Source organism: Sitophilus oryzae, unplaced genomic scaffold, assembly GCF_002938485.1.
Source record: "Sitophilus oryzae breed Bouriz unplaced genomic scaffold, Soryzae_2.0 scaffold_1903_pilon_pilon, whole genome shotgun sequence".
Taxonomy (NCBI): domain Eukaryota; kingdom Metazoa; phylum Arthropoda; class Insecta; order Coleoptera; family Curculionidae; genus Sitophilus; species Sitophilus oryzae.
In genome coordinates this window covers 757,174-901,352 of record NW_022146617.1, presented here as the reverse complement: position 1 = coordinate 901,352, position 144,179 = coordinate 757,174, and the positions used below count along the sequence as shown (strand labels likewise).

Sequence of the window (144,179 nt, the reverse complement as noted above, 5' to 3'; positions counted from 1 at the left end):
GGAAAGACTATCTTCTTCTTCTTCTATTGCTATTTTCGCTTCCGATTCTATTTCGAATTTAATGGATTAGTTTTTCCATTGTTCTCAATCCCTTCCGGTGTCTGATGTTGCGAAGCCATGACATCCTCTTCTGCTGACTCCCGCAATGTTTTCTTCAACGATGAACGGTAGGAATTGGTATATCTTGTTACGAATAATGTGACCTAGATTCCTAGATATGATGCTTTTCGGCGTTTGATTGAAGACAGCAATTTGCACACGCCTATAGATCCACATCTCGAATGCATCAATGTTGTTCATAACGCATATCTTTAGTGTTCATCCCTCCATACCATACAGTAATACCGGCCAGACGTGGAATTTTACAAATCTAATTCTTAGGCTAAGATCGAAATCAGTATTTGTGAACACATTTTTGAACTTTATGAACGCACTGCTGGAATTTTCAATTCGACATGTGATTCTGATTCGGATTCTCAGTTTCAACATAATAATAATAAAAATAAAATAAAACAAAATTAAGTTTAAAACGTTGGTTTCTAAATAAAATGAAATTAAGGTTAGAACGTTGGTTTTTAAATGTTATTCTAAGTCGATCCTATCCTGTGTATATCAAATGATATTATGTTTGCATCCGTTTGAATAAGTTCAATCCTAACGAAAAAGAGGAGCGAGTTAAGAATTTGCTTTGGATTAAAGTGAATACGATCTGTTCAATCGGATTGAAACTAGCCGATATACACGTAGTCAATGATAGAGTTATAAAATAAAGGAGTACCATATAGTGTAAAAAATCGAATCAAATAGTTATTGTAAAATACTTAGATTTTATATTTATATAATTTATAACTATTAGAAATAATCAGACAGATAAAACAAGAAAGTGGTGAGGTGAGACAATTGCTACATACATTGCTGCATTGAAGAATATAATAATATAATAATATCTAAGTATTTTACACTGACGCAGTCGGTAAACGAAACTAGTAAATAAATCATTAAGTGAATTAAGTGAAGAAAATGGCATCCATTGGAAAATTAGAAGCATTCAGAGTGGGTGAAAGTAATTGGAGTTCGTATGTACCAGAATCTGCCAATATTTCAAAGTAAATAAAGTGGAAAATAAAATCTAAAAACTGCGATTTTAATAACTGTAGTGGGTGATGAAGCATTTGAATTGATGGTTGACTTGTGTAGTACGGTATTACCTGAATAGATGGCTTTCGGCGATTTAATTAAATTAATGGAAAATAATTTACAATCCAAACCATCTGAAATGCAGAAAGATATAAATTCAGACAGAGAAAACAAGAAAGTGGTGATACAATTGCTACATACATTGCTCCATTTATGAAATTATCTAAGTATTTTACATTTATTTGTGTAACTAGTGCAAAAATGACATATTTGTTGCACGACGCATGAGTTATACAATCATGCTGAGTGCAAAAATATGCTTTTTCTACGATCGATTTTAAATTCTTATTTAAATGTTTATTAAATTTTTTTACAGTAATTCACAGAATAATATTGCCACTAAAAATGATACTAAAACAAATATTATTTTTATTTCTTTAATAACTTTTTTGAATTCATTTTAATTTTCGTCGCAGTTTGAAAAATTCACTAAGGTAATTGATGGATAAACTTCATTTCCAGTAGTCTTTTGAATTTTATTTTTATTTCTGCTCTGTGGAGGTCACGGGTTCTTGTTCTTCATTTAAAACTCTTTTCCGGAATGTTGCTGCGAGGTGCGTTGTAGCTCCAGTACTGGTACATGGTTTACCTTCCAGGATTCGGCAAATTTTTCCAAAAATTTAGAAATTTTTCTTTTTAATAATGTCAATGTCATTAGAAGTGTTAAGGTGTTTTTTGCACTAGTGAGAAAGAATTGAAAGAGTGTTAAAAATAACTACTTCGTAGAAAAAATTATATTTCGTGTTCTCTCTAATAAAATAATATATCTTTTACGCTACTAACATCACGAATAAGGTATTGTTGTGCTGCGGAAGGAATCACCTGAAAGTAAATTACAGGTAGCAACGGAAATAAACATCGTCATGTCTAGACGAAAAAAAGTCGACCACCGAGGCCGTGACTCCGCGAGCCCGGCTAGGAAACGATAAGAACTGGAAGATTGACCGAAAGGGACAGGAAAATCCCATTTATATGGGTCAACAAATTTAGGGTTTGTCAATAGAGATGTGTAACGTCGGAAGTCGCAAGTATTTATTACCGTGCTAATCACTGTGAATTGTGTGATTTAAATTGTTTTATTTTGGGCTGCAAAAGCACACTACCTGTTTCTAATAATGCTAAAAAACAAGGGTACATTTTTTCAATTCTATAAATAATATAAATTTTATATAGTGTACAGTTACAATTAGTGTACGATACAAGTATTGTCTTTTATATTTTGCATATAGAAACGTAATAGGCGTCTGTCAACATATATCAAATGTCCAAATTAACTGTCATATTTAGTTAACTTAACGCAACAGTTTTAGACAAAGTTTTAGTTTATGAATTTTTGAAGTTGACGAGTCAGTCGAAAAATGAAATAAAGCCGAGAGAATTTTCGCTCAATAATTTTTTGCAATTTTCGAAGATAGTTGTCTCGCCAAGAACGCTTGCCAAGTTGGTTTCTGTTTTCGGCAATGAAGCACCAAGGTTATTAAAAGATAAGGTAGTCTCGTAACTCGATCCGCCATTATCGGAAACGTTAACAACTACGTCACAGGTATGCAGCTGATCATAGATAAAGATATTTATTGATATTGATTGTGTATGGGTCCATAGTTTTCAGTTGTTTGATGTTGGTTTTCATTATTACATTGCCCATTTATCTCCCTTTGTCCGTTGCATTTTATTTTTTATTTCTTTATCTATGATTTTATACGTTCTGTAGCATACCTGTGACTTAGTTGGCGCTTCGCTTCTATTGGTGCAAAAGTTACGGAGGCAACCTGTTTAATACAGTAATCTTGATGAAGCACCACAATAAGTAGTCGACAATTTCTCGTTGGTATAGAGAATTTAAATGTAGAAGAATTAGTCTTAGAGACTATGAAAATAGGTCCACTAACAAAGGCACCCAGGAAAACGTCGATGCTGTACGCAACCAAGAAGATCGACATGTAATATATCGTGAAATTGAAGCATCATCTGTAATTATATTATCTGTAAAAAAATTAGTTTGCCGTTGGATATACCGAATCTTTTGACGGAAGAACAGAAAATAATTAGAGTCAATTGGTGGCAAAAATCTCTTCACCGATTTAACGCAGGAACCTAAAAACATGTGCACAGCATCGTCAATGGTGATGAATCCTGGATTTACTCTTTTGAAACAGAAAATAAACGTCAATCGGCTTTTTAGGTGTTCTGAGATGAACCAAAACCAATGAAAATTATCCGTTATCGAAGTGTTTCCTAAAAAATGATGGCGACATTTTTCTCAAAGGAGGGTCACGTATCAACTATTCCTCTGCAAGATCAAAGAACTGCTACTGCTGATTGGTAGATATGTTTTTGTTCGCCGGAAGTTATTGCTGAGTTTTGAAAAACCAACTTTCAACGATGAATGATCCTCCACAAAGACAATGCAAGTTCCCACACAGCACGAAAAACAATTGGGTTTTTAACGTAAAAAAATAAATCGAATTGTTAGACCATCCTCCATACAATCTCTACCCAAGTTCTAACGACTCTTTTACATTTTTGAAAATTAAGAAGAACTAAGTGGTTCCAGTCCACACGCTCTCAGCATCTTCAAAAACGCAATTTTGAAGGTACAAACAAGCGAGTGGTATAACTGCTTTTAGAAGTCCACAAATGCATTTCTCTTCGTGGAGAACATTTCGAAAAACAATAGTGTTTAAAAGTTATCTACAGTTTTTTTTCTACCTCTCCTCTATTATGCAAAATATAGGAGACAACTCTCGTATACTAGATGATGCACCGTGGTTGGAAACATAGGAAATACCAAGGAAATTTGGAACTGGTCAAATATGGGCTCCCCTTTTTTTTCCAGCTAAGTAAATAAGTTGTTTAAAGGTCTGCGTATGCTAAATGAGAAGTTTTGGACAAACCGATAATTTAAAAATAAAACGGATCTATGTTTAATATAAAACTTGACAAGGCAACTTGACAAAATCAGGCAAATGCCATTGGCATTTTGATTTTGTGAATGTCAACTAGTATTTCCCAATGTTAAGATTTGGCCCAAACCAAACCAAAAATGGATTTAGGACACGATAGCCGTAGGTCCTATGATGTAGTAGTGTAGACAAAAAGAATTGCATTTGTCATTAGACACGTTTTATTTTTATTGTATTAAGATGCACCACTAAATTTAGCAAATATTTTTGAAGAAAGATTTTTATATTCTAAACGAATTGTTTAATAGAAAATATATTTTTCTTGATACTTAATAATAAGATGATAAGTAATGATCTTATGAGGCAAATAGTAATAAACAGCAAAAGTAGTACATATGTAAACATACAGCGTACTACTGCGCTTTTCGTCCCCTTTGATCATTTATTGATAGATCATTCTGATATTTAAATGAACGATGTTTACAGTACATCTGCTGGATCTGTGTCTATGAAAGGAATGCGGACAAAAAACATTTAAATAAACAGCAATATATTTTATACGTCGATTTGACGAGTGCGTCACCGCAAATCGCTCCGCCCACACATTTTATTGGCTACTTGCAAATTTGTTGAATTTTTATTGATGGGACGCGTCGTCTATTTTTTTACGAAAAACATCGAGAGAATATCGTTTCCCCTCTCACGGATACCCCGTAGCTACAGAACGGACAGACGTACTGTATGTTTTTTAAAGTTATTAGTACTGTGCTATAATGTTTTCTTATATTTTCTATAATACTTCACATATTAATATTCTATTTTCTTCTACGAGAAGTAAATTAGGTATCTAGATCTCTCCAGATTTTAATTATTTTCTTTAGTCCTCTCGTTATTCTCTTAGTTCTTTATTACGGATTCTTTCGCGTTAGCAAATAATAACTTTTTGTATTTTAGACCTGGTAAGAATTTGTTTATCAGGAGAAATAACTGAAAACATATCGGATACACTGCTTAAGATATTTCCCGCATAGAATTTTATCATTATCTATTATTTTATCATTTGTGTATCTCTAATGATTACAATAAATTATTATTAGTGTTAATTTTTAAAATTAATATTTTGAAATTACATTTCAGAATGACACAACCTTAGGTTGACAACTTAGGAGATGTTGGACATTGTCATTTGCCTGGTTTTGCATTCCAGCATTACCTTTTCAGATTTAATTTGAAAATAGATGCAGTTATTCTTAAATTAGTTAATACCTTGAAAAAAAAGTAATAATATAAATCTGAATCAATTTGACAGTTCTTACAGCTTCAATGTTTAATTAAGTATTACTATCACTGTTTTCTATTAAGAAAATATTCTATTGTAATATTTACAAAAACAAATTTAACTTAGGAACAAAGGAAGGATAGGGGGTCGTTAAAAACAAGGGTTAAAAGATGGCCTAAAATAACAGGAAGAAATAATTTAGTTTAAGATTTAGGGTTCGTCTGTATATAAAGGAGTGCATTTCAGAAGTCAGGTACATTTAGGATTTATTGCTGTCCTAATTGAAGTTCTAAATACTTTATCTCAGCCAATTCTGTTGTAGAAAGCTGTAAATTTTTTAGATGTCTTGATTCTTGATTAATTTGGTTGATGGTCACCTACTCTTTATTTAAATTTTATGTATTTTGAACATGCTTTGTAATTCAATTTTATAACTTAGTAAACTGATATTTAATGTTTGAATTTAGCAAATCATCATTACCAAGTTAAATAAAATTTAGTGGATCCTAATTTTGTTATTAGATTAGTTTTAGTAGTGCTTGTACTCATTGATTTAGTTCTTACTAATCCAATCAAACATTACAAAAATCCAAAGTGCTACTAATTGATTTTCAGATTAGGTTCTCTCAGGAGAGTGATTTATTTTTCAATTAAAGTTGTGATCAAAACTTATTTTAATCTGTTTCCCAAATGAGTATTATTCAGATCACCCAATTAATTATTTGTTGCGCCATTTTGAATTTATAAGAAAATTTAGCCCTCAATTCTTACTTCTCCAAAGTTCCCGTCTTAAAAGTTTAGAAAGCAATTAATAATGTATAACATGGCGTAAAAGATAGATAAGAGATATTTTAACTTTTTGAAATATCGTATTGAATTTTTAATATTATTTCGGGTATATTAAGGTCAGGATTCGAAATCAATGATTATTTATAATCTTCATGAATACAGGGAGGTGCCTCTCATACTATGCGAGGTTTCAAGGAGAACGACAGTTTGTATTGAAATGAAATTTTGGGAACATATATTTAGGCTAATTTAGAGCATTAAAAATAAGAGTTGTATAAAGTGTCACAAAAATAAGTTACACAAGTTCAAAGTTGTGATTTTTGTAATGGAACCTGCAACCTTATATATTAAATGATTTTCGGATTCTACGAATAAAATAAAGGTTACCCGACGTAACCCTAACAATATGTCAAAAACTTTACAGTAGTGTTATGTGTAATATATTTTTATAAAATGCTTCCAAGTAACCTATTAATGTACTCCTAAAATTTCATTTCAATCAATGACTAAAGAATACAAGGACATGTAACGCCCATATACAGGATGCAACAGAATTTGTGATGTTAGACGCCATTTTTTGGGTTGTAACGAATGAGTCATCAGCGACATTTTTAGCGATTTTTAATAGTTTGTGTTTAGTGAACTTTGTATTACTTTAGGAAACTTTATTACAATGGTGATTAGTTGTTCAGCTTTCAAGTGTAAAAGTCGCAGCGATTAGAAAGAGCCAGGAGATACGTTTCGTAGATAAATAAACAGTCCAGACTAGCTTTCTAGCGTTTTTTTATTGAATTGGATAATTATTTTTCTGTTATTATACGAATAGGTATGTACTTGATATGTGCTATACGTCGATACTAATACCTAGTACCTTTGTTAACAGTAGTACTAGTACCTTTTGTTAACATTTTAATACGCTTTTTTGTAATTAATTAGTACGATACCCCGCATACACCATAGACGTAGTCAAAAAAAATTATCATAAATATAAATATCTCTTCAAGCGGCTATGTTAAGAAAAATATGTACCACGGCACTGTTTGGTGGTATGGTAACAGTTTGGTTGCAGGTGTTATTCGTCCTTGTATTCTCTGGTTATTGATTTCGATACACACTACCGTTCTGTTTGGAGCCTCTACTTTAGAGGTGCCACCCTGTGTCTTATGCCGGCACGAAAAACGAGCACATTAAAATTTCCATGTATTTTAAGTTTTATATATTGTGTTCTATGTGACCAATTTTGATAACTTTTTAACAAGTTTGTAGCTAAATTATTTTTCTTTTTAGTAACTTTTTTTAATTTAAAATTAAAGTTGCTATCTGTCTATAAATGACAGATAGCAAGGTAGAACAAAATGTTGATATTTTGGTGAAAGTTTGAAAGACCCTGTGAAGTACACAAACAAAGAAAGGTATTTAAAAATAATTTTATCATCTAGATGTATCTTTTCTAGATAGCTTGTTTTTGGTTTTTCTCAATAGCTTTATTTTTTTTGGAGATATTCGCTGTTGAAGAAGACACAACATATTTTCGTATTTTTTACATTTAAACCATGATTTTGTTTTTGGTCCAAGTCAAAAGATCCATAAAATAGTGTTTATGATTTATGTAATATCACTGTTTGTGAAAAGTCATATTAATATTGTCTGTTGGGCAGTTATTCTGGCAGATTTTAAGTCCAAAAATTGATTTTTACCATGATCAATTAAAGCAACAATAGCCGATACTTCAGAACTTAAAACCATCTCTACTAGAGTAAACGCCAATAAACAATAATAATATGACTTTTCAATGACATTACAAAAATAATAAACACTATTTTACAAGTGTGTTGATGAGAACCCAAAATCAATGATAAAATTGCTGTAAATCGTTACTGTCTTGTTCAAAAGCGAATATCTCCAATAAAAATAAAGCTCTTGAGATGAATCAAAAAATAAACTATCAAAAAAAGTCGTGGCTAGATGATAAAATGATTTTTAAATTCCTTGCTCTGTTAACATATTCTACAGGGTGTTTCAAACTTTCACCAAAATATCAATATTTTGTTTTACCTCGTATAATTGACGGATGGAAACTATAATTTTTAATTTAGCAAGAAATACTAAAAAGTCAAATAATTTAGCTACAAATTGCGTAAAAAATCATCAAAATCGGTCCAATATAAAAAAATATATCAGACTTTTAAATACATCAAAATTTTAAGGTGCCCGTTTTTCGAGGCGGTGAGTATATTTAAAATTGCTATTTGTATTATTGATTGAATATTATTTAAATTTCTTCTTATTAAATCATTACACTTTACAGATACCAAAATAAGACTGTCCTAACCGTTACATCTTTTATTGTATTTATAACAGCTCCATCAAAATAAAGTACAAATTTTCACCAAACCTTTTCCAGCAAGTTATTAAAGACTTGGTCTGTCGTAAGCCAAAATCGAGTTAGGACGACGGAACGACTAAGGAGGAAAGGGCGTAATCCGATGAGAAAAGCGTTGAACGTCAGCGTAATCGCTTGTCCACTTCCATTTCGGTTCTAATAAGTCAAAGCGCCAGGTTTGCCCCTCCTCACAGAATATCTAGCTACGCAACAGAAAAATACTCGAAATGAAAGAGCTAAAATTGCACAAATAGAATACTAGATGGCGCGACAATATCATAATCAGAATATAATTAGAAATTTTGAACTTTCGGTTTTGGATCGACGGCTCGTCGACGGCCTTATAGCTCGGCTAAATATGCACAGTTGCCAGATTCAAAAGACTTGAATTGGCATCCCATTCTTTTATTGTGTATAATGCAGTATGTGTTTCTTTCTATTCTTCTTTTCTTGTCAGATACACTTATATTAATTATTCCTTTGGCTATTAAAATAGTTTTAAGTATATTATTACAAAACATATACATTTTTAATATACACTACCTTATAATGTTAACTAAGAAAATACCTTTAATTACCTTTAAAATTAATAATATACAGGGCGATTGATAGTGATATTTATTAATGCTGGAACGTTAGTAATGAAATATAAGTTTAATAATAATGGAAATAATTTATTAAAATGCAGTACAAAAAATATTAACTGACTAAAAAATCCTATAATAACAAATTTCTTCCGTTTGCCACGTTATTTATATAGACCTAGGTAGATTTTAAAAAGTGACACAGGTACAATTAATAATATATTAGTTCGGCATAAAAGTTGCTGTCACGACATGACGACATCGAACAATAAATTAAAATTCGTAAAATAAATTAAAATTATTAATTAAACAAATCTTTATAAAGAAACGCAAGTATACCAAATTTGGGCCCAATCGAACTCCAGGAAATGATATCATAATAGAGTACTATATTATGGTACCACTCGATATACTTTAAGGTACCATAATATTGCAATGTCACCGAAGATCCGTAGTATACCAAATTTAAGAACAATCGAACGCCATGAAATGGTATCGTAATATGGTACTATATTAAGGTAACACTTTATATACATCATAGTTCAATCATATTACAATGTAACCGAAGATACGTATATACCAAGTTTGAGCCCAATCGAACGCCAGGAAATGGTATCGTAATATGGTACTATATTAAGGTACCACTTTATATGCATCATAGTACCATCATATTACAATGTCACCGAAAATACGTAGTATCCCAAGTTTAAGCCCAATCGAATGCCATGTACGTAATATAGTACTATATTATGGTACCAGTTGATATGCTTCATGGTACCATAATAATGCAATGTCATCAAAAATACGCAAGTATATATCAAATATGAGCTCAATCGAACGCCAGGAAATGGTATTGAAATATGGTACTATATTAAGGTACCACTTTATATGCATTATAGTACCATCATATTACAATGTAACCGAAGATACGTAGTATAACAAGTTTAAGCCCAATCGAACGCCAGGAAATGGTATCGTAATATGGTACTATATTATGGTACCTCTTATTATGCTCCATGGTACCATAATATTACAATATCACCGAAGATACGTAGTATCCCAAATTTAAGCCCAATCGAATGCCATGTACATAATATGGTACTATATTATGGTACCAGATGATATGCATCATAGTACCATCATATTACAATGTCACCGAAAATACGTAGTATACCAAGTTTAAGCCCTATTGCCGCCATGTACCTAATATTGCTATATGGTACTATAGAAGGTACCACTTTATATGCTCCATGGTACCATGATATTACAATGTCACTGAAGATATAGTATACCAAGTTTAAGCCCAATCGAACGCCATGTATCGTAATATAGTACTATATTATGGTATCACTTGATATGCTTCTGAAAAAAACGGCGTCCAGTTGGCTGGAAAAGGACGATCGATGACATTTCCCATATAAATTTACATATAAAATGACAGTGATATTCATTTCATAGCTATCGCTAACGCCGTTTTTTACCGATTATACAATATGAACTTGGTATGAACACAATCGAACGTCAGGAAGTGGTATCATAATAGTAGAACAATACTTATTATGTTGTCGCCGAATTACAATGAAAATTTAGGATTCAGTTAGAATCAAACGTCAGTGATTTTAATTCAGCTCGTAAGATTTAACTCCAACTAACATGGCAAGTTAAATACTTAAACGTTTGAAAAAAGAGCTCTAATCTATTTTAATATGTTTAAATGATGTAGCAAATTTGAAGGTAGGCTTTATCAGGAAGTATTACGATATGAATTACACAATGGCAACACTGCACAAAATTCTTTTAAATTTTGTTTGTAGAAAACTGTTTTCTTTTAAATTTATTGCCCTCTATTATGTAGTAGCGAAACTACCACATCAAAATATCTGATTTGGAGACAGACTTTTAAAGCCTGTCTCCTTTTGCTACCTACAATTTTATACATGTAACGAGGCTTCTGTTGCGTAGCTAGATATTCTGTGCCCTCCTTCCGTTTTCTTCGTCGCAACGACCTACCAGCTTTTCCTCTCATTTCGTTAATTTCTTTTTGAAACTTTTAAAGAAGGCGGAAAAGGAATTTTCCAACTACCTAATTAATCAAGCCGATGATGTCGGTTGTAGAGATGTGTTTTTTATTGATGTGGTTGTAACGTTTTCGCAAATGTATTTCATCTTAATGACATGTTTGATATTAAGTTTGACATTATCTGCTGTGAAAAAAAAATCTGATTTGTTTTATGGTTGATTTATATTGCTAGTATTAATCCTTACCTTACACTTATCATTAACCCTAAGAAAATAACCTTAGTATATAATCGAAACATTCCATTTTACCCATAAGGGTGTCTAGGTTATATATTCATGCTTTCTTTTCATAGACAAATGTAGTCCATTTCTTCCTATTTTGGGCCAATTGAATTGCTCTTGTTCACGTAAAAAGCCCATTCACCCACTCTTTTTAAAATATTTTCTACTATTTTATTCCATATTTCTTTTCGTCTGCCTCCTGTATTTTTCTTGTATTTGCTTCCTATATTTTCTTCACCGGAATGTCGTTGTACATCCTTGGTGAGTGTCCCCACACACTGCTGACCCTTCCAAGGTATTTCATTTTAATCGCTTGTATATTGCATCTTTGACGCTGATTTAATACCCAAGATTCGCATGCATAAGTCAGTATTGGTCTATATATTGTTTCAGAAACTGTCATCTTGGTTTTACTTGATATTTCTTTTTTGTTAAATCCTTTATTCACGGTGTCTCCATTTGCTTCTATGATAATACTTTTCTGTGTCCACCTGTTCTAACTCTGTATCATCTACATGTATATGTATTTTCTTTGTTTTCACTTCTGCATTACTTTGGCTTTGGATTTATTGAGTTTATTTCCTTCTTATTCAGAATATTATTCCATAGTTTTTAGAGTTTTAGAACTGAATTTCTATTCAGTTTTTGTTGGAATTTTGTTATAGAAATGTAAACAATAATTTGACAAACTTCATTATCTGACCAGGATCACCAAGGTGAAATTCATCTTGACCAGGATCAAAGATTAATTTGAAATGGCATGGTGTGTGTGTAAATCTTGACCGATACATTTCCTGTCGTATTAACAGAGCCAGCGCTATGGAATTTGGCTAAGCTTTTTTTTTGGTTCTGTCTTTTAATTTATTTTCAAAATATAGTATTTCAGTCTATTTAAATTTTGAAAAAATTAGAAACACCTGTTTGATCAGTTTTATCGAACCAAACTTTAAGTAAACTCGATCAAGAAAATAACGATTTCTGTATTATTTATGGCACTTCTTTTTACCTCTGATATCTGGTGGTCTATATCCTGGCTGCCATACAGTAAAAAGGCAGTAAACAGTAAAAAACGCATCTAAAACTAAACTTTTCTTAGTAACTAAGAAAAGTTTAGTTTCAATCATCTTCTGATGATGCTCTTAGAACATAGTGAAACGCGCGTTCAGTGTTCACCACAGTAATTCATTACGGTAGTTCAACATAGTAATTCACCACAATACACCAAAACAGTTTACTAAGGAAAGTAAACTAAGTAAAAAAAGTAAATTAATAGTAAACTAAGAAAAATTAAGTTTTAGGAAAACGCGGGTCCAGAGTTTAAAAGTAAACTGCTTTGGTGTATTGTGGTGAATTGATTTTATTTTGCAAAATAAGGTTAAAGTTATTTATCACAAATTTACAAAAATAAATAGATATATTATTTATATACATATATCTATTATAGCTGTAGTAAAATGAGTAACTAATTGTGAAAAATAAAGTTCCAACCCTATAGATGCAAAATTTTTCATAAACGCCTACTTGTGCAATTTGAAATTTTGATGCAAAATCCGGCAATACCGTGTAGAAGAAATGTCAAACTCAACTTTTCATCCCTTTTTAATACATTTGATTTTTCAGTAAGCTGTCTACATCTCTGTCTTACACGTTAAAATTCAGATCACGCAGTTTCGAAGACCAGATCTGCATAAATAAGATTATTAAGTTATTATTAATTAACTTTTAAGATGAGCCGAATAAAGAGAAAAGAATTTTATTTTAAAATACTCGAAAACCCCTATCTGTTTTTTTTTTCAGAGAAATATCCTTTAATGTGTGTGGTATCCTATATTTTTGATATCACATTTACAACTTATCTACACGGTAAATGTAAAAAGAACTCAATGTAAATGTGTAAAAACAAAATGAATAATTGCTGTTTTAGATATTCCACTGATTATAAGATTATATTTTAATGTATTAATGCTGTTCTTGACAGTGGAAACGTTTCTAAATTATCAGCTAATTTAATTAATATGATTACTTAAGAACTTAATTCAGTTTCCAAAATAAGCAGCATTACTTTATCAAATTCTTTAAAGATATCTTTTAATGAATTCATTTATAAATTAAAATGTGCTCTCAAAGATATACATACATATACGATACTATAATGACTAAAATGTATACTTAGCTACTTTTAAAAATAAACAGCTATTTTGCAAACCAACTAAAAGTGGTGTTATTTTAAAAGAATTCGTCTATTAACCATCATTGTAAACTGGGTAGTTACCTAGTTTACAATAACTATATATTTAATAGGCAATATAGAGATTATTATTGTTAATAATGTATGATTGAAAAAAAAAACGGCGTCAAAGACGGTTGGGAAATGACAATCGATGATAGTTTGGGTGGTCAATTTCTAGACTCAGTGTGGCCAACTTTCTGAAATGAAATTTCACACGAAGACGGTCAAAACTACCGGTTTTTTTTAAATTCCCACAATTTCTCAAATCAAATATACAGGAATTTTAAAACATTTTCCGATGCACGTCATCAATCTCATCAACATTGACACTAAAGCCTATAAACCTGAGTAAATGAAATTTTAGCAAAAATGTTTAAATTTGTTTACTTATTTAAGATACCAAGCAGCTCTTCATTATACTTTATAGAGCAAATGATTGTAACAGATATTTTATTTAGATTAAAGCTGCAAAAATTAATTTAAACCGATTTTTATTATCGCCTTGTTGGTCACATTGCGCCATGTTCAGCAATGTTGTCGTGTATTATTTGACAATTATCCTAGTGTCAGTCATTATTTTGTATAATATCGTGTTCTTGAATTTTTGGGAGTAATTCTCGTTTTTTGCCGTTTTTCATAGTTTTTTTTCTTAAATTGTACTTCTAAGCACAAACAGTTCTTTTAAGAACTAAATTTTCGAGATTTTTACTGCATTTTTTTAAATTGTGGATTGAAAATATGCCGAAGCCTTCAAACAGTCGAAGCAAAGCGCGTTTAGCTTCCCTGATAAAATATTTTGAGCGCGAACGTGACAATAAAGGTCATTTATTATCCTTGAATGCAGTTAGAGAAGTAAGATTAATTGGTAAGCATATTACACCACTTTCAAGTTATTTCTACTTATTTCAATTTGTAGCAAGTAGCTGCTGACATAAAAAAATATATAAAAAATTATTTAATAAATATATGGTTTGTCACTTTTAAATTAAGATTCATCTCATAAATCCATCACAATCTGGCAGCGCTGTCGCCATCGCTTGTCACTCAAAGTTGATGACGTGCATCGGAAAATGTTTTAAAATTTCTATAGTGTCAACACAATACATATATTATGTTTTTACAGTTAGGGCATGGACACAACGGGTACCAATGACCATAGCATAGTATAGTACCCTAGACCCTTGCGCTCAGCCTCGCTCCGACCCACGCACACATATGGTCACATCGAGGCCCGTGCAGCAACGTACTTTTGCACCAGTTAAGCAAGAACTATTGTCCCAAAATCTTGGATATTTTGACATCTTCTTCTTCAGATGAAGATGATATTATTCTGAATTCTAGTGCTAAAATGTGGTTCCAAGAAAAAGTGTCAAAATAATAAGGTACATCTCCTAAACAAAAAGCGGATGTTGTATGGACAACTTCCTTCCACAGTTTATTCAAAATAATACAGTTGATGATTTTTGTATCTTTTATTCCAAATAGTTTCGCGATCAAACACTTGCCCGATTAATTAACAGCAAAATAGAACACTAATTTACCACAATACACCAAACCACTTTACTTTTTGCACAGTACGCGCGTTTCGCTAATGATGATCAGCAGAGAATTAAAGCTAGTCAAGGTTTTTGGTGTATTGTGGTTAATTTGTGTTTTATTTTGCTATTATGTTTTTTACTGAAAATTTAAAAAATTTTGAAACAAATTTTGAAATGCACTTTTCAATGTTTTTCGCCAAAAAAATCATAGGCGTATTCATGGGATCGAAATATACTATTCATAGAAATCTTTGTACTTATTTAAAATTCAACTTGTATTCGAGAGGGGTGGTATAAGAATAATGTCTGATGTCAACCGAAATTGTGAATTTAGTTGTCATAATCCTAGTTTGAATTTACTCACTTTGCTGCGAAATGCGTACCTATACGATAATTATTTTTTACGGATAATACATAACTACACTATTTAATAGTTATTTTTTATACAAGACGATAAAATAGTATTTTATCGTCCGACCGAAAAGATTTAATTTCGGGAGACGATAATGCAATTTTATCGTCGCGTATAAAACAATATTTTTTTCCATAGCGAGTTACGTTTTAAAAAATATTCAGAAATTATTATTTCAAGGAATTTATTACGAGTAAAAAAAATATTATGCTAGGTTGGCGTTGGTTTCTGTGTAACTTGACAAATAAATAAAGCTGTCTCTTTGCTTGTCAGTTTTAAGTCAATATGTTTTAATTTCTCTTTTGTGTCGATTGCTGATTGAATTGGAGCCAGAAATGGCTCAAAATGTAATAACTAAATTACCAACAGATATTCAGGCTGAGGCGACAAACGCCATATCCAAACTACTTCCATTTAAATCCCGAATAACTTATGAAAAGGAATACAAAAATTTTCAAAAATGGAAGCAATTAAAAAACGTACAAGAAGAAATAAAGTTTTTAACCTATCCTCGCTGTTAAAGTATCATTTAATCTACCCTTCCGGTTAAAGTACTATTTTATCTACTATTTTTGATAGATATAAGGCAATTTTAACAGTTGCTATGGAAAAAAATCATTTTTATTTAATATGAAAATAAATTTAAACCTTCTTAAGGCCAAATGACAATACGCGCCATTAACAGAAAAGAAGAGTACGGGCTATGTAAATGACGTCTAGGGTTTGACCTCGTCAAAATTATCATCGATTATTACCCCAGCCGTCTTTGATGCCATTTTTTATTGGATCGCATGGTAAAATTTAATAATAATCAATTAATATAAAAAGAAATTGTAAGTTGTTCGTGTTAAAACAGCAATTGAGAGACTGATGCCACTAAAGCTGGTGTTAAAATACATATTAATAATAAAGTTTTTCTTTGTTATTATAACAACTGTAATTTTCTCCCGTTCATATTTCTTTTTCTATTTTTTGTGGTATTTTCTAATTGACCAATCAAGTGTAATCATAAAAAATGACATTTTCTTTTAAGAAATCGTCGTTGCGTGCTTACGTTGTTTTTTTTTCTTGGTTATAATAAGCTAATTATTTACCTTTTTTTTGATATTTCGAGTTAATATTTTAAAATATAACACCGACAATCATTTCAAAATGATCGAAACAATTTAAGAAATTTTGTGGCTACAGGTGAACGAGGTATACCTAATTGTCTGTCTCTTTCAGGTAAATAAAAACTTGTTTTATAATCTATATAAATAAAAAAAAACTGCTGTTTTTTGGTAAGCGCATCATGTTAGAGCGGTTGGTGCTTATCGGGTATAGTTTTTTTAAATCATCGATATGTGAAATTACCACTCAGAAATACTTTAATTTTTTATACATAACCTTGTCGTCGGGCTTTCTTGATAACTCATTGATTGAAGTATAGTCGGATATTTTGATTTTTCTCGTTTGATTGGCTGAGAATTCTAATATTTATCGACTATTATCATTAGCGTAGCTATCAGCCGAACAAAAGAATACTAACTTCCACTAGCCATAGTCTTTATAGACTTTCAGAAAGCTTTCGAGTCGTTATATCCTACTTCTGTTAAAAGTGAAATACATAACTCTCAAAAACATTCAAAAATGAAACAAAATTAATTTTCCCATGGAAAAACAGTTATAATGGCAGTTACTGTGTTTCACTGTGGGTAGTTGCACTCACTGTCTTTTCTTCTCATGATAAGGGAAATTACTGCATTGTAGCTAGATCATATCTTCGCCATTTATGAAGATATATCGCTATTAGTACTGTAGCGTTTTTTATAAAACATTACCACTGCGAACGGCAGCTTTTCATCGGAGAGCAGTCGTGAATAAGGTATTTCACTAGAAAGAAAACTAATCAATAACAATAAACAAAAAATATAGATATTGGGCGCCAGGCATGTACAGAGAAAGAAAACACAGTTGTATATTACTTAAAATAAATGACTATATTTATTCATGATGTTCTTTGATGGTAAATAACATTGTAGAATTCTAGCAACTATAGGGGTTATATGTCGAAGAAAGTTTTGTTAAAAATAGTACTAAATATGTTCTATCAAAACGACTATGATAAAATACAATACATGTAAAGTGATAGAAAATATATGAAAGGTAGCATTACTTTAATTAATTTGATATATTTTATATGATTTTAAATCGAAGATGTTGCAACCCGTAGATTCCAGAATCTATGTTTCGTTATTCATCTGTTAAAATAGTGCAATAATAATATCTATGAAAGTAATACTATTACAAGAAGTAATGTAATGAAACCTAAGACTTAAATCATATTTTAAATACTAAACTGACATGAATGGTCTTAACGATCTAACCACTAAACATAGTCTGTACGATATTATTCAAGATGTATGTTATTGTTTAAGACTGAAAATGTGTTAAATGTTGAATGTAAACTAAAACTTAAATCTAAACTTAGCTGTTTGTTCTTAAAGCAATCCTGTTACAAAGAGTATCAGCGTGAGGTGGGCTCGCATCTCTGTACTCTCTCTCGGCTATCCTGTTGGCCAGTACAACAAAAGGGGCCAGAATGAGGACACCATGAATCAATACAGCCGTAACTATTGACTAGGCTTAGAAATGGGAAACGAAGCAGCATGGGGCTTACGCTACATCCATACGGTGGCAATTGGGGACACTATCCGTACCTTGGAACACTACTAGGACCTTGGATAATGCCCGTACCTTGGATACTGTCCGTAACTTGAACAATGCCCGTAACTTGGACCATAACCTTGGATACTGTCCATAAGATAACGGTACAGGGGAACACTACCCGTACCTTCGAACAATACTAGGGCCTTGGATAATGCCCATACCTTGGACATCCAACCATAGGATAATGTCCGTCCATAAGGCCCTAAAAACATGAAACTCGTGTTTAAAACCTACCCAGGTATAATAAACACAATAAACCTACCTCGAAATACTTCCGAGGGCTCAATAATAAACAAAGAAACTATCCTTTCTTCCATTTAACATTCTGGAGGACAAAATAAAACCAACGTGTCCGCAAACACCAAATACGAGTTGAGGTGGGCCAATCCAAAACTCTACCCTAAAAATATTCAATGATAATAACGAATCTAAAAAAGATAATAACTCATCTTTACCTATAGCTTCTAAATGGCAGCTGATTCAGATTTTGCAGCAAGATTTAAATTACCATTTCTAAAATCAGGGTTTGCAACCGTGCCGCAAAGCGGCCAAACCAAAAAGTGAGATTAAAGCGCAGAGAGGCGCCGTGAAACGATCTTGACAGCCCTCCACAGAAGCTACGAGTGATAGGATAACAGGGTTGTTGACTAGAGAACGTAAAAATTATGCCAGGCGCGTCAAGTATATTATCAGGCCTGAGCGATACGGAAATCGGTGATGATACGCCAGACATCATATATTATATATGAAAGACATGTAACGAACTAAAAACGTTACAGTACAAAACGATTTTTTGTTGCGCTCTAAATACAGACAGAACATAATGCAGTAAGTACTTTAAATCTTATCCTTGGGATAGCTGATTTGTTTAAGAATAGCCTTTAATATTTTAGGGAAACCGGAAATAAGCTGTAACTTTAACTTTTTTGATGGCTTTAATGGCTTATTTTTGGTAATTCCACTCTAATACCGGGTGCGTCTCAAAAGTGGAGCACTTCTATAATTTTTTTATTTTTTCACATACAAAAACGAGATTTGGTATGTTAGTATCTGACAATGACATAAATTAGGATCGATGGACGTATTCAATTGTTTTCTGTCACTTCCTGTTTCACGGTAAATGACTACTACTTTTGATTTTTAAATGACACTTCCGGTATTTTTTTACTTTATTCGATAAAAAATAACATTCTAAATATAATGACATATCATATGTCAACTTTTGACATTTTCGCATATGGTTTATTTGAAATTATAACTTACGGTTCGTAATGAAAATTTGACTCGAAACAGCAAGTGTGTGGTATTAAATTATTAAAATGCTTTTTCCAAATATGCTAATGAGCCACTCTCGTTCCATTTGAAAAAAATGAGATATGATTAAAAATACAATTGCATTTTCTAACTGGCCAGGACAAGACACTAAAAATATTAGACGATTCAATCTATTTTTCCAAGGCTCATTGATTAATAATTAGTGTTTTTAACATAGCCATGGCACTCTAGATTGAAATTTAAAATACGATTTTCAATTAAGCAAAAATGTCAAAAGATATGTCATTCTATTCAGAATGTAAATTTTTTAATCGAATAAAGTACAAGAAGACCGAGGGTGCCATTTAAAAATCAAAAGTTGTAGTCATTTCCGGTGAAAGAGGAAGTGACCAAAAACAATTGAATACGTCACTGAATACTAATTTATGTTATAAACTAACATACCAACTCTCGTTTTTTTATCTGAAAAAATAAAAAAGTTATAGGGGGTGAGCCACTTTTGAGACGCACCCGGTATATTGCTTTTTAATTAACTTAGAAGAAATCTTATAAATATATTTTATTTATTTTAATAACGTCATAACATTTTTATGTCCCCCTGTTATTCTCATATTAAACAATAAAAGAACAATCCTCAGTCAATTTGTCGACGCCATTTTCCTCTTGTAGCCATTTTTTCTCGATAACAATCTACACTCAACTGCATCGACAGGAAAGCTTCATGCTCTAGGGACTCCAAACTCGTCGCGTGTCACGATACGAGCCAATTAAACTAAGTAATAATAGTGTCATATTATTTTATTCATTTTTTTTAAATACAACATTTCTGTGCTTACAATAATAACTTATATCTACAGGTCAAATCACACTACTTTTGTCGAAAATTGCGGAATTTAATTGGATTCTCTATATGCAGTACGGTTTCCTCATCACGACAGTATCGCTTTTTCTGTTTCATTCTGTTTCACTTAGATTAAGGTATTAACAAGATACATATATACAATTAGTATTATTAGTAGTCAGATAGTATACACGCGATGCAATCCAACGCTATACGTTCGTGGTTAATATTTGATGTTGAAAATGTACTATACGAAGGTACGAGTAAATTGAGGACTGTTTTTGTAGTTATTATAGTGATTTTCGTGTCGGGCAGATCAATTTTCTTGTAAATTGTTAGGTATCGATGTCGGTTACTTAAAAATAACAGGCGTCTATTTTAAAATAGATGTTTAATTATAAATACGGTAATAAATAACAGAAATACATTTTTTTAGTTTTGTTCTTGTGTATTTTAAACTAACTTTAGTTTTAGATGTACAGGGTGGGTCAAATTCGACGCTTTTAAATGGAAACACCCTTTTCTTTAGGAGATAGACGAAAATTAATATCGGTGTCTGAAGCTCAATTTTCATAAAAAACATGATGGTGAAAACCGTACATCAATATCTGTTACCGTTTTGGAGTTACGGGGTGTTTTTCAAAAATGTGCATTTTTAACAAATCGCTGTAACTTTTTTGCTATCGAAAATTTTGTATTTCTATAAAAACATTTCCAAAGCACCTTTTTACCTAGAATTTAATGGTTTAAGTATAATTTTTTTAAAATTTATAATTTAAGAGTTATCAACAGAAAAATTGATTTTTTATTTGGGACACCCTCTATATTTTTAATTGACTGAAAAGAATTTCAAATTACCTTTCCAAAAATATAGCACATTTGATATTTTGTTATAATCCCCTTCGAAATACAGAATTTTTAAAAGTTCGCCACTTTTAACTAGTAGGCTTTGGACCCCTTATTGATGGTATGCCCTTAATGGAATTCGAAAACATATTTTTCCAGCAAGACGACGCACCGCCTCTGATCGCTGAAGTTATCAGCAAATTTTTGCCTCCAATTTCCAGAATAATTGAATAGCCAACCAAGATTCCAGCCGTTGGCCGTCGAGGCCACCTGACTTAGTGCCCATGGATCTAATCCTATCGATTTGCGGAAAAATAAAGGTTTTTTATTCTTCCGTATAATCTAGAATTAGAAATACTTATCAGTTATGAGAGGGTATCTTTCACCCCCACTGAGTTAATGAATTCCGCGAGAAATGTTCAAAAACTGCCCCGTCTGTCCATAACAGAAGACGGTCGATATGTCGAACACCTATAGCAAATCTCATGTCTTGGTTTGCTATTTATTTTTCTTGTTATTAGATATAGTTTAAATGTGTTGATGTTGATTAAATATATTTTAAATAGTTATAAAATTCTGCATCTCTCATAGCAAATATTATTTTCGTTTTAATTGATGCTCACCGCTAGATTTTTTTGCATTACAGCCGGTGCCGTTCAAAGCCTAGGCCCGTATTTATAGTTGCATCTCGAGACGCCAAGACGGTCTTGGGCTCTCGAGAGCGGAATCCACAGAATACACAAGCAAACGTCATTTTGGAGATTGCGATTTTCATTTTGGATAGTTTATGTTATCTGTGGATAGTTTCTTAACCTAACTTTTTTAGTAAACAAAATAAATCCCTTGTAAATCCGTTTTGTCTGATTAAACAGTTTTGAATATGTTAGAAGAGTTTGAGGATATTTTGGACCATGTGGAAGAAGAAAATCGGCTTCGAGTTCCAAAAAGATATATACGGGATGCAGGAAATCCAATAGAAATGTTTAGCGAGGGGGGATTTATGCCAATATAGGTTTAACAAGGCTACAATTACAGAAACTATTTTACCTCTTATAAATTGAAGACTTGCAAAAACCTACCAATCGTGGTTTACCCATTCTCCCCGTTATTCAATTACTAATTTGTTTACGGTTTTATACGACTTGTAGTTTTCAGATATTAAATGGAGACATGCTTGGTATTAGCCAACCTACAATAAGCCAGATTATCAAGAGGGTGTCCATTTTAATAGCAGAACATTTGGGTGAATTTGTATGATGCAACCATAAATGGTTGAACAGCATTATTATTCCAATGATACTGCCTTCAGCTTGTGCAGATGATAACAACAAATGGGATACATATATTAAGAATATAGAAAGAGCTATAAATACATCTGTGAATAAATCCACTGGCGAAAAAAACTCCTGAATTATTATATGGATATATTCCGAAGATTGAAGATGGATAAGTGAGATTATTGACGGTAGAGAATGAAAAGTATTCAATTACCTGAAAAATTGAGAAAAGAGGTCAAAGAACATATAGAAATGGAACAAAGGAAGTATAAAAAAATTATGATAAACATATAGATTTAAAGGTATCACAAAGATAGGAGACATGGTCTATATGAAAAGTGCTACTAAATATAAGGGACTATTTACAGTGACACAAGTTCTACCCCATGACACAGAAAAACACATAAACAGAAGTATTTAGAAGAATATGTTTAATGTTTAATGAATACTACTTTTGGTTTATTTAGTTTTGAATAGTTTCATAAATTTTTAAAATCTTTAAATATCATAAATTTAGAATGAATATTTTTTTTATTGTTGTAGGTAATTTTTAAGTTAGTTTTGTTAATTAAGTCTTGGAGACTAAGACATAGTCAGGTTGGACGAGTGTCAGAGAATAAATTAAATTTATAAGTAAAGGCAAAAATTGTCAGTCACTGATTTACGTAGCAGACTAGAAAAAAAAGAATAGAGAAGAATGTCATCTAGACGAGAAGAAATAAGGAAGCAGTAAAAACGCAATAATCATAGAATGTGTATTGTGAAATATTATTCTAAATAAAACTATAAAACATGGAGTATCAACTTTATATAGAGTCAGGTCAACTCAATAAGAATACAGAATTTACACCAAGCAATAAAATCTTGAAAATTATAGGTATACAGTGTATACATCCAATATTGTATTATATGATATGATATTTATGTAAATATTCATGATAAAAATAAAAAGACAATTTTTTTAGTTTTAATGTATTAGTGCGAAAATTCTGTGTGACCAGTTAAAACAAGCACTTAGCTGTCTGGTCATAGTGAGAGTAAAACTACTAAGAAATCATATATTATTTAAGTATAGGAAAACAGTATTTTTAAGATAACTAATAAAAGAATATAAGGAATTACTTACAATTATGTTACATGTAAATATATAAATACTAACTTAACACTAATAGAAAAGTAAATAAAATTATTATATAGGTACTAGTTACCTTGGAACATTACTTAACATATTACATAATTACTAGATATACATATATTAATACAATAAATACCTTAATTTGCAAAATGTTGAATAAGATTTCTTCAAAAATCTAACCCTCTTCCTTTTTATTTATAATTGGAATGTGTAAACTAGCATCTTCAAAATTATCTAAATTTTCCCTTAAACCAATATTATGAAGAACAGCTGTTGCACAAATAATAGCAACAGTTGTTTTGTAAACCTCGGAGACATGGAAGACGTTTTTTCCAAGTCCAAAGAGCCTTTCAACATTTTGCGTTCTTCTATGGGCAAAGTTATACCTGGTTTCTTGTTGATCCTACCTAGCTGTAGAACAGGAGTCAATAGAAATGGCCTACATCTATATGCATTGTCTCCAAGAAGTAAACCAGGAATATCACTCCTTTCCATTAGCATTCTTAAATTACTTGGATCGAATACAACACTATCATGACTTGACCCTGGATATCCAACTATAATATTCATAATTTCCCTTTTGGGACCTGAATATTTAGACTAAAAACTTTTGCAATTTTGAAATACTTCCACATTATTGTATTATTCTTGATTATCTGGCTTATTGTACGTTGGCTAACACTACGCAAGTCTCCATTTACCATCTGAAAATTACAAGTCGCATAAAACTGTAAACAAATTAGTAATTGAATAACGGGGAGAATCGGTAAACCACGATTGGTAGGTTTTTGCAAGTCTTCAATTTATAAGAGGTAAAATAGTTTCTGTAATTGTAGCCTTGTTAAACCTATATCGGCATAAATCCCCCCTCGCTAAACATTTTATTGGATTTCCTGCATCCCGTATATACCTTTTGGAACTCGAAGACGATTTTTCTTCTTCTACATGGTCCAAAATATCCTCAAACTCTTCTAACATATTCAAAATTCAAAACTGTTTAATCAGACAAAACGGATTTACAAGGGATTTATTTTGTTTACTAAAAAGTTAGGTTAAGAAACTATCCACAGATCACATAAACTATCCAAAATGACAATCTCCAAAATGAAAATCGCAATCTCCAAAATGACGTTTGCTCGTGTATTCTGTGGATTCCGCTCTCGAGAGCCCAAGACCGTCTTGGCGTCTCGAGATGCAACTATAAATACCAGCCCTACTCATTTAAAGAGGGCGAATTTTTATATACTCTATATCTCGAAGAGGAATCGAGTAAAATATCAAGTGTGTTATATTTTTGGAAAGGTAATTTTAAATTATTTTCAATAAATTAAAAATATACAGGGTGTCCCATATAAAAAATCAAATTTTCTGTTGATAATTCTTAAATTATTAATTTTAAAAAAATTATACTTAAACCATTAAATTCTACGTAAAAAGGTGATTTAGAAATGTTTTTATAAAAATACAAAATTTTCCATAACAAAAAAGTTACAGCGATTTGTTAAAAGTTCATATTTTTGAAAAACACCCCGTAACTCCGAAACGGTAACAGATATCGATATGCGGTTTTCACTATCATGTTTTTGACAAAAATTGAGCTCCAGACACCGATATTAGTTTTCGTCTATCTCCTATAGAAAAGGGTGTTTCCATTTAAAAGCTTCGAATTTGACCCACCCTGTACAATTATAGAAACTTGTCTTATATTTTATTCAGTTTGTTTAAAGTACATTAAATACTTTAGAGTTCGAGGTTGGAGGCTTCAAAGAAATAGAGAGTTTGTTATTAGGTTTATTTGACGGTATGAGATATACAGGGTGGTCCGAACAGTATTCAGGAAACTTCAGCAGCATATTCTGCAGATAAAAATAAGTAAAAAAGTTGTTAAAAATGGATGTCCTAAAATGTTTAGTTTTGGATATACAGGGTGTATAAATTTTATTTTTATTTCGATTTTTTCCAAATAATTTCTGAAGTAACGTCAATATTTGGATGAAAATTAGTGTCGGGTAGTTTTTTGACATGAGAAATTTGATTTTGATGTCATTATATCTCCTATTTTTAGGGGGCGCTACCTACATGTATTTTAACTGTTTTGAAGATTACTAACTTTTCGTCCGTAACGGTATAAAAGTACTGGGTAAAAAAATATACATTTACGACGATTTTTACGCAAAAAGGTGTCTTGATAAAAATTGCTATGAGCAGCCGTTCTTAAAATATTTAGAATGGAAATAACCAATACCTAAGCTATTATTGACAAAAAATAAATCCGTTGATTAGATAGTTTTTTGACTGAAATAATAAATGGTGAAAAATTTTTATTTTTTTAAATTAATCATAAATTTTTCTGCGAAAAAGTGATGATAAAATAGTTTATATTTAATTTTTGGTACAAAAACATTTTAAATTTATTATTTTAGTCTAATAAATATTTAGTCAACAAGTTTAATTTATGTAAATGATGATAGGTATTGATAAATTCGATTCCAAATATCTCGAGAACCATTACTCGCAGCAATTTTTACCAAGAGACCCTTTTTACGTAGAAAATGTCGAAATGTATATTTTTTACTCTGTAGTTTTATACAGGTACGGACGAAAAGTTATTACTCCTCAAACCAGTTAAAAATATGTAGGTGGCGCCCTCTACAAGTAGAAGTCATATCGATATCGAAATTAAATTTCTCATGTCAAAAAACTTCCAGACATCAATTTTCATCCATATATTGACGTTACTTCAGAAATTATTTGGAAAAAATGGAAATAAAAATGAAACTTCTACACACTGTATTTTCGAAACTAAGCATTTTAGGACATACATTTATACCAACTTTTTTACTGATTTTTATCTGCAGAATATCCTGCCGAAGTTTCCGGAATACAGTTCGGACCTCCGCACCCTGTACAATATAGAGCGCCAATATACAGGGTGTCCCAGAAATAGTGCAGGTATTTTAACTAGTAGTATATTTCAGCCTCAGAAACACGCCTATGAGGTTTTTTTTTGCAAAAAAATGTTTTGAAAATTTGGAATTTTTTTTAGTTTTAAGTTAAAAAACATAATTTCTTGATAATATGGCCACACAGGTAGTTGATTAAATTTACATGAAAGAAAATCCAGAAAAGATCCAGTGGTTCTCAAAATTTAAGCAAAAAAGCATTTTTTTGTTTAAATGCAGCTTTTACAATACTTGCACTTATTTCTGGGACACTCTGTATAATGGCATTTAGACAAAATATACTATATATTAGGAATATTTCAAATACTCGTTTTTTACATACTGTGTTAATCAAAATTATTAGTTTTAAAAAATGTTGCTCTTTACTAGCTTTTATTTAACTTGTCGTGTTAGTATGTTAAGGAAAATTTCACTACTCCATCTCCCAGTAGATGACATGCCAAGAATGTACAAATTTATTTTTTCTTTTTTTTTGTTAAAAGACCACTAATAATGAGCATTAATAGAAATGCACCCGTTAGGAGAAAACTAAAAACTTATAATAACTTATACTTAATCATAAGTATAAGTATTTATGTCAATATCAAGTTAGGTACTTGATTTATTTTTGTTTAACTATACAGGATAAATCTGGAGATATGATTTTATATCATATAAATTGTGTAATTTGATAAATTAATAGAATTAATTTAATAATTTAAAGTTAATTTTCTTCTTTTTAATGACTTATGTTATTTGATTTTAAGTTACTTTTCGAAAGCTGACTCTAGACTTAAAATTTAAGTAATTTTCAAAATGATTTTGACTTAAATCTTTCTTCCCAAATAGAAAAATAATTCAGTCATTAAAAAAGGCTTAAATCTTTTAAAAGATTTAATTCTTTTTTGAAAAGACTTAAGTCATTAAAAAGATCTTTTTAGAATCAATACCACTAGCAAATCAAAAGTTTCTTTGCTGTTGTCTTTCAAGTGAATCAAGTGAATCCCCCACTTCGTTATGTAGCCCGAAAGATGAACGAAAGAAATAATTCTCGAATATATTGAAGACTTGACGGTAATTATTTTTATTTAAGTTATTTTGCCGACTTAAATCGCAGATCATCATGACCACAAATCAAAAATATAGACTTAAGTCTTTACGAAAATGACTTGACCTGAAAGAAAATTATTTAAGTCAAAGACTTGAGATTTAAATAATTTAAATTTTATGTTAAAATCATTGACTAACGATTTTATTTATTTAAGACTTAATATTTAAGTCTTTTTGAAACTGACTTGTTGCAGCTCTGAATATGATTTGAGATCTTCCAAACCGTATTTCTTTCTAAGTTATATTCATGATTAAAATTTTTAAACAAAAAAAATATTAACTAAATTATATTTCCATTTTCTATTACATACTAAATTTTTATAAAATCAAATAAAAATTTATACTTTATTTTGTAAAACGTGTAGTATACTATCTGACGACTATACAAATACTATATCAAATAATAAACGTTAATAATAGTAATAATACATCTGTAGGTATTTTCAAAAAGACACATTTAAAAGTCTTTATGCTGATTTTTCAACGTTTCTTTCATATATATTGCACAATCGTACAAAAACCGGAATTTTTCGCAACATTTTTTTTGTAGAAATTGATGCAAGTCCACCATTTTGCGCTCTACATCGACTAATAACTGTTCGGTTCTTTCAATATGCGGTAAGGAATGTGGTTAAAGCCAACAAAAACATTTTATTTTTCTTCACTGTACACTAACAAAATCGATTTGCAAATCGAATAGGATTGTTTATTATATCGAGAGATAGTTTCACTCGATATTCTCATAATGTCGATACTTCTAAATGATCGATACTAAGCAAATAATATTATTTTTAATTTAAATTATGTAAATTTTAATTATTATGATTTAGTCAATAAATTTATCTGCCTAAATATAATTGGGCATATGCCAAAAATGACTAATATGGAAATAGGCATATCTAGGAAATATCTACTCATTTAGTAAAATATGGATTTTTAAAGTCATTTTGCTATTTGTTATGACACTTAGCAAATGGCTAGGCAAATGACTATTTGCCTAAATTTGCATTATGCCTACGACATATCCAACATAATGTTTTAACTTAACCTTTTATTATAACAAATATCTTCTTGAACTGAGATTGTCTTTTCTATGAGACTATTGATCAATAAATAAATATATTTTTAAGTTCAAAATTATATCCCAGAGCGGTAATAATAAACCAGGAACTTATAGTCCAATAAAATCTATTAAACACTTTTAAAAATTACATAATAAAATAGCGACTAGATTTAAGGAAAGAAAATAGTTCCTTTTCACAGGTTAGATGACATATCACATTAACCAATAGTTGCACTATTAGTTCTTATGAATATTATATTGAAAAAGACAATTAAACTCGTTTTAAAATTAAAAATATCAACAAAATTATTGCTTTCTATAATATGGCGTTTATTGGAGCTAATATTGCTACCTATGGTTGATTTTATATGTTTTTCTTAATGTCTGACCTCAGAATGATGGTCAGACATTAGGAAACTGATTGTGGACTTGTAGTTTGTTGTTGTAAAGATTGGAAACTCTGAATATGGAAAGGTTTGATCCAATTAGTCACTATTCCATGATTTCCAAAAATGCTTAATATATTATTTCATAATAGAGTGTCAGTAAGTCTGTCCAGCAAAAGAGGAATTATTTCGGCAGACGATGTCTACAGAACTCAATGACGATAATGATGATAAACAATGACAAATAATTACACAAAAAAACAATTTACTTTTGAATTAAATTGATTTGAGACAGTTTTACATGCTGCAAGACCTCTACAGCAAGAGATTGTTAGTCGCAAAACCATCTTGTGTAATTATTCTTGCAGGTTACTTTACTTGCTGCAACTCTATTGCGATCGTTGTTTCTGTCAAATTCAACAAACAAACAAATCTATCATTAATAACAATACTCTTTAAACGTCATGCGGGAGTAAATCCAATAGCTATAAAGTTTTATTGTTAATATAATTTTTTTTTTCAAATTAATACTGTTCATTTTTAGATAAACTAAAACGAGATCCCCATACAAACAAAAATGTAAGTAAACTTGTGACATTTATTTACCTTGCAAATTTATTTATTTTATTTATTTGCAATTTGTTATTTATTTATTTTATTATTTTATTACTTTGCAAAAACTAAAATTACCGGATTGTTCCACCAGAGTTGCACTTGCAATTGCAGAAATATCGAGCAGAACAGATAAATTGCAGAGATATTAATCAGCTGGTCCACAACTGCGCATGCTTTTGTAAAAGATTTGTTGCAAGTTGAACCGTCTTGCAGGAAGTCTTGCAGCATATAAAACGGCCTTAACAAAAACTCTTACTGTCATATGTTTCCTCCTTATCAGGATATATTTGACATTTTCTTGTTATGACATTAATTAGGAATGAACGTTGGTTTAAATCATCATTTAATAATCGTAAATCTCCTTAATTGTTTAGACTATTAATGACAAAATAATTCCATGTTGACATACATTATGACATATCCATTGTTGAACTTGAAATACAAAATCTTCATAACTTGATTGTATATGATTTACGTATTGTCAGTACTTTAAATCTAGGTCCACTTGGGTGTATATCAAATTAATATTTGAAAAAATTATGTTTCAGTAAGCCAATTCGATGTAAGCTCAAGAGTCATTTGCGTAACGTCCACTTAGACTTTTTATGTGACTTAATGTTTCTTATAACAAACATTAATTAAACAAGTAAAATTCGTAACGCAACGTGACAAATTCAAGGCGAAGTTCGTCGCAGGTATCGGCGGTGGAAATATACTGTAAACAGTTTGATAATGCACCTACCGATGACTACCACGAGAAGACGAATAAAAAAGACTATTTTGAAGACTTTGCGGATGGTTAATGGAGTTAAGGAGTTTGTAGTTGATCGCGCAAAGTCAAAGTTAAACATCAAGAGATGTCGGCAAAACTGTAAGTAATTCAGCATACACTTTGTCTTTCAATTTCCCAAATTCGTATATTTTGTATTATTTGTTCAATAAATAGACCTTCTTTTATTATGGTTTTAATCTAAAAAAGATCACCTGGAACCTATGCGACCCTAGGCAATATTCCCAACGCGACAGTATATTCTGACAAATATGAGTCATATTGGAAAGAGCAGATATTTTTAAACTTAACATTTGAAATGATAAGTATCGATCATTTAATATATCGACATATTATATTATATGTAATCACCAACATGCAATCACATTGTTCACTTTGACGTTGTTTGACTCAACACATCGATTCTGCCAAGGCCGGCTGCGGTGCGTTGTACGGTCCCGCCCACGGCTGCAGATTTTGTAGGGCGCTAAGGGCTGTGTCCGTGGGGGCGCCCTGAGCAGGGGGGCCCTCGCTCATGTAGCCTTTGCTCAAAGCCTCCGCTTGCAAGGAGAGCATCAGTCTGTTCGCTGCTTGTCTTTCGGCTTCGCGTTCCTCGGCTGTTTGTCTTCTGAAATAGAATAAAGTATTAAGGTATAGTTTCATCTCAAGATGAACTAAAACACATATTTGTGTAAACTCTATAAGTATAAAAATGTAAGGCAATAGTTCATTGGAGTCGACTCTTTTGAGAATAGAAAATCATGTTTTATATGATTGCAAGACCTGCAAAATCTTCTAAAGTATATGAAAGCAATAATGCGTCCCTAAAGTAACTGGACAATGAGTCCACCAAAGATTCCCAACCTTTAGTTAATAATAATTACTAAAATGCAACTAAAAGAAAAATGTTGTATTTGGAAAAAGTGTTAGAATATATACTTCTTACTGTGTGAAAACACGCCACTTCGTTATGACTTAAAGTACTTATCAGTCCTCTTTACTGGATAGAGTGGATACTACTTAGCATATGATAAATTCAGTCAATATAGAAGCCATATATATCACTATTCTGAATTGAGTTTCCAACATAATATTCTAAGGTACTGTTGTACCTTAAAAATTAAATTTAACATCCGGTGTGTCGTGGAGGTAGTTCCTCAGTGTAATATTTACTAAAAGCTTATGGGATGATTAGACAACATATAAGTAAAAGTTATTCGCAGCAAAGGAACAGGTTTAAGTGACTACAGTGTATCACCTAACACCACATATTTTTGAAGTCAAACTTCTTTACGCGCGTTAGGATTAAAAAATTCAAGGTCGTGTTTCACGTGAATGGAGCGAGAGGAAAATTGATAGCGGCAGTGTTGCCACTACTACACCATTCGGGGTAGATCTACCCCTTTGTAAAACAATTTAACCTCGTTATCTCGTCTACTCCGATGAAAAATAAGCTTGTGGCAACACTGAGTAATTGATTTGTGCCATACGCGACTGAGAATATCACTATAATATAGGTACTTGATACTGTATCAACCTTGATGTGTACCAATAGTCTGGTTGTGTTTTGATTTGGTAAAGCTAGGAAGTAAATTTTCATGCATATTTTTATCGATAGGGTGAATAACGGTCTAGGTAAAGAATCTAGCTCATTTTCCAGCTCATAATCAGAATGAATTTAGAGTTAGTAACTCGTATTTTCATTGGAGGACACTGTCATACTTATTTCGAACCAATAATCAACGAGAATATTCGTATAATTTAATAAAATTACTGTAAATCAGTACAATTAATGAATTGTTCGTAATTGAACTGTAATTTCTGTATTATTAATCCGGTAAATGATGGAGATAAACAATTGTGATTGATTAAAATTTTATTTTAAGATGAATCTTTTGTTAACAACATTCTGAGAATTCGAATAATGAATTGAATAATGACAAGACAAGTGACATCTGTTTAAAAAAGACACCGATTTAGAGTGACAATTTGGTTATGTACAATTTAGAGTGACAATTTTGATTATGCAAAAGAAATACATACTCTATGAGTTTACTAGTTGCCTAACGATTAACATTAATTAAAAAATAAATCCCCAACATGAATAATGAACAAAATAGTTAAACAAAAACAGGTCACACAAAACAAATTGTTGGTTAGTAGCAGTTAGTTTTTTGTCAGAGATATATATGTAGTAGTGTTTTAGTTTAATGGTCACAGCTGCCAGAGCTATCCGGCCGGGTGACAGAGTTATCGTTTGTTAATAAAAATTAAAAAATATTATAAAATTATTATAAAGCTAGAATAGTATACGGTTTTATATTAACTGTAATTTTTTTGAAGTTTATAAAAAGCATTCATAAAAAAATATATATTCTTTAAATCCTTCAATTTAATAGTTTTTAGTAACAAGTTTTACTTCAAATATGCGCACATAGTGCACAATCTGTGTTATATGGAACTATTCTTAATTATTCAGTTGGTCTATAACATACTTTATTACTACTCTTTATAGTACCTTATAAAAATAATAAATTACCCACCTTGCGTTTTATTACTACACTATAATTAGAATTCAAATACGAATTCTATGAAATAATTTTAGAGTGAAGGCGTAGTAGGAAAATCTAATAAAATATTTCCTCATATTACCATAAGCCTATTTTCATTATAATGTTTATATTAATTGCTCTTAAGCTATTATAGTAATAATATCTAATAAAAGTAATAATGCGGTAAAATAATACTGCAATATCGATATAAACCTATACGCCACATCAATTTAAACGTGTATAAGCTATTAGATAAAGCTGCAATAAGATTAACGGAAATTTGTAATGGCGGTGATTCAAAACACATTATCTCTAATTACTTTCACGTTATTGGATAATAATATAAAATTCAGCAAGATAAGAGCGACGTTAAGTTATTAGAGTGCTATAATATTAGTAGTAAAATGTAATATCGAAATACAATTCTCCATTTATGTCTAACAGATCGTAATACCTAATTTTTATTCGACAAATGGCGTCATTATTGTTATGTTTTATGAAGATTAGTGGATATAAAATAAGTTATTGGTGTAAATGGATGTGAAATAAATTTAAACGTAGCGACGGTTTTATTGTATTTCGGTTATAATTTTCGCTGTGTCTAGCCTCCCGGTGCTGGTATTCGAATTAATCCCGGCAAAAATAGTGACGTAAGCATATAATGTACTCCCCCTACTGTGGAGCTTGGTAGTGGATAAACTACTTTCGTCCCCCTACAAATAGGAGTCATATTGACATCAAAATCAAATTTATCACGTCAAAAAACTCCCAGACACCAATTTTCATCCAAATATTTATGTTACTTCATAAATTATTCAAAAAAATCGAAATAAAAATGAAACTTCTACATCCTGTATCTCCGAAACTAAGCCATTTTAGGACATACATTTATACGAACTTTTTTACTTATTTTTATCTTCAGAATATGCTGCCGAAGTTTTCGGAATACAGTTCGGACCACCCTGTATTTATTTCTTGTTTTTATAATGTTCACAATAATTTAATAAATGGTTATTCATCTATTTAGAAGTTGTACTACTATTTTACACTCTCAAAAATAAACATTTACGTTAGAAATCCCATTTTGCCCCGGTGTGCTCTAAATAATTAAAAAAGGAAATATTTTGTAGTTTATGTATCCTCTACATTATCTTGTTAACATATTTATTTTTTCCAAAAAAATCCTCTATGTGTAATTTTACTTATGTTATGTTTATGTTATGTTCTTTAAAATCAAAGAAGCGATTGCCATACATTATTAACATCTACAGATGCATGAACAATACATTTATTTTTATTAGATTGTAAAGAACATAACATAAATAAACATAACATACGTAAACTTTAAAAATAATCATACAGAAAATTTGGGCTTTTTGGTTTTACCTTATTAAGTTATTGTTATCAGGTAGTAATTGTTAATTTTGAAGTTTAACTTAATATAATGTCATTTTAACAGAACGTCAACGGTTTCTTGTAGACGTATCTGTTTTAAAAAAGTAAAGTGTTCTCGAATAGTCGAATTTAAATATTTTAAATAGTTTTTTTTCTTTATTCTTTGTATTTTTTTTGCTTCCGATGACGGAAAGAGATAAACTTTCCGAAACGTTAAGCATTTTTTTCTTTGTTATGCAAATTTGTATTACTGTAAACATAACTTCTGACAAGTAGTGTCCATTTAGGTTTAACGCAGAAGTGTTTACAAAAAATAACTATTTTATTTTGTAGATTTTTCTTACAATGCAGTGGCGAAATACCCATAAAGGATTTTTTTGGAGAGATGAGTCCGCCACATAGGTATAGATATTAATTTTCCCAAAACTGCTTAACAAACGCCAATTCATTACAACATAAATCCACCAGTGTTTTAACAATAACAGGCAAGAAGATAAATGCAAAACCCGTCCATTAATTCATCTATTTTGACAAGAAGCAGCAAAATATTAAAGCCTCCAAATTGGATTTGTCGGAAGAGTGAACAAATTACGAAGCCTCCTCTACAGCGTCTCGAGGCAACAGGCCAAAAGCACCGTCGTTAATCAGAAGCTATTTTCGGCGGTTAATTTCAATCCCTCAAACCTGTCACGGTCTCCTCCCCTAACCATCGTCTACGTCAACTCTTTGTAATATTCGGACGCACCCTTTTGTAAAAAAAGTTTAACTTAAAATGGTTTGAATTTTTCTGTGCCATCAAATTCAAACCATTTTGTTAAAATAGTTTGCGTATCAACTATAATCTCTCCACATCTTTCCTTATGATAAGTAAATCTTGTAACTAATGGTAGGTATTAGTTTGAACTAAGTATGACTTTCTTACCATTAACTTTATCACTCATTATTTAATCTGGGATTTTAGCACAGTTTTTAATCAGTAGTTTTGATTCTATTTGGTTTTGCTTTTAAATATAATATGAAAGTTATTTTGTTTTGATGTTCATGTTTGACATCAAAATTGACAATTTTTACTGTGATTTTCTGAGAAATAGGAAAATTATTAGAGTGATTAAAAAAACCTCCACAAGCCGCTTTGAATATCTCCCCAAGGAACTACCTTTCGGCATTCTTCTCGAGGAGGCGGTTTTACTGCGATGTTTCATTTACTTCGTCTAGCTTCTTTCTCTTTTATATCTATTAGTGTCTCCATAAAAGTGTGAACACTATTCCAATTTTCTGGGGATCGAATCATCTCTGGAACTAGATCGGAAATCTTAATTTTATGGACTCTTAGCTTTTTGTATAGAACTCTTCGTTCAGCTGTATATCGGTTACATTCCAAAAGGGTATGCTCCACCCACCAGCATCGGAGTCGCCATAGAGACATCTCGGGCTATCAGTTAACTTTATTTATGTAGGTAAAACCTGAAACAACCGTGACCAGAAAGAAATTGACTCATGGCATAGCTGAGTTCTCCATATTCTCTATTTATCCAACACTTTGGGCCCTTTATAAGCGTTCTAGTCCATTTACCTTTGCCATTTCTGTTTTCACTCCATCTTTTACACCATATTTCTAAAACTCTATTTCTACTTTCTTCCGCTGTTCTTCCTGAATGTTCTTGCCTTTCCATTTTTATTCAATTACTATGTCTATTGGGGCCATTCAGCTCAGAACTTGTGCAGCCTCCGTAGATATTGTCCTGTATCCACGACATACTCTTATGGCCCATCTTCGTTGTACTGAAAGAAGTTTTTCTCTGTGTCTCCGAATTTTGCAGGTTTCTCCCCAAATTTCGGAGCCATGCAGAATTGTAGATGCTTGTACAGCAGCTAGCACTAGGCGTTTCGTTTTATTCGCGTATTAATATCTGGTAGAGTTTTATCAGCTTGGGAAGTCTAGGCCTATTTATTATATTGTAATATGTTGTTGAAAATTCAATAGTATAACATGGTTATATTCTTTTCAATACCATTCATAATCTTTAAAAAACAATAATTACAGCATCTTTTATAATTATTTTAAAATTTGATACTGAATATAGGACATGTTGTGACTTACACTCACGATAAAAGATGAAAGAATGAGCAGAGGTTTTATATAGCCTGTGGCTAATACTCATCTCCCCACCTCTCGAACCCTTTCGCCCACCCTTTGTTTTTATAACAGTCGTCTAAACGCGCAGACACACTACGCAGTCACCTAACGCAGCCAGCTCCCTCTATTATTAATTGCCGCTCTAATTAAACTATGCGGGCGCTACGGTAATTAGCACCCTTATTTGGCGAGAGCGGCAAAAGTGAGAGGATAACCGGAATCCCAACAATTTTAATTAGAGTTCTGCGATTAATAATTAGCAGCGAGGTGGTAAAAGTGGTAGAGATAGGGTGAGGGGGAGGGGGCAGAAAAGAGCGGGTGGGGAAACAGGGAGAGGAGAGGTGGGTAAGCAAACGTCAGTTTGAATGGCCGCGTCAGATGAGAGAAAATGAAAGAAAGGCGAAGAAAGAAAAAATGGAGAATAATACGGCGTTTTTACGTTCTGCTGGTGTCGAGTGGATGTTTATATAAAACCTTTAATAAAGTTGAGTGTTTTTCGAACCTTTGCTGATTTAATACACTTCTACAATATGCGGGAAGACTAAATTATTATAACGTAGTGAAAATTTTTGGCCTAATCAGAAAATTTATGTTCAGAAATATTTATTCTTACAAAAAACAAATGAAATCATAAATAATAAAGGTAGATATCCTAAAATAAGATAATAAATCAAAAAAGTTGTTTTAATCATCTGCTGATTATATTAATATGGTTATCGAAACACGTATCCAGTGCAAAAGTAAAGTGTTTTGGTGTATTGTTGTGAAAACGTGTTTAATTTTGCAATAAACTTTTTATTATGCTTCTGATAACGGATGCAGAAATGTACTTCCTCAAATGTTATGTAATTTATATTTAAGAATTTTGTTTACCACCTTTGCTTTTAGTTCTTGGTTCTCACATCTTTACCTTCTTTCACATACAGCCCGTTTTTATAATAATAAATATAATATATACGAGTATATGTTTTAAATTTTATTCTGCAATATTTCTTCCATTTTATTCTCCAATATATCCAATTTTCCATTTCAAAATGATGATAACTAGAAAACTCTCAATGTATTTTACCTTAAATATGATAACTGCGGAAAATACCGTACTTTGATACACTAAAGGACTGAGATCTACAGTCAAACGATGTACCAGCTGAAGAGTTACATTGCAAAAAAAAATAAAAAAGCAAACGATCTGGCTAGAAAAGGAGCGGACACTCCACTAACTGGACCAGAACCGTTCTGCTTCCCAAGTGGAAACGAACTTAAAGCAGAATTCAAGAACCTGGAAGATTTCATCAGCAACATAGAAGGGAAATCCCCAACTTCTCCAATTTCTCAGAACTTACGACCGAGTTTCATTGATTTAAGCAAGAACAATCATTGGATTCTTACGGGGTTTTTAGCAGGACACTGTCTGCTCAACGAACACCTTAGTAGATTGAAGCTAAGAAACAACGGCGAATGCAGATTCTGTGGGAAAAATTGAGAAACACCAGAACACCTCAACACTGAGTGCGCCGAGACAACAACCGTGTAACTTACCTCTGTAAAGCTTTTGTCAAAGCCTTGACTGTATGATGAGATACATACATACATACTGCCATTACTCGCTGACGAGTATTCGACACGCATCAAAAGATGGTCACGCAAGGCGTTTTCTCTTATGAGATTTTCTGTGACTGAAAAGCCCGATACTTGATGTTATTTGCCTACCGCACTCCGGACATTCAAAAATTTCATTGCTTTTTTGCCTCTTTACTTTTTGGTTGTCGCTGTCAACTGAGTTTACAATTCTTCCATTGAGTTCTATTGTGAACTGCTTCTTCCCAATGATTCTTAATGTTAATCCCCTTTAAGTTTTCGTGGAAAATGTCCTTGTACCATTTGACTTGTCCACCCGGCCTCCTCTTACCGTCTACAAGCTCACCGTAAAGCAGAGATTTTGGTATGCGATTTTCTTGCATTCTACATACGTGACCAGCCCATCTTAAGCGGGATTTTGTAACCATGACTCCGATACGGACCGATACGTTTGAGACATGATGGAACTACCGGATTCTTAAGAGTTGTCTAAGGTGTCTCTGTTGCAACTTGTTTAATGCGTTCATGTGTCGGCGGTACGGCACCCAGATTTCGCTCCCATATAACATGGTAGGGATTATAATTGCTCGGTACACTGCAAGTTTCACTTTTCAGTTCGTTTTTGTACTCAAGTCATGATTGTAGAAAACCCTGTCTTTTAATTTCCAGAATGCTCTTGAGGCGCTGCTAACCCTGTGCTGAATTTCAGAGTCTATATTGGCCTTTTCCGGAATCAAACTGCCGAGGTAATTAAATTCCGCTACATATTCCAATAGTTCTTCTCCGATTTTTATAGCATTGTTATGATCTTCTGAGGGAGTGCACACGATTTTCATTTTGTCGATGTTTAGCTTAAGGTCCACAGCCTCGTATGCCCAGGTATATGTGTTCAACATTTCTTGTAATTGTTGTAACGTGTTTGCAACTAGAGCGCAGTCATCAGCGTATTGAAGTTCTATCATGAATTATATACGTGTTTTTGCCCTGAGTCTTTTTATGTTGAACAGACAGCCGCGCCGCGCCGTCATATCTGTGTCTAATACCCAATCCTCTCTCCCGCAGTTTGCTGTCCACTATAATGGAGAGCGCTGCCTTGAATATGTTGAATAGGAGAGGCGCTAAGACACATCCCTGCCTAACTCCTGTATTTGTCAGGAAGGGATCGCTCAGTGATCCATGATGTGACACTCTTGACTGGTTGTTGTTATGGAGGCTTTTACACACTGTAAAGATTTGTTGGGTAGACCGAACTTTTTCGTAATTGCCCAAAGTGCATCTCCGTTCACAGTGTTCACAGAGTCGAAGGCTTTTGAATGCAACATAAAGTTTAGACTGTTGCTCTTTTACTTTTTCTGGTAGTTGGCGGATGGAAAATATGGAATCAACGGTGCCTCGGTTGGTGCGAAAACTCGTTTGCGATTCTGGAAGGATTTTTTCCAGGGTTGGAAAAAACCATGATTTTTAAAAAAAAATAAAAAAAACAGATTATTTTTATTTAAATCAGATTTTTTTGATTTAAATCGGATTTTTTTTATTTTAATTCAAAACAATATTTAAATCGGATTTCCAAATGACCAGGACTTATTTCCAATTAAAGATCTATCCTAAATGGTTAAATCTTTATAACTCTGCCCGATACCGGTAACATTAACAATTCTACGGCGCGTGTCTTTTTCCACATCGGTCACCAATATATTCCGAAAAAAAAAGTCGTTTGTAATGTAATAAAAAATTATTTGTAATGTAAAAAAAATATTATTTTCTATTCGGAGTAAAAATGTACTTTTTGTGCCTCCCTGTAACGTTGGAATAGCTTTCAATGGTCCTTTAAAGGTACATCATAGTCAAAAAAAGTATAATTTTGACTGCTAATAAAATAATACACTATTGTTCGGAAATAGTCTTAAGTCGAGAATGAAATTAGTATGTATTATCTAATATCAAAGTTTAAAGTACTTACTACAGATCAAAATGTCGGTAGGAATTTGGAAACAACATTTACAACCGTTTCAAAAAAAAATAAAGCAAAATATTTTCTGACGATTATAGATTCTCGGGAATGAAGATTAGTCTCTATAGAAGAACCTAGTTCTGCACTAGACTTTGCGAATGATATATATTTGAACAACGAATTTTTATCACTTATACAAAAATTTTAAAATAAATCTGCCCAATATTTAAATTGATGAATAAATATTTTTATATAGTTTTATAACATTTACGATTATTTTTTGATTTATTAACTGTTATATCTGTTATAGAAATATTTTTTATAGTTTTCTAGGACACGCTTTTATAACTTTTACAGTTATTTTTTAGATTTATTATAAAGTTTCAATAAAGTTATTCTTTTTATTAAAATCATTTGATTTAAATCATGCCGACCCTGATTTTTTCTATATGTGGGTGCAGGCGATTTGACATAATTTTTGCAAGAATTTTTCCTCCGATAGCCAATAGTGAAATTGTCTGAGTGAGTCTGATGCACTTCCTTTGTTCTTATATATTCACTATATTCGCGTTGCAAAAGTCCTGAGGTACCTCTCCGCTTTCCCATATGACATCGATGAGAGCCTTAAGATGACCAATTAGTTCTTTACTTGCACACTTATAGATTTCCGCCGGGATCGCGTCACAGCCAGCTGATTTGTTGTTTTTACGCTGTTTTATGGATGCCATTATTTCCTGTTCTGTTATTGGGGTATCTAATACATCGAGGCTGTTATACTGAGGTATTGTGTTTTGTATATGTTGTATTGAGTACTTCCATATTGGGGCTGTTTTCTTGGTTAAGGATATGGCTGTAATGCTCTTTCTAGCGGTTTCTAATTTTCTCTTCCTGTTTTAGAAGTTCGCCATTTTGTGCCATGATTTGGCAGCTTACCTTCTTGGTTGGGCCGTATACTTCTTTTACAGCCTCGAAGAATTTACAATAATCGTGATGCGTGGCGTACTCTTGAATCTGTTTAGCCTTTTGTGATCACCAATCATCCTTTAATTGGCGCAGATTTCTTCGAAGCGTGTTGTTGGCTGCTTTAAAGTTGTCTACCAGCCTTGGATTGTGTTGATTTGCAGTGACTGCTTGATGTGCTCTATGCTTTTGTTCCAACAAGGTCTGTATATGAGAATGATTTTTGTTAAACCAATCTGGTTGTTTCTTTTGGGTGGACTTTCCCAGTACTGGAAAAAAGGAGGACACAATAGATCTATAAAGTCTCAGTGATTAACTTCGCCCTTCCAGCAATCTACATCTACATCTATACTGTTTTACGGCAATACATGAAACGACTATAAAGGTAGTTTCAAAGAATGCGGGATTTCAGTATGTGACGCCGATATATAGATTAAAAGCAGAGTATCGCACTTTTTTGTCATATGAAAATTGTCTAAAAATAGTAGATATACAATTACACATAATAAAACACTGGCTTGTAGGCAAAATTGAAAAAGGAACAAATGACGTTTGAAATTGTAACAAGAGGAAAAACGGCACAGTAAAATGCCATACATTAAACGTATATAGGTACAAAATACCAGCTATACAACGACAAACGTATACGTGACCTTAAAAGTAACAATTCAATTTTATTCCCGTATCTCTTCAAAACGACCATTTCACTAAAATTTCTCACTGCATAACGTTTAAATATTTAAATCCGTGTTACGGCCCTGTGTGTGCATAAAACCGCGCTTTCGGCCTAGAAAGGGCATAAAAGGAGACACTTTAAACCGGAAAGGCAAACGATCTGTGACACTTGCATGGCGCTCGTGACTTTTATTGGACCGCTTCCGCTAAAACGGAATTGAAAAATGGCTCGGTCTCTTCTTGCATCCATAAATTAAAATTTTGTTTAAGTTCTCAAGTGTAACTATTCGATAGTGTCATAGAAATATTTCAATAGTAGAACGGCTTTTTATTTTTTAAATACTTCTATATTTTTTTCATTAAACATAGTAAAAGAAATATTCCATTATTTCAGGAACCAGAAAACAAGTATTTAACTAACAGCTATTAAATTGAAGGATTTTAAATACTTTTTTGAAAAAGTGTAGTTTGAAATGTTGAAAAAGTAATAAATTAAAAATGATTAAATAATTGGATTCACTTTCACAAAATTTGTATTAATAAAATGACCGTCTGTCCGTCTGAGGGCTCCATTCGGGTACGTCTATCCACATGCCGAGTTTGGTTCGTAATTAAGAAAAATCCTGATCATTTAGAGGCATCATCGGTTCGAAACGTCGAGGGCGTCATCTTTTCACATTTTTCTTCAATATCAGATCCTTAGTCCCACCCTGATCAAGAAAACGTAGTATCTAACTTTACAGAGTGGGACTGTGTGCAACGTCGCTCCCACAGCCTACCCACCAAATGTGATCGCGAACGTACGACATCAACTTTTGACGTTTCTTACGTCAAAACTGACTGTCACAGTGACATCGCATCGTACATGGTGAGTTGGTATTTGTCCAGTCTATCGACATACCAAATCTCATATGCTGTAAAGGATCAAATAATGGCTTTCGAGATGTAAGTTTATAGAAGAATCCTGAAGATGCCTTGGACTAACCAAACATAATGATCAATGAAGTACTAATAAAAATTATATGTTCAAACAAACAACTTTTACCAACCATTGAAATACGAAAAATTGAATACCTTGGTCACATTATAAATAATGAATAGCTATTTTTGTAACAAGTTGCAAAATAAATGTGTTTTAAGTACGGGACGCGAAATTGTCCAACGAGCCGAATGCCGAGTTGGATAATGCGTCGAGTGTTTAAAACACTCTTTTTGCAACGAATTTCATACAAGATTTTTTGTGAAAGCGGATAATTTGAGATTTTCATGTTATTATTATTATTTATTTTTAAACATTTTATAAAATGTTCTAGTAATCGGTTTCTAAGCCATTGTTTATGCATTATTTAATGACAATGTTCTGTCAAGTTTTGTGTAAAAATGAGTGATAACGACGTGTCTTTGGATATTCAACAAGCTGCTGTAACTGCGCTATCCACGTTAGTGCCCGAGAAGTCGAAAGAGCACCTACAACAACTTTCACCTAAAACAACTTTGGAACCTGGGTCAAAGAAAAACACGTTGAGAATTTCACAGAAAAGGTATTGCTAGCCTATTTCCTGAAGTTATCCACTACCTTAAAGCCATCAACTCTGTGGAGTAAATATTCGATGCTCCGCACCACGATTTACCTGAACAGAAATGTAGATATTAGCAAATTCACGAATCTTATTGCATTACTATAAAGAAAAGCTTCCGGAATTCGAAAGAAATCAAAACTATTTACAAAACTGGAAATAGAACGGTTTATGAACGAAGCCGATGACAAAGAATTCCTGTTAGCTAAAGTTGTCTTAATCGTTGGAGTATTTGGAGCAAGTAGGAGGGAAGAAATCACATTTTTACCGTAGATGCCATTAAAAATTGTCAGTTATTTATGAGTGTGAAGATTCCGAATACAAAAACTCATTTTCCAAGAGTGTTTACGATTACTGAGGGACCAAAGTACGCAAAACTTCGACCACTCAATGTGACACATCAGCGATTTTTCTTGACGTATCGAAAAAATCAATGCTGTAGCCTGCCAGTTGGAATCAATACAATTGGAGGTGTGCCAAAAATGATAGCGGAATTTCTTGGACTTGAATACACTGGTCATTGTTTTCGGCCATTGAATACACTGGTCATTGTTTCCGGCGCAGCTCTGCAACAATGCTGGCAGATTCAAGAGCGGACATAGCAGTTTTAAAGTGGCATGGAGGTTGGCGATCAAGCTGGGTTGCTGAAGGTTACATTGAAAATACAATTAAACAGAAAACCGAAATAGCAAAAAGAATCATGGGACAGAAAGATAGGCCAAATAAGAAATTAAAAGCAGTTCACGTAGAAGCAGAAGCTACCAGCATTGCCAGTACAAGAAATTTACTTATTCCGACTCTTACAACTTGTATTTCTCTTAGAGACGAAAAGTTGGATGCCTCTTGTATTCACTTTAATAATTTAAATAATTGTACCTTTAAGAAAATATTTATTAACCATAATAAATAAATATTTTTATTGTTTCTAACGTTTTATTTGTTACTTTTAGGCACTAGTGCCTAAACAAGTGTCACTTTTAGATGTGTCTAAAAGAATGTCATTTCGAATATCAAAAACTGTCAATTTCGAAACGCTTTCACAAAAAAGTAAATATTACTTTCTTCAAAACACTATAAAGGGAAAAGTAGCATAAAAGATAGATCTGGAGAATATCGTGGATAGTAAATTATTGGGAATGTGTTGTGTATTTTTACCTTGTCTGACTTCTTCAGATATGTTGGGAATTAAGTCCGAATAGCTATTCAGACTATTGCTACCATCAGAAACAGTTAAGACATAAGAAAATTTAAGTAGGACAAATATTGGCCCAACCATTTAGACATTATAGAGATGGAAAAAAACGGAAATAATTGAAAACACGAAGCAAATTTGTATCGACTCAACTATTCGTGTAGGAACAAACGGAAACATTATAAACTACTCTTTTTTTCCACGAGTTGAAAAGCCTAAACGACAATTGCCATTTTATTTCGAGCGGCGGCGGCCATCAAAAACCTATCCCCCGGAAAAATCCGGTCCCGTCACAAACTGGACATCGCGACACGGAAAAACGATAAAAAAGTTTAAAAAAGGGCCGGAGTAGCGCGCGGGGCAGGGCAGTACCGCTCGCAGCGCGGCGGGGCGACGAAAACGGTCCTCTGAATATTTAAAGGGCCAAACACTAGACCTATGTCGAGTTGCATTATTAAATCCATCGCTCTGTCGGCTGTTCAATAATGCAGCGGCTTTTAGGGCGTCGCAGGCAACGACAGATATACGAGGAGGGATGTAGTACGAGGTAGGTGAATTACAAAAGGTGTAGGTGATCGTACAAAATTGGAAAAAAATTTTCCAATTTTGTACGATCCAAAGTAAAAATATAATTTATAATTGTATTATAAAGTAGTAACTTTTAGCATTACTGAAAATTACACGTTTCTACTGACGCTTTCTTGGCAATTAGGCAAAGAATATAAAGTCCTTCTATTCTGAAGGCAATGAAAAACCAAACGATGTAGCTAGAAAAAGAGCGAACACTCCACTAACTGGACCAGAGTCGTTCTGCTTCCCAAGTGGAAACCAACTTAAAGCGGAACTCAAGAACCTGGAAGACTCCATGCGTAACCTGGAATGGGAATCTTCCAACGGTCTAAAACACGCGAAGTAATTTATTTTATAAATTACGACCGAGAAATGTCAAAGATTTTCCTTGATTTAAGTAAGAACAAGAGTTATCACGGGTTTTTTTAACTGGCCACTGTCTCTTCAACGAACAACTCAGTAGATTGAAGCTAAGGAACAACCGTAAATGCAGATTTTATGGGGAAAATGGAGAAAAACCAGAATACCTCACTGAGTGCGCCTAGACGACAAAAATTCGGTCAAGAAGTTTGGTACGACTGATATCGGAGATGGAGAACTAACCTCTGTAAACCGTCTCTTTTATCAAAGCCCTGAGCCTGTATAATGAGTTGTAACTTGTTATAACTCAAGAAAGGGGGTTCGTCTTTCTGCTATTCTGACCAGTGTTTGAACATTCATTCTTGTCAGTTCTTTTGTTTCTCATCCACGACATCTGTCTTCTTTCTGGACCCCGCTTCCCTTCAATTTTACCTTTGATGATAATGTGGCATCATCATCATCATCATCATTTTCAACTTATTCAGTCATTGCTAATTATGGTGTAGCCTCCCTCACATATTTAGATACTCTTTTTGTAGATGGGCCCATTGTTGTCTATTGTTGGCTATGCGGGCCCAAGTTATTCCTGCTAATTTCTTAATATAATGGTCCCATCTCAGGTTTAGTTTTATTCTAGATCTTAATTCCCCGTGTGTGTAATGTTGTAATTTTTGTGGTCCATCTGTTGCCCTGCCCATTGCCACTTGGGGGATTTGATTCTGTGGATGACATCTATTACCTGGATGTTTTGTCGCATCCCCCTATTCTTTTACGATCTTTTTTTATGTCCTTCTTCTTTTTTTATGATCTTCTTGTTATTCCCAGTATATTTCGTTCCATTGGGCGTTATGCGACCTGCAGTTTCCTTATAATGTCCGTTTTAAGTGTCCAGGTTTCTCATGTTCTTTTCTTTAGATAACTTGCCATTTTAGATTTGAATATATGATTGAGTTTCTTCCATAAGTACCGGGTGGTCAACTAAGAATGGACGCCGGCTGTATCTCAGAAACTACTTATCGTATAACTTTAGGAAAAAAATTCTAATAAGTAAATCACACAATAGATCTGTAAGGTCGCGGTGACTAACCCCTAAAACTCTACATTCTACACTTTCTACTAAGAACTTATTTTTACTACATACAAAAAAGATTACTACAACATGTATATTTCAGATATGCCAGAAACAAAATCAAGAAAGTTCAGCTATGCGACTGGGTACTTGCAACGAGGTCTAGCACAATTAAACATATAGAAAAAAACTTTAATGACGGACCTAGAATGTAGAATGTAGAATGAGTAAGAGGGGGGGGGGCGATTTAATCACTGCGAACTTAAAGATCTATTGTGCCCCCCTTCCTTGAGTCATCGCACAGTCTATAACCCATCATGCCCCTGTTGTATAGGGGACAGGGTATTTCCCATCCTCCTCTGACAACAGTTTTTCCTCCGAGGGTACACACCCTTTCACGGTTGAAGTTTGGCCCTTCGTGCCACCCTTCACAGTCGAGGAGCTTGCTCCGGCTGAGGAACCCGTGAGGTGAAGGCTGGAGGATTTGTCTCCATTTTCTCCACCTCTTTAACTTGGTCTTTCCTTAGACCTGACACCGGTGTTATCCCGTATCTATAATAGAGGATATGTCCCTCTTTCTCTATTGCCTCCTTGGATTTGAGGTCAATTCCTATTCTGAGGACCTCCTACGACGGACCTAAAGGCAGTACGAAAGTAATTTCGCAAATGAAGACTTCTACTTAACGCCACCAAAACAGAAGTTAGCTGCTTCCTCTTAAATAATAAACTCGCCAGAAAAGAACTCAATGTTGGGTTTGAGACCACCCTCCTTACCCACAATAAAACAACTAAATATCTAGGCGTCACCATTCATAAAATTTTATCTTTCAGAGAGAAACAGCATCAGCCAAAAACTATGTGGAACAACCTGGGGAGCATCGGCCTCCATACTGCCTGCCTCTGCTCTAGGCCTTGTCTTTTCAACTGCTGAATATTACCCTTAAACGACTCAGGACTGGTAAACGCTATGGTTACCAGTCCTGAGCCACATTCCTCCTCCTCTAATGCGATGAATAAATGTTCTTAAAAACTAGTCATGGATAACATGAATCCAGTAAGTACTGAAGTCGCAAATCTTAATAGACACTTCAGATGACTACCTACAAAAAAAAACGATAAATATGGGCGCAGAGGACGAGAGATGGCCGTAGAGGACGAGAGATGGTCATATGTAGACATTATCAATGCATGGACTTAGGAATGGACCACACAATAAGACAGTAGCATGCCATGCAGTACCCAAAAACCACCTGTTTTCGAGTTATCACACAAAATTTTGTTCATGCTTAACAGGATAGAACCCAACATGGCAACACATGCAACAGGTGCGTGTATTTTTTGTACAAATGGGATAAGCAGTCATACCCACTTTATAATTGCGGAAGGTGGACTAGAAAGCTAATCCACATGGTGGAGGACTGGAGTAGGAAACACTGAGACGTGTACTATTATGTTACACAGTTTCTTTCCGGTCATGGAGTATTCATGGACTTCTTGCACATAATAAAGAAAAGACCAAATGGCAACTGCATGTACTGCGTTGAAATCGATGATGCCGAGCTTACGTTGTTCTGCTGTCCAAGGTGGAAAAACGCAAGATCTGCCTTATTGACGGATGTAGGTGTATTAACTTCTGACATATTGATCATGACGATGACCAAAGCCAGGAAAATCTGGAGAAAAGTATGGGTATTTATGAAACAAATAATAATAGAGGAAGGAAAAGAAGAAAAGGCAATAAATGTGGAAGTATCTTAAAAGAAGAGCGAAACTAAAGAAATAAAATAAAATTACATAGATACGATGTAAACCCGAGAAATACATACGAGTCTGAAGTAATACCATACGGCGGTTCCGGGGAAGGGGAGAGAAGAGGAGGAGCTGACTCGGAGGTGGACTTTTTTAGTGGGTAACAATTCGACTTCCACACTGTTTGGGGTTCGTCTCTTCTTCTGATCGTCTATCTCGAGATGGTGATGGGAACGAGCTTCACTCGCCTATAAAAGGTTTTACCACGTCCTCACCAAAGAAATTATCATCTTCAAACTACTTGAAAGATGTTAAATACTTCTCTTATGTCGTCTTCTTTGTGCGCTAAATTGTGAAGCGCTGTTTGTCATAGAATATTAGAATCCACTATTTACTATTAGAAAAAGAAATAACTGCTCCCAAACAAGATAATTACTTCTCAAACTAATCCTATAAAATCTAACAAAGGAAGATTCGCAAAAAGATATAAAAACACACACGAAACAATCTCATTTTCTTACACTTTCCATCAGCCACCAAACACGAAACGAATCGAGCAAAATAGCACTTCGATGGTTTTCTCGTCGTCTCTGATGGCAAACAGAACCGGCGTCGGCCGAATAAAAGCCAGCGAAATCGAATTAAGCGCCCTCTCGTGGCGGCAAATGGGCACGAACGGCATCGTTCCGCGACGATAAACAAGAAACGATCGACTTGGCGGATGTCGGATCGGGTTAAAAGTTGTTTTTCGGCATTGCTGAGGAATGGTGCGAATCTCCGATAATACTGAATAAGAAAAGTTTGGTTTGTCGTAGATTTCTGACAAGAGTAATGAAATAAACGAAAGTAAAATTATTTTTTCTCAGTCACGAATCTTCTTTCACTAGCATTCACGTGATCTTTTAAAGTTTCTTGCAAGTGAAGATAAGGGTATAAATTAATAACAACTTATTAACAACTTAATAAGACGATTAGCAACTTAATAAGACAAAGATCAAGACTCCCTTATGCGGGGTCTAGTTTTAGTCTTAGTCTTGCTGCAAAACTATTGCAAGTCTGCATCTTTTCAATAGATATAGGAGAATGAGAGGCACTTTCTATATATAGTGTAGCGTTTTTTAAACCACTACCACTGCGAACGGCAGCTTAACTACTAGTGGGTAAATGAATTTCTAGATATATTACGATTTTTTTTTGAAACTTTAGTTTCGGAAATATTCATTTAATCGGACATTTTTAAAAAAATTAATTTTATTTTTCAGAAACTATTTGAGACAGAGTTTACCAAAAATGCTTTTTATAACTACTAGTGGGTAAATGAATTTGTAGATATATTACGACTTTTCTTGGAACTTTAGTTTCGGAGATATAAATTTAATCGGACATTTTTAAAAAAATTAATTTTATTTTTCAGAAACTATTTGAGACAGAGTTTACCAAAAATGCTTTTTATATCTACTAGTTGGTAAATGGATTTTTAGATATATTACGAATTTTTTTGGAACTTTAGTTTCGGAGATATAAATTTAATCGGACGTTTTTAAAAAAATTAATTTTATTTTTCAGAAACTATTAGGGACAGAGTTTACCAAAAATGCTTTTTATCACTACTAGTGGGTAAATAAATTTCTAGATATATTACGAATTTTTTTGGAACTTTAGTTTCGGAAATCATTTAATCGAACATTTTTAAAAAAATTAATTTTATTTTTCAGAAACTATTTGAGACAGAGTTTACCAAAAATGCTTTTTATAAGTACTAGTGGGTAAATGAATTTCTAGATATATTACGAATTTTTTTGGAATTTTAGTTTCGGAGATATAAATTTAATCGGTCCTTTTTAAGAAAATTAATTTTATTTTTCAGAAACTATTTGAGACAGAGTTTACCAAAATGCAAAAATCAGATCTAGTAAAAACTATTAAAACCAGGCAACAGAATCCGAAAACAGAGATGTCAAACGTCAATCCTCCATAAACTTGAGTCACAAGCGCTAAATCGCTCAAATAACTCAAAAACTCATCATGTCAAATGATGACAACACGTTAATGATCTTGGACGTCTCAAAAAAAAATCATTAACAACCAAAATGTTCACAGTAGCATCCTGCTTACTGTAAACCATAAATACGACAAATGCTCACCGCATATGTCGTCTGCAACACTGCAAAAAATTTAATGTCCTCCTGACATTAAATCACTAAACGGTAAATGTCTGTATGAAAAGTTATTCGGCAACTATCATAACAGAACAAGTACCAAACATTCCTTTGACACGTACATAGACAGCTGCCAAAAGAAAACAAAACGATACCTCACGTATCAAATATGACAAGTCCCCCTCGTCATACACTCAAAAAACTCAAGGATACACTTCCTGTATCAACATAGCAGTCCTAATATAACTGTCATGACAAAAAAAACTCAAAATGTACTACCTAAAGTATCAAACAGGACAGTCTAACAACTGTCGATAGAACTGACAACACTGAAGGTTCAGATGGTGAAACATAGTGAATGCGATACTAAATAAAAATATTGGCATAAAAAACATTGGCATAGAAACCTGAAGGTAAACTAAACAATAAACGAGATGAGATTAACTCTAACGTACATAAAAATAACCCTAAATGTAAGTTTAGCAGCTCGCCCTAACAGTTATCGATAATCACAAAAACTTGTAAAATTAATCAACACAAACAAAATCAAAATGATCAAGTTGTGACCACACAGTATAGTAAAATTATCGAATAGTAATCTCAAATAAGTATAACGTTCAAAATTTATATCAAATTTCAAACACCTAGAGATATAAACAAAATCAAAGTCGAAAATTTAATGCTTGTCCACCCTGTATAGGGAAAATACAAACCAAAATGTCTGTATATATACAGTTTCAAACTTTATCGAATGTCAAACACCTTGAAATTTAAAAAATTTCAAAGTCACAAAAAAGTATTGACCACCCTGTATAAGGAAGTCCCAACAATATATAAACTTTCAAGTTTATCTACCAAGAAAAAATTTTAAACTATTAAAAAAATTTTTAACCCCAAAGAAAATTCAGGTCCAAGCATTAAATCTTGACCGCCCTGTATACCAGGTTCAAAAATATATCAAAATATCAAAAATATCAAAACACACACAGCTGACACATCTCCGTTATATGAAATTGTCCAAATTCCATAGACCCAAATAATAATAAATAGAAATATCAAAAATAAGAAAGAGAATAAAAATTTTAGTCTTAAATCCTACCAAGAAAACAACTGTTTCCTCCTCTGTATCATGCCAAATAAAATTAAACTACAAAAATTAATTTAAGAAAATTAATCAGGAAAATTGTCAGACTCCAGTGAAATACATTACGAGTAAAAAATACAAAACAGACTGAATAATATAGAGTGTCGAATTAAGGGCTGTTTTTATTTTCTCGAGGCCCCACGCTTATGGGTGCCAAATAAAGTGTAGCGTTTTTTAAACCACTACCACTGCGAACGGCAGCTTTTCATCGGAGAGCAGTCGTGGATAAGGTATTTCACTAGAGAGAAAATTAATCAGTAATAATTAACAAAAGATATATAGATATTGGGCGCCAGGCATGTACAGAGAAAGAAAACACAGTTGTGTAATACTTAAAACTAATGACTATATTTATTCATGACGTTCTTTGCTGATACATGACATTGTAGAGTTCTAGTAAATATATAGTGGTTATATGTCAAAGAAAGTGGTGGTAGGAGTCGTACTAAATATCAATGAAAACAACTACGATAAAATACAGGACATGTAAAGTTTAAGAGAAAATATGAAATGTAGCATTACTTTAATTAATTTGATATATTCCATATGATGCTAAATCGAAGATGTTACACCTGTAGATTCTAGAATTTATGTTTGATTATCCATCTATTAAAATAGTGCAATAATATCTGTAAAAGTAATACCATTACAAGATGTAATGCAATGAAACCTAAGATCTAAATTATATTTTAAAGATTATATCGACATGAATGTTCTTAACAATCTAACCACTGAACATAGTCTGTACGATATTACTTAAGATGTACGTTATTGTTTAAGACTGAAAATGTTTTAGATGTTAAATGTAAAACTAGAACTTAAATATACACTTAGCTGTTCTTTTATGTAACCTTGCTTCAAACAGTAGCAGCGTGAGGTGGTCTAGCATCTCTGTACTGTCTGTCGGCGATCCTGTTGGTCAAAACAACAAAAGGGGCCAGATTGAGGACACCATGAATCCTTACAGCCGTAGCTACTGACTAGGCTTAGAAATGGGAGTGAAGCAGCATGGGACTCAAGCTACATGGACGCTGTGGCACTTAGATGTAAGAAAAAATCGTTCTTACTGGGGACACTCGTCCACAGGACATCTGTACATAAGATAATGTCTGTACATAAGGCACTACCCGTACCTTCGACCCTCGAATTACTTCCGAGGGCTCACTAAATAATAAAGAACCTGTCCTTCCTTCCATGTGACATTCTGGAGGACAAAAGAAAAGGGACGCCAACGTGCCAGCAAAACACAATTACAAGTTAGGTTGGGGCATCCGCAACTCTACCCTGTAGCTTCGAAATAGCAGCTGATTCAGATTACACAGCAAGATTTAAATAATCACCATTTCTCAAAAGCTGGGACTAATGGCGTCTGACAGGCCAAACAGTCTAACCAAAAGTGAAGTTAAATCACAGAGAGTTGACAGAAGCGATGTTGACAGCGCGCGCCTCCACAGAGCGATAACAGGGTTGTGTCAAACGAAAACAGGGTTGTGGACTAGAGAACGTAAAAATTCGTCAAATAAATCATCAGGCCCGAACGATACGGAATCGGGTGACGATATGCCAGACATCATATATTATATATAAAAAAACATGTAACGAACTAAAAACGTTACAATAGAAAATGTGCTGGGGAATGACAATCGATAATAATTTTGATGAGGTCAATCTCTAGACATTATTTACTAAAAACTCTGACATAAAAGTTGTCAAAAATTAACACTTATTATAGAATGATAGAAAAATATAAAGATAGAACGTTTGCAAACACACAATCTACTTATTTCCAAAAAAATATTTCTGCCCGAATTTTAAACTATACCATTTAAAAACCATTTTGACTCTATATAAAAATAACTTTTCTTAAGGCAACCTTCTTAAGGCCTACTGGCAGTAAGCGCCATTAAAAAAGAGTACGGCTTATTAATTAAGAGTACGACTAGGACTTGACCTCGCCAAAATTATCATCCTCTGTCATTTTCCTGCCGTCTTTGACGTCGTTTATTTCGATTGTATGGTATTTTATAGTTATTAATGATACAAGTTCGATACGAACATCATAATGAAACGCATGTAACGTCAAGGCTTAGTTACACAAGTTTCATTAAAAAGTTCGTATCGAAAGTGTATCATTCAAAATTTAATCTACGACGCGACACGAGGGACGATCCAAAGAGATTAGATTTAATTTAAAATATCAGAGATATCCTCATAAAAATTAAAATTCAAAATTATCAGGTGCCCATATTAGTCGACACCGTGGTAACCGTGCTTGTTGATTGTTTCCATTTTGACTTTGACAACTCAATTATTGATGTTCAATTTTTTGTTAAACGTTCAGTTTTAGCAAAAAGCAGAAAATAATATTAATATGGGTGATTCTGATTCTGAAAGTATCCCTTCGGATATTGAAGGCATTGCGCAAAACGTTGTCGATTCCCTAGTTCCCGAAAAATCAAGACAAACGTACGAGCAAGCCTATGTAAAACTGGAAGATTGGTGTAAAGGGAAAGGAATCAAGAATAGTAGCAAAGAAAAGGTTCTCCTGGCATATTTTGAACATCTTTCAAAACATAGGAAGGCTTCATCACTTTGGGTATGTTATTCCATGCTACGTTCAGTTATATCAGTGAAGAAAAATACAGATATTAGTAGGTACGTCCATTTAGTTGCATTTCTAAAAAGGAAATCGGAAGGATTTCGGTCAAAAAAATCGAGAATTTTAAGAAAAGAAGACATAACTCGTTTTTTGTTGGAAGCTGATGATAAAACTTATTTCCTGACCAAAGTTTCATTAATAGTGGGATTTGCGGGAGCCTGCCGGCGGGCGTGCGGCCTTTCGAATTGACAAATCTGCAGCTGCAAAAAGATGAAGGACAAGGCATTCATGTCATTATTGCATTTATGAAAACAAAGATATCACGAGATTTTTTTATAACGAAAGGGAATGTTGAAGGAATAAATATGGTGGAAATGGTTCGAAGATATATAGCTATACGGCCAAGCAACACAGAGCATACTCGATTTTTTGTAGGGTACAGAAATGAAAAATGTATTAAGCAACCCGCTGGCATTAATACTTTAGGGAAAATGCCGTATAAAATAACATTGTTCCTAAGTCTTCCAAATCCACAACAATACACTGGACGTTGTTTCCGTAGATCGTCTGCGTCGTTGCTTGCAGATTCAGGAGTGGATTTATTAACTGTTAAAAGACATGGTGGTTGGCGCTCTAACACAGTGGCAGAGAGCTATATAGAAAATTCCAAAGAAAATAAGAAAAAAGTGTCATGTAATATTTTGGGTAACATTTCTGGCAGTGATGGGTCTTCAACAAGTTCAAGCACTCAGGAAATAAATTTACTTTCTAAAAATTCAACTCACCTGTCATCTGGAATTAATTTAACCAATTGTACTGATATTATAATAATTAATGTTTCCAATAAATAAACGTATTTAGGTACCTTTTTTTGCTTGTTTCGTATTTTAAAATTTGCGTGTTATTATGAATTCATAATAGCACTAGTGCTATTATGAAAGCCATAATGACATCCAAATGACAATGTTAGATGTGTCATAATGACACTGTCGTAGAGTTCATAAAACGTGACCACCCAAAAAAAAAGAAAAGCAGAAAAGTACTTTGCCAGAATGGTTCTGGCAGCCTAGGCAACGCAACTCTCTCCTGAAAAGGAGAGTTTGAGAAGAAAGAAGAAGAAGAAGTATTTTAATGCAACTGAAGATTTAAAGAAAATAATTCACGACTACCATAAATCACATATTCGCTGACAATAGTTTCGGAAAAACCTCCTTTTATTCTTTTTTATTTAATAAATTATATTTCCCCTATAGTTAGCATGGAGTACTTATGGAAGAAACTCAATTATATTCAAATCTAGAATGCCATTTTAACTAAAGAAAAAAACAATGTGTACTACCGGTCATGAACTATGCATGCGAAACTTGGACAATTAAAACGGACATTATAAGAAAACTGCAGGTCGCACAATGCTCAATGAAATGGAATATGCTGGGAATAACCTAGAAAGACCGTAAAAGAATAAAGTAGATGTGGATACGACAAAAGACCCAGGTAATAGATGTCATCCACAGTATCAAATCCCTCAAGTGGCAATAGGCAGTACACCTGACAAAAAGGACCCACGAGGAATTAAGAAACCTAGAAAAGCAAACCTGAGATGGGACTATGATGTTAGGAAATTAGCAGGGATAACTTGGGCGCGCATAGCTAACAATAGACAATGGGCCCAACTACAAATAGAGTATCTTAATATGTGAGGACGACGCATAAAGCATCATAATTGGAAATGGTTGAATCAGCTGTTGATGGGGAGGTGAGTTAAGTAAATAAAAACATATTGTTATTTTCTTTAATTATTATCTAGGAAAAATAAGATTTAAGTGAAAAGCATACAAAATGCAAGACCGCAATGCCGTAAGTCTTGAATACTGAGTCTTTGTCTCAACTACTAAGTCTTGCACTCCTCAGTTTTAGTTGTGGTCTTGGTCTTTTTGTGCAGAACCAAGACCAAGCCCGCAAGACCAACACATCTCGCTCATCACTAATTTTGATTAGATATTCACTCTTTTAAATTATACATAGTGAAGTGTATAATTTGAAATTACAGATTTCCCTGTTGGTATCTAATGTTATCACCGAAATAATCTCTATATGCTTAGGGTTTCCATAAAGGCTTTTGGAAATTCCGGACAAGTTAAACTCAGAAATACGGACAAATGAACTCTGAAATCCGAAACATTCACTTTCCAGGAGTGCACCAAAACAGAAAAATTTGAGAGCCAAAGAATAGAAATGGGTATTTTCGAGCATGCGTCTGTTAAGTAGAGCTGTAGCATCGTAGAAACTAAAATATTCAACAAAGTAACTAAGAAATTAATTCAACTGTAACTGTAAAATATTTTACTAAGTTAAATTGTTTTTGCGGGCAGGTTTCCCGGACGCTTTTTTAAATCAGGATACTATAAAAATCCGGACATGTCCGGGTAAATCCGGACGAATAGAAACCCTAACTATAATAAAGTTTGGAAACCATCAATTTTGTATGCAACTCAAAATAAAAACTCTATGAAGAAACACCTGAAAATGAACTAAATTTTACTAATTCTTGTTCTTCGGATCATGGTGACACCATCGCAATCCCGAATTCTAATTACGCACGTAAAAATAAAACTGCCTGTTTTACAAGTCAAAGCATTTAAGAAAGCTTTTAAGCTTACACAACTATCCGAATTAAATACGTCACGGGTGTCGCGCTCGGCCACTCAAGAATGACGCTAGTGACAGGCGGGGAATAGTGTCGCAACAAACGATGGCCAGCAACGTGTCGTACGCGAATTCTCAATTAAATTCTCGGTTTTGTCCGGTGCCGTTTCCGCATTTCTCTTTTGTGCGTCGCAAATGAGGCGTAGTTTACACGACGACCGATTAACTTTGTTCGTAGTGAAAATGTTGCTTTTTATTAGTTTGATTTAATGGTCGGTTGGTGTTTGTAACATCCTTGATATATGTGGTTAAAGAATAAGGTTAATCTAACTAAAATAATCATGAAAACCTTTCGTATGAAGAACTAGTAGAATGTATTGGTGATTCTTATTATTTGCATACAGGATGTTGCAAAAAAGTGCCATCTCTGGTGGGGAGATTCCTCACGTAAAAATAAGATTCATTTTTCATATAGCAACATAGGTCCGATTCTGCATTGTTTCGTACCTATAGAGTGTTAAAGTCTAAATAATCTACAAGTACTTTTAGTGATTCGAATGAAATTTTGAGGGTAAAAGTTATTATAAGTGCTACATATTTTAATGCTAAAAAAGTGTCGACAAATTTACCAGGAACGTGCATATGGGTTATCACTGGAATATTTTTCAATTCGTGTGTATTCAGCTAATAAGAGTCTAACTGCCTTTTATGGTCACTTACAAGCTGTATTTGTAGGTATGTAGTTTACAGTTGAGGGTTGGAACCTTTGGTGTTACACAGCAAAATAAAAAAGTTTATAATCATCTGCTGATGATGCTAACATGGTTAGCGAAACGCGCGTCCAGTGTAAAAGTAAAAGTGTTTTGGTGTATTGTGGTGATTTAGTGTTTTTATTTTGCTGAGGTATGTAGTATTAACAAAAAATAATCATTAAAATGAATCACAGCCAACAGAGTAAATTTGTATATATCTTTTAAAGGAATGAAAAATAGATCACCAAACAGTAACCTTTTTTATTCTCTTCCTCAAAGGCTTATGAAAAATTCACGTCCCAAATCCACCGAGATCGGAACAAATCGAATCGAAGCCAGAAAAGGGTTCGATCGTTGTTTTATTCAAACGCCGACCGACGAAAAACAAAAACACGCACACACACAAGTGAATAGCGAATAGCTTTCCCTATACGCTTCGTCAATAAAACATCGACCCTCTCAAATGATAGGTTCCGTTGAAGGTGGCGAATTATTAAAAGGACTTTAAGCCGCGGTTGACAGAGGAAGAGCCCCGTTTATAGTAGCGGCACCCAGAGAGAGATATAGGGATATCCCTTGTCAAATAGAGGCTCTATATGTGCTCTGGATTCGGGGTGTAGGGCAAAGCGTTAGGGAGGTGTTGAGTACCTTGTGGAATTCTATATTCGTTCTTAAAAATTATATAGAGCTTTATTTGAGAAATTTTTATTTTGGAATATCAAATTTTATTCCGGAACGTTTCTTATAGATCTTTTGTACAGAATTTATTTTAGAGTAACATGTTTTATTTTCAAGTTCTTCAATGAATGTTTTTTGACACAAAATGGAAAGAGTATGCCACAAATAGGAAACATTTTCAAAACAGTTCATCGCAATTTGGAAAATCAATTCAAAGCAAATTCATCGTTTAGTTTAATAATATACTTTCATATATAAAAAAAATAGATAAAATAGTACTTTAACCGCAAGGGTAGATTAAATCATACTTTAACAACGAGGAAAGGTTAAAAACTTTATTTCTTCTCGCACGTTTTTTAATTGCTTCCATTCTTGAAAATTTTTGTATTCCTTTTCATAAGTTATTCGGGATTTAAATAGAAGTAGTTTGAATATGGCGTTTGTCGCCTCAGCCTGAATATCTGTTGGTAATTTACTTATTTCATTTTGAGCCATTTCTGGCTCCAATTCAATCAGCAATCGACACGAAAGAGAATTAAAAAATATTGACTCAAAACTGACAACTAAAAAGACAGCTTTATTTATTTGTCAAATTACATAGAAACCAACGCCAACCCAGCACAATATTAATTTTACTCGTAATAAATTCCTTGAAATAATAATTTCTGAATATTTTTTAAAACGTAACTCGCTATGGAAAAAAATATTGTTTTATACAGGACGATAAAATTGCATTATCGTCTCTCTTTTTAATTAATCTTTTCGGTCGATCGACTAAAATATCATTTTATCGTCTTGTATAAAAAATAATCTTGAATAAAAATACGAGACTCATTGTCAGGAAGCATAAAAATTACAAAAGGCCTCAAGCAGGGATGTTGCCTATCTCCTATACTATTCAAAATATACCTGCAACAGGCACTAAAAAAATGGATGTTTAAGTGTAGAGGAATGGGAATCCCCCTAATAAATGAGGACACCCTGTACACCCTATTTTTTGCGAACGACCAGATAGTCCTAGCCCAAGATCACGACGACCTTGAATATATGGCAAAGAAGCTGATAGAGGAGTATAAGAAATGGGGATTGGAGGTAAATATCACCAAAACTGAATGTATGACTGTAGGGGGGCCACAAGAGAACATAGTCTTAGAGGATGGAAGCGTGATAAAAAACTGTAACAAATATAAATATCTTGGATTAAAAATAACTAACGATGGAAAACTCGATGAGGGTATAAAAGATCGAATAATGCAAGGCAGGAGGGCAATAGCTATGTTGAATGGTGTACTGTGGGATCAAGGAACCTCTAAAGCTAATAAGAAGAACATATATAATACGGTAGTGAAAAGCATAATAACTTACGGAAGCGAAGAATTGCAGTTGAAAAGCAGAACAGAGAACATGTTATTAGCGACCGAAATGGATTACTGGAGGAGATCTGCTGGAAAATCGAAAAGAGAACAAATAACCAACGACAGAGTAAGAGAGATTATGGGAGTAGAACACACAATTGTGGACGACATAAGAACAAAACAACTCATATGGTTTGGTCAAGTGCAACGAATGCCCGATCACAGAATACCAAAACAAATTTTACTGTGGACACCTCGAGGCAGAAATAAAAGAGGAAGGCCGCGACGAAGCTGGAGGGAGGGTGTGGATCAAGAACTAGAAAATAGAGAAATACCTGATAATCTCTGGCTAAATAGAGAAGAGTGGAGGTTAGGTGTCGGAAAACGTTGTAGAACGTTCTGAACCGACTTATACAGGGTGAGTTTCATACGATGTTCTCTATGGGTATCTCGGAAACTACTGAAGATAGAGAGTCGGTTAAATGGGGAAAAAATTGCAGTTTTGTGGGGTCATAAATATTCGCCTTTCAGATTTTTGAAAAAGTTCATGGCTTACTAGATATTTCGAAAAAAACAAATTTCGGCTATTTTAAAAATTGTCTCTAATTCCATTATAAGCTATTTTAGACAAAAAGTTTTCAGACAAAAGTTGTAGATAATCACATCCTTAATGAGACCGTGTCCTCCGTTTTTTTCTAAAGCCTGTAATTTTTGATATATGACACAAACATATGTTTTTTTAAATGGAAACCATAGTTGGCCATGATTTCATAAAAAGCGCCATTTTTAAAGCTTTTTAGTGATATAAGCTATAATGTCTTTTCTTCGAAAAATTACTGAGTTATAGCCAATTCTTATAATTTTTAAACAATTTCACTTAGTTAGCCATGGAAACAAGTTCAATCGCCGTTGCTCTCAGAAATGTTAAGCTGTCACATCTAAACTTTGTAAATTATAATAAACAAAAATTGTAAATATGAATTTTTCAAATGAAGAAAAGCGTGTAGATACGCGCGCATCAATAGAGTGGTTCCAACATGACTTTCAGTCTGATACACCACCCCCACCCTTCATAATGAAAGAAATTTTAAAAATCCATTTATATCATAATTATACAAACGCAGAGATAGAAAGAGGTGTACTAATTGCATGGGCCTCCTCGATCACCTGACCTATCTATTTTAGAATTTTTTATGCGGTATAGTTACTTTAGTTACACTTTTTGGTTGGATTGGTTTAGTTATTTGGCGAGTTGGTTAGCGTGGTTATTTGGAGGCTGTTAATTCATTGGTTAGTTGGTTTTTCGGGTTTGGGAAATATTCCTTGCTCAAAACTAGATTTGCGTATTTTTTTCGGGCATTGCCCGAATTCAACTATTGAGCGTAACATATAGACAGAATATGCCCATCAAGGATAATAACCCAAATTTGCTTTAATGGTAGGCAATTATTCAATACAAATTAACTTTTTAAGTGACTGAAATATTAAATAGTTTACAATATGGCATATCAATTTTAAAAAAATATTGCTTTCAGGAACGATTAGGGCCCTGTGTATTTGAAACTCATGTTGAACGTAATAAAAGTTGGGTAAACTATTATTTTATGTTAAGTCAGGTATTAGATACCTACTGTACTGTATTTTAATAGATTAGAATTGTTGGTTAATTCATATTTGTTTTATTTTCTATGTAGGTAGATATTTACAAATTGAAATTTTAGGACAATTTTTTTTAATGCAAATTAATGTTTGCACTTTGATTATGCAAAAGAAAATATACGATATATAATATATTCCTATATTTTTCATTTTATTGATTTTATGGAAAGCACTGTTCATTAAAATGTTGTATCCTATGTTATAGGGCTTGTTTCTCTCTACAATTTTCTGTCTCACAATGTACCGTTTGTGTCCAGGAAGAGTTCATAGTTTGATAGTTGTCGATTTTTGAAAGAAATCAGTACATGCATATTATTTCGTATATTTTTCATTTTATTGATTTTATGGAAAGCACTGTTCATTAAAATGTTGTATCCTATGTTATACGGCTTGTTTCTCTCTACAATTTTCTGTCTCACAATGTACCGTTTGTGTCCAGGAAGAGTTCATAGTTTCATAGTTGTTGATTTTTGAAAGAAATCAGTACATGCATATTATTTCGTATATTCCTTAGTTTACTGGTTGCCTAAAAAGCATTCATAACAATATATTCTTCAAATTTTTCAATTTAATAGCTGCTAGTAAGAAGTTTCACTTCAAATATGCGAACATAGTACACACACTGTTTTTTTTTTCGGTAAATTTTCTTCCAGTGGCGACAACCCTAAAATTCTTTTCAAGCAGGATTACAAAGTTTGGTGGTCTAAATCCGTCATCCAATCAACACAATTTAATACCGCTTAACATGGCTTAACCGTCGACAATTAAAAAGAGAAAGGACGAAAGAGACGATGTGCTCATGTCCAGCAGCTCACTCTCCACGCAGAACTTTTAATTACCGAGTCCGGTAATGGACGTACCGTGTCCGACAAGGGAACGGCGCCACGGCCAGTGGAAGGCTTTTAGAAACGAGGGTACTGCCGCGACCGTATCCCCGTGTGTGGCTAAATTGGATTTTATGTTATTGTTGTTTGATTATAAAGTATTTAAACTTTAATGCTCGTATAGTATCTTCAATTATACTTATGTCCCTTCTTCTGTTGTTCGTTTTTTACGGTATAATTGGAAATTTGTTTCGTGCAAATACGCGACTTATATACAGGGTGAATTTTAAATAAATGCAAATATTTTTATAAGGGCTGGTAGAGCTCGATAAAAGGAGCATATTTTCCCTTTACCGTTTTTAGGGTTCCGTACCCAAAGGGTAGAAACGTGAACCCTATTACTAAGACTTCGCTGTGTGTCTGTCCATCCGTCTGTCCCAAAGCTCTATCTTCTGAACCGTTATAGCTAGACAGTTGAAATTTTTACAGATATTAGCTGGCTATACATACAGGGGTTGATCTGTGGGTTTGGAACAGCGCAGATTAAACCGGCATATTTATCTTTTAATTAATAGGAAGGAGCGCGCCAGTTTTAACCGGTCCAGACTTGAATGTTAGTTTACACCATACCAGTTAAATCCGCCGTTGCACATTTACAAATAGTTTTCTTAAATAAATATTTGAAAAGTTTTAGTGCGACAAGGTCGTCAACATGTCTTCTGAATGTGTTGTATGTTCAAAGACTTTATTTTATTTAAAATATTATGGCGCATGTTTCCGGAATTATATATTTTATATAACAAAGCGCCTGTGCAGAAATTCCGACTGAAAACTTTAGATCTTCCTATGATCTTCCCGTTGCAAGAAAACGAAGGGGGGCCATTAACCGGTCCTCTGGTCCTATTGCTGCTCTCATCAGAGTATCTTGCTTTGTGAGACCCTTTCTTACTAAACTAAACAAAAGCTTATACGTACCAATATCCATTCTCAAATAATTTTTAAAATCGTCTAGATCATTTTCTCTTCATTCTTTTAAAAGAAGATTATGGATCAATTTTTTCTTCAGCAACTAACTTTTCGCCCACTTTGAACATCTCTTTTTTACAGCACTGCTTTCATTATTTGCATATTAATAATCATTCCACAACACAGAGCTACTTTTTGCCTTCCACAAAACATTTTAAAGCATACGTTTTAGGCATACTTGTTATACCACCGATTATCAAATCGTATACAAAACTTTCGCGAATTCGAAATTCCTCAGTTTCGATTCAAACGGTAGATAAATCTACGGCTTTCGCCCACTAACGCCCGGTGGTCCCTGTGACGGATCGATCTCTAAGAATTAACCGCGAATTTTTAATCTGCGTTAGTGGATTACAACATATTGGCAGCATCAAGCAGCACAGATTTCTGCATTAGGCGGTAAGTATTTTCAGGTATTCCAATTACTTTTAATTGTTCTTTCAGGTTGACCGGGATAATTCCAATGGCTGAAACAATCAAGGGGACTACCTGGACCGATTCCATTTGCCATATATTTTTTATTTCTATTCTCAGATCTTGATACTTTCTTATTTTTTCTGTAAACTTGCTTTGTATATTGTTGTTGTTAGGAATAGAAATGACAATTAGTAAAACTGTTTTTTTAATTATATTTATAAGCGTGATGTCCGGTCTGTTACTTCTAACGGTTTTATTTGTTAAGATTGTTTTATCCCAGTATATTTTGAAACTATTATTTTCGACTACGGGTGGTGGATGATATTTGTAGTAGGGCTCTTAGATTTCTCGGTCAATGTTGAATTGTTTGAGGATCTCCAAGTAGATGATCGATGCGACTCTGTTGTGTCTTTCCAGATACTTTGTACTCGCCAGATTACTGCACCCTGATAAAATGTGTTCTATGTTTTCACTTCCAGAATCACATCTACGGCACTTGTCTGATATATTCTCCTTTAGGATGAGTTTCCAGTAGTTACGTGTTGGAATCACTTGGTCTATCATAGCCACTATGAATCCCTCGGTTTCTGGGTAGAGATAACCCGATGTTGACCAGTGCAATGACGCCGCCTTTTCAATGTGATGTTGATCATTTGGGTACCGTCCGTGTAACTCCTTGGCTCCCCAAGTAGCTATTTTATTAGTGATCGATGTAGGAGTTGGAAAAGCATCATATTGTTATAATGGTTTAATATACGACAGATAAAACCGGCAGACTTATCCGTGGCAATTATAATCGACAGGTCAACCTCTATATGTATGGCCAGCTAATGTATCTATGTTGCCGCTATAAGAACAAATACTCTTCCCCTAGGAGATGCAAGACCTTGTCGTTGGTGGGGAAGCTCCTGGTCAGGTGCTGGGGGGAATCCCCCCTAGCACTTGGCTTGGTCTAAGAAGCATCTCACTCATCGTCTTGTCCCTGACTGTAGTATCGTGGCCAGGGAATTGCACAAAGACATATAACGATACCGGGCGGGGCTACGGACAGCCTCAACCTTGGGGCACCGGGGGGCACCCCATTGTATTTTACCCCTTACTTCTACATGCTAGGGCTCTGTAGAAGTGGACCGACTGTCCCTAGTGACTCATAGGGACACTATGAGATCTGATAATAATAGTAATAAAAACATCACCGGTGAAGCTGTGGGGAAACCCCCTAGCGACACTGGGAACAGTAACAATGAAAGTTCCAAGGGGCCAAACCCAAAGAGAACTACAGGAGAGGTGGCTGACACTTGCGTGAGACCATCCTCCGTAAGTGGTATACAAGCTACCACCTCCTCCAAGGGTCGGGAGCCTACCTCCTACATCTAAACCCAACAGGCGACACAAGCTACCGTTTCGTCTACCCGGCCTGGGTCGTAGCTCCTCGACTGTGAGGGACACGGGTCTCCGTAGGAAGTCCTGGGACTGTATGATGAGTTATAACTCAAGAAAGGGGGACACAATAGATCTCTAAGGTCGCAGAGATTAACCCCCCTCCCACTTATACTAATTCTAAATTCTAAGAACAAATACTAAAAACAGAATTAAATAAATGTTTATCAATAAAAAAGTACTTTCACTAAACATTATCTTTTAAGTAAGAATTTTACATAGAATCTTTCAAGTCCTCGGTGGCGTTAGGACTTTACGCTGCTATGACGTTGGAGCCGTACTAAGGCAGGTCCGAATCCTAGTCAAGGCGACTTTTTTTAATCGTTTTTTTTTTAATTTTTACATATTTTTACATATTTATTATTGATTAATACAATTTTTAGTAATGTATTTCTTCATTTTTTTTAATTACTTATAGGCGCATTCAAATTTTCAGCTAAATCGGAAAAAAAGTTTATATAAATATAGTGTCTAATGTTGTATAGATAATGAATGGTACGGAACTCTTCGTGCGCGAGTCCGTCTCGCACTTGACCAATTTTTCAAATATTTAAGTCCGAAATGTCTAAGTTATTTTCCTTTGAAAATTTAAAAAAGAGTGATTCTTTGCTTATATTTTGAGAACCACACTGTATTTTTTTGTGTGTTTTCTTTCTTGTAGATTTAATCCACTACCTATTTCGCCATATTTTCAGAATATTATAATTTTTCACTAAAAATTATAAAATTTTCCAAAAACCTTCGAAAAATCTTAAATTTAAAAAAAATCCATACCCCCAGTTTTTATAATATACTTTTAGATTCTTTGCAAAATTTTTATGAATTTTGATATCAAATACTCTACCGGGTGCGTCTCAAAAGTGGCTCACCCCTATAACTTTTTTATTTTTTTAGATAAAAAAAACGAGATTTGATATGTTAGTATATGACATAAATTAGGATTGATTGGTGTATTCAACTGCTTTTGGTCACTTCCTCTTTCACCGGAAATGACTACAACTTTTGCTTTTTAAATGGCATCCTCGGTATTTTTTTTACTTTATTCGATAGAAAATGACATTCTGAGTAGAATGACATATCATATATCAACTTTTGACATTCTCGCTTAATAAAAAATTGTAATTTAAAATTCAATCTATAGTGCCATGGCTATGTTAAAAACACTAATTCTTCATCAAGGAGCCTTGGAAAAATATATTTGATCGTCTAATGTTTTTAGTGTCTTGTCCTGGCCAGTTAGAAAATGCTCAAATCGTATTTTTAATCATATCTCAATTTTTTCAAATGAAACGAGGGTGGCTCATTAGCATATTTGGAAAAAGATTTTTTTACGAATAATTTGATACCACACTATATGTATATTATATTTCAAGTCAAAATTTCGTTACGAACCGCAAATTATAATTTCAAATAAACCATATGCGAGAATGTCAAAAGTTGACATATGATATGTCATTATATTCAGAGTGACATTTTCTATCGAATAAAGTAAAAAAATACGGGGAGTGCTATTTAAAAATAAAAGTTGTTGTCATTCCCGGTGAAACCGGAAGTGACCGGAAACAATTGAATACGTCAATCAATCCTAATTTATGTCATATTCTAACATACCAAATCCCGTTTTTCTAACAAAAAAAAGTTATAGGGGTGAGCCACTTTTGAGAAGCACCCGGTATTTGGATATCATCTTGTTTTCGATAATATTTCTACGACAATAAAATGTACAATCATTTATTGTGATAACGTACCAATTAATATACTATTTAGAAATAAGTTGAAAAGATAACCATTGGACTAATGGACAGATTGAAGGTTTTAAATTTTCATAGTGCCCCTCTATTCAGAGTTTGATTGAAGACGTTTGAAATTCTTATTAGAGCTAAAAGCCTGTCTCCTAATTTATTTACCGGATTTGTCCCCGAGGTAGATTGATATTTGAAGTTTTAAGCGTCACTGTTTAATACAAAGTCGTAAACTTTCCACTATGAAGAAAATACAAAAAAATATAGAATAAGAAAATTAAATGAAATAACAATTAATGTTAGTGTAACTTTATATAATATTGAATATTTATATAGTTAGACCAATTTGTGTACAAGTAAAGAACCATTGGAAAATGTGGGCCTGTATGTTTAAAACGTCATACATACGTTTTCACAAATGATTGACTGTTAGATACAGTAATTAAAGAACAAAACCAACTTGGAAGGAATGTTATCATGGTATTAAATGAGATACTGTTTTTTTGTGGGACAGAAGCATGAACAAGAGGAACAAATCGTTAATATATAAAACCATCATCAAGAGTATAACAACATACAGCGGTGAAGTGTGGCCAATTAAGGAAACAACAAAACGAATGCTGGTAGCTACAGAGATGGATTTTTGAAGAACAGCAGACAAATCAAGACTCGAACGAATAACTGATGAACGCATAAGAGAAATTATGGAAGTTAAACATACAATAGTGGACGAGAGAAAGAACAGACAACTCAGGGGCACGTCCAAAGAATGGCAGAAATAAGAATCCCAACGGAAATAATAAACTGGAAACTTGCAGAAAAAAGAAAACCGGTTATAGATCGAGAAGAAGTTGGCTGGAAGGCATTAACAATTTTATGGAGGAAAGAGCTCTCGGAGACGATGCATGGAGAGACAGACAGGCATGGAGAGATGACATCGGAAGACGTAGAACGTTTTAAACCGATTAATATATATACATATATAGGTTTTAAACCATTGGCATTGTTTTTATCATTTTATTCGTACCCAAATTTGGTAAAAATGTACTTGTCACAATGGAATAAACTTTAAAAGTAATGTTTATATCTTTGTGGCAAGGAGTTCATTTTTTGGATAACTACTTGGGTTAAGTGGTAGAATAGCTTACAGCTAAACTTCGCCCACAAATTGTAAATATCTTTTATTTATAGTACAATAAAGACGATTTTTTTTCACTGCTCAGAGCAGGTTTAAAGCTGCTTTATCGGTCCATGGGGACAAGACAAGGTGCTATTGTTAATCACCTAGAAACGAACGAACAATGTTGGCAGCATCAAGCAGCACAGATTTCTGCATTAGGCGGTAAGTATTTTCAGGTATTCCAATTACTTTTAATTGTTCTTTCAGATTGACCGGGATAATTCCAATGGCTGAAACAATCAAGGGGACTACCTGGACCGATTCCATTTGCCATATATTTTTTATTTCTATTCTCAAATCTTGATACTTTGTTATTTTTTCTCTAAACTTGCTTTGTATATTGTTGTTGTTAGGAATAGAAATGACAATTATTAAAACTGTTTTTTTAATTTTATTTATAAGCCTGATGTCCGGTCTGTTACTTCTAACGGTTTTATTTGTTAAGATTGTTTTATCCCAGTATATTTTGAAACTATTATTTTCGACTACGGGTGGTGGATGATATTTCTAGTAGGGCTCTTGGATTTCTCGGTCAATGTTGAATTGTTTGAGGATTTCCAAGTAGATGATCGATGCGGCTCTGTTGTGTCTTTCCAGATACTTTGTACTCGCCAGATTACTGCACCCTGATAAAATGTGTTCTATGTTTTCACTTCCAGAATCACATCTACGGCACTTGTCTGATATATTCTCCTTTAGGATGAGTTTCCGGTAGTTGCGTGTTGGAATCACTTGGTCTTGCATGAATGGCATGAGGCACTATGAATCCCTCGGTTTCTGGGTAGAGATAACTCGATGTTGACCAGTGCAATGACGTCGCCTTTTCAATGTGATATTGATCATTTGGGTACCGTCCGTGTAACTCTTTGGCTCCCCAAGTAGCTATTTTATTAGTGATCGATGTAGGAGTTGGAAAAGCATCATATTGTTTACTACTGAGGTTCAAGGGGGTGTATTTGACATCAGCTGAAGACACCGTGACGAAAAGGTTGCTGTTCTTGGTATAAAAGTATTCTTTGAAGACAGACATTAACAACATCCAGTAAACCTCTACCTCAAAGACGATACCTCCAAGTACAATAAAGACGTTTTTTTTCTTGTTATTACACAAGAAAGGAAGACACAAAAGATCTATAAGGGGTCGCGTTGATTATTATTATTATCTCATACAATCTACAATCAGTGGCGAAATACTCAGGTCCTTCTCAAGGTATAAACAATATTTAAAGTTCAAAGTTTACAGACTATATTCTCTGTTTACAGACTGTCAGTTGACATTAGCTTTACTAAATGTAGAGAACTACTGAAAAATGTAATTTTATAATTTGGAAAACCTCTCTTACCTCCATTTTGTTCTTCTGTTTTGAAACCACGTCTTCACCTGAGCATCAGTCATTTTCAGCGTTTTCGCTAGGGCTGCTCTTTCCGCCGACGCCAAATACTTTTGTTTGTGAAACCGTTTCTCTAGTTCGGCGATTTGTAACCTGGTGAACGACGTTCGGGGTTTCTTCCGTTTAGGGGGCGTTCTGTTTTGGTAGGGGTGGCCTATTCGCCTCGTCATGGGGAATGTGGCTGAAAAGAAGAAAACATGAATCAGTTTTACATTATTGTCAAGAGTTAAATCAAGGCAAACTTGGGTTTATATCAATGTGGAAAAAAATAATATTTCAGTAAGGCAATTCGACCCAACCCAAGGGAATTGTTCGTGTAACGTCGATCTGCACATGTTTCTTATAATAAACATTATTAATTAAACAATAATTAAAATTAGGTCGAAGTAACGTGAGAAATTCAAGGCGAAGTTCGTCGCAGGTATCGGCGATAGAAATATATTCCAAATGTTTAATGACGAACCTGCCGATGACTGCGACGAAAAGAAAAATATAAAAGAGTATCCTAAGACAGAGTCGGCAGTTAATGGGTCAGGCAGTTAATGAGTTGATTAGTTAGACAGTTAACGAGTTGATAGGTGATCGCGCAGGGACAAGTCCAGAGAGAGCAACTGGAACCTAAGCGACCCTAGCCAAAAAAACAAATATACCATACGTAAAATACCATACCATAACATGGTATACTGATGCTTCCAAAACCAAAGCAGGAACAGATACAGCTGCATCCTTCAGGCAGAAATTTATGATACCGAAAATTGCGTAAACTATCGGAAACAAGAAATACCATACACTCTCATACAATATAAATAAGGGTTATAATAATATAAATGAATATAATCTAAGAGTTATTGAATATTCTAGATGGATTATCTATCTATAAGGTCATTTATATAAAATGAGAAACGTATAAAAATACATGAAACTAATCCAGCTATTCTTCGCTAGTATTTAGGTAGTATAGCAATCTAGTAAAATTTCACTAATAAGCTATTTGTAAAAACAAATAGCATTAGGCAAAAGCCTTAATTTGCTACGGTTAAAATACAAAACACTAATCCTACGATGGTAATTTTAGCTCTGTCAGTTCTGTTTACCACTATGTTAAAATGCACTGGGCTGTAGTAACACTTTTCACTACACCAGTTCAAATGGTTTTGTTTTTTTCTGTTTTGTCTTCTAACTAAGCCTTTACTATTCAGCTTCATGTTGATGTGCTGATGGAGCCTCTCTTCATGTCTTAAGGCATAATTCCTGATAACGTTGTCAACATCATCCACTTCTAAGTCCTTACGTTGATTGCCATTGCGAATGTACCACAGTGCGTCAACAATATCTCGTAGTACCTTGTTTTGGAATTTTTGGATAATATTTCGGTTGCTTTGTTTTGTTGTGTGGAACACCTTGTATATTTTACGTGAATCAGATGCACAATGTAATTGTCTATCAAATTGTGTTATACACTTTTTTACCTATCTCTTCAAGTTTTCGTAGAAAATGCATTTGTTATAATTTAGACCTCATTTATCACTATACCCATGGAATATTGACATTTTAGATTATTTTTAAAGATGTAACGAATTTTCCAAGAGTACAGATACTAATATTGTCAATATAGCTCGCTTATTTCATAAAAAAATTAAAAAAAACTGTTTAAATATTTTTGTTAAAAAGGACCAATTAATATGATCCCAGTATTCAGACTACATTAATTGACTGTTTATGTTGATTAATAATAATTGCTCCAAATACTAAAAAACTGAATTTTTTGTGTGTGTTAGACAGTGTGGTAAAAAGTAACGCCTTATAAATTTTATTTCATTTTTTGACGAATGCTGATTTATAAAAACAGAGACGTTTATTTTCATAATTTATTATTATTTCTGAGCCAAATCCACATTTATTTAGAATACTTTATTAATTAAAACAATTTAAAAGTATGTAATTAACTAATTTTTGGTCGGAAATAATGGTGGTATATTTAATTCCTATACTCTTTTATAAAGATTTAAATAGTTTTTTTGGGATATCAATAGGCTTTCAATATTTACCACCTGTACATTTTGTGCATATATGTTGCTTAAAAAAAATCTGAAATGTCAATATTCCATGGGTATAGTGATAAATGAGGTCTAAATTATAAAAAAATGCATTTTCTACGAAAAGTTGCAGAGATAGGTAAAAAATGATATAATAAAATTTGATAGACAATTAAATTGTGCATATGATTCACGTAAAATATACAGGGTGTTCCATTTAACTTGAACACGTTATTGCCGTTTAAAGCTAGTAATTATTTAATATAAATTTTTGGACACTCTGTATAAGGTAGTAAAATTTTTATTATTGCAACAGAATATCTGATTAATAAATAATCTTCAGTAAATATTTAGTATTAAAAACTTTGATACCCTTGGAGAAATAAAGCATTAAAATTTTTACTGCAATTTCTTAAAATTGAAAATATTTCAAAAAGGTAAGGTTTAAGTGTGATAAACCTTAATCAAATTTACCTTTATTTCAATCGTAGAATCCAAAAATAGAATAATATACAGGGTGTTCCATTTAAAAAAATACAACTATGATATTTTTTACTTATTTGGGACACTCTGTATCTTGTAAAAATATTTTTAAATTGTAGCTCTAATAGTCCTTCAACGATCCCAAAACTTACAATTTGTAAAAATCTAATCGTTTAGCTACAATACTCCGTGTCGTATGTGGTGAACAACCCTGTATATACTGGCTTGTACTCGATTTGTTTATTAGTGAAATCGATATGCACTGACATTTTTTCATTCAATTTAAGGCGCCATTTTGCTGTCCCACGTTGTATTTCGGCGACGGCAGTTTGTCACTTTTCGGTTGACTTGGCATAGTCATCTGCGGTGGCTAGAATTTATAAAAATACTTGTAAAACAACTGGAATAGCTATTTCTCTCCAATCTCTTACGGTCAAAATAAAATACAACCGATGCAAACACTTTTTTACCATCTATATCCATCCCATAAAAAACTAAGTTACAAAGTACATAACTTCCCTTATTTATCGTCACTTCCCTCCTTGAAAAATACTTTACTCACCGCTTATATTCAGCGCCCCGCACCGTTCCGGTTAACGTTTTGGGGCTGTCTAATGCGCTAAAACACTTTACGATATCACCAGTCGCTCTAACGACTCAATAACTTTAGAGCGCGGCGCGTAGGGCGAAATTATTAGGTAAAATTACGTGCAAACGACAAAGTAACCTTAATGGCGCATCATAACCCTCATCCTCTTAAAGTAACGCCTGAGGACAACAGCGACGAGGTTAAGAAATTACCTTTTGTTTTCATTTAGGAACAGCCAGGCGAGGCGTGACTGTGGGGTGTTTATTAAAGTTGGAGGAGATTGTTAATTATAAATACTATTTGATAAAGTCTTATGATCAAGAGTACTATGTCGTAGTAAGTTTTTACTTAAATCGATACCATATAATCGGGACTGTTTGTGACACTGTAGAAGAAAACAAACAACAATTATTTATCCAAACGATTTTAAGAGAGAGACTTAATTAGTGTAAAAATCATACACTTTTCAAAATTTTTAGTTTATTTCTGAGTTACAACCATTTAAATACAAAAGTATTTATTAATATAATATAAAACTCTTCTATAAAACTCATTTGGTGGCAACGAAATTATTGTAAAAGTAAAAATATACCAAAAGTACCCCTAAAAAAGTCAGTATGTAGAAAACTCTGTCTCATATTTAACCCATATAAATGCTCAAAAATGATACATGCTAGGTTAAATATGAGAGAGTTACAAAACGCACGTTTAAAGGCCCTGCTATCGTTTATACTAACTGCTGAAATAAAGATGAGAGTAGAAGGATAGAAATTAGATAGAGCAATTTATCCTTTTTATTCGTCGTCGTCTATAAGTCCGTACGACGTGTAGTGGCTCTGGTTCTGGCTCTAAGAACCTGACGGCCGCGCACACACCGCCCGTCTCCAATTTTCTCTGTTTTCTGTTCTTCGAACGGCACCCTCCAGGTTGGTATTTTTTTCAACCATGTCCACCCACCTGGTTGGCAATCTTCCTCGGCGACGGGACCCTGCCGGTCTTCCCTGCACTACAAGTCTCTCCATATGCCCGCTCCTGTTTACGTGACCGAAGAAGAAAAGGATGCGTTTATAGACAATGCTGGAAAGACTTTGTGGTAATTGTATTGCATTAAGGGACCGACACATTGGTGCGATGTGCTGTCCATGATATTCTCAACATCCCCCTCCAGCACCACATCTCGAAGGCGTCAATGCGTCGTCTGTCCGCTGCCAACAATGTCCATGTCTCAGAAGCATAAAGCATAACCGGAAAAACAAGACTATTTACAAGGTTGATTTTTGTCGATTGTTTTATGTGACTGTGCGACCATACTTTCGTGAGATGCGTCATAGCGTTACGGCCCAGTTGAATTTTGCGGCGTATTTCCATTTCGCAACTGCTGGTATTAGATATAAGTGCACCTAAATAAATAAATTGTTGCACAACTTCGCAGCGATCTATGGTTGTGATGTCTGGGCAGTTGTTTTCGCAATCTACGATCATCAGCTTAGTCTTTCTGTAAGTGATGCGAAGGCCGAACTCTCTACTGGTAGTTTCCAGTCTTGTTAGTTTTTAGTCTTCAGTTCTAGCTGGTTAGCGGTTACCAATACCGTGTCATCAGCAAAACGTAGGTTTGGTATCTGTAGCCATTCAGCCTTTTTATTAGTAGAACTCAAATAAAAAATCTAAACTTATAAGGAGCACCTATCTATAAATCAAATCAAAATACTGTTAAATTACACCGCCGCAAAACATTTATAAACTGTAAGTATAAAACAATTATATTAAATTAAAAACGAAGAAAAAGATGTAGTTAATAAGTGACATTAAAATATTAGTAGTGTAACAAAAAAAATACAGATATACCAATTAACAAACTAAATATTTCTCAAAATCTATTGAAAGAGCAAATATCTCATCAGTCCTAAAAGTCCCGCCACACTACCGTTTCTGGATGTTCTTGTCAGTAGAAACGACGGATCCATCAGCACTGCTGTATATAGAAAACCCACACATACGGGACAATATTTAAATTCTCAGTGGAACCAACCAAAAGAGGTCAGCAACCAAAAGAGGTATAGTTAAAACACTATGTTATAATCTATATGCAGTGACCAAGACTCTCTGAATTCTGAACTAAGTAATATTAAAACCAATTTGCTTCAGAATGGTTAATCTGCAAAATCCCTAGACAATATTATATCCAATTGCAGGTCCGATTCATTGGTACGCCAGCCTGAGGAGGATGCTTTCTCTCTCTCTCTCTTGACGATTCCATATGTCAAAGGAACATCGGAGAAGAACAGGCGAATAGCTATGCAATATAAAATTAAAACTGTTTTTACGTCTGGGACTACTCTAAGAGGTGTCCTAACAAAAACAAAACCTGAATCATCAAACCAAGAGAAAGAGTGCATCTACCAGGTACCTTGCGAGTGCGGTCAGTCGTATATTGGAGAGATAAAACGTCCTCTACATGTACGACTTGACGAACATAAAAAACATACGCAAAGAGTCTGAAGAACAACAATCTGAAAAACAATGAAGTCGAGCATTGCAGATCATGTGTGGTCCAAGCATCAAAACATAAAATGGTCGGAACCCGGGTTGTTCACAAAGAACCCCATTGAAAAAAACGCAAATTTAAAGAGGCCGTATTCATTTCTAACAGTAATAAAATCTGTAGCAATCCGAGTATGGAAATTTCAACAATATGGCAACCACTCATAAAACGCTCCAATGCGGGTGTTCTTAGTGGAAAACCTCATGCTTGACTGCTCCTAACAAATTCACGGGTGAATGCTTGGCTCTATTATATAAGCTCAGTAGTTTTAGGATTTAGTTTAGTTCACACTTGATAACGGTCAGTGATACTTCTCACCGAAACGTCGTGTAAGCAAAAATAAATAAAGACAATGGAAGTCCGAAACTCTTTTAACTCCGCACTGCCCAATTTGATTTGCATAACTTTATTAAGCATTTCTTTTTTTTATCCCAGCTTATATTATATCTGTTCAATTTTTGTAAGACTGTTAAACCTGTCGCTCCTGTGGGAGCGATAAACAAAGCGCCGCGGCATACGCTGCATGATCCGCTACAAGCACTCCCACGTAATCTCATTAGCGGATACGTAATATTCTAATTAAGGTTTAAACCCGGCTCGTGCGTTTACTGTAGCGGCGTTGCCGCGAATTATCAAATCGCATGTATGATTGATGCCTAACGAGGTGTTTAGCATAGCTAAGCTAATAGGCGCTCTCGGGGGGCTTGCGATGATGCGAGATGACAGATTACTAAACGGTAGTTATGAATTTGTAATGCACGATCGTCTAGGTTTCCCTTGATACGGCGATATCCTGATATTAACAAGTTGAGATTAAGCAAGCTTTCGGAAATTATGGTGGAGTCAATACTTTATATCTATATAGTCGGTCTACAAGCAAAACACACTAAGTGATTTTTTTTTTATTTTGACCTACTTGTTTTGACTATATGTCCTCCAGAATATATAAGATAGAACATTTTTTATATTGAAAAATTATTTGATTTTTAGTCTTCTAAGAATTATTAGTTTCATTTATAAATTACTCCATAATGCGTTATATTTCTTCGAAAGCTTTTTGCTTAGTTCAGAATCGACAGAATTTTTTTTTAGTTTTTGAAGTGACACTTCTTCTCGCGCGTTTTGAATGACAAGTTAGTTTTGACGTGAGAAACGTCAAAAGTTGATGTCGTCCGATCGCGACCAAATTTGGTGGGTAAACCTATGCGAGCAAGAGCGCACACGGTCCAACCCTGCAAGTTGTATACGACGTTTCGTTTACATCTTCATCAGGTTGGGACTAAGGATTTGATATTGAAGAAAAATGTGGGTTTATTTTGGCATAATTGGGGACGGGCTACAAGATGACGCCGTCGACGTTTCGAACCTGCCTTAATTGGACGAAATCATCAGGATTTCTCTTAATTATGGGCCGATTGGAACCAAACTCGGCACGTGGACCTGAATGGAGTCTTGAGACGGACAGACTGATAGACGGGCACACTGACAAACAGACCGACGGAAGTAAAATGAAGTTTCACTACAATTTTTTTACATGAAAACAGGTTAAACACAAGTTTGTATAAATCGAGGAGCAAACCACTGGTGGTATTTATTGTACAAGCACTGTAATACTGGTATTTTTTTGGTACTTTTGGTACTAATTTGGTATTTTTGGTACTAATTTGGTATTATTTGGTAATAAACTGTTATTATTTGGTAATAAACTGGTTTTATTTGGTATTAAACTGGTATTAAACAGGTATTTTGTTGGACATCTGGCAACGGTAAATGTCGATTAGACGCACGTGGCGACGGCCGGAAAGCTGATTACATCATTTCTAGCCCATTTGCATTGAAAATGAGCCGCCTTCGCGCTTTTTACACGATCAAAAATTTTTGGTGTTGACCTATTTTATATGAAGTATTTTAAAGTTTTTATTATTTAGTGTCCAAGGTAAGTACCTATACTTAACAATAAAATATACCTCGTAACAGGGGCGCCGACTGCGTGGGTGCTCGGGTGCTCAAGCACCCACGAGCATAAGCATCAACAAAATTATCAGTTTAGCAACTTTAAGATACTCGCATCTCATCCAGCCCAACTTTCAATTCCAGGCGTTAATTTCAGTAGTTCTAAGGAAGTTTCCTCGTTCATTGCATTCTTAGGTAGTTAAACCAATCCTATTTTTCAACTGTTAAATCAGCAAGCCAATTAACATAGCAATACTTATTTTGTTTAAGTATCCGTTTTTTTTTCTGCTTTCTTACTTATTGCATAAGCGAATAAAATCCAAGACAGATGTGTATTTCGGGAGGCCATTTTTACTTAGAAAAAATGTGTCGAAGTGAATCCGTAACTCAGTTCATTATAGATAAAACCCTTGTATATATAAACAAGGATAAAATTGTACGATAAAATTGCGTGTGTGTGCGACAGGTTGTAATACAGGTTAAACTGCGCAGACTGGCCTGCACAATCTGCCTGTGTTTAATAATAAAAATAAATAACTGCGCGTTTGTGGGGGCTCTAAAAGTGTTTAGAGAGTTCATAGATTTATATAAGGTGAGTCTTAAATTAGTACAAATATTTTAGGGGTGGTATATTTCGATCGCAGAAACACGTTTATAAGATTTCATTCCCTTTTTCTTTTTTTTAAATTTGGTATTTTTCGAGAAAAATGGGATTTTTATCGAGAAAAATGGGATCTTAATATTATGGCAACATATAGTAGATTATGTTTACAAAAAAGAAAACCTAGAAAAAAAGCAGTGGTTCACAAAACATGGGCATAAAACAAAATACATATTTTTTTTAATTTTTAGTAAGTAAAATAACTCGCGTGTAAAACATGTGTTTCTTTTATCGAGATCTACCGGCCCTGAAAATATTTCTACTTATTTAAGACTCTCCCTGTATATAATTATAATTATTCTAAATTGGAAGCAAATTGTAAACTACATTAGGAATGTGTGTTCATATCCACTATAGCTCACTGTCAGTCCATTTAGTTGGCCAAGTATATGAAATGTGCTATGTGATGCGAAAGCTCGTTGTGTATGATTATATTATGTTTATCTTTGAGAATTTTTAGTTTATGAGAATTTGTTTATATAAAAACCCTAAGCTGTCCTCTCCCAATCTCGGATATTCCTCCACTAGTAGCTCTTTTCAGCAACTTTTAGTTTCGTTTATTTTATATCGCTTTATAAAATACAGTTACAGTATCTGTCTGTTGTTTTAATGCCTGCCCTTACACGATTGTAATAAGTAGAATTATTATTTTCACAAATTGGTACCTGTACTAAAAAAAAATATTTCTATAACTCAAATTATACTCAATAAAATTGTAAAAATGACAAATGGATATGGTATTTTTCTAATATTGTTATGTATGTTACATATGTAAAAAAGTGTAATAAATACGACAAATGTAACAATATGGAAATTGGTTACATTTACTCATATTTGATGAGCACCCACGAGGTTTCAAAAAAGTCGGCGCCCCTGCCTCGTAATATACATACTTAAGAATAATTACTTGTTTTAAATGCAGTCTCTAATAATTTACCATTTGAAACCATTAAAAATGGTTTTTACGCAAAAACGGTACATAGAGTCATACGAAAAAATGTCAAGAAATTAAAGAACTCGCATCATGGAAACATACTATGGATCTCGTTAGAATTTCTTATTTTTCTTGTGCATATAATTATATTTTTGAACTTATAAGTAATAAATAGCGCAAATAACAAAAAATTCAATTACTTTTTATGTCTAGTTTTAATTTTATAACTTTTTGAAGTATTGATGTTAATGGAGCCGTTAAAATGACTTTTTAAAAGTGTCATGACAGTAGCTTTATTCGAGTTCCCAAAAAGTGCGGTTCTAGAACGGTTCAAAACACTGGCACAATATGATTTTTTGCAACTTTTGACATGAATGATTGTCGTAATTAGACTGTGCGATTGTTTTAAACTTTTCGAGAACCGTTCTTTTTTACTCTAATTTTACTTTAACTCGAATTAAGCTTATGTTTTTCTGACCTACCATAATTAGGTTGTGACATGAATAGGCCCTAAAGCTCCAAATATCTTAAATTCTTTAGATACTAAAAAGAATAATACTAATTTGGTATTTCTGATTCTAATTTGGGATTTTTTTGGAAATAATTTGGTATTTTTGGTACTTTTTCCCCAAAATTGGTATTTATTGTACACCATTTATGACAGCGGTTTGCCCCTCGGTATAAATTTAATTTCACTTCTAATATCTTCAAATACTCGCTAGTAGTTACGTAAAATATAATATATTAAGTATACATCAACAGTAAATGTATTACTGAAATATATATTTACAGCTGTTAAATAATTGATAACCAAGTAATGCCCCATACATAATCAGTAACATGACCGAAAATGGACGCAATTAAAGCCGTAGCGACCTTTTGCACAATTTACTGGACTATAATACAAATTATAACGAACTAGGAGCGCGGTTTAGTTAACAAAATTTAGTTAATTTAAATGGAAGGGTGTAAAGGACCGGCCGTGAATCATTAACGAAGGGGAAAAGGGCGGTGATATCGACTGAGGGTCCTAATTGGAGCAGGGTAGATCCAATTTCATTGGATGGCTTTTTTCGAATCGATTTAACACAAATTATTTCGAACGGTAGCTGGTGGGTGCAATAGGGGAAAATCGGAAAGAGGAATTTGTATAGCGTTTGCTAGAACAGTGGCGGATGGTAATAGTTATACGCACTTGTACATTATTTGTGGCATTTTTGTGACAATTCAGTACCTATGTAGTTTGGTTGTAATTAATGGCTTTTTATCATAGGAAAAATTGATAAAATATATACCAGGTGCGTGTCGAAAGTGAAGAGCCCTTATAACTTTTTTATTTTTTCAGATAAAAAAAACGAGATTTAGTATATGACATAAATTAGGATTGATTGACGTTTTCAATTGTTTTTGGTCAATTCTTTTTTCACCGAAAATGACTACAACTTTTGCTTTTTAAATGGCATCCTCGGTATTTTTTTACTTTGTTCGATAGAAAATGACATTCTCAATAGAATGACAACGTATCATAGGTATGTCAACTTTTGACATAATCGCTTAAAAAACATCGTATTTTAAATTTCAATCTAGAGTGCCCTGACTGTGCTAAAAACTATAATTTTTAATCAAGGAGGCTTAGAAAAATAGATTTGATCGTCTAATGTTTTTAATGTCTTGTCTTGGCCGGTTAAAAGAAATCGTATTTTTAATCATATCTCATTTTTTTCAAACGGAACGGGGGTGGCTCAATAGCATATTTGGAATAAGCATTTTATTACGAATAATTTGATACCACACACTTGATATTTCGAGTCAAATTGTTGTTACGAACCGCATGTTACAATTTTAAATAAACCATATGCGAAAATGTCAAAAGTTAACATAATCTGTCATTCTATCCAGAGTGTTATTGTCTATCGAATAAAGTAAAAAAATACCGAGGGTGTCATTTAAAAATCAAAAGTCATAGTCATTTCCGGTGTAACAGTAAGCAGTGACCAAAAACAATTAGATACGTCAATCAATTCTCATTTATGTCATATACTATCATACCAAATCTCGTTTTTTTTATCTGAAGGAATAAAAAAAATATTGGGGTAAGCCACTTTCGAGACGCACCCGGTATAGTATCATGTGGGCCTTTTTTTATTTATTGCCCTACGTGAAACAAATCTTACAAATAAAATGCATTTAAGCTTATCAAGGAAAAGAAATATGGAAGACCAGTGTCCTGCTGTTCTTGCATATTGCAAAAGTACATTGAAATTCACAAGGAAAAGGTAACTAAAAATAGATTTGTTCTAGTCTTCTTGTAAAAAACACAAAGATAAAAGTCATTAGAAATATATCTCAGTGTAGCAGTTTTTTTATTCTAGATGATAAATATCCAAGCAATTATTAGTATCTATAACATCTAGTATATCTTGCAACAATAGTGTCTATTTGGCGTCAAAATTTTCCGTTCTTCAAATGAGTTGTTATTAAATTGAAAACAATTTTATTTCGTTCAGAGCGACGAAAGTTCAGTATATTCAGAAACGTCTTGCTGTAGTCATATTAAGTGGCTGCACTCCTTCAAGAACCTCAGAGTATGTAAAATTGGTAGAGGATAGATACCGGATATTTTTCGGAAATGAATACGCCTAATGGCAAAAGATCACTGTCTTTTGCCTCTTTCGTCACACTCCTTCTTCTAAAAGTTTCACAACCAGGTCGCTAAATTATAAGTTGGAGAATCTACTGTCGAAACGATTGGATATATCGACTTTTCAGGCTTTTGAATTTTAGGCAATCCCTGTTTACCTAATAGTTATAACACATAAACTCATCTAGACAAACGAAATATTTCAAATTATTGAAAACTTAACACCAATTATCCTTCCATAAAACAAAATTTATCCCACATCCCACTGCTATATATTTTTAGTATTATAAATAAACTCATTTTATCGACTTTTTGAATTATTTAATTCCCCCGTTATATCCGAGCCATATTAAAATATAAAAAATTAAAAGGGCTCCATTAGGGCCTTCCATTTTTATTAATTTATATGGCTTTTTGCTAAATTAATTAAATTTCGCTAACTAAACTGCGCGAAATTCGGCGCTCGACGATGAGACAGATGACGCTATAATATAAATCGAATTAAATATAAATTGATTTGTTTTAGAGCAAACGATAAATTTATTTATATCTTGCACGGGGGAACGGTGCACATTTAAATTAGCCCGTGAATTATTAACGAATTAGACACCGACATACGGGATTATTTTTAAATGGGACGATATTCCCTATGGATATACAATATTATTCACATTTTTCATGATAAAGTTTAGATATTTTTTTAGTTGTAGCTTTTAGAGCGGCTCTAAGTCCAGTAAATGAAGGTTAAAATCACGGCTTCATTTTTCGACCGGGACTGTTCATACGCATTGTGTACCTTACCTTTTGGGGAATAGTTTTAGGGAAAAAATTGTAACACCGTGATCGGACGGCTGCGGCTGGGCCGAAAAAATAGCCCCAAATGGTCGAAAGATTTTCGAAAATATCTGCCAAAATACGCAATTTACAAAAATTTTCTTGAAATTCCTAGGCGTTCATTCCCTGGCATACTTTAACCAATTTCCTCTGACCAATTTCGAATTGATGGTATGAGTTGATTGCTTTTAATGAAGCTTGACTAATTTCTTGTTTCTGTGATAGTTCCTTTCTAAGATAAGTTGTACGCATCTTTCGATAGCGTAAAATAAAAAATAAAAAAAATAAAATAAAGAATGCTGGGGTAGGTGCCCATTGGTTCGGAGTGTTTAGTTTTCGGCCTAAATACTCCTCATTAGAACAGCAAAATAAAACACTATAGTACAGCACAGTACATCAAAACGCTTTACTTTTAACCATGACTCTGCTAGCCATATGAGCATCGTCAGCATATAATTAAAACTACCATCATTTGATTGATTGTTTACTCATTAGGCTTTCGATTGGTATGGTTTGTAGTAGTGAAGGTATGGTTTTTCATATTGAACATTTTGTGTACTGCAATATAAAAACTATAACAAGTAGTACATATAAAAAAGAGTAGAAATTTGCTACAACTGCACATATGCCTATTTTCTCATTGTTCTAATTGATGAACATTACTAATTCTATTATGAAACTTTATTTTTGTTCATTTCCTTACTTTATACCACATAAAAAAATCGTGCTGTTAAGAATCTCAATTTGGTCGAAATGGCAGTGCATGAAGTGTATCTGAAATAAGCAATTCTTTATGATTTTGTGGAACAAATTTATGTGAATTTTGCTCAGAGTACTAGTACGTGGAAGATACTTGAAAAGATGTGTTCAAAACCTAGATCTAGATAAAGAACGTTAAAAAGATTAAACTCTAGGCTTTGGTTATCTAGGCACGTTGCTCTGTTAGCTTTAAGATCTAGGTACGTCGATGTACAGAAAGCGTTGAATACTTATTAACCATATTTCTAGAAAGTACTATTTTAAATCCCTCCCAAAAGTGTGAAAAACTACTTGAAAGCATCACGAACCTTAGAAATCAATTCGATCAATTGAAAAATAAAGCTGATAATCTTATAACTGAGTGAAACATTACAGCACGATTTAGTAGTAAAAGATAGATAAAACGAATAAAACTATAATTTGCTGAAAAAAAAATTATCAAGATTTTGAACTAAAAACATATTTTCTGGTTTATAGAAAGTGGAAATAAGTAACTTTAAAAATTTAAAGAAATCTGTACTCTCCAACTATTTCGATGCAGAATTGCAGTATGAAGCAATGATGCTTCAGAACCTCCGTATTACAATACAATATATCGTAATTAGAGAACAAATATCTTGAAGAGATATCAGAAAAATTTCCAAAATAATGTTTGTATTTAATAATTAATTCTTTTTACCGATTTTATGTTAGAAATATAGCAATTGCTTTTCATTTTAATATTTTTTTTAATAAAATATATTTATTGCGGAGGCAAGGGGCCCAAAAATTTTTGGAACACGGGCCTGCGACTTCCTTGCTACGTCACTGGCACAAACTGTACAAAACTCTTCATTCAGGGTCATATGAGTGCCAAAGAGAAGAGATGTGATTTATGTTGTTGGAATCCTCATAGATTCTCCTAGAAATCTTGTGACGTGGGCTGTCAATTGCGGAAGATGGCGTAGTCGCAGTGCTAATTTATTTAAAAATATATGTTCTGTATAACATTCTTATTCGTAAAATTTTTCGATATATTAAAAAATATAATAAAATTATATAAGGATTCTTGCCACTTAACTGCTAATATAGAAATTTAATTCTACGCTGTGTTTGTCATAATGCGGATCAACCTGCTCTCACTACCGGTTTCGGAGCCCTACTCCATCATCAGGTGAGCTTGGGAGATCCACAAAATGACAACCACAGCGCAGAGATAGTTAATTCCGACTTGTCGGAAAGTATCGGTTAGATAGTTAAGTCTTTTGTTAGATCACAGTTTATGGAAAGAAGTGATAAATTATTTAGTCGATGGTTCGACATTGTTGTCCTATATTTATTTTCTACATAGGACATCTTGGAAAAGAAGCGTTCTGCTTCACAGCTACCTAGTGATTGGCAATGATAAAAAAAATCTTTATAATGGTATAGCAGTTAGGGAACACGTCAATAAGTTCATTTTCATACATGAGCATAAAAATATCACTGCAAGAGGTGTAAGACGATTTTAATTGAATACACTCATTCACTAAATGCTCGTCTACGTCATCGGGATAGTAATCAATAATATGACGTGCAATTTCCAAATCTATGTTTTCGATATGTTTGTCTTGCAAATCCATTAAAAATTTGAATTTTTTGCTATATTTATGTCCCATAGACTTGGCTCCTTTTATTTAAATCCATAATCAGCTTATCCAAAGTAAAGTTTAACGCGTCTCTATTAAATCTTTCTTCTTTCTGCGCCGCGCCGTATACTGAGAATTCACCTGTAGACTTATCTGAAAATTTTGGAATAATGCGTCTCTTGTTTACGTCATTGTAGTCTATCCCCACACTAGTACTTAATTTTTAGCTTTCTCTTCGTATTCCTTTAGCTTTTGATCTGATCGGTATCGTACGTTGTTCACAAAGTCTTTTATTGACACAATTAACTTGTTGCCTTCACAAATGTCTAAACCAGGCGTATTTTTTTATAAACTAAATGAAATCTCTACAAAAGTTCTTCCCAAAAGATAATCAAAATTGCAGTCTCGAGTTTCGCCATTTTATTGAATAAATTTCGTGCCTCTTTCCGGAAATCTCATTTTCGTTGAAACTTTCGAAAATTTTTATAATGTCATCATAATTATTTTTAAGGCTTTGACAGCATCATAGTGGCAAAACCATCTGGTCTGGCTTAAGCATATCGCGCACTTATGCGAAGCGCGGCGCGGCGCAGCGCGGCGAATTTTTGATGGGTCCGCTAACTTATGCACGGTTTTGCGTACGCGGTTGGTATTTAAAGTTTAAAATTGTTTTGAGCTGACCCTTTCAATTTTAGTATTATCTCTGTGACGGTTTGATATAAAGGTGTATTAAATCTTCATTATGTCCTCACGTTCCAGCAGCAGTTCAGAGGGAGATTTTCTTATTTTATGTACAATAACTAAAGAAAAAGATATGGGTGAGAACAAAAAGAGAAAATTTTGGATTCATAACATTAATATAAAAAGAAATGCGTACGGAAAATACACCTTCATTCAGATTTAAAGCGGCCCTCACACGATCAATAATATTGTCAATATTTTTGATTATTGACAATATTATTGAGCGTTTGAACGTACATATTGATGTACTTTCAATATATTGATGGATTTTCGGGATCCTGAAAATACTCGACAATATTAAAGGCGGAGCTAGGCGTATTGACAATATATTGATCGTTAGGTCGCATGATTGACAAAATTTGACTAGTTTATTCGTAACCATGGCGGAAGACGGAACATCGCCGTCATTGTTTTCACCAGTTTTAGATCGCAATCATCAGGCTCCCGTTTCTTAACGTACTCTAGAAGATTTAGTTGGCCGAACCTTTCTCTTTTTCGATATCCATTTTTTATATAACGTCTTTTCTTAAATGCTTTTCTCTATTTTTTCTCACTGACTGACACTCACTGCCAAAATGCCAAAATGACACGCTTTTTTTATCTTTAATTTTTTGGCATAGGGTATAATCGAGGGTATAATTCACACTTAATATCTGCACAAAACTTAATATTGATATATGTATTGACCGTGTCAGGCCAACTTTCAAATATTGATAAAATATTGACAATAAAAAACATTGACAATATTATTGATCGTGTGAGGGCCGCTTAAGAAAGACGAAAGCTGGAAGTCAAAAGAAAATTTTTATTAAAAGTATTATAGAATGACCCACCAAAAACTTGCTGAACTTCTTTCTTTGTTAATACCAACTATAGAGTGTCAAAAAACTAGATTTCGCTGCCCAATTGGCGTTAAGAAAAGACTTTCAGTTTCAAGTTTCAAGCAAGTTTTTAATAATGTCTAAATAAAACTAATAGAGAATAATTTATATTATTTTATGTAATGCCATCTTTTCTTAAATGGGTAGATCTTTCCGTTATTCTAAATTAAATAGTCCGTACATTGGTGGAACATATTTTATTTTATTTATGATCTAAAAATAACAATAATAGCTTATTTTCTTCACAGATATTGTCTCATCTCAATTGGTTGTGATAATTTGGGTCCCCAACATCATATAACTCTTTGTAGCTCTGTATAATCAAAATGAATGTTTCATCACCCATGATCTCAATAATTAAATTACAAGAAACAAATTCAAACAAAATAAACGGGTTCTTGACTAAACACAACCTAAATGCCAATTAGTAATACATCAATCGTAGAATCATTAATCCGAAGACACCCAAAATAAATTCCGAAAATGAGCAAAAACAAAGAAAGTTTCCGCTGACCACCGCGCATAGGGCACGCGAAGCGGCCCGAAGAGAATTTCTTCGCTTTGGATTCTAGGTCTGCAACGAACGGCGCTTCGGCGCGCGGTGCAAGCGGTTGCTTCGCTTGAGTCAGCGGACGTGCATTATATAACACAAATTTAATCCGTTGCACGGTTTTTCGCCGCGCTTAGCCGCGCCGCGCTGCGCATAAGTGCGCGGTATGCTTTAAACTTTTTAACGTGAATTTTAATATTATTTGACGATTCAACAGTTCCCACCTATGGGTCTATTGTTTTTAGCGGGGTCTGGGGGCCCCTTTTAACCTCGGGGCCCTGGGCTGCAGCCCAAACAGCCCTTAGGTAGATCCGGCCCTGGTTCCATATCCTTTCCTTCCATAATTTTATTTGGCTGACGGACTGAAGCGTATCGGGAACAGCGTTGTCAAGTTCTTACATTTGTACCAGCTCTGTTAACAGTTTGCTGATATTTATTTATTCTTTTACCTCTTAATTAAATCTATTAACTTTTTCAAAAAATACAAATTTTTAAAATTAAACTTTCATGATTATATAAATTGTACAATAAAAAGTATGGAACTGATACGAAACGAAAGTTTATGGGATAGAGTCAAAACAATAAAAAATAAGGAACGGATATGGAATGGAAACGGAAGGTATAGTGAGAATCAACCTTTATTCGGTATTCTTCGATCTTGTTTTATCTCATCACCTCTCCTTAATCACAGCCTCGACCAAAGCCAGTCAAACCCGCTCCAAAATCTCATTTTTCACTTAGCACCATAAAAAAACCGATCCTCCACAAACGTACCGCGCGCAAATCGATCGCCGTATCCCGTATCAAACTTCTTCTGCCACCCCAAATCCAACGCCGCCCCCAATCTACCTCCCCGGGGGACAAAATGGCGGGATGGCGGGGATAGCAGTGGGGCGACGCGCGGGGGCCGTTTAAAATGCAACCGACTTATGGTCTCGGTGGCGGAAAACGATGTAAACGAGCCGTTTTATATACGGAGTTACGATCAGCGTCTTCGCCGCCCCAAAAGGGAAAAATCCTTAGACCGTTTTATCTATAGAGCATACAATCTTCGCTTCAAAGAAATGTGAAGCCAATATTTATCTAGAAATGGTATTGTCTTGAAAAAAGTTATTTAGAGTGTCCTTATTACAGGAGTTAGTGTTACGTTCCTTGAAAACACCGCGTATATAGAAACCGCTTATATTGAAAATTGAAAACTTATCTTTAGAAACTCAGAAAAGTAGAATAAGGAATTTCAAACTAATAAAAGTATTTACTATAGGAGCAATTACTCCTATTATTATGAAATTTTGGCTGGATGAGGATGATAATTATCATCATCATCCAGCCCTAGACACCTACTACTGCTGGATATAGGTATGGCCCCCTTATGGCCCAACATCTTTGTCTGCACTTATCTGTTTGAGCTCAGTTGTTTTACTTTTTAGAATGTTGAATTCACTGGGTTCTGAAACATCCTTTATTTCCCTTCCAGTTGACTTCTTTATCAGCTCTTATTTCACTCTATATCATCGTCTAGCAATCATGTTTCATTTTGGTTTGGTTTGGTGACTATTAACCTCCCTTTAAATGTGTGCTATTTATTCAGTAATGTTCCATTTCTCAATTCTTCAATATTAATACGATTCAAAATTTAAAAAAAACGGAGAAAAAAATGGAAACCAAAGCAATCAAAACTCATTCGTGCAATTTTATAACGGCTGTCAGCCAGTCAGTTACTATTTCTCATTTAATGAATGCAATTTTGGGATTTTTAATTTTTTCCTTCCATAAGGGGCTAAATGTTAACTAAAACCCAAAAATTGAGGCTTGTAAGATGTCTAGAAGTATTTTAGGATGTTGATCAGTGAGTGTGTCACTGTCAAAATTGAAGAACTTTGACTAACGATAATTTCAAGACATTCAAAGCAGTAAAAATTAAAAACACAACAGAGAATCAATAAAAAAGAGTTGAAACCAAAGCAATGAAAACTTATACTTGCAATTCATGCCGACTGTATATCCCGTTACTAGAAGCGGCTAGCTACTTAATTTTAATAATCATTTATTTTCATTTAATCGAAAAAATTAAACCGCGATTTTTCATTTTGCCTTCCCTTTGTCCTAGGGTAAACTAATGTAATAAAAATAGTACCATGTAGCTCTACAATCTTTCGTAGGCTGTAGCTGATTTACAATAAGCATCCAACCTGCATGGTCCATCAAGAGATCAATGTTTATTTCACAGTCCATGGTCGGAAGATCGTTTCAGGTATCTTCAGCTCTTTGAGTTAGATTGCCAGACTATTCCTACTTCATTCGCTAGGCTAAAAGTTTGTGAGATTTCTTGATGTGTCGGAGAATTTTGATAATCGGCGAGGGAGTCGCTGTCGAAATTTGAGAACACTGATTATCGGTAATTTGTAAACTTCAGATATAATTTTACTAGATATATTTGGTAATACAGTCAGTTATAGCATGTCCTATTAATTGGATCCTTGCTTTATCCAGGGGGATCAAAAGTGCATTGAGTTGCTTCCAGAAGAGTGTAGTATGGCTGTTCTCAATTTATATATTATTAATATCTGTTGTAACGTTTTTAGTTCGTTACATGTCTTTTTTATATATAATTTTTATATATAATATATGATGTCTGGTCTATCATCACCGGATTCCCTCTCGTTCAGGCCGGATAGTTTATTTGACGCGCTTGGCGTAATTTTTACGTTCTCTAGTCCACAACCCTGTTATCGCTCTGTGGAGGCGCTATCAACATCGCTTCTGTCAACTCTCTGTGCTGTGGACTCAGTTTTGCTTTTAGCGCTCTGTAGCCTAACCTAACCATCCCGGCTTTTAGAAATGGTGATTATTTAAATCTTGCTGTATAATCTGAATCAGCTGCTATTTCAAAGCAACAGGTAAAGATGAAATATTATCCCTATATTATTACTGCATATTTTTAGGGTAGAGTTTTGGATGTCCCAACTTAACTTGTATTTGTATTTTGCTGGCACGTTGGCGTCCCTTTTCTTTTGTCCTCCAGAATGTTACATGGAAGAAAGGACAGTTTCTTTGGTTATTATTCAGCCCTCGGAAGTGTTTCGAGGTAGGTTTATTTTGTTTATTAGATCTTGTTTGGTTCTAAACAAGAGTTTCGTATTTTAGGGTCTTATGGACGTACATTATCTTATGGACGTACATTGTCTTATGGACGGACTGTGTCCAAGGTACGGGTAGTGTTCTCCTGTACCGTTATCTTATGGATGGACTGTGTCCAAGGTTATGGTCCAAGTTACGGACATTATCCAAGGTCCTAGTAGTGTTCCAAGGTACGGGTAGTGTCCCCATATTGCCACAGTATGGATACATAGTAAGCCCCATGCTGCTTCGCTCCAATTTCTAAGCCTAGTCAGTAGCTAGGGCTGTATTGATTCATGGTGTCCTCATTCTGGCCCCTTTTGTTGTTTTGGCCAACAGGATCGCCGACAGACAGTACAGAGATATGAGCCCACCTCACGCTGCTACTCTTTGAAACAGAATTGCCTCAAGAACAGCTAAGTGTAGATTTAGGTTCTGGTCTTCAGTCGATTTTCAGTCTTAACTTAACGTACATTTTAAATAATATCGTACAGACTATATTTAGTGGTTAGATTATTAAGAACATTTATGTCGATTTAGTTGTTACAATATGATTTAGATTTTAGGTTTCATTACATTACGCCTTGTAATAGTATTACTTTCTATAGATATTATTATTACGCTATATTAACAGATGAATAACCAGACATAGATTCTAGAATTTACAGGTTGCAACATATCAGATTTAACACCGCATAAAATTTAACAATTTAAATAAAGTAATGCTACCTTTCTTATATTTTCTATAACGTTACACGCATTGTATTTTTTCATAGTCTTTTCATAGAACATATTTAATATTATTTACATACATAGCTTTACTCGACATATAACCACTATAATAATTATTAAAATTGTACAATGCTATTTACCATCAGGATACATCATGAATGAATATAGTCACTAGTTTTAAGTAATAAACAACTGTGTTTTCTTTCTCTGTTCATGCCTGGCGCCCAATATTTATAATTTCGAGTTATTATTGTTAATTAGTTCTTTCCAGTGAAATACCTTATCCACGACTGCTCTACCAACGAAAAGCTGCCGTTCGCAGTGGTAATGTTTATAAAAAAACGCTACACTGTTTCAAATTCGAACTTCACGTAAATATCATTCCCAAGAAACTTTTATTTCTTACCTATGTAAGATACAGATAGTCGATGATGAAGCCGGTCGACATATTATATAGTTTAAGGTAAAAAATAACCATAAGCACCGATCTAGCTTTGGGAAATTTGAAGACGATTTAAAGAGAAGGGTAGAGGATCTGAGGTGTTTTATGGAACCGTTTTCGAGATACATGCGAATGGAATGATGATATCGGATTTACTCGGAAAAAAATGTTGTGTTAGGTGGAATTCCGCAAATGAAAAGTGGAAAGTATCTGCATATAAATATTCAAGACTTTATTTGAATAAGATATATCGTACTCTTTCTTCGATATATATATCATCTTGAAATGTTCATGTGCATAATGGTGAAAAATGTTTAGTTGCAGATTGGCGATATAGAGTTAAAAATATATCTTATAATAAATTCAAAAACACTTTTTTTTAAACGCGATGGATTTCTTTATGATTTTTCGTAATTCAACCTTTGGTAGATACATTTTTAGATTTAACGTAAAAATCATTTTTTTAGCTTTAGCCTTAGCGTGTTAGAGTTTTGGATGTCCAAACTAATATATTCAAACTATATTTTCATATATATTCAAACTAAGTGATAGATATTCAAACTAAGTGATACAAGAACATGACGATTGATGTGTTATCTTTTTATTTCGAAAAAAGTATTTCTGGTTATTTTAATTCTATGTATAATTTCTTCAATAGAGTACCATTTATCATTTGGCCAGCAAATATTTGAAAAAGCGTTAGACGTACTTATGTTCTTTTTGTGAATTTTGGATCGCTATAGATATCCCATGCTTAACTTCGATGATAAGTTAGTGCTCAGATTGTTCTATTTACAATGTGGTGGTGATATTCCCATGATATTTGAAAAAGTTTCCCTCCTTCTCAGAATTGAAATCAAGAGCATCTTTCTCATCAGCGCGGCAGCGGCCTGTAGGAATTAACGCTATACATTGATATCGTGTGTCAATGTCACTGCATTTAACATTGTCCAGTTACTCTAACTAATATTTAAGAAGAAACTTTAGTGTTGTTAGTTTAGTTTTACTTGATAATGATTCGTGATAAAAACAAGGCCAAAATTCAAAAACTGTACAACTTATTAGTCCAAGAGGAAATACATATTTCGCCAAACGTTTTTGTCATTTCTAAAACAACAATTAACTGTACCCTGTAAAGTCTTGTCTTAGTCCAAATCTTGACGAAACAGTAGTTTTTGTATATACAAATATTATACAAAAACACAATCAATATACTATTTAACTAGTTAAACATTAACCGTTTCTCAAAGACCCACAAGAAAAAGAGAAAGAACTACTGAGGGGTTTTCCTTCGCAATTTCGATTCGAATGTGATTTTATGAGCAAGATAAAGCGAGAAATAAAAGAAAATGAAGAAAAAGCAAACGAAGACCAAAAATAAAAACAAGAAACCCAAAAACGAAATTCGCAACAAAGATTATTTAGGAAAAATAATAAAGACGGAAAAACGAATAAACAAACAGTAAGAATAAAAAATAAGGCCAATGATGAAATTAACTGTTTTATATGTAACAATGTCGGCGAAAATCAGTTGAAAGTAAGATGTGTTGAATGTGAAAAATATATGTTATGGTTCAGGTCGAATACCCGGTTAATGTCTACATTACCCGGTTAATCTCGAGAATAACACAAAACCAAACCCAAACAATTAACCTGTTAATGTCGACACTAACCGGATATCGGACTTTAGTCGTATCATATATACATGAAAATTGTATATCAAAAAAACATTGTACAAAATATTCCAGACAATGAAGACATGAATAAATCGATCAACTCAGTAACCATCAATTCGAAGTTGGTCAAAGAATTCTTAGAGAAGCTAAACAAATTAGGCAAAGAAAATAGAGGCCTCCTACTCTGGGGTTCAGCCGAATAAAGGATAGAAGGTAATGAAAAAGCAAACGATCTAACTAGAAAAAGAGCAACCTCTCCACTAACTGGACCAGAACCATTCTGCTTCTTAAGTGGAAACCAACTTAAAGCAGAACTCAAGAACCTGGAGGATTCCATCCGTAACTTGGAATAGAAATCCGCCAACGGTCTAAGACACTCGAAGAAATTTTCAGGTTTTACGACCGAGAAAAATCAAAGATTTTCCTTGATTTAAGTAAAAACAATCTTCGGATTGTCATGGGATTTTTAACAGGACACTGTCTCCTTAATGAACACCTCAGTAGATTGAATCTAAGAAACAACGGCGAATGCACATTCTGTGGGGATAATGGGGAAACCCCAGACCACCTAATCACTGAGTGCTCCGAGACGACAACCATTCGTGCCATAAACTATGATACGATTGATATCGGAGATGGAGAAACCGTCTCAGATACTGGCTTTTGTCCTGGCTGTGTAATGATAATGAGTTATAACTCAAAAAAGGGGGAAACAATAGCTCAAAAAGGTCGCGGTGATTAACTACCCCCTCTTATACAATCTATAAGAGATGAATATGTGTATGTGTCATATGTAGTTTTAAGAATACTGACAGGGATAAGAATGGCGAACGGATCTCAAATTAATAACCTATTTTATTTATATAAAAATCATATGAAAAAACTGTCTTAGCACAAATCTTCACAAAACAGTAGTTTATGTTATTACAAATAATATTTAAAAGCACAATCAATATACTATAAATTGTTGTCGGCTACAGAAAAATGCGATATCCTTTTTAAACGATCAAAAGCACGAACACAACAACCCTTTCAAAATAATCACGGTGCTTTCAGGACCTTTCTTTATCTAATTAAGAAGAACCCTACTCAAAGCTCGTTAAATACCTTCGAAACAACGGCACGCGTCATCTAGTAGCCGTGCACGTCTAAAATTACAATAATAACATGATCGAGGAGAACACGGGTACCACCCACCGCCGGTACCTCTCCTTATGAATATATTCATAACGAGGCTGTTCCGTCCTCGTGTGCCTTGTCCTCTTAAAAGATTTACGTTAATGGACCGTCTCGAGATAAGCGAACAAAATTAAATGGTTCCGAGAGGTACCGGGCGCCTAACGGATCGCGCGGTGCTTTAATGGCTTTGCCATTTAATATCGTACCAGAATTTACGTACGACCCAGAATTAAATGTTTTAGTATTGTAAAATATATATGGTTTTTTGTAAGGGCATAAATTGGGTTAATTTGTGGCATGGATAATTTATTAATTATACCACTACCAGTCAGCCAACTTATGGTGTTTTAAAGAAACTGGTGAAACTGACTCTAGCAAAGAAATAAATGCACTATATGCGGTCTCTATAAAGAGCGGAGATTGACTTTAGCCGAGCGCTTGAATGCATAACCACAGAGAACATATCTGTGAGTACCCAGTAAAGTGTGGCCGTGTCCAGCGAGAGCCTCGCGAGACAACAATGAAGTGCGACTATTTAAAATTAAATAATCTCAAATTTTTTACATGGTACACCGTATGTATTATCATTTTTTTCTGATAAAAGTTACAAATTTTGCATCAGTGATAAATTTTACACTCGATTATACTGTACGGAAATCTAAGATTTCTTTAAACATATTGAATTATTACAATATCTATTAATTTTATATATATAATATCATATGCAAAAAGTTACCGAATTGTACGTAGAATCTAATAATAAAATAAAAAATAGGGTATTACCATTAAAAAATATATGTTATATCCGCAACACTTTTTTGAACTACCTTGTGTACTTTACAGTAACTTTAAAATGTGCTTCTTAGCCTTCCCTATAACTTTTCTATTTAACATTTTGTGTCTCGAAACAAATGAAGGGTTAAAGGTAAACAAAACCAAAAGGGAAAAACCGACGATGAGTAAAATACGACGAATCAAATACCATGTTAAAGGTACAAAAATTTATTACTGCATGCGCTATTATTTGACCATCGTTTGTTATATTCAATTACAATGTAATATGTGTTTGGGTTCCTTTCACTATAATTGTCTTATTATAACGATAGAAGATGTCTCGCTCTCGTCTTGCTCTTGTTTCGCTCTTGTCTCGTTCTCGCCTCGCTCTCGTCTCGCTCCCGTCTCGTTAGGTCTGGACGCACCTTTACAGTGTAAAAAAGCCTCCATAACATAATAAGTCTAGAGTGTCACCATCATGGATCACTGAGCGATCCGTTCCTAACAAATGCAGAAGTTAGGCAGGGATGTGTCTTAGCCTCTCTTATTCAGCATATTCATGGCAGCGCACTTTATTATAGTGGACAGCCAACTGCACGAAAGATGAATGGGATACAGATACAAGAATATGAATGGGATATAGATACAAAAATACGTATAAAATTAATCACAGCACTTCAATACGCTGATGACTGCGCTCCAGTTGCAAAAAAGTTACAACAATTATAAGAAATGCTGAACATATATATCTGTGGGCATATGAGGCTTTGGGCTGAACATCGATAAAACTAAAATCGTGAACCCCGGAAAAGCATAACAGTGTTATAAAAATCGGAGGAGAACTATTGGAATATGTAGCCTATTGCCAATATCGACTCTGAAATTCAGCACAGAATCAGCAGCGCCTCAAGAGCATTCTGGAAATTGAAAGATAGGGTTTTCCACAATCATGACTGGAGCAAAAAAACGAAATTGGAGTGTACCGAGCAATAATAATCCCCACCATGTTATATGGAAGCAAAACCTGGGTTGCGACCGCCGCGCCGGCACATCAACGCATTCAACAAATTGCAAAAGACAACTTAGACAACTGTTAAGAATCAAATGGTACCACCAAGTCTTAAACGTATTGACCCTTGAAAAGGCTAGTTGCGAGAGTGCCGAAGTCATGATTACTAAATCCCGCTTAAGATGGGTAGGTCACGTATGCAGGATGCAAGAAAACCGCCTACCAAAATCTCTTCTTTACGGTGAGCTTGTAGACGGTAAAAGGAAACCGGGTGGACAACAAACTAAAGGTATTATATTTTCCATGGAAACTTAAAGGGAGTAAGCATGCAGAATCATGGAAGAAGCAGCGCACAAAGAACGCAATGGAGAAGAATTGCAAACTCAGTTAATAATGACTATCAAAAAGTAAAGAGATAACAAAGCAAAGAGATTTTTGAATTTCCGGAGTGCGGTAGAGAGATAACATCACGTATTAGGCTTTTCAGTCACAGAAAAGCTCATGATAGAAAACGCCTTGCGTAACCGTCTTCTGATTCGTGTCAAATACTCGTCAGCGAGTAATGACAATGATGATAATGAGAGTATGCCAAATTGTACGATCTGGAGATTTAATACAATTCAAACTAAATTTCTTACAGAATTACAAAGAGAATAAAAGTCATAATTGGAAAAATATTTATCATTTATGCAAGAAAAAAGTTGGAGAACTGCAGGGTTGTTAAAAATAGAGTCCGAATTATGGGAAGTCTCTTTAGTAACCATCATCTGCATTTACATTATCCGTAGTCGTATAGATTACTTTGTTGTCGCATGGTTTTTATCGTTTTCTGTGAGTTATATACCAAGACCAAGCAGTTTGTAGTAAATGGCAATATACTTTCGTCGAAAATAAATTTAGTTTTATTTAAACAAAAATCAAACCAAACTCACATATTTAACTCGCGTAACAATAATATATTATTAAAGTTTTTGCTAATATTTATTATATTAAATGCGTATTTTCGAATTTTGATTTGACCTTACGGTATAATAAACAAGGTAGTACTAAAACATATTGAAATTTGGGCAATTTTTTGTTCTGCAATATTTATAAGGGACATCATAAGGAAACTATAGCTCGAACAACGTCCAATGAAACTAAATATGCTGGAAATAACCAAGAGAGACCGTAAAAGAATAGAGTGGACACGACAAAAGATCCAGGTAATAGATGTCATCCATACAGAGTCAAATCCCTCAAATGGCAATGGACAGAACAACTGGCAAAAAGAACGGACAGATGGGCCACAACAATTACAGCATAGTACCCACGAGGAATTTAGAAGAAAACCGAACCTGAGATAGGATCATGATATTAGGAAATTAGCAGGGATAACTTGGACCCACATAGCCAACAATAGACAACAATGGGTCCAACAACAAAGAGAGTATGTGAAGGAGGCTACATCATAATTGGAAATGGTTGAATAAGCTGAAAATGATCATGATGATGATTGCAATACTTGCAATATTTAATTCATAACTAATCATATCTATGCTTTAAGAGATACTATGGTGTACAGCTTAAAATACAAAATAATAATCGCCTTTCATGTTCTTTCATATTCTTATAAGGCTATCGGTAGATTTGAACACGACACATTGTAAGAAACTTTCGTATTTACACGCATCGTTAAGTTATCGCGAATCTCTAAATAGGAATTAAGGTATTTCTAATCGATGTCCACAAATAACACAGACGCGGAAAAGCCATTCCGATCCGACATGAGCGAATAAATGTTTAGATAGTTGCGAATATATTCGACACCTTTAATTAGACGGTGTTCGTGCGGACATAGCCTAACTCGACCTCTAGAATTATTATTTGAGTTTATTGAGAGTTTTGAATTTCCTTTCAGAGAATTCGATAGATATAATCGATATATTTTTGTTAACTCAAGCGTAATTTAATAAATCTTAGAACTATGGCCAAGGCTGCATGAATAAGACTAGAAAGTGTGACTTTGCAGCTGCAATGATTTTAATTGATTTTTTTATATTTACTTGTTATAATTATAACAAATTTGTATTTTTCAGTTTCAACTTGTAGTAGCATTTTCTGGATATTTGAGGATCGTAAATACTGTTACTAAATTAACATCACTGCCTCATTAAAGCTAATGGCAGATAATTATATTTTTTCGTTTCTTGCTGTTGTATCTGATAACTGGTGGATATCTTTTAAATATTGTAACGCAACATCTTCAATTCTCAACATATTGGTTACTTTCAATGTTTTCTATTTAGTTTTTATTTATATAATATATCGTGTGAACTCAAGGCATTTCATAAAAAAGTTAGTATAAATCTATGTCCTATAATGCTTCGTTTCGGAGATAAAGGGTGTAGAAGTTTCACTCTTATTTGTCGGTGGTTTTTCACTCGTCTAGGTGTTTTTTGATATGGGAAATCAAATATGATGAACCAAACCAAATCAATATGACTCCTACTTGTAGAAAGCGACAACTACATATTTTTAACTATTTTGAAGGGCAATAACTCTTCATACCCGTATCTGTATATATATCATCTACTGATAATATATACATTTCGCCATGTTTTACGTAAAAGAGGTCTCTTGATAAAAATGACTGCTAGTAATGGTTCTTAATGGATATTTGGGATCAAAATAATTAATACTAATAATCATTGACAAAAATTAAATATGTTGACTATACAAACATATAGTTATTAGACTGAAATAAAAATTTTTAAAATGTTTTTGTGTCAAAGGTCCAACGCAAAATTGTCGAATTGTTCTATCACATTTATTTTTCTAGAAAAGTTTATGATTAATTTTAAAAAATAATTTAAAAAAATAAAAGGTCTCCAAATTTATAATTTCAATTAAATAACTATCTAGCTGGATATCTAGTTAATATATTTATTTTTTGTCAATGATGACCACGTATTGATAATTTCCATTCTAAATATTTTGAGAAGCAGTTGCTCGTAACGATTTTTACTAAGGTATCTTTTTTTAAGTAAAAAACGACGTAAATAGTTATTAAAAAATAACTATCTATAACTATATATAACATACAAGACGATAAAATGGTATTATTAATTTCGGGAGACGATAATGCAATTTTATAGTCGTGTATAAAACAATATTTTTTTCCATAGCGAGTTACGTTTTAAAAAATATTCAGAAATTATTATTTCAAGGAATTTATTACGAGTAGAAAAATTATTGTGCTGGGTTGGCGTTGGTTTCTATGTAATTTGATAAATAAATAAAGCTGTCTCTTTAGTTGTCAATTTTGAGTCAATATTTTTTAATTCTCATTCGTATCGATTGCTGATTGAATTGGAGCCAGAAATGAATCAAAACGAAATAAGTAAATTACCAACAGATATTCAGGCTGAGGCGACAAACGCCATATCCAAACTACTTCCATTTAAATCCCGAATAACTTATGAAAAGGAATAAAAAAAATCAAAAATGGAAGCAATTAAAAAACGTACGAGAAGAAATAAAGTTTTTAACCTATCCTCGCTGTTAAAGTATCATTTACCCTTGAGGTTAAAGTACTATTTTATCTACCATTTTTGGTAGATATAAAAGGCAATTTTAACAGTTGCTTTGGAAAAATGTATATTTTTTCACTCAGTGGTTTAATAAAAGTACGGATGAAAAGTTGTTTCTTTTCAAAACAAGTAAAGAACATGTAGGTGGCGCCCTCAGTAAGTAGGAGTCAAAAAACACACAGACAGGTCTAAATTTTCATTCATATATAGATCTTAGTTCAGTAATTATTTGGAATAAATCGAAATAAAAATGAAATTTCTACACTCTGTATCTTGGAAGCGAAGCATTTTCGGGCATAAATTTATACGAACGAATATTTTTAATTATTTTTATCTGAAGCATATGCTACCAAAGTTTTCCGAATACAATTCAGACCTCCCTGTGTAATAATTATTATATCTGTATTTTGTTATAATCTCGCATGCATTCTTCCGAGATCTGACTTCTTTAGACTAATGTAAATTCTTTCTACAGTCTTCTAGATATTTTAGGCTAGCATTCCTGGATACTTTAATTGCAGTATTGCTTTTACTTTTCACATCGAGACCCAAGGACAAGTTCGTCTTCGTCCACTGGCAATTAACGTTGCCGATGATAATTCTCTCCCCAGAAAGAGGAGCGCATGGGCGGGTTTTCGGCCTCGTCGCCAGTTATCGCAGCTGAGAGCTTTGCGTTGTTTCGCATTAAACGGCCGATTAGCGACGCCCCCGACCCCTTCCCTTCGTAGACTCGCTCCTCAGAGTGACAAAAAACAAAGAATTGCCAATACAATAATTACCTGTATCTATTATGCGTTAGTATCAGAGGAAGAACTTTAAACGAATAAGATAAATACAATAATATAGTTCATTGCTTAAAAATCCTGGGTATTTTGCCACTGAAAGAGTGGAAAAATAAAATGTTATTTCTTTTGTGGTATAATGGATTTTTACTCGTAAAACAAATTTGCTTTGGAGATAAAGTTAAGGCGAGAAGAAGTATAACGTAACTTAAGAACTCGATGCGATTGATTCCTTCCATTAAAGAATACAATCTCAATATCCCTTCATTTAAAGAAGATATTCAGTGCTTTGCTATGAAACATGAAGAATGTGTTTCTTATCACAACCTTGAGGTTCTTCAACTCCACAATAGAAACTGCTCTTCTTGTAAGAAGCAAACAAAATCTTTGGAGTTGTTCTAGTATGAACATTTATGCTAAACCATTAGAGTACGCCATTATCATCATAATCATTTTCAGCTTATTCAACCATTTCCTATTATGGTGTATAGCCTCATATATTTAGATACTGTCTTTGTAGTTGGGCTCATTGTTGTCTATTGTTGACTATAAGGGCCCAAGGTATCCCTACTAATTACCTAATATCATGGTCCCATCTCAAGTTTGGTCTTCTTCTAGGTCTCTTGCTGTAATTTTTGTGGTCCATCTGTTGTCCGTCCTTCTTGCCAGGTGTCTGAAGTACCTTGCTGGTGAGATTTGATTCTATGGATGTATTCCCTGGGTCGTACACCTATTACCAGGGCCTTTGTCGTATCCACTCTATTTAGTAGTTTGTAGTAATAGTCAAAAGAGTCTAGAGATTGTGTACAGGGTTTTGATCCTTCGCCAATACGCTGTTATATTTGGGCTCGATGTATTAAAGTATTCCCGTTTGAAATATTTGTCCAATCTCGTATATTTCGAAGCCACGATTTCTTCTTCCTTCCTATGCCGCGCTTTCCCTCGATTTTACCTTGAAGTGTTAGCTAAAGCTGTTCGTATTCTTCGTGTCTCATTATATATGCCCGAGGTAAGCGGTTTTCCTTATTTTTGTTGTGTTGACTAAGTGGGTACGGGTGTTCATTCTGGTCAGTACTTCCACATTTGTTGTTCTAGTGGTCCAGCTTATACGTAGCATTCGCCTATAAAGCCACATTTCGAATGCCTCCACCTTCCTGAGATCCTCCTGTTTTAGGGTCCAAGTTTCGCACCCGTATAGCAACAAAGGCCAAACGTAGCACTTGAGTGTTCTCAACCTTACCCCTATGGACAAACGCGGGTTGCAGAGTACGCTTCGCATCTTAACGAATCCTGCACGAGCGATTTCTATTCTCCTTTTAATCTCTATAGAGTGGTCGAGCTGACTGTTTATATATTTCCCTGACCAGGTAACAGTACTTTTGTACATTATGTAAAGTGGTGTTTTTAACAACAATGTCCAATTGAGGGTGATCTTGAGAGGTCCGAGAAAACACCATAGTTTTGGTCTTGGATGCGTTTACCTCCAAACCCATTCTGGTACTGTCCTCTGTTAGAATGTTCATCAGAGTCTGTAGCTGTTCTTTAGACTGCCCGATCACAGTGTCATCTGCGTAACGTGTCATCTGCGTAACGGAGGTTGTTAATTACTATTCCATTTAGTTTAGCTCGATTGTTTGATTATGTACTCCGAGTACACATTAAATAACAATGGGGAGAGGAGGCAGCCTTGACGTACCCCTCTTTGGATATCTACGTAAGAGGTGTTTCCAGTTGATGTTCGGACGCATCCCTTATAGTTCCAGTATATATTACGAATTACAATGATGTCATGGTTATCTACTCCGATTTCCTGGAGGATATCTATTAGTTTTTCATGTTGTATGCGATCGAAAGCCTTCTTGTAGTCTACGAAGCAGACATAAAGATCCTTCTTTACCTCCAAGTATCTTTCAGCTATTAAGGTTAGGCCCAGGATGGCCTCTCTTGTTCCTGTTTCTCTTCTGAAGCCATACTGCGATCGACTTAGGTAGTTGTCGCACTTGGAGCGTATCCGATTAAAAAAGATCCTCATCATTATCTTAGCAGCATGGCTCATAAGGCAGATGGTCCTGTGGTCCTCCCACTTCCTTGCTTTATTTTTCTTTAGAAGAGGTACAAACGTAGAAGTCAGCCAGTCCTGGGGTAGGATACCGCTTTCGTAGATGGCGTTCATCAGGTGGGTAAGTTTTTCCATTGCTTCTTCGCTGAGGTTCTTGAATTGCTCTGCTACGGTAGAGCTACGGTCTTCGCCCGGTGCCTTGTTATTTTTGATTTCGGCGATTTCCCTGGATACTTCGGACGTGAGAATCCTTAGGTGGTGTTCTTTTTTGAGGACTGACTTGAAACGATCTGCGAGTTAAGTCGGCAAAATGGACGATGTATACATAAATCAAAATAATTACCGTCAAGCCAAAACAGCCAGTATTCAATTTAAATAAAGGTTAATATAAATTGTCTTGTATTACCGATTGTCGATTTTCTTATTGCGTTTAATGGCTAAAGTGTATTTCTTTTTCGGAATAAAGATTTAAATGACAAATCAATTTAAACATTTTTAAGTCTTTAGTCGTCTTTCAAAAAATGACTTAAAATCTAATGACTTACATTATTTTACTAAAAAAAGACTTTTCTATTCTAAAAGTTTTCTGTCAGATGCAGCTCTGAACAAGTACATGGGACAGGTACTCAATGTCCTGCATAGGGCATGACATCGTGTATAAATCAGATTATTTTTTTTAGGTTATTGGCAGGACCGGTTTTAAGGGCCACTTGGCCCCAAGCGGATTTTTTTTCGGGCCCCCTTATTCTATGTTTGTTATACATAATGATTATGGTTAGGCATGTAGTGTGTTGTACGATTTACTAAATTATCTATGTAAAGAGAAGATTCAACGAAGTAGAAGTTTCAACGAATACAATGTATTTTGTTAAACATTTTATAAAAAAAAACATTTTAAATAATATTAAACAGCATTTAACGCAAAAATAAAACATTTATAATTTGTGAACAGAACATAAAAGAAATAACTTAATAAGTAAACAAAATAAAAATTTGGGATATTGATCAAATGTGTTTCTTTCTACATTTCTCTTTTGCAAACTGGTCAATTATTAAATTGCAATCTAATTTTTCGATATTTGATCCTTCTATGTGGATCAGAGAAAGGGCATCGAGTCTCTCTTGGCTAATGGTAGATCTGAAATAAGTTTTAATCCTTTTTAACGCAGAAAATGAACGTTACCCGCTAGCATTAGAAACTGCTATAGTAAAATAAATTTCAAGCAACGTAAGCACATTAGGGAAAGTTGATTTTAGTGACTGCACAAGTTCAAATTTTTCAATCATTTCCTTTTTATTCATATTGGCACATAGTATTCGAAAATGAGCCATTTCATCATTTAATACATCTCCTTCTACATACGACTTATATGTATTTTTCAAGATATTGGCAGACTCTTCAAATGCTATGTCATCGATATTGCTAAAAAACAACTTAAAACGTTCGTTAACAGTGTGATAGCTTTTAATTCGTCTTTCAAGATCTTGAATTATGGAGTCACATATTACGTAATAGGCTTCCACCTTAAACTTCTCTTTGCCACTTATGTGAACTTCATTTTCTTTTGATTCGTCGAAAATACTTTTCTTTTTCTAGTTAGAGTTCTTTTTCTAGTTAGTATTATGTTCTTAATAATAATAGTTAGTAGTTCTAATAGGTAGCGTCATCCACTAAAGTCGATACCGTCAAAATTTCAAAGGAGTGTTTTGATAAATGATAACTCGATGACTTCAATAACTCTATGCTAGTAAATATATTTAGTGATGGATCTTGCAAAGCTTTGCTCGTAGCATTAACACTTTCTAAGATTTTAAACCATATGGTAGTCAACAATGCAGGTTCGAATTTTTGCATTTTCTTTAGAAGTGCAGAGGCTTCATTTCTTGCTATTGGTTTTTCACCTTGGTCATTCGCAATGACAGAAAAAAATTCTATAATTGCTTTATAATTTAGTTTAAGAGCAGCAACTGCATCAGCCTGGGCTGACAATATAGTACCACTAAGATGTTTAAGAATTTTACACCGACTTAATAGAATAGACAAACGGTGGGTGGATTAGAAAAAGAATACGTACATTTCTTGAACTAAGGAAAAGTAATTGGAAGCCTGAAGACAAGATTCACTTGAAAAATTAACTGATAAGTTTAAAGAATGGCTCGCACATGGTATACAGCAGTAGGAGATAACAGCTTGATTCTAGCTTGCAGCCTTGCAGCCCGTTATAATTACCAGACATATTAGCTGCATTGTCATAAGATTGCCCACGACAGTTCTCAATTTTTAAGCCTAAGGCTTCTAGTTTTTTTAAAACAACATCTTTAAGATATTCTGCCAGTGTGTTTTTCTATTTTAATCAATCCCAAGAACCTTTCCTCTACTTGTTTATTATGTATGTATCTTAAAATAAAAGTTAATTGATCACAATGGCTAATATCAGGTGTGGAATCCACTATAAGAGAATAATACTTCGCAGATTTAATTTCATTAAAAAATAACTCAATTTTAAGATACCACCGAGCAGAACAATAAATTATTATATCTACTAAACCCTTCCCGGTTGATCGTTGATCATGAACATTATATTGTACATAATAAAAAAATTTAGTTAAAATATTTACTTTACCTTTTTTAAAATACCATTTATTTATTGACTTCTGCTTCATTTTCATATTTATATTTTTTTATGACCGAAATACGGGCCCCCTCGGGGTCCGGGCCCCCAAGCGGCCGCTTGTTCCGCTTTATGTATAAACCGGCGCTGGTTATTGGTATCTGTTTATAGATCTATTGCTCCTCTTCTAATATCCAGGTTATATTCTCAATTCCTATCCTTGTTATAGCTTAATACAGAGAATCGGACTGACATAAAATGTGTTGACGTGTTTCTGATTGATAAAATCAGCACATGGATTCGTCCGTCAATCCCATCAGCTTTAGATATATAGTTATAGTCCATTGAGCTTGTCTGTTAGCAGACCCATTACAGTTTTCACAGTTTTCCTGTCTTTGCTCATCAGGTTTGTCATGAATTTTGGCGAATGTTCTACTACGTAATTTATAGCTTGTCTCTGTCTTGGTGAACTTTTCCACCATTCTAGAGATTTGTTGGTCTTTTGTGTGCTTTTGCAGAGAATATTCTGGATCTTCCAACGAGATTGCATGATATATCTCCCATATCCTTAATTATATTCTTTTGACTTTATTACTCTGAGGGTTTTTCGACCCCGTACCTTTTCACTGTCGCCGCCGCCACTGTGGCTGATTAATTTCGTCGCGATATCCCACAATTTGCGTTTAAATATGTTGTCGTCGGCTAATACGCTCCATAATTTGGCCCGAGAATGAGCTTCGATTTAGATTATTCGGATTTTAGTTTGTTCGTTTAATGGAATTTCAATTAGCAGATTTTCCCCATTAAAAGCCTAAACACAGCTTTAAATATATAAATACAAGGTTGGTTGTTGTATTCGGATGGGGGTACAATCCTCTTAATATACTGGCGGTCATAAAAGCTGAAATCTACATAAATAAAAATAAAATATTGTCAATGGTAAAAGGTTACAATTTGAGAATGACTAAAGATTGGACCAATATGAGTAGTTATCATGTTGATTAGGAAGATTAGAATATTTCGTTAATTAGAAAAACTTTTTTGTGAGAACCTCAGCTAATAATTCACTAGCCATAGAAATGATTTTGGGAAAACTAATTTAAACAATTATAGAGAATAGAGAGAGGTCTGTATGAATGATAAAAAATTATATGAATTACATAATCATAATTATGTATATGTTACGGTTAAGTTCCGATATTCGGTTAATATCGACCTTACCCAGTTAATTTCGAGAATAACACAAAACAAAATGGGAGGGGGGAGTGCTGAGGCATGGGAAGTTAATCACCGCAACCTTATAGATCTAACGTGTCCCCCTTTCTTGAGTTATAATTCATCATACAGTCTCAGGGCTTTAACAATAGAATATGTTAAAAAAGCACGGAATTTTAAAATTTTATCATCTAGGCACGTCTTTTATTGACAGTTTGTTTTTTGAATAGTTTTTATTATTTTTGTAATGTCACTGTCATTGAAAAGTCATATTATTATTGTTTATGGACGTTTACTCTAGTAGAGATGATTTTAAGTACTGAAGTATCGGCTATTGTTGCTTTAAGTGGTCATGGTAGAGATCAACTTTTGGACTTAAAACCATGTCTGATAGAATTACTACCCAACAGACAATACTAATATGATTTTTCAAAGATAGTGACATTACACAAATCATAAACACTATTTAGTAGGTCTGTTGTGTAGAGACAAAAGCAAAGGAATAGTTTTAATATAAAAAATACGAAAACATGTTATAGTGTCTTCTTCAAAAGCGAATATCTTCAAAAGAAAATAACCTAATGAGATGAATCAAAAAACAAACTATCGAGAAAAGATACAACGAGATGTTAAAATAATTTTTAAATTCCTTGCTTTGTTAACGTAGTCCACAGGATGTTTCAAACTTTCACCAAAGTATCAATATTTTGTTTTCCCTGGTATAATTGACAGATGGCAATCCTCATTTTTAACTTAGAAAGAGACACTAGAAAGTCAAATAATTTAACTACAAATTTCTTAAATAATCATCAAAATCGGTCCACTAGAACACAATGTATAAAACTTTAAATTACATGAAAATTTTGAAGTGCCCTTTTTTCGTGCCGGTGAGTGTATTAGTTGAAAAATCCAAAAGAGATGTTTAAAAAAAATATTTTTTTAGCTTTCACATAAGAAATAAATAGTTACTTCTGAATTTAGTTGAAAATAATGACAATAATACTACATCGCTTGAAACATCCATTAATTAGTTTGAATTAAATATAGTTAAAATAATCCAATAAAACAAAGCTACAAATAACAGTAACAGGAAGTGAAAAAGTACTATTATTTAACTACAACTCTAAATGGTGTTAGAACAAAAATTCCTGGTAAACAAGCATGCACAATAACACCTTTTGGACTATTTTCCAATTACAACACGAACATTAAAAATTCACAAGTGCTAATTAAAATAAAATTCATTAGACTCATTACAGCATTCGATTGACATGGGAATTTCCAAAGATAAAAGTTTTTCATGGACATTTTTATTGGGTATTTACTATTTTTTGAATTAATTATATGATATGTTGAGGTATAGTACCTGTTACGTGTTACCAATGTTGATTATTATGGTTTCCTTAATTAAAAGACACATTATCGACAGAATATTTTTTTCGATCTGTTAAAAGTGTAAAATTATTTTTTTAAGAAAATTAACTTTATAAAACATATCATGTGTCGTTTCTTGAAATGTGGTAGTATTAAAACTAAAAGAATTTTCCTTTATTTATTTTCATTCACAAAATGTTTCGGTCAAATGTGTTATTCTACAGTGCTTCAGAATGGTTACTCAGCGAATCCCTCGACAAGATTATATTAACCACTTATAAAACGTACCAATGCAGGCATTTCAAACCTCGAGCTGGGCTGAACCCAACTATTTTACGAGTGATGCTCTGCTCTAGTGAGCTCAGTAGTTTTAGAATTTAGATTAATTCACACTTCATGTAGAATGTCGAATGTTTAGGAGGGAAGGCTAATAACCGCGACCTTACAGATCTATTGTGTTCCCCTTTCTTTATAACGAGCTCTAACTCATCATACAGTCTCCGGGCTTTAACAAAAGCCAGTATCTGAGACGGCTCTACAGAGGCCAGCTCTCCATCCTCGACATCAGCCGTACCAAAGTTCATGGCATGCACGGTCGTCGCGTCGTCTCGGCGTACTCAGTGATAAGGTGTTCTGGTGTTTCCTCATTTTCCCCACAGAATCTGCATTCGCTGTTGTTTCTCAGCTTAAACCTACTGAGATATTCGTTGAGGAGACAGTGTCCTGTTCGAAACACCGTGACAATCCGAAAATTGTTTTTTCTTAAATCAAGGAAAATCTTTGATTTTTCTCGGTCGTAAGTTCTGAGGAACTTTTTCTAGTGTTTTAAACCGTTGGTGGACATCCATTCCAGGTTACGGATGGAGTCTTCTAGGTTCTTCAGTTCCGCTTTCAGTTAGTTCCCGCTTGGAAAACAGAACGGTTCTGGTCCAGTCAGTGGAGTGTTCGATCCTTTTCTAGCTAGATCATTTGCTTTTTCATTGCCTTCTATCCTTTGGTGAGCAGGTGACCCAAAGTAGGAGGACTTTATTTTCTTTGCCTAATTTGTTGAGCTTCTCTAGGCATTCTTAGACCAACTTCGAATTAATTGTTACTGACTTGATCGCGTTTAGGGCTGCTTGACTATCGGTATCACACTTCATAATCAAATAGCATTTTTAGACAAAAAATCTCTGCTGCAAACAAAATCTCTGCTGAGATACATTGCAAAACAGTTTCGAAACAATGAAGGTGTCAAAACACAAAAGTTTTGAAAATAATTCGACACATTTTTGATACATACATTTTCGTAACATAAATCGCTTTTTCTTACAAAACATTTTACCAAAATATGGTTTCGCTACATAAGCTATAATAATAATGATCGTGTTCACAAATTTTTCGAAACTTTTAATAGACATGGCCCATATTTACAAAGGTTTCGTACCCGCTTTGTTTGATTCATAACTTATTTGATATTCTGTCAAATATGAGAACACAACCTTACTTTGTTATTTGGATTTTGTTCTGCATTTTTTTTGCAAAATGGGGAAGACTTAACAATTTAAGTATTCTTCAACTTTTTATTGTATAATTAAAAAAGCAGAAGGACATATCTGGTGAGTACAAATACAGATATTTAAGTCTTACTAGAGGTGCTTTCTCCGTAGAAAATATTTAAATAAATAGTATTTTTAGTTATTTAATGAAAAAGAAACTAAACTTTAAAGAAAGAAATTATTAGAATGTTTGTCTGACAATTTTCTTATTTTTCAGTATAATATATTGAATCAGCATTTCCTTCTTTAAATTTTTTTGAAGTAGTCGTGAAAACACTATTTGTAATAAATTAAAACAATATTTTTTATATCATATAAACGTAGAAAAATAAAGACTTGGTCTTGGAGAAATCTTGCACTGGCCGGTCTTGGTCTTGGTCTTGTATTTTGAGCAAGTCCAAGACCAAGATCAGTCTGGCTCATCACTAATCAATGTATATAAAGAAATTGTTTACAGTACAGATCATCAAAAAATTAGAGGTCCTCAAAGATTTCAAAATTACTGTAGTAAAGCATAAATCTTTTCAACATTTCAATAAATAATGCATAGAACGTTTTGATCAGCATTCAATTTAAAGTACCACTATTCTTTGACAATGACGAAGTTTTGAAGAAATGAAAATCTTCTGCGGAGGTGTAAAAAACAAAGTATAAAGTATATATAAATCTTTAAACTTACTTCGGCAGCAACCATCAACATACTTGCTTCCCCAAAATTAACAGAATTTGACTAATCTAATTTTGTAATGTAATAAGCATTAATTTATTATTTCAATTTATACATGTATAGGGTTCAATAGATCATTACAAGAACTTACGACCGAGAATAATCAAAGATTTTTCTTGATTTGAGCAAGAAAAATAAGATTGTCACGGGATTTTTAAAGGAACACTACCAAATTTCAGCCAATTTAAATAATGCAATTATCTTTTCAGTAATAAGACGTAATGAACTTATTACTTAAAAAGTGGATTTAGTTAATTGCCTGTAACGAACACACACAGTAGATTGAAACTAAAAAACAACGGCGAGTGCAGATTCTGTGGGAAAAATGGAGAAACACCTCAACCTCATCACTGAGTGCGATAAGATAAACACTATTCGTGTCATAAAGTTTGGTACACCTGATATCGGAGATGAAGAACTAACCTTTGTAAAACCGTCTCAGATAATGGCTTGTGTCAAAGCGCCGTGAGACTGTATGATGAGTTATAACTCGTTATAATCCAATAAAGGGGACATAATAGTAAGTAAGGTCGCTGTGATTTACCCGCTTCTATACATTCTACTTTCTTCTAGATCACTACACGTTAACAAACACATAAAAAAATGCATTCAATAAGTTTACTAGAGTTGGAATGTATACCTTTCCAATCGCTGCACAGAACAGCTATTTGCATACATGACTTAATAAAGTTATAAGTGGTAACTCTTCTATCATCGTAATTTATTGCTCGTGTATTTATACTTTTTACGTATTTTATAGCTTCCTCTGCACATTATCTTTCTGATAAATAAATAAGCGGCACATGCATTAATTTCAGCCAATTTAGATAATGCAATTATCTTTTCAGTAATAAGACGTAATGAACTTATTACTTAAAAAGTGGATTTAGTTAATTGCCTGTTTATGATAATTGGAAGCACTTAATAAAAAAGGAGATAAATCAAAAGATATTGTCACTTAGTATTCGGAAAAAATAGGCATTCTACATAATATACATACAGATTTCGATTTTTTTTTTAAGTTTTAAAGTTGATTTGTGGTTAGCATTTAAAACGGGTTTGACCATGTTCGAATAACGTTATCCGTCGTTATCTGAAGAAATTTATGGGAATTGCCAAGTGAAATTTTTTCTTAAATCTGATTTATGTCATGTTTATTTTCTAATCATTATTAAATTTTATATAGGTAAATTATATTTATGTATATAGATACTTGAAAGGTATAAGGTACTAAGGTATTGATACTAACTTGATACTAACAAGCAATAAGAATATTTACCTTATAAAGGTGCGTTCACACCTGCTGCGCCGCTCTGCGCCCCGCCGCTCAGAACATTTTTTTAACATGTACGTAAAGTATATGTTAAAAAATTATTTGCGCGGAGCGGCGCTGCCGGTATGAACGCACCTTAAGTAATTCCAATGGAGAATTCATGTAAAAGCTACCTAAAAGCAAAGCAAAACTTGACCCGAAAAGTTATACACGTTGGCACAACATTAATATTGAACATTGATCACTTTTAAAAGCATATTACTCTTTTATTACAAATGTAACACGCAGTATATTATTCCGATATTTATTTGACAATTCATGTCTCTTCAAAATACTATTAAGGTTACCTATCCCTCAAATAAAGGTTTCCCTAGATATTTTCATTTTTATGATGATTCAAAAATTGGTTCATTAGATCCTTATTATTTGATAAAATCTTGGTGGTTTGGTGATATATCGTTGATTGAAGAAATAAGAGGATGCGCAACCATATGGGCAATTTCGTGGCACAAAATCTGTCCAAGCTGGCGTTACCGTCAGCCTGTCCGAGAATTTCGAGATGTAATTTAGCAATAGCTGATAGTCGTTTAGCGCAGCGGATAAAGAATAATGTACCGTAGTTCTGCTTTCAATGGGCAGAGTGAGTGGCTGCAATAGACAGTGTTGCCATGACTACTGATTAATCCATAGATTTACGGATTTTCGGTACAGGGTAATAATAATACGGATTTTCTATCATTAAACAATTAAATAATTAATAATTTATTAAATATAATATTATATTATTAAACAAAGAACGGCGTCAGTGTTGGCTTGGAAATGAAGATAGCTGATATTTCATATGTCAAATATTATGGTAAATATCAATAATTCGTCATTTCCAAGCCAACTAAACGACGACTTTTTTCGATCATATGGCATATTCAGTACCTATAAAGGAATTCTTATTTTTGTTGTTTGACACGAATAAATTTTCAATACATAAACGCAGATTTTTCATTCAAAGAAAATTCATACGTCAAACGTATTACGTCATTAAATACGTCAAACGTATTGCAGATATTAAACATTTTAATATGGCAACAGTGTCCTTTTCAGATCCACACCGTCTGCGATATGCCTTTACTGGACAAATTAGAGAAAATAAGTGTTTTATGCGTTGACCGCAGAACGATTGGTGTCACCACCGTACAGCACTTGAGACGTAAGGGGAAATCAAATCAGCCTTGTCACGAATTCGCCTATTAGGTTGTGTATCTTCCCAATTCTTTCAATCAACGGTGATATACTATGTGGTTTCTACAAAATATAACTTTATTATTTTGTAGATTTATTTCCCAGTGGCGAAAATGTAGACTTTTTTATGAAATAAACCGTGTTCCGAAAAAAAATGCTTTATTTTTTCCTCCGTTTTTCATTTATTGTTTGAACAACTGTAGATATTAGAAAAAATTGAGAGGCTAACTATTAATTAATTTTAAAAAACATCCTAAAACAGGTAGAAACCTATATATTATAATATAATCCATGATCCTATCACTATACAATCAAATGATTTTAATATCTGTTATTATACCGTTTGTCTATAAAACTTGTTGATATAGTTGATATATAGAAATAATATGATACAGCACTAAGTTATTAATAAAATATGGTGGCCGGTGGCGCATGGCGTAGAGTTACAGCTCAAGTGTACCAATTTAATGGTTATGGGTTCGAATCCTGCAGCCGGCATGGCAGTTCATCAGCCGACTATTTTTCATATCAATCAAATAAAAATAGTTTAGTCGTACCAGCCATAAAAGAGTAGTTTATGGAATCCACAACCCCAAATTAGCGACCTTACAGATTGCGAGGTAGATCGTAAGGCCTAGCATATTGTGTGTCCCCCTTTGTTGAGTTATAACTCTTCATACAGTCTCATAGCTTTTTTTTTAGAATGAGTGGGAGGGGGGTTAATCACTGCGACCTTACAGATCCATTGTGTCCCCCTTTCTTGAGTCATAACTCATCATACAGTCCCAGGGCTTTGACAAAAGCCAGTATCTGGGACGGTTTTATAGAGGGTAGTTCTCCATCTCCAATATCAGTCGTACCAAAATTCATGGCACGAATGGTTGTCGTCTCGGCGCACTCAGTGATGAGGTGTACTGGTGTTTCCCCATCTTCCCCACAGAATCTGCATTCGCCGTTTCTTCTTAGTTTCAATCTACTGAGCTGTTCATTGAGGAGACAGTGTCCTGTTAAAAACGCCGTGACAATCCGAAGATTGTTCTTACTTAAACCCAGGAAGATCTGTGATTTTTCTTGATCATAAGCCCTCAGAAACTTATTCGAGTGTCTTAGACCGTTGCAAGATTTCCATTCCAGGTTGCGGATGGAATCTTCTAAGTTCTTGAGTTCTGCCTTGAGTTGGTTACCACTTGGAAAGCAGAACGGTTCTGGTCTAGTTAGTGGAATGTTCGCTCCTTTCCTAGCTAGATTATTTGCTTTTTTATTGCCTTCTATCCCTTGGTGAGCAGGCACCCAGAGTAGGAGGACTTTGTTTTCTTGGCCTAATTTATTCAGCTTCTCTATGCATTCTTTGACCAATTTCGAATTGATTGATACTGAGTTGATCGCTTTTAACGCTGCTTGACTATCAGACAAGATGGCTATTTCTTGTTTCCCATAGTTCCTATCTAAGATAAGTTGTACGTATCTTTCGATAGCGTAGATTTCTGCCTGTTGGATACTAGGGTAAGTGCCCAATGGTTCGGAGTATTTAGCTCTCGGTCCAAACACTCCGATTCCTGTTCCCGTATTGGTTTTGGAAGCATCAGTATACCAAGTTATGGTATGGTCTTTTAACTGCTGGGCAAGCGTTTCGCTCTTTCAATCCTTTTTATTGCTCAATACTACATTGAGATGTTTCTCAAAGTTGTACGTTCTTGGCATATCGTCAACTGGGAGTTGCAGGAGTGGTATTTCCTTTATGAGGGTGTTCCAGGCCCCTGATCTGACAATTCTCCCAGTACTAATTCCGTTAGTGACCATTCTAATCATTGTCGCATTGGCATATCTACCAATGACAATGTGCAGTGGTGTTAGATCTAGAATGACCTCCATTGCTGCTGTTGGACAGGTTCTCATGGCTCCTGTGATGCAAACGCATGCTAATCTCTGGACTTTGCATAGGTTTAGCCTTGCCGTCCGTTGCTCTAGTTTTGTGTACCAGGCAACTGCTCCATAAGTAATCATGCGTCTTACTATCATGGTATACATCCAGCGCAAAATGTTAGGGGAGCAGCCCCATCTATTTCCGGCCAGTCTTCTGTATATCATGAGAGCCTTTATGGCTTTGCTGGTAGTGTTCTTAATATGCATGTTCCACAGGAGTTTACTGTCCAGGGTTATTCCCAGGTATTTAATTTCCTGTGTTGGCAGTATTTCCTTTCCATCTAGTTGGATTCTTTTCAAGTTGTTCAGACTTCGCTTTCTGGTGAATGGCACTATCGCGATTTTGTCTGAGTTGATACTCAGCCCGACTGTTCTACACCATCTCTCAGTGATACGGAGTCCTCTTTGGATAATATCACACAAGGTGCCTTCATGTTTCCCCCGAGCGATCATGACTATGTCATCTGCATACCCAATGCAGTGTATTCCCGCTAGAGTTAATTCGTCTAGTAGTTCCCTAAAAGATCCCATCCACTCCTGCTGCTTTATAGGGCTGAAAGGTGTCGATCGCCCATTTCAGTTTTTGTTCTGTTATTACTAGCTTGTCCACTTCCCAATCTTCCCTGCATATCTTCCCTGTCTCATAGCTTTAACAAAAGTCAGTATCTGAGACGGCTAAATTAATAATAGGCGGTTGAAGCTTAGTGCTAGCCACATTACCTTCCTTGTATACCGAATGGCTCTAGTATAACAAACTGTACCTTGCTCCTTTCCAAGTCTTATAAACGCTGTATACGGGAGAAGAATGTAGAATGCAGAATGTAAAATATATAGGAGGGGAGTTAATCACAGCGACCTTACAGATCTATTGTGTGTTCCCCTTTTTTAAGTTATTTATCATTAGGGGTCTCAGGGCTTAAACAAAAGCCAGTATCTCAGATCCTAATTTGTTCAGATTCTCTAGTCATTCTTTGGCCAACTTTGAATTGATGGTTACTGAGTTGATTGAGTTTAGTGCTACTTAGTTATTTCCTGTTTTCGATAATTCCTATCTAAGATAAATTATACGCATCTTTCGATAGCATAGATTTCTGCCTGAAGGATGCTGGGGTAGGTGCGCATTGATTCGGAGTATTTAGTTTTCGGTCCAAATACTCCTATCCCTGTCCCTGATTTGGTTTTGGAAGCATTAGTATACCACGTTATGGTATGGTCTTTTATATGCTGAGCAAACATTTCTCCCTTCCCAATACTTTTTATTACTAAATACTACAGTGAGGTGTTTCTCAAAGTTGTAAATTTTTGGTATATCATCCATTGGGAGTTGGAGAAGTGTAGTACTAGGAGACTAAAGTAAAACATTGATTAACTTAGGAAAAAAACTGAAAACGATCTCGACAAAATTCCCGACTCTTACCTACATCCTGCGCATTAAGAGACCAAATTACATTCGAACAAAAAGCAATTCCGCTGTTACGCGACTGATGCGAACGCAATGAAACGAAAATGTTTTATTAATACCCCGGCGTACTAATCGTCCGATGGACGGCCGAAAGGACGGTTGCCATGGTAAGTGCCCATTATGGGCAGGCTGGCGGTTATGTGCGTTCCATCAGATGGCAATCAGCGGGGAAAAAAGCCTATTATAGGGCCCGTTCCCATTGGCCGGTTCCTTAATGACGTTTTTACGTGTGCTTAATGTAGCGCGACCGGCGCGGGCCCCACGACCGACGGACGGGGCCATTTTTATTACCGATACAGCGATGGAGGACGACAATTACGCTGAAGAGAGAGAGAGAGAAAGAGAAGGGAAGGTGGACGTGGTCTTGGGCAGTTTCCCGCATTCTTCGAGGCCGGCCTTATTGTAATGATGACAAAGATTATACAAGAAATTGCAAATCTCGATTATTTCTCAATTTGCGAAGTTTATTCTTCTATAGGGTGAATATGCCAGTGGTCGGGCAGTTTAGAAAAAACTGAGTTTAAATTGTTGATTAAATTTTCTTTATTGGTGGCATGGAAATGAAATTTTATGAAATAGTGTGGTTATTGGGCTTCACGTTAAATATAACAGTTTTTTTTTCATAATCCTACCAATAATTTTAATTATTAGTACATTTTATCATCTAGGTGTATCTTTTTTCGATAGTTTGTTTTTTTGGTTCATCTCAATAGCTTTATTTTTGTTGGAGATATTCGCTTTTGAAGAAGACACTAACATTTTTACGTAATTTTTACATTAAAACTATGTCTTTGCTTTTGGCCCTAGTCCCCAGTCTTTTGACCCAGAAAGTTGTGGTCCGGAAGCAGGCCTTCTTGACATAAGATTTGCTTCGTTTAATCTTCTTCTTACAGTCCATTCACTTAGATATAATTTGTTCCTTAGTTAATCTATACTAATATATAAAATCCTTAAGTGACTGACATACTGATTAATCACCATCCTGCTCAAACCACTCAACGTAAGGAGCTCAATTTTGGTATACAGGTTGATTCTAGGGTGTAAAGGTTCGATAGGAAGGGATTTTTCGAAATTCCAGTTCCAAGAGGGTGAAACCACCCCTCAAATATTACAATATATTTTATTTAAAAAACGGCTAAGTAAGCCAAAAACACGTATATTTTTTTTTGTTTTTTTACATATTTTAAGATTTTTTAAAAATGTATACAGGGTGTTTCGAAAAATCTAGTCATTGATTAAAAAACGACCAAGTTTTCGAAAAAACGCTTAAACACGTATATTTTTTTTTTTTTTACATATTTTAAGATTTTTTAAAAATGTATACAGGGTGTTTCGAAAAATCTGGTCATTGATTAATCACGATCCTGCTTAAAGCGCTTGACGAAAAAAGCTGATTTTTGGAAAACAGATTGATTTTAGGGTGTAGAGGTTCGATAAGAAGGGATTTTTCGAAACTCAAATTCTAAGGGGGTGAAACTATCCGTCAAATATTAAAATATTCTTTATTTAAAAACCGGTGAGTTTTTCGGAAAAACTCTTAAACACGTATATTTTATTTTGATGTTTTACATATTTTAAGATTTTTTTAAATTTATACAGGGTGTTTCATAAAATATGACCATTGAGTAATCACGATTCTGCTTAAACTGCTTGACGTTTAAAGCTGATTTTTGACAAACGGATTGACTGTGGGATGTAGAGGTTCGATAAGGGGCGTTTCTCGAATCTCAAATTCCATGCAAGAGGGTGAAAACGCCCCTCAAATATTACAATATTTGTTATTTAAAAAACGGTTAGTCTTTCGGAAAACGCTTGGATAAGCATAATTTATTTCGTTTTTTACATATTTTGAAATTTTTTAAAAAATCATACAGGGTGTTCCAAAAAGTTGGGTAATTTCTTAACCACGATTCTGCTTAAACTGCTTGACGTAAAAAGCTTATTTTTGGCAAACGGATTTTTCGAAAATCAAATTCCAACGAGATGAAACTACCCCTCAAATATTACCAAGTTATATAATAATATCGCCATATTGTTTTTTCTCATGCTGACATAAATGTGAGAAAATTTTCTCCAGTTTGTATGTAAATGGAAATTCTTGCTTTGCTTTATCATCACCATTACAAATGATTAATTCGACGCGAACGAAGTCGCTGGTACACGCTAGTTCATTATAAATTTGAAAAGCTGTGAAATGGGCGATTTCTTAGCAATAATCATACAATAAGTCAATTGTCTCGATTTGAAGTTCTCATACGAAGGTTTCTGGACGTTTAACATATGAACTTGTCTCGGGGAAGAAGACTGCATTGTACTTCGTGCACATCTAAGCCTATTAGCGACATAATTTTTATCTCTCTCAATTTTTTTAAGCTATAGCGGATACAACTTGTAAACTTAAAACCATCTCTGCTAGAGTAGGTCACTGCCCACAGCCACCAGTCACATGGCGGATAGAGAGGAGGGCCCTAGGGGCCAGGGCCCCCCTTGGAATCTATAAATAAGGTTAAATTTTAAGCTTATGGGTTAAAATGGTGCTCTAAAAAGCATATTCTACATTACATTTTATTTGGGCCCCCCCTAAAATAAATTTCTGTATCCGCCTCTGACCAGTCAACAGACAATAATAATATGATTTTCTGTATAATGTAGTTTTTTTCCTCCAAAAATTCTAAATATTTTTTTTCCGCAAAAACGGTTAATGTTAGGTATAGACTGTTTGATATCAAAATTAATAAAATTTTACAGAGAATTTAGGTATGTAATAAAAAATAGGGATACCCATTTAAAACAAGAAAATTGCTGTCAACTTCCGCTATACTTCCGGAAGTGCCGCCATATTGAAAAAAAATTTAATCGATAGACCTCATTATGAAACAATAACGTGCAAAAAATCTCCGATCTCGATCTTATAGGTCTCTGTATAGAAACTTATAATGCACCCTCAGGCTGGGACACCCTGTATATTATTAATATAGGTTTATGTAGAGTTGTTTTTCCTTTTCGTCTTATAGCATTACAGGGTATTCAGTTAGTTATGTTCTTTGGCGATTATATGAAGAATATAGATTAAATTACTTGTTGCATTACAAAACTCAAAACCGTGACATGCTATGAAAGTCAGTGTTAATGGAATTCAAATTGTTTCTATCAATTTACTATTTCAATTATAGAAAATTATACTGCAAAAAATACTCTGCAAAGAATCTTCATTTTCTTCGTTTTATTTTTCTTCATTGTAACTCGTTACTGGCGTCATAAAATTATGGTATGTCAACTTTTTCTGATGACCAAAGCAATATCTTTCGCGGTTACAGAAAATATGAAAAACATGGCAAAATGACTTCGACAAACTATTTTGTTCTTCTTTGATTAGCAATGCAAAATAACCAGAAGCTTAGTAAGATTACAGAAATTGGACTTATTGTAGTTTGGTTTCGTTTGCACAGTGCAAGCATGATTTTAAATTGTTTATTTTTCTTTAAAATATTTTCGGATGTATCTACTTTATGATGACAAACTATTTTGTTCTTCTTTGATTAGCAATGCAAAATAACCAGAAGCTTAGTAAGATTACAGAAATTGGACTTATTGTAGTTTGGTTTCGTTTGCACAGTGCAAGCATGATTTTAAATTGTTTATTTTTCTTTAAAATATTTTCGGATGCATCTACTTTATATATCATAAAGGCTAAGCAGTCCAAAGACCGAGATCTGCCACAGTCTTGGAAAACACACCACAATTTTCCAAGCTGAGCTGTATGCTTTGAAACCTGGTGCTGGTAAAAGTAAAAAAAAAACTGCTGGTAGAACAACTATACACCGGGAAAACAGTAAGCATATCTTCGGATATAGCCAAGCCTCGTTGAAAGCACTTGAGCCGAAGAAAAGCACCTCTATGACGATTCTTCATTGTAGGAAACTACTCAATATATTATGAAATAGGAACAAAGTGCCTTCGCCAAAACATTCGCCATTCGTCGGCCCAGAAGAATGTCGCAAGAGACAGGCTCTGTGAACGGGTTAGAGGTGCCACGTTTTGGGACTGGAATGACAGTCCCGGACTGGAATTTGTCAAAAGAATCCTAGAAAGGCCATCCAAACGCATAACAGGAGAAGAATTAAAAGGCTGGCAGGAATGGAGCGCGTACGCTCACTGCAATATACAACGGGCCACTGCCGGCTGAGATCACACCTTCAGAGGATGGGACTGGTGGAAGACGCCAATTCTGTACGGAAGATGACAAAACAATGAAGCACGTTATCTGTAACTGCCCCTCAGGGAGCAGGACCAGGTTTGGAGTGTTTAGGTTAGGTTAGGTTTGGTTACCAAACCACGCTAGACCTATCAGACCTAGGAGACGTATAACCCTCGGACATAACAGCCTATGTTATAAAGTTGGGTCTTGAGAGTGAACTTAGTTTGTAGGAACTGAGCCTGAGGGAAGGGATTTGGAGATCTAGACTGTACTCTCTCACTAAGCCTAAGATTTTCAATTCGAATGTGAAGTCAGTATTGCTGTATGGTGCAGAGACCTGGAAAAATACATAGCCATTAATTAACAAACTCCAAGATTTGATAAACCGCTCTCTGTGAAAAATTGTAGGAATATTCTGGCTAAATACTATCAGAAATTAGGATTTATGGAGCTTGACCAATCAGAGGCAGGTGTATAACGAGATCAAACCTAGAAAATGGAGGTGAATTGGTCACACTTTAAGGCGAAGCGGTCACAATATCGCTGGCAGAGCTATGGATGGAATCTACAAGGCAGTAGAAGAACTGGTCGTTCAAGACACACATAGCAAAGGACAATTAAAAAGGAGATCGAAGCAATAAACCGATCATGGCGAGATGTCAAATGAATTTCCAACAACCGAACCCGCTGGAGAGCGTTTATTGAAGCCCTATGCTCCACGTAGGGGTAAAGGACAAAATGAAATGAAGAAACTGAACTACAATAGGCCCTCGCGGCCGCAGTGTATGGTCCCATCTAGAACCCACTCTTAGTAAATACAATACAATACAATCATAAAGGCCAATCAATAAATCTATTTTAAAACGTTACCTTAATTGATAAAACGTTTTTAATTTCCTACCTTATTTATAGACATAAAAATACGCAGCATTCAAACGTGTGTCACAACGCGAAACAAAAACACCGCATTAAATACATATATTCACCCACCGTGTCTGGTAATTCGCCGTCGTTAGACAAAGAGCCTCATTAATAAAATTGCTTGGGATACACCGTATAATCAGCATAAACGCGCTCCAACACATAGGCTTTCAATTTAATGCTTGTAATGTAATTTCCATCTGTGTTACCGGAATAAATTTATCTCCCTACGCCAAATATGACAAGTCGGTAGCCGGCCGCAGCTACGGAGCTCGTTATATTTATCGATCGATTGCCAATGTTGACCGCTTAGTTTTTTTTCCGATTCAGGATTAATGAATGCCTGATTGCGTGCTGGAGAATCGTTATAGAAGAGTGACACTACAGAGTCATAAAAGTAAAATCTTTAAGCTAGGTATGACTACTATGTAAAACAGGTGAAAAACAAAAAGACACGAGTCATAAAAGTAAAATAGCTGCGATTACTATGTAAAGCAGGCAAAAACACACGAGGTATAAGTATAGTTTAAACTATAGTTGCATACGCTTTTTTATACGCCTTACTCAAGAAACATCTTTGGACACATTTTAGGTAATGTTTCTAATAATCGTGTCTGTTTTTTGGAACAAAATGGAAATGGTATGCCACAAATAGGAAACATTTTCGAAACCTATATATTTTATATGCCTTTATTACATGTGTTTCTAATGTGGTCGCACTAGACGTTTTCTGAAATGTTTCGATGCGGAGTCAAAACTTTTAGAGGAAATGTTTCGAAACATTTTCTGCAATTTGTGTCCAAGATGTTCCCGTTTTCAGCAGTCACTGCTTGTAAATGTGGAGAAACAAAATACCAAACTGAAATAGTCTATATTTGTGTGTGGATTTCAAAATGACAACAACCATCAACAATGTCGACTTTCGCCATAATTTTTTTGGTCTTAAAATCTTTGTATTGAGGTATTCTCGCACAAAAAAAGTGTGGCAAAAGCAAATTCATCGTTTCATTTAATAATGTACTTTCATATTTCTCATGCCGCTTCTGTATATCATATTTGTTACTTCAAAAATATTTTTTTTGAAATATAAATTTTTTATTTTTATTTCTACGTCATGGTTCTGAAAATAAAAATATATAAATTAATGTAAGTAGAACGCGTTCTTATGAGTTTAACAGCTCAACAACCGATAAAAACATATATTTTTAATTAAAAACACTATCACTACCCAACATGGCCGTACTTTAATTCATTATTTTAGAAAATTGACATAGAGTCGGACACAAATCATCTACATTATATCATATTTGTGTCTAAAAAGAGAAACACCCGTGCTTCGAAAACGAATCGACAATAAATGGAAACATTGTTTTCAAAATGTTTCGATTTAGCACTATCTGTGTAGAAATTTCGAACTAACCTAACCTGTCAACAACGCCAATCAAAACTTCTGGTCAAAATAATTAAAATATTTTTATTTATTTATTGTGACACAATTAAAACATAAAAATATGTATTCCATTATGGAAAACAGGTAAAAAAAACGTTTACTAGTAACATTTTTCTTCGGTTTCCTGTTGGGTATGGGTAGTGGTTATTACATTTATTCCAATGTTATGACACTTATTCCTAAAATAAATTATCTCCGTAATGCGTATAATAAATTATTATAAAATCAATTTTTAATTCTGCATCTAAAATAAAAATAATACACAGGGTGTTGCATTTAAAAAATTTCAGATTAGCATTTTAAATATTGCGATGTTGGCGACACTATAAAAATTACCCCTGTATAAGATAATGGAAATTTTCCTTCGCGGGTTTATTCTGTTATCCTTGATGTTTAGGAAAATATAGCTAATTATTAATAAAGTTAAAATTCATTCTAGTTTTTAAATACTTTTCGGATATAGTGTTTTAACAAAAAAACAGTAAATAAGATATAGAATGGCAACACAAATAAAAATAGTGTACTATATGCAAAATTTTATGGTGAATCCAAATCTGTACAGAAAAATTGGGGGTGCAATTTAAAAAAAAACTTAAAAATTTTATCATAAGTTTTTTTGGCACCCCCAGTATACAAAAAAATAGTTTTAGTATATACTCCTTTATAGACTATGCACATCTGTATAAAACTATTTTCATATCTTCGATAACAACTTTCTCGCACTAACGGGCCACCCTGTATACCAACAAATGTAAGTCGCTCGTATATATAGTATATATTAATTTATTACAAACCGCAGAGACGGTCTCTCATTTGTTTTAATAAAACGTATGCATATTCATTTATATTTAATTCAAATATGTATAGCATTGTCAATTCTAGATGATATATGTGAGCTCAACATTTCTATATTTACATCCCCGTACATCATTAATCCTCAATATTACATTGAACTTCTATCTGTAAATAATAGTTTACTGTAAAATCAATATTTATAACGATAGAGCAAGCCTCATTAATAAAATTGCTGACTATGCGTCGTATAATCAACATAAACGCGCTGCCGAACACATAGCCTTTCAATTTAATGCTTGTAATGTAATTTGAGTAATTTCCGTCCATGTTACTGGAATAAATTTATTGTCCGGCGGCCGAATATGACAGGTGGGGGCGGCGTTGCAGTGGCGGCGGTCGATCGTTCATACCGCCATTGATCGCTCTAACAACGTCGCCCTTCGGTGGGGAAAAACAGCCCTTCCCCATTGGTTGATTAGTTTTTTTTCGGGGGATTAATGAATGTCCAATTGCGTGTTTAGACACGATAATGAGGGATTTGGGGGTGGAAAGGCATTAAGGGTGCGTTTTGTATGGAAACAGGAAAATTGAATTGTATTGACAGAAAGTGTAATTTTGATGTTTTGAGTTTTGTTTATTGTATTAAGTATTCCTTTCCAAACCAAGCCTCGAAAAATACATCAGCTTGTGCTACATGCGAGACATATATTTCGTCCGATACTAAAATTATTTTGAACTTGAATTGTCTCTTCACACATGGTTTGCAGTAACTGACTTAATTGTGTCACCCCTTCTATATTCTGTTGTGCGAGAGAAAGAGCTTTTAAGAAAGAGCTTTTACTCAGCTCTTTCGCTCTTGAATATCCATATGTAAAAGGAATATCAGAAAAAATCAGGCGAATAGCCAAACAATATAACTTTAAAACTGTTCGGGAAAAACTCTAGAAAGAAGCGTCTTAACAAAAACAAAGCCAGAAACATCAAAACAAGAGAAAAAGTGCATCTACTAGGTACCTTGTGAATGCAGTGAGTTCTGTATTGGAGAGACGAAACGTCCTCTAAATTGAATCTCATTATCGACCTAATTAGAACAAAAACATATACTTACAAAAGCTAAAATAATGAATGAACGAAAGGCACTTCATAAAAAAAAACATAATTTTAGAGTGGCCGTTTTTATATCAAGAAACAACAACATAAAAAATGTCTATACCTAAACAACAACATCTTTAACACTCCAAAATTAAAATTAGTTAAAATCCTCTATATAGGGACAGGATACTCAAACTTACAGTCTTGTATAATTTTTTTTATTTCAAATATTAAATATAAAAATAAAAATTTAAAATATTTTTTTTATACGAGACTGTGAGTTTGAGTCTCCTGTCCCTCTGTAGAGAATTTTACCTAATTATTATGTACTCACATTGAGTCGCTGAACGCTTACCAAAATTAAAATTTTCAAAAAAATACACTCAATTGAGCTATGTATAAATGTATAGTAAAATGTGTTCCTATGGTTCTTAGTTTATAAAAAAATATTTCTAATTAACTGTCATGTAATTAACTGTTAATATACCGATTTGGTCATTTTAGAAGCGTTGTAGCGTTTTTTTTTAAACCACTACCACTGCGAACGGCAGCTTTTCATCGGAGAGCAGTCGTGGATAAGGTATTTCACTAGAGAGAAAATTAATCAGTAATAATTAACAAAAGATATATAGATATTGGGCGCCAGGCGTGTACAGAGAAAGAAAACACAGTTGTATAATACTTAAAACTAATGACTATGTGTATTTATTCATGATGAATTCTGATGGTAAATAGCATTGTACAATTTTAATAATTATTATAGTGGTTATTTGTTGAGTAAAACTATGTATGTAAATAATATTAAATATGTTCTATGAAAAGACTATGAAAAAATACAATGCGTGTAACGTTATAGAAAATATAAGAAAAGTAGCATTACTTTATTTAAATTGTTAAATTTTATGCGGTGTTAAATCTGATGTGTTGCAACCTGTAGATTCTAGAATCTATGTCTCGTTATTCATCTGTTAATATAGCGCAATAATAATATCTATAGAAAGTAATACTATTACAAGGCGTAATATAATGAAACCTAAAATCTAAATCACATTGTAACTACTGCATCGACATAAATGTTCTTAATAATCTAACCACTAAATATAGTCTGTACGATATTATTTAAAATGTACGTTACTGTTTAAGACTGAAAATATTTTAGATGTTAAATGTAAAACTAGAACTTAAATATACACTTAGCTGTTCTTTATGTAACCTTGCTTCAAACAGTAGCAGCGATGTTTTGAGTTTTGTCTCTGTACTGTCTGTCGGCCATCCTGTTGGCCAAAACAACAAAAGGGGCCAGATTGAGGACACCGTGAATCACTACAGCCGTAGCTACTGACTAGGCTTAAAAATGGGAGTGAAGCAGCATGGGACTCAAGCTACATCCACGCTGTGGCACTTATATGTAAGAAAAAAATCATTCTTACTGGGGACACTCGTCCACAGGACATCTGTACATAAGATAATGTCTGTACATAAGACACTACCCGTACCTTGGACACAGTCTGTACCTTGGACACAGTCCGTACCTTGGACACAGTTCGTACCTTGGACACAGTCCGTACCTTGGAGCCTAAAAATATGAAACTCTTGTTTAAAACCAAACAAGGTCTAATAAACAAAATAAACCTACCTCGAAATACTTCCGAGGGCTCAATAAATAATAAACAACCTGTCCTTTCTTCCATGTGACATTCTGGAGGACAAAAGAAAAGGGACGCCAACGTGCCAGCAAAATACAAATACAAGTTGGGACATCCGTAACTCTACCCTAAAAATATTCAATAATAATATCGAATCTATAAAAGGTAATAACTATCTTTACCTGTAGCCTCGAAATAGCAGCTGATTCAGATTATACAGCAAGATTTAAATAATCACCATTTCTAAAAGCTGGGATACAACAGAGCGTCAAAACAAAGTGAGGTTAAGCACGGAGAGAGTTGACAGAAGCGATGTTGACAGCGCCTCCTCAGAGCGATAACAGGGTTGTGTCGAACGATAACAGGGTTGGCGACTAGGGAACGTAAAAATTACGCGTCAAATAAACTATCCGGCCTGAACGAGATGGAATCCGGTGATGATAGGCCAGACATCATATATTATATATAAAAAAGACATGTAACGAACTAAAAACGTTACAGCGTGGTCTGGATTTTAACGTGTAAGACAGTGATGTAGGCAGCTTAATGGAAACTCAAATGTATTAAAAAGAGATAAAAGTTGAGTTAATGCATTTCTTCTATGCGGTATTGCCGGATTTGGCATCAAAAGTCCAAACCACACAAGTAGGCGTTTATGGAAAATGTTGCATCAAGGGTTGGAACCGTATTTTTCACAATTAGTTACGCATTTTACTACGGATGTAATAGATTATGTTTAGCTTAGATATTATCTTCATTTCAGTAGTATACATGAAAGTTTTTAAACTAGTTTATATTTTTTTACACAAATTTTCCTACAAACGTAAAAACCGGTAACACTGTATGCCGCTTTTGATTTTGTCTCTCTGTCTGTCAACCGGTCATTTATATTACTCTCTATTCTCTGTCTTACACGTTAAAATCTATACCACACTTCGAAAATGACCAAATCGGTATATTGATTGGTAACACTTTAAATGAATAGCCTTGTAAAATATAGTGACCAGAACAACTAGCCAGTAATTAGTAAAATTTTATATTAATAAAATCTAAAATCAAAAAAGGTTAATCAGTTGCCAGAGTGACAAAAACGTCGAATTTGTTTTTTATCTTTCTTAGCAAATAATAAAAAATAACAAAATTTCTATGGAGATAATTAAAATCTATAAAATAGGTAAATATTTTCCTTTGGTATAAACTAATAAAACATTAGTTCACCACCGATCCACCAAAACTCTTAACTTTAAATACTGGATACGCGTTTCGTTAACAATGTCAACATCATTAACAGTTTATTAATTTTATTATTGTAGAATGTAGAATGTTTAGGAGAGGAGTTAATCGCGACCTTAGAAGAGATCTATTGTGTCCTCCCCTTTCTTCAGTTATAAAGAGTTATAACTCATCACACAGTCGCAGGGCTTTGACAAAAATCAGTATCTGAGACGGCTCCACATACCTTTCCATCTCCGACATCAGCAGTACCAAAGTTGGCACGAACGGTTGTCGCCTCGGCGGCGGCGCACGCAGTGATGAGGTGTTTTGGTGTTTCCCCATTTTCCCCACAGAATCTACATTCGCCCTTGTTTCTCAGCTTCAATCTACCAGATGCTCGTTGAGAAGACAATGTCCTATTAGAAACCCCGTGACCTTCCGATGATTGCACTTACTTAAATCAAGGAAAATCTTTGATTTTTCTCGGTCGTAAATTCTGAAAAATTTTTTCGAGTGTCTTAGACAGTTGGATAATTCCAGGTTATGGGTAGAGTCTTCCAGGTTCTTGAGTTCCAGTTTAAGTTGACCATTCCATTTAGAAACCAAAACAGTTCTGATCCAGTTAGTGGAGTGTTCGCTCCTTTTCTAGCTAGATTGTTTGCCTTTTCATTTCCTTCTATACACACAAATATTCCTATCCCTGCTATTGCATTGTTTTTGGAAGCATCGGTATACCACAGTTTTGTAATTACCTAACGGTAATTACAAATTAGATTGGTATATTTACAAAGTTAGTAGTTAAAAATCAAACAACAAAACATAAAACCTTTTTCATAATATACTATCTAAAGATAGTATAGTTAGTAATTTGAATAAGTAAGAAAATTACTGATTCAGATCAAATTCTAAAACAAACTACGAAAAGAAAAGGAACAGACGCATTGTTAATAATTAACGGTTCAACACTACCAATGATTATTTAAGGTTGCGCATATTTTTGGACTCTTAAAACTGGTTTGGAGCCGTTACCTGCTAAAAATATTTTAATATTTCCTAAACGGTGGCTATGAGTAAAACAACTCCGTTTAGATCATTATGATGCAGAGCATGTCAACTTCTTTGAAGTGTGATCAGTTGTACAGAGAAATGGAAATAGTACTGTAAAGTATCAGGACTGTATGCGATGGATTTAATAAAATTTTGCTCTTGTTGTCACAATATAAGAATTTATGATACTCATTTATTACTTTATGGTTATATTATAATATCCTGCTAATTATAACTTAATTAATTACCATCTGGAACTTAAGTAAATGTTACAAATATATGATAATATGATTAGTTATGGTTTGTTTCATTAGTCAAATAGTATAAATTATTGAAAATAATAAATCTTTCAAAGTCATGTTCTTGCTGAACTGAAATTGTAATAAATATATAATATTTATAATATCGATAATATTTTTTATAATAGTTAATAATAAGGCAAAAATATACTATTATTTACTTAAAACAATGTAATAGACTCAAATAAATATCAAGCAGCTTAGATTCAAGCAGTTTATATTTGCTAAAGGTATCGACCAGAGCAGAATAAAAACTTTGAACAGGAATCAAATGAAGATAAAGTGGATTAAAAATTAAAAAAAAAATACTATTAGTAATACAGTAATAATTAGTATAATATAATTTTGTGAATTTATCTCCATATGCCTTGTCGTATCAGGCCAATAGGTACTAATTACCAATAGGTATTAATATAAAAAAAAACCAAACCACATCGAATTTTAATAAACACTGATTTCCAAATTATTAAAAAAATATTGTTAAATCCAATCTTCAAATTAAGTAATAATTACAAACAAATAAAAGTGAAAAGATCTACCTAAAATTTATGGTAAACAAGCATAGAGGTCTCATGTTGCATACTGCAGATACTTTTTTATTCTCGCATGTGTTTACTGGCAGTTAAGTTAATTGCTGTGACAGTTGTGACTGAATGTTGTTTATTAATTGCGATATAAATTTCGTTTTTTATTATATCATATATATTTGTGTCTTTTATTGTTGTGCATTATCGGTACTAATAGTGGTTTGTGTTGGTCAACTGCGCATTGTAGTTTTCTATCTGCTATATTAGGTACTATAAGAAATCAAAAACTTATTAAGTTACTTAGGCCTGCAAAACGATAAAGGTATTAAAATATAATTATAGATTAAGTATTTTATCATTTTGGCTATGAGTTACATAAACATTTTGCCGTAGCAGCAAAAGCTTCCGATGGGAGTCCCACTTTATGATATAATACAATAATTAAGTACCTACTGTATTACCAAATAAAAATAGAGGAACTTGGGCTAATACATTTGTATTTCTTAATTTTTCCATATTATTTAATAAAATATGATCATACTTTGATTTATTTTAAGATAATTATTATTTTGTATAGTAGTATACCGTAAAAATTGAAAAAATCTAAATATGTTCCAAAAAGTTAAAAGTTAAAGCTAATAAATGGAGCAAATGAGATTATGGTGCGCAGGTTGTTTGATATATCTCTATAATTACAATAGGCAGTTATAAAGACAATAATGTGTGGATTTTAATATTTCTAAAGATTTAAACCTACCTGCCAATCTGTCCTTGACAACTTGCGACGCAAAAGCCGCCGCTGCCGCCGACCTCTGCAAAACGGGATCCAAACTCAGAGTCCACGGATTAAAAACCGCCGTGGTAGCTGGGGGACTTCCCGGACCCCCCAGCGGCCTGTGAGCGGGCACTCGCAACACCCCCTGAGGGTAAAACCCGGACGGTACCAGTCCACTGAACGCACCCCTCTGCTGAAAGAACCCCGCTGGAGTTTGGTACAATGTTGCCGTGTCAGTTTCAGGCTTGTGATCAAAGTCCTTCCCCAACAAATTCGAAATACTGAACGGTAGAGCGCTTTTGGTGGAGGTATGTGAGGAGGTCTCATTGTCCGGACTGCTACAGCGACTCCTGGCATCACTATCACTCCGTGATAACCGCGAATCCGTGTCCAAAATGTTTATTTCGTGGTCTTCCTCCATTAATTCCCGATCAGACATATTTAAAAAAACTTGTTATAACGCGTTAAGAATCAGAGAAACAACATGATTTCGAGCGTTATAATTCACCTGCGGTCTGTAACGAATGGGAAAAAATCAGGATGCGGCTCGAAAGGACCGGGCAGGACCAACTTGCACGAACGACCGCCGTGCACTGGCGGCCGAACGAACCGTTGCCATGGCATCGACAACGTAGTTAACGCCGATCCAATCATTGGCCAGATTGCCGGCAGTGGCTCCACCCCTGCTATTTCCCATTGGATTAAACTGATTCGGGCTAAATTGAATATCTTTCTGTTAATTTTTTTGGGGTGCAGGTAAGCGGTTTCGAGGTTCGTTCGGCTAAAGTTGCCCAGTCTTTTTATAAGTACAAACCTATTTGTTCCGTATAAAATACTTTATTAAAAGGACATAAGCTAGTAAAAGATTTATAAAAAAACTGTATCTAAATTTTGATAGCTTTACTTCTATACCTCAATGTATTCACAGTGTAATTTTAGATATAATTATTGGTATTTAATACTCAAAACGTCTAATTCCGAGTCACCGTGTCAACAATGCAAATATTTTATCTTCGTTTTAATTTTAATCCTTCAGAATTGTGAAATGTTATCCTTATATAAGTCTAATTCAGAGGGGAATTAATGAAAAATTATGATAATCCTAAAGAATACAGTTGGGTTTGGAACCTTTGGCGTTACAACAGCAAAATAATACAAGTCCAGTTCACTACAATACATCAAACCACTTTTATTTAATGATTAAAACTCAGTTTTAATCATTATGAATAGTCAAGACTAAGTTATCGGTAATATCATTTTAAGTTATACCGGGTGCGTCTCTCAAGTGGCTCACTCCTATTACTTTTTTATTTTGTTAAGATAAAAAACGAGATTTGGTATGTTAGTTTATGACATTAATTAGGATTGAATGACGTATTCAATAGTTTTTGGTCACTTCCTGTTTCATCGAAAATTACTACAACTTTTGATTTTTAAATGGCACCGTTGGTATATTTCTACTTTACTCGATAAAAAATGACACTCTGAATAGAATGATATATCATATGTTAACTTTTGATATTTTCGCATATAGTATATTTGAAATTGTAAAATGTGGTTCATAACGACAATTTGACTCGAAATACCAAGTGTGTGGTACCAAATTATTCGTAAAAATATGCGTTGTCCAAATATGCTAATGAGACACCATTGTACAATTTGAAAAAATTGAAATATGATTTGGGCCTCTTTTAACCGGCTAAGATAAGATATAAAAAACATTAGATGATTAAAAATTTCATAGGTTTTTTCACTCTAGGTTGAAGTTTAAAATGCGTTTTTTTAAGCGAAAATGTTAAAAGTTGGCATATCATATGTCATTCTATTGAAAGTGTCATTTTCTTTCCTTAAAAAAGTTGAATACGTCAATCAATCCTAATTTATGTCATATACTAACAAACCAAATCTCGTATTTTTATCTGAAAAAATAAAAAGTTATAGGAGTGAGCCACTTTTGAGACGCACCCGCTATATTAATGATATGCTGATTATACTAACATGGTTAACAAAATGGGTCGTAATACTTAATGTTTTATTTTTCCGAAAGCTATTTTTACCGAAATTTGAAATCAAAAGATGGCGTTAAGGATTATAGTTTCTTGTTTTTATAACAGGAAATACATACATAAGTTTAAGAAATCTTTTAGATACTTCTAGAGCATTTAAATAAATACTTCTAGAGCAATTATATTCAATCAAACAAATGTTAGCAATTTCTCTAACAACTTGGGCAAATTCTGGATAACATAAATTTAAGCCTCATATGAGGTACAATTTATTCCGAACCGGCTGGTCATAAACTGATGTTTTTGTACCACAATAGGTTTAAAGCGGCAATCGACCTTAGCTGAAAAAGGTAATTTTAACAATTTTTTTAAAAAGTAAATAATGGATAGTATTTACTTTTTGCAGAGTACATTTAAAAAAATATGCTAAAAGAACATACGGTTAGCAAGAAATTGCATATCCTAGTGGTTGGATAACGGATGTTTTTTAGATGCCATGAAGCATTTCATAAATTTAGTAAAGCTAACTGCAATATCTATGCCTGATATAGATGGTTCAGAGCAGGATAACCATAAAACGCATATCAGTTCAATTTGTTATGTTAGATAGGAAAAATGATACACGCATCTTCTCCGCAGTGGAGAGGCATCCCAAGTAGCATCTATCTGACTTCGAACTAAATCTGACCTGAAGCGACGTCAGACTTTGTGCAAATATAGGTCGTGTGCTGGTGATACGACCAGTGACGTCGCTTTCCTATTAAAAGCGACGTCGTTGGATCCGAGTCGGTAAATCCAACGATGTCGACCGACAAAATAACAACTTTTTTTTATTAATTTCCCATTACGTACTATTTTTATTAATTTTCCAACGTCGTTCCCTCGTTGGCATACACGACGTACATATACTTGAACTAGCCCGACGTCTACCCGTTGTCCAAATGGGATACGTCTCACTGATAATCCCTAAAGTAACGTCCAATTATATTTTGTTGTATTTTATGTTCATATTTATAACCTAATTTACGTATCTCTATTTACGTCCGTAAATACAACCCATTATGTAGCATTTTGGGGCCTAATAGATATCATGAACATAACCTAATAAAAAGTTTTTGTAAACAAACTTAATTTTTTTATTATGCCTAAAAAAACACTAAAAAGGCATTTAGACATCTGCAGTATTGTTAGCATGATGCCCTATAGATATGCCGGTAACTTTTGCAGTACAGTTGTATTTTAACCAGTTCTTTTTATCCGGAAGAGATGCTGCATTATACTGGTGCATCTTAATTTCTTTTTTTAGCTTAAGAAACCAGCTTCCTCCCACATGTGAGGTACTTGTTCCAATTCTTTTAGATTTTGTATATATCTATTTTATCTATCTTAAAAAAAGTGGCTGCCCATTTGTTTAAGGAGAAAACAAAAACTAAAATATAATTGCACAAATTCACAAATCACTGATACGCAAAGTGAGGTTACGCGTACGAAACCGTTGAACCGTCAACCGTCAAACATTTTTTGACAACAAACAATTGACCTATCATAGACCAATAACAGACAACGTCGGGAATCGTTTACCAGGAATAAGAAAAATTATATGCTCTGTGGCCGACGACAGATGCTCCTACGTATGCCGACCGATCGCAAATTTTACGTGGCGTACGTTGGAATTATATACGTCATAATACGATTGCCGGTCGTCCGGTTTGATGACTTCGGTCGTATGAGACGACTAATATTGGAGACCCAGTCGGGATTGGTATATGGATAGTTCATATTAAGTCGGACACAGAAATCCGCCATTCTTAACAAGTATCCGATTGTCAGCCATTTTAAAATCGTTTTTTGTTTTGAAAATTTATATTCACATTCCGATTTCTAGTAGAATAGTATTTATAAGGTTGAGTTTGGGGTGAACCACAGTAGAGTTTTATGATTAAACCATCTAGAAAATAAAAAAAAATATATTTTGCGAGTTACTCTTTTATAGATATTTTTATTTCAAAAATCTACCTAATTTTGAAGGCGCTCGTTGTTTTCCGGAGTATTTCAAACAGATATATCAAAAAAGTGACTTCCATTGATAAAACTGATGTCTGGATTAATGATTCAGAATTATTATAATATGAAATTAGGTAGGCACTTATATTCGAGAAGTGATTATGAATCCATTTGTAATTAGGTAGTTTGTTAGTAGCGAATTTGAAACCAAACGTAACGTAAGTGCTTAGCGACGAATTTTAAGTAACTGAAATCCAACGTAATATGACGTTGGTAATTCGTAGAATTACATCATCCCCTATTAGGTCAGATACCCACGCGACGTCGAGGCGACCCGAATTTGTATTCCCCATTTAGGTGCAAATAAGGGTCGTCAGGCGGTCGACGCGACGCGCGACGTTGGTACCCGACGTCGCCTAGGGTTTATTGAACGCGACGTATATCCGGTGTTAGATAACATCCAAATGCTACTTGGGATTGACTACAATCATTAGATGTTTATGTATAGACCCTTTAAAGCCATGTATAGAACAACAATGGATTATTGGATGTTGTTAAAACAAGAAAAATTATATGTTTTCTTCATGCATATCAGCAACAAACAAAACAAATGTACTTTTAGCAACCAGAATACACAAAAACAAAAGTTTCTTCTCTGAAGATGCTTTTATGTCCTCATAAAATTTTGTTGAAATATGCTGGGATTAACCAAGAGAGATCATAAAATAATAGAGTGGATACGACAAAAGACCCAGGTAATAGATGTCATCCACAGAGCGAAATCCCTCAGCAAGTAGAGACCTAGAGGAAGACCGAACCTGAGATGGGACCATGATATTAGGAAATTAGCAGGGATATCATGGGCCCGCATGGCGAACAATATAGACAACAATGGTCCCAATTACAAAGAGAGTATGTGAGGAAGGCTACACCATAATTGGAAATGGTTGAATAAGCTGAAAATGATGATGATGGCTGATGAACCGTATCCAATCACTTTACAATGGTTTGGGGCTACTGCTCAGCAGTAAACATTTAGTGTCCATAAAACATTTCTTTAATGGTAATGTTTTACAGACCTGTTTTCAACATTTAATTCCTCCATTACACCTAAATTTACGACTGTAAATATTGTAATATATGTCCTGATTAGTATTTTCTTTCTATTTATATTTATACAAATTTATTATTTATTAGTAATGCCAAAACCTGGAATCTTTATAAATTCATATAATTCTGCCGTTCTAGTCACGGGCAAATCGCGGGCAACTTACAGCGAACGAACGCAGTTGAAGCAAGCCGGAGCCAAGTGTTTTGTTTCAGGAATTAATTGTCATTTTTTTAAGGCGAACCTCTTTGCTTTTGTTTCTCGTCGGAGCCATTTTGATTTTCCTAGAATCGCTGTCCAATTATGCTCGTTCAGCTGTTTAATAAATGAATTAGGCCCGTTTTTCCCGAGTCGGAATTAACAGACGGACAGACTGCCGCCCCATCTGACGGCGAACGTTCGCCTTTTTAATATTATTCCGTGCCGCCGCCTGGAAATATTCGAGTCTGAGAAGTTGGAACAATTTCCATTTTAAAGGGTAGTTAGCTTCTAAATTTAATTTGACTGAGGAATCTGTGTTTTTGCGCCGCCTGCTTTAGAAATGTAACTTTGAATAATTTATTCGAATAAAGATCTAAAACAGTAACTGGCAGTCGTAACAACAGTCGTTGTGACAAATTTGCTTTGGTTTTGTTTAGAATGACGTAATGAGGACGAATGGCCCTCATAAAATTAGTGACAAGAATTTGTCACTAATATTAGTAGATAAAATAAACTCTAATTGTCAGATATGTGCTTATGGTCTATTCTAGCCTAAACAACTCATTACTATAGTCAGATCTCACGATCTCAGAATATTTGACAGTTATTTTCTTGCATTTTAATTGAAAAATAGACAGAAATTTTTGTCACATTTTAGATGTCGCCTGTCGAAATAATCCTATCTCTCGTTGGACAACGTAATTGGTAATTGGATACATGCTTGTTATCCAACACATAACAGCCAGGCCACATTAGTGAAGGTAAAAAATGGAATGAATTTTAGAATCAAGTATTTTGTATTCGAATATATTTGAGAATCAAATATATTTATAATATTTTTAAATTCGAATTCGTTTGAAAATCGATTACTATCAAATGTTTATCAATTGCAATACTCTTGGGAATCGAATACATGTCGAATCTTTTTGAATTCGAGTACTTTTGATAATCGCATACATTTCGAATGTTTTCAATTTGAATACTTTTGAGAATCGAATATATTTCGAATTTTTTTGAATTTGAATACATTTGAGAATCGAATACTTTTCGAATGTTTTTCAATTCGGATACTTTTGAGAATCGAATACTTTTCGAATGTCTTTTAATTCGAATACTTTTGAGAATCGAATACATTTAGAATATTTTTCAATCTGAATACTTTTGAGAATCGAATGCATTTAGAATATTTTTCAATCTGAATACTTTTGGGAATTGAATTCGAAACTTTTGGGAATACATTTCGAATGTTTTTCAGTTTTAATACTTTATTTTTGAGAATTGTATACTTTTCGAATATTTTTCAATTCGGATACTTTTGAGAATCGAATACTTTTCGAATGTCTTTTAATTCGAATACTTTTGAAATCGAATATTTTTCAATTCGAATACTTTTGAGAATTGGATACTTTTCGAATATCTTTTAATTCGAATACTTTTGATAATCGAATACATTTCGAATATTTTTCAATTTTAATACTTTACTTTTGAGAACTGAATACATTCTTTCGAATCTTTTTCAATTCGGATAATTTTGAGAATCGAATTCTTTTCGAATGTTTTTCAATTTGAATACTTTTGAGAGTTGAATATATTTCAAATCTTTTTGAATTAGAATACTTTTGAAAATCGAACACAAATTTCTAATCTTTTCAAATTTGAATAAATTTGAGATAAAAACCAATACATTTCAAATTTTTTCGAATTCGAATCTTTCCGGTTTCAAATCCTTTTAAATTCGAATACTTTTGAGAATCGAATACATTTAGAATATTTTTCAATCTGAATACTTTTGAGAATCGAATGCATTTAGAATATTTTTCAATCTGAATACTTTTGGGAATTGAATTCGAAACTTTTGGGAATACATTTCGAATGTTTTTCAGTTTTAATACTTTATTTTTGAGAATTGTATACTTTTCGAATATTTTTCAATTCGGATACTTTTGAGAATCGAATACTTTTCGAATGTCTTTTAATTCGAATACTTTTGAAATCGAATATTTTTCAATTCGAATACTTTTGAGAATTGGATACTTTTCGAATATCTTTTAATTCGAATACTTTTGATAATCGAATACATTTCGAATATTTTTCAATTTTAATACTTTACTTTTGAGAACTGAATACATTCTTTCGAATCTTTTTCAATTCGGATAATTTTGAGAATCGAATTCTTTTCGAATGTTTTTCAATTTGAATACTTTTGAGAGTTGAATATATTTCAAATCTTTTTGAATTAGAATACTTTTGAAAATCGAACACAAATTTCTAATCTTTTCAAATTTGAATAAATGTGAGATAAAAACCAATACATTTCAAATCTTTTCGAATTCGAATCTTTCCGGTTTCAAATCCTTTTAAATTCGAATAGTTTTGAGAATCGAATAGGTACACTTAGAATTTTTTCGAATTCGAATAGTTTTCAGAATCGAATACTTTTCGAACGTTTTTCAATTTGAATACTTTTGAGAATCGAATACATTTCGAATGTTTTTTAATTCGAATAATTTTGAAAATCGAATACGTTTCGAATATTTTTCAATTCGGATACTTTTGAGAATCGAATACATTTTGAATGTTTTTCAATTCTAATACTTTTGAGAATCGAATATATTTCAAATCTTTTCGAATTCAAATACTTTTCAGAATCGCATACATTTCAAATGTTTTCAATTTGAATACTTTTAAGAATCGAATATATTTCAAATCTTTTGGAATTCGAGTACTTTTGAGATTCGAATACATTTCGAATATTTTTCAATTCGGATACTTTTGAGAATCGAATACATTTTGAATGTTTTTCAATTCTAATACTTTTCGGAATCGAATACATTTCTAATGTTTTCAATTCGAATACTTTTGAGAATCGGATATACTTCAAATCTTTTTGAATTTGAATACTTTTGAGAATCGAACAAAAATTTCGAATCCTTTCGAATTTAAATATTTTTGAGATAAAAGCTAATACATTTCAAATATTTTCGAATTCGACTACTTTTCGGTATCGAATACATTTCAAATCCTTTTAAATTCGAATACTTTTGAGTATCAAATACATTTCAAAATCTTTTTGAAAATTAATACTTTTGAGAATCGAATACATTTCGAAAATACAACATTTCGAATGTTTTTGAATTAGAATTCTTTTAAAAATCGAATACATTTTAAATCTCCTGAAATTCAAATACGTCTGAGAATCAGAATATTACTAATTATTATCTTTGCTGTTTATCAAATTCAACTTTGAATGCTCACAAATCTCTTTTTCTAATTAAAATTTTCTGGTTCTGATCTGTTTAGCCTTAAAAATTTTTGAATTATTACATTGTAATAATTGCCAAAATGTAGGTGCTTACAGTCAGCCCTAAGTAGATCTATATGTTTTAAAGAAATATGAATGTCTAATGTTTAACATATAGGGGGGGGGGGTATTCCTGTAGGTATTCTTTATTTTATTTTTTTTTTCATTATTTACAAAAGTCGAGTCTAAAAGTCTTTAACTTTTTTTTAAATGTTTGAATATTCTGATGTATTCAAATGTGGTTGGCTGTGAAATTGTGTTTATTAAATAAAAAGTAAAAGCTTTTTGCTAAACACCTGCTAATAGAAAAATAACAAATTCATTTTTATTAAAATATTAGCTTCATTGCTAACTCTTCCCCAATTATCAACTCGATTAGTAGTAATAAGCTCTCACCCGGCAACTCCCTTTTCCATAAATCATCTGTGCTCCTGCAGGAACTTCCGAACTGCTCCCGCAGGCGAATCCATTAAATTTTATCGCGTATCTGGACTGTGTGTAAGTCGTCTGCCATAATTGGCGCCCTAAGTTAAAAAGGGTTGCGTTAAATATTTAATAGGTGCTCTTCTCGCGCCTCGCGCCGGTCTCTGTCAGGGGAGTGGAAGCTAATTATTTAAACGGAAGTGATTTGTGATTGAAATATTATACGATAATAACTAAAATTAAATTCCCGTCTAGTTTTCAGTATTTTTATGAAGTTAATTAATTATATAAACTACAGAACTACAGAAAGTTCAGAAAATTGGGCGCATGTTTCCAAAATGTATTAGACAATGTGTCTAATGATGAGTTCCAAACCTATAGCCATTATGTTAAAATTTATATATTTAGCTATATGATAAAACGCATCCCAAATAATAAATAAGTATTCAGCAAGAACTTTCTAGGATATATTGGAACAAAAAATGTAGTCACTGAAATATAATTTTTTAATATTTTTAGAAAAAAAGGTCTGAAAACTACTTCAAAGCATCTCGAACCTTAGAAATCAGTTTGATCAACAGGGAAATGAAACTAATAATCTTGAAACGAACAAATAACCATCAGAACTATATTTTGATGGAAAAAATAATCAAAATGTCCTCGAAACAAAGATTTTTTTTAAATTAATGTATTTTAAAAAAAATTTCATGTTATAACAAAAAAAGTCAAATTAACAGGAGACTTTCCGGTTTTTCTATAGGAAGTAGAAAGTAACTTTAAAATTTTAACTATTCCGATGCAGAATTGCGACAGGAAGAAAAATGCTTGAGAACAACATTATTTGTTCTCTTGAAAACATATCAGAAAAGTTTCCAAAATATGTTTGTTTTTAATGTGTATGACAATTTTTTTACTTATGTGTTTTTATAAGAAATAATATAAGAATTGCGTTTCATTTAGAAAAACATATAGGTATATTTATAATAACAGTATAAAGATGTGTTCCCTTTTTTTTATTAAAAAAAGTAAACAAAATTATTATTTGTCCAGTGCGCCAGAGACCCAAAAAATATTTGAACACCGGCCTGCGACTTCCTCCCTACGTCACTGCCAAACACTTATTTAAAAATTTTGTTAGCCAATTTAATATTCAGCAGATGATTAGGGTCGCATCTTCTCAACTCTGATATGCATCATGATAACATGGATAGCAAAACATGCGTCCACTGATTAAATACATGTCTTGGCGTTTGTATACTATCTTTGTAAAATTTTCTGTTTTTGTACCAAATATTTCCTACCTACTTATTTTTTTTAATTCTTTATCAATCCACTATTTTTTATTTACTATTTCTATTTTTATATACCATTTCAGAGAATAAGTTTCTACGCTACAATAATTATTTATACTTACATCACTATTCGTTTATGTTCCAATTAGGTATTTATCGAAGTTTTGTTCTTTCTTTGGATAGAAATTGTAACGAAAATATTTTCGTTACATTTTTCCTTTTATATCGTTTATCCGTTTTTTTTTTATATATTATCGATTTTTTGCGGAACCTCGATAGTGCTACACATCACTAGCGATGGTTGTTAGTTTAAATCAGTAGTTCCCAAACTTATTTTTCTCGTGGGCCACTTTCAAAATTTTACTGGTTTCGGTGGACCCCCTGCTGCTACATTTCTACCACATTCTTAAAGTCGCCAAAAAATAAAAATTGTGTCACTTCTGAGTTCTGTCCCTATATTCCGATATGTAAAATAAAAACGAAAAATGGTACATTTTATATCACTTTATTTATTAAAAGAATAGAATTACAAGAAAAAATATTAAGGTAATATAGGTTCAGGTCATAATTTTAATTAATGGGAAGGATGTATCTGATGGAGTGTCAGCAAACGATCAATGTTTGGCTTTATTTTTGTGAGCAATAACCGCAAATCCCCCGCTCTGTGATGTTTAATTTGCTCCTTTTTTTTTGTTAAGAGGTTTGTAACGGCACTAAAACTCCTTTCGACAAGGTATGACGAGGGAAAAGCTATTAAAAATTTCCTTGCGATTTCCCACAGTCCAGGATATTTTTCGGGTATTTCTGCTTGCAGCCAAAATGTTGGGTAGCCTTTTCTAAATTTCACCTTCAGCTCCTCATTAGTGCTTAGCTCGAGCAGCTCCTCTTGTAATACAACATTGGCCACTTCCGTTTCATCAAATGGATTTATGATCCATGGTGGTATATCCATCGTCAGTATATCTTCAAACCTGGTTTTGAAGTCATCATGCAGAGCACTTAAATGTTGACTGTAGGTATGGATATCCTCATCAATACATTCTACCTGCGACAAGTTTGGAAATTGAGAGAATTCGCGCCGACTAATGTTTTGCTTCATAAATTTCAATTTCCCAAGAAAAGCCGAAATTATCCCCTTTGTTTTTATTAAATTCAGGCTGTCCCCTTGTAACTGCAAGTTAATATCATTAAATTTTTTAAACAAATCTGTCAAATACGCAATGTCTGCTTTGAATTTGATCAAGTTTTCTTTTAAATCTGGATCTCTACTTTCTAAGAACTCTAATATGGAATCGAAAACAGAGTAAAATCTCGTTAAGCATGCACCTTTCGACAACCAGCGTACTTCAGTATGTAAGAGCAGTCGTTGGAAGTCTTCATCATTTTCGTCGCACAATTGAGCAAATAAACGCGTATTCAATGCATTGCTTCTGATTTTGTTGACAGCTTTTATTACAAAATGAAGAGATTGGTTCAACCTGTCACTTAAATGTTTTGCCACAAGATGTTGTCGGTGGATTACGCAATGAATAGCTGTAAGTCCTGGTATAATTCTTTTGAGATGACTTATAAACCCACGATATCGCCCGACCATTGCAGGAGCTCCGTCTGTTGCCACTGAAATAATGTTTGTAAATGGGATCGATTTTTCCGTAAAAAAATTACTCAGGACATTAAATATTGATTCGCCTTTAGTGTCAGTCTCCAAAGTTCTGGCAAATAGCAATTCTTCGTGAATTTCTTCCTCAACAATAAATCGGACATATGCCAATAGTAATGCTTCATTACTGGGTAACGTTGACTCGTCCAGTTGTATAGAAAAATGAGTTTTTTGCAGATGATTGCACAAAAAGCTTTCGATATCAGAGCTCATTTCATCAATGCGTCTTTGTACAGTATTGTTACTTAATGGAATTCTTTTTAGTACGTCAAATGGAGATTTGTGCAAAACAGTTTTTAAAACCTCTTCAACAGCGGGTAAAATTAATTGTTCTCCGATAGTGTGCGGTTTTCCAGATTTTGCTATAAGTAATGAGATATTGTAAGATGCCCGCAAGCCATCATCGTTACTTTGAGATGTTGAAGCGAACATACTGTGCATGGTGGGTCTCTTTCCATATTTTTCTTTCAATGTTTGAAAATATTTTAAATCTTTACCTATTTTATCAGTATGACACCTTTTTAGATGATCTTCGAGCTTTGATGGTTTCATAGAGTCATTGCTCAAAACTTTGTTGCATAATAGGCACATGGGCAATTGTTTGTCTGCCTCTGATGGAACAAAACCATATTTCAAATAATCGATACTATATTGTCGACATTTTTTCTTTGCTGTAGCCATGTTTCGTGTCAGTTACCTTACCTGTAAAAAAAATGTTTTAGTAACCAAGTTTTTTTCTGAATATAGGTATCACACCGCAGCCTTTGTCAGCACGCGGAAATAGAATTACGGCTTGTAAAGGGACCAACTAATAAACCGCTGAGACAAATACAGACGTTTTCACAAAACGGTATCAATTTTAAAGTACATAATTTACCACTAATTTTTAATAGTATAAATAAAATTGGTGTACTCAGTATCGAATACTGATCATATTTGTGTAGGAAAAATAAAAGTCGAAATCCCAAAATTGTCCATAAAAACGATAACTAACATTTTATTAAATCAATGAGTTCACGCGCTCCGTGTATTTGCGTATTTTTGTCTGCGGCTTCATTGTTAAAACGTGACAAACTGGCATCGAAGTCCAAGCCCCGCCCTTTTCCCGTCGCCCGCGCACCGCTCGCTCTTTCCGAAAAGGAATAGTTTTGATAAAATAGTTACTTCAAAACCAATTTAAAATGATTATGAAATTACTGTTTTATAAAATTAGTAGTTATTTGCAAGAAAAATTACAAAATTAATTGCTCTGCAATATTGCTTATTCGGCCTTTTAGAGGCAGTGTTTCTCTCGTGAAAAACAATTGAATAAAACGTGCTGTGTTTGTCTTCAAATCGAAAGAGGACAATTAAAATATCTGTAAGTTACTAAGTTACCTATCTATACAGGCCGTTGTGATCAACCGACTAGTACACGTAAACAAAATACTTAAGTACTATAACAAAAAAAGGTAGGTTACTTACTTTTCTCCGGCACTAGCAAACACAGATATAAATTTTCTCACAACTTTTTTTCCAAATTCCGCCTTTTTTCGAAATTCCGGAAACAAATGAATGCGTTTGCCTTTGGCATCAAGTATTTATAGTGGTGATCAAGTTCATGTCTGAACAAGCATTAAGCATTGTCGGGCGGATAGCGCTTTGCAAGTCTGTACACGAAATTGTACGTAATATCGAATACGCAAGTTTGGACAAGTAACAGTCGCTTGCCTTATTAAAATATTATCTGCTTAGATAGGTACTTAAAACAATGTAGGTAGGCCCTTATAAAAACTATGCTTACATTTTTGCTCTTTACTATCAAAAGCAGATAAATTTTCGTGGACCCCCATTAACATCTTATGGACCCCCATTTTTTGTTCACGCCTACGTAGACCCCCAGCAAGTCTCCCGTGGACCCCTGGGGGTCCACCTGGACCACTTTGGGAATCACTGGTTTAAATTGTTTAAATATTTTATATATTTTCTGGTTGCCTATGGGTTACCGATAATAATTTGTTTATTTTTAATGAAAACGAAGGTTTATTATTAATATTTTGTTTAGTGTTAAATAATTAAGATGCAATTGTTACACACATTTTTTTGAAGGTATGTAGGAAATTTTATCGTATTTATTATTTTTACTATTAATTATAAATTTTTATATTGACATTTGGTACTTAACGCATGTCTAAATGAATGGGAGAATTCTATAAAGGGACTTTTGTTTTGCCGAAAATCACTCTCTCTCATCTCGATCTTCTTTGCTTAAACACTTAGTTTTTTTTCAGACACCGGCACGAGGTACGACTTTTAAATTATTTATTAGTTTTATTTTTTTAAACATTTCTTACTATCTAATATGATTTAATTATTTGATTTAATTATTTAATTAGCTTGTAACTTTAAATTCCTTTTTCTATTTTATCTTTTTATCTCACAGTTCATTTTTTTTTATCATCATTTCTTTATCTTCTTATCTTAGTAGCACGTGTATGGTAGTTTTGTACAAATTTTTCTAATACCTTTAACTTTTATTTAGTACTAATTATTTTTATCTTTCTTATTTATGTACTGAGACGCAAGCTGTCGAACAGGAACCCTCAGAGGTGTTCGATTTAGTAATCTCAGTGGCCATGCATAGAATCAATCACTGCAGGAGTACTCTCAGAGACGAACCAGGAGGGACTCTGGTAAGTAAGGATTTTTTATAATATTTTTATTATACGACTTATGTCACCTTTAACGAATCCTTGCTTGCCAGAAGGCAACTCTTGTCTCTTGTTTTATCTGGACCCTGTAGTGGTGGTGGCTATTGGCAGGCCATTCGACAGATAGATTTTTGTTTTTTTGTTGTTTTTGGGTCACTCTAGGGAACGTATCTTTATCTCGTATCTGCCAAATTTATCTTATCTTACCTTTATCTTATTTGGCGGATGCATTATCTTTGTTCCTAGAGTGAC

The 144,179-nt window shown here is 33.7% G+C and overlaps 1 protein-coding gene across 1 annotated transcript; it reads right to left on the bottom strand.

Moving 5' to 3' along the window:
* Positions 1-30,179: 30,179 nt before the first annotated feature.
* Positions 30,180-129,801, bottom strand: LOC115883459 (T-cell leukemia homeobox protein 3-like). Its single transcript, XM_030901823.1, has 3 exons — positions 129,225-129,801; positions 69,314-69,542; positions 30,180-31,212 (listed from the first exon to the last, which is right to left on the bottom strand). Exons 1-3 carry the CDS (start codon positions 129,679-129,681, stop codon positions 30,996-30,998), a joined length of 903 nt encoding a protein of 300 aa, XP_030757683.1. The 5' UTR covers positions 129,682-129,801; the 3' UTR covers positions 30,180-30,995.
* Between the last annotated feature and the right edge of the window lie 14,378 nt (positions 129,802-144,179).

Bases quoted from the DNA above. Each gene is read 5' to 3' on its own strand.
- LOC115883459 (XM_030901823.1), bottom strand. From the start codon at position 129,681: ATGTCTGATCGGGAATTAATGGAGGAAGACCACGAAATAAACATTTTG. The intron at 69,543-129,224 runs GTAGGTTTAAAT...TCTTCTTTTCAG, and splicing joins TGTCAAGGACAGATTGGCAG to CCACATTCCCCATGACGAGG. The intron at 31,213-69,313 runs GTAAGAGAGGTT...ATTCTATTTCAG, and splicing joins AACAGAAGAACAAAATGGAG to AAGACAAACAGCCGAGGAAC.